General features: G+C 37.1%; 1 pseudogene; it reads right to left on the reverse strand.

Annotated features, from left to right (window-relative positions):
* Positions 1–6,498: 6,498 nt before the first annotated feature.
* Positions 6,499–105,050, reverse strand: LOC145979958 (dipeptidase 1-like; annotated as a pseudogene).
* Between the last annotated feature and the right edge of the window lie 39,129 nt (positions 105,051–144,179).

Raw genomic sequence — 144,179 nt, forward strand, 5'->3', positions numbered from 1 at the left:
AAAACTGTGCATTTTGTAGAGTTCTATGTGTTACAGTGTTCGAAATATTGTAATGAAAACAAATCATTTAAATATGGACGGGTTCAAGTTACAGTGGTGTAAGTCACTTTAAAAAAATAGACTTATACACAGAAACCAGATCGAGATAAGTCAATCTGTTAACAGAAAACGTGAAGTAAATCAGAGATTCATTCAACTGGCAACAGATGACAATTTAAGGTCTAGTTATAAAGGAAACAGCTCTTGTGTTGATCAGCAGAGTGATGCGAGTCACACTCCTTGCTTTTTTTTTTTTAAAAAAAAAGTGACTTACACCACTGTAACTTTAACCCGTCCATATATTGGAAACAAATCATTTATTGTACAGTGTAACGCCTCATATCATAGTTTTAGATGCACTTTTGTCTCTAATTTTACAAATACGCTTAAGGAGAGCTTATGAATGATATCAAAATGTGAGGGAGGAAGATTTAGGTTGTCTCTAGTCGAATATAACCAACACACTTATACTGTTTTCTCAATTTGCGGCCAGATGGCGAGGCAAGCACCCTGTAAATTGTAGTTACATAATATTTTGCCAGATGTCATATCAGATACCTGTAATCACAAACTACAGGACAATACAAGAATAATTTTTTGAAAATATTGTAATAGGATATGTAGGATTTAGTATTAGCTCGTTCATAGTTTTCATTCACAATTATATGGCCACCATAATTTGATATTCATTCATGCATATACCTGCAATACGACCGAAAGCATAGTGGTTACGTTGTAGTCTGGTAATCAAGAAGACTGGAGTTCTATACCCGGTGGAGGTAAACTGTAGTTTCAGTCCCGATTAACCAATCTGATCATAAATAGTACTTGACACTTTTCGTTCAAATGATCTGCTCATCACGATGAACAAAAAGTAGAAAAACAATGTCGAATAAAGGAATAATACAAACTAAATAAAAACTAAAATTGTACTATGTATTTCGTTTGCCCATAGATGGCAATACAGTTATATTTATTACTAGGAAAAATTAAAGTGTATGATTTTTAAATCTATAATAATCTACTGTAAGTATTAATTTGTATTAAAATATGTCCACGGTATCGTGAAACATAACTCGTATTGTCGAAATAAAATGTTCATGTTTTTCTATCTAAATATATAGGAACTCTAATAAACCTTAAAATATTCCAAAGTTTTTTTTAACTGGAATTATGTTCAATAAATTTGAATTTTTTAAAACTTAATTAGTTTTGTAGAGAGTGCATGAAGTTCTATTGCCGACAGCTCTCTTAGGCATGTGAAGTTACTAATGAGAGTAAATGCCTCGATTCTCTATAATTATTTATTTAATACCATCCTTCTGATGAGAGCACGAGGTTCTATTGCCCAACGCACATTAATGAAAGCATAGGCGTGAGCAGACCCTCTGCTTAGGGAGGGCAAAACAGAGGCGCCAATTTACGTGGAGGGGGATAATTTTTTACCGCCCCAAAATTCCTCAAGAAGTAAATATTGTTGTCAATCCTGCCCTTCCCCCTTCAAATATTTACATGAAGTTGCAGCCTCTTGGCATAAACCTTGATGAAAGTTCCGTCGGGAAAGGAAAAACCTAATTTCACCTACTGTTTTTCTGTATTGATGAGTACGAAACAGGGGCGTATAGAGTGTGCCCAGACCCACCGAAAATCCTCTTAGTGTAATTTTAGGCATTTTACTGTTCAATTACGTAGGAAATGCCCTTCCCGTGGTTGCATGGAACTTTCATAGGCTTGGAAATACTTCATTTTCTTTAAGAATATAATATTGTTTAATAACAGCGATAAGACCACTCTACACTAAATTTCTTGGTGAACTTATATAGGGCATGGACGTCCGGAAGAGGTGTGGGCAAGGGGCTAACCCATGGAAAATGAATGTCAACCTTAAATGTTCATATTTCACACATTCAATGTGATTTCAGTCAGAGTAATTTACATTAAATATTATAATGGGTATGCAGGAAACTGATAATTTCAAACTAAAGAGGTGGTGTTTTGAGAGGGCAAAAAATACCTGTAACAAATCTGCGGTGGTGCATGATTAAGGAGTACAATCCCCCCCCCCCCCTTGCACACGCCTGTAAATGACAGTAAGCTCTTCCAGACGACCTTGGTCATGAGAATAGAGTTGCAGTTACTTTCTGAACGGCAGTGGTAGATGTCGTGTGTGGGTGTGTAAATGAACTGTACAGTCTACAAGACATTTGGAATTGGAAACCTGTTTATAGTAACAGATTGTGTTTTGTCTTTTTTACCTCTATAAGCAGTCCCTTGTAAAATGTTTAGTTGCATTTGATATTGAATAATATTATGCTGTGCATATTTTGGAAGTACACTCGACACTTTTAGTTTGATTTGTGTGTTTATTTACACAACAGTAGACTCTGAGAAATTTGAAAAATTCTAAGCGTGAAGCAGAGTCGTTCTTAGATAGGTGTGAAGTTGATAATAATGATGACAGTGATAATTGAAGTAACAAAGTCTTGTTATGCTCTAGTATGTTGTTAGTCGGCAGAGCAGCAGTAGGGTAAATCTCGCCGCTTAATTAAGAAAATTTAATTTTATTATTATTATTATTATTATTATTATTATTATTATTATTACTACTATTTTGTTTGAGTAGGTTTTATCCTTGCTTCCTCTCCATATATATATTCATGTGTTTTTTCATCTTGTTAAATTGTAATTAATTTCAAATTCCATGTCACATGCTAATTTATGTGCGCATAACGTGAATCTCCTCCCCTTTGCAACGCTACCGAGTCATATGACGACGCTGTACACATACGCAAAGCTATTTTCAAATTGCGAATGTGACGTGTGAAATATAGGCAACCCATATCAGTAGGTGTTTTTTCCACCCATGCATTTCTATCCCCCTGCAGCTTGAAATCTCTCCCCGATGTAATTAACAAAGGGTTTTATGTCACACGAAAGCAAGGAATGGTCTTCTGGCAGCAATATATTTTTCACTCTTAAATTTTAAATGAATCCAGTGTAACGTGACACCACTTCCTGGCAATGTAAGCCTAATATTGTCCGCTGAACGCGTCACCAAAGCTCTAGTTTCTGTATGGAGGGAAAACATTGAAAAAGATACTCCGAGAGTAAAGAATGAAACTATAGTATACATACTTAGGTTGGAAATTAAATACATACCTTATGGTAACATAAACCATTCAGGTAAAATTAAATACAATTACATAATCAAGTATTTACTATTTCATTTCGGATAGTATTTTTGTGGTTGCCATTGTTATATGTCTTATGGCTTCCTAAAATATCATTTCCATGACGATGAATTGCACATTGCTTGTAATCCAACTTAAAACTGTAGTTCCAATCCAAATCTCAACATACGTTGCATGGCAACATTTTCAGAATGTATACGCTAAGTTTAGTTAAACGTTATGTGGATACAATACTTCCATTAAATTTGGATTAAGTTTCCATTAAATGTATGTGTGAAATCATTTAACGTTTACCAAAAATGCTATGAACGTTAGAATACTGGTGACATGCCCATAATTGGCATAATTGATAAATTTATGAGTGCATTTAAACTCAAGGGCAAGAGTATTATAGGCTGCAGAAAAGCATATTAATGTATTTTATTTGCATGTACACATTACTTACGTGGAATGTCAGTTTCTATAGCCTACTGTTAAAAAAATTAATAATATGAGACAATACCCGAAAAAAGTAACTTGAAAACCACATCAATTAATTCAGCAATACAGTAACATATTCTTCCGTAGCCGTTTTTACCTGCTACTCGAAAAAGTTTTAATGTGCCTATTTTTATAGCCACCACACTTGTAACTAGAGTGACAAGAAATTTTTCCACCTTGAGTTAGTGTCACTTGAAGCATGACAGTGTTGCAGTCACATCTTCACATGTTCCTGAGGCTTAAACTGATCAACAATATGTTCCCGGTCACAGAAAAAAGAACAGAAGTATATCGTCATAATTAGCTCTCAAGAGTAAATCTCAAATTACATTAATGAAGGAAGAAGAAAAGATAGGAAGATAGTATGTGCATTGTAGCAGATGGTACACTGAATAAGTAAGGTAAAGTGCCCGAAATCCGTCCCCTGCCCTAAATTCGTCCCCCTCTTTAACTTCCATGGAAAGAGTTGCCATCTTGCAAGAGCAGAAGGAAAATCTTGAGAACCATTCGGTTGCCTACTGGCAGTGACGTAGTTGCCTTTTTATGTTCATTCACGCTATAATATTTCAAAAGTAGTTTGTCTGAAAGCTTGCTGTAGTGTGAAATCAACTTGAAACAGTTATATTGACATCTCGCGGTAAGTTTTTCATAATTTAGTGATTGATTAGTACTTGAATGTTGCGTTCCAGTTGTCACAGCCATGTAGGTGTAGTCGTCTGGTCAGGAGCAGTCGCTATTGTTGTTATAACTTCTCCCACTGCATGGTTGGTTCGCAATACTCGTTTTCTATTCTTCTACATCCATATGTTCATATATGTTCATACAGCTGGACTGTGGTTACATCCCCATACAAAGTAATGCACAATTTTGCATTACTATCGCTACAGTCCTCGTATATGAAATTTAAGATTCAAGATAATGCATTATTCTATTATTATATTGGGCATTAGGAAAATCACTTACACATTCAAGATAATTATATTTTATTGTAAAATTAGTATATACAATATATATTGGTCTTGTGGACATAACAGATGTCTTCCGAGTCAATTGTTATGTTAGTAAACAATACACTACAGTACATGTTGAAATTATCATGTGGACGTCATTCCCTGCAGATGACAATAACGTTTTCATGAATATTTGGAAACTTTACCAGAATTTACTTTTACGTCAAGCAGAAGAAACTCTTCTTCCTATAGTCTTGTATTATAGGTGTGTGTATGTGTATATACAGCGTGTCCACGCTAGAGGGATCGAGAAATAAATGCTCGCCATTTAAAACCAGATAAGGATATTGCTGTATTTTTCATATGACAGGAAAGAAAAACTCTCCGAGATTGTGCAACACTGTTTTCAGACAGCTACACGGTCGCGCATGCGCGTCAATAGCTTTTGTCTCGAAAGGAAGCCAGGCGCCATTCAGTAGTCGATCGCGCAGTGGAAAACATGTGGACACCGCAACAGAAAGTTCAGTGCGTGTTATGGCTAGCAGAAGAGAAATCTGTTACTCAGGTTCAACGCCGTGTTCGTCGTACGTGGAATGTGGATCCACCTGGTCATAAAGCGATTCTCCAATGGGACAGAACACTCCGAGAAACAGGTTCTTTACTACCGCAAACCGGCAAACATGCGAAAGTGTCTGTGAATGAGGCAACAATGGAACGTGTGAGAACGGCATTTGCAAGGAGTTCAAGGAAGTCTATCCGAAGAGCTAGTTCCGAACTTCAAATTCCTAGATCGACTATTCACAAGGTCTTACACAAGCGACTCCATTTGACTGCTTACAAGATCGAGCTTCATCACCACATAAAGCCAAATGATCGTCCGCTTAGGGTACATTTTGCAGCTGAAATGCTTCTGCGAATTGAAAATGACAACTCGTATCTGGACAAGATTGTTTTCTCGGATGAAGCAACCTTTCATTTATGCGGCAAAATCAATAGGCACAACTGCCGGATATGGGGTTCAGAGATTCCCCATGTTATCCACGAACATGAGAGAGACACGCCTAAAGTGAATGTCTGGTGTCGATTGACGAGGAACTCTGTCATTGGACCATTCTTCTTCTTAGAGGCTACAGTCACAGGACATGTGTATCTGGACATGTTGCAGAACTTCGAAAAAGACCAATTTCCCCCAGGATCGATTTTCCAGCAAGATGGAGCACCGGCCCATTATCATCGACAGGTGCGTGACTTCTTGGATGAACGTTTCCCCGATATGTGGATCGGAAGAGAAGGACCCCTTGCCTGGCCACCCAGGTCACCGATTTGACCCCTTTGGATTTTTTTCTGGGGATATGTTAAGGACGTTGTTTATCAAGGAGACAGACCAAGAAATTTGCAGGAACTGAGGGGCCGCATCACAAATGCAGTAGCGCTTGTGACTCCCCAAATGCTAGAGAACACTTGGCGGGAAGTTGAATACCGTTTAGATGTGTGCAGAGCCACCAAAGGTGCACATATCGAGTTGCATTGAACATCATCTGAAACTCGGTGAGTTTTGTATCAAGTAAAACTAAAAGTTTATGTTACCAATACATTCTGTTCACTAGAAATTATAACTTATTTCTCGATCCCTCTAGCGTGGACACCCTGTACATACTGTATATAAAGACATAACTCATAATTCATTTTCTTATAATTGTTAAGAATTTTATAATAATTAAGTTCATCACAATAAAGTCCAAACACAGGTCAGTATCACTTGCTTGTAAGCTCAATTTATATGTGCTCTTCACTCTATTTAAGTCATTCTTCAACCATGATAACTGCATCGTAGTTAATCACAATCCAGGATATTTACAGTAGGTTTTACCTTCGAGGTCTTCCATTGATATCCACTACTCGACAGGCCCAACTTCCGCTTTGGTCCATTCATCCCGAACCTGAATGTGAAATTTGAAAGTTTCAGTTATTGACACATACACACATGCCAAAGACAATCAACGTGTAACGTGGCAACACCGCAAGCATTCAATCGCAGCGCCCGCTGGGTGCCGTGATGTCATGTTCCGCATACATCTTTACTCCGCTGAAAATGAATCTGTATAAAATCGGTTTCTCAGTGTGAATTGACAATGATCATGGATTTTTAAAACAGATGCAAAGAGCTTCAAAACAAGATCAATATTGTATTTGTAGGACTACCTAATACCAAGAAAAAGTTGTTTGGCAAAATTATAAATATAATGTAGTTTTTTTTTTAGAAATTTTAAAACCCTGAAAATTAATAATTGTGTGCAAAATCTTTCTGCCTGGCTCTTTTTTGTTCTCACGACGATATAAAAATAAAAGGCATACTGGAAAAAAATTGGCTAGCATAGATTAACGCAGAATTGAATAAGCTAAATTTTGATGTATCTAGTTTTAATGTAGGTCTACTGGTTAATTTTTAATTGGAGTCGAAACTCGAGTATCCATAATTTTTAATCCGATAGTAGATTGTCTTGTAAAATGAGCATTTTAAAATTACGTACACGGACGGCACGTGTAACAACCCTAATATGAATTTTAATCTCTAAAACAACAGAAACACATAAAATACCAAACGATTACTTGTAGTATCATACTATAATCATATGCAATTAAGTAACTAATGTCCAATATTGTTCATACGTTTGTTTGTTTATGCCACTAACAATCCAAGATAAAGCTACACAATTTTAGAACATGATAATGAAAATGATTGATTGATTCATTTGCTTAATTTAATTCGCTTCTTGTTCCACTTTTGGCTAATTTTCGAAGATGGGGATGGGTGATGATACGAGGTGTGGCTAGAAAAAACCGGACTGTTGCTACAAAATCTTTTATTGGTTATTATGTATAATATAAACATTATCCCCTTTAAAGTACTCCACTGCCCTATCGATACATCGCTCCATACGACTCTTTCATTGCTGGAAGCAGTGCTGGAAATCATTTCCTGAAACCATGTTCATGACTTCCGTCGCTTTCGCTTTTACAGATTCTACAGTCTTATTTCTGGTTCCTTTCAGTGCTGATTTGACCTTTGGGAATAATAAAAGTAGCACGGAGCAAGATCCGGCGAATAGGGTGGATGTTCTAACACTGGGATCCCGTACTATGCCAATAAAGCCTTGACTGCCGTGTGGGCAGGAGCATTGTCCTGATGAAGAATCCATGACTTGCTTTTCCACGAAGGGTCGTCAGCACCGTAATGAAATAATGTTGGTTGACAGTTTGACCTTCGGGTACACAATTCGAATCAATTCACCGACGTTTGCAATGTTTGATTCCGTTTTTGACGTGCAAGGCCGTCCAGGACGCTAGTCGTCCGCGATTACTTCTCGTCCTTCTTTAAACCTTTGAAACCACTCAAACAACTGAGTGCGTGATAAACACTCATCTCCGTACACTTCCTTCAACAAATCATAAATTTCTGTTACGGATATTCTTTATTTTCTGACGGAGCCCAGATCTACGGTTCACTTCGTTCACAAGCTACAGCGGAACTGAGGGCCGCTCACCCTGGACAATCACACAGTCGATAGGCAGGATATCACGTTATACAACACTCATGAACCGCTTGACCTTGACGCGCTTGCCGTTTGTCGACAGTAATATCAATCAGTTTTTTCTATCCACACCTCGTATGATGAAAGTGAAAATGGAGTGGCTAGTAGAGAGAGGTACGACAGCAAGGGTCTAGTGTTCGTTTCCCGGTGTGTGTGTCTCTTCCTCAATTTCATATCATTATTCCTCATCATGGTCGCGATTAGCCAAAAGTTGCAGAAAAGCGACGCTAAATAAACAAACAAATCAAACAACTTGAATATGCATAGCAATATATAATTTTTCTATGCTGCTGCCAAAAGAGATAAAAAAGCATTGACACGCATGCATATCATGTCCAATTGAAGTATGTGGTTAATACTATTACATTGGATTCTATTTACCTTTTCAACCTCTTTAAAAACCCTAAACAGGTTCCCACCAACCAGCTTCTTGATATCTTCTGATGTCCACCGCCTATCTCTGGCAAGCTCTGCAAGAAGCATTGGATAATGCTACACGTCCTCTAAGCCATCAGGGGTTCTGGAACAGAATATGATGTTAATCAAATAATATTTTAGTACTATCGTAGTTATATAATTAATCCTTTTTAGTATTTACACAAATATTTTTAGTAACAAATTGAAATATATTGCTACATATTTATATTACAAGTCGAAGGTACAAATTAAATGCTGACATGAATTAGTAGAATTTTAAAGTTATAGCAACATTTGGTTCTCTTAAGCAATTCGTATCGTTAAATATACTGTCATTAAAACTATAGATTAAACATTTATTTTACAAATGCAATGAATAGTATTTTTATGATAACCATTATGACTTATGCCGGAATTAATTTTCTCCTGCTCGGCCCGAAAGGGAAACTTGAGTGATAAAAGCATCCGGAGCGTGGTGCTGATGACATCACCTCCATAAATAATCGAGATCGTGAATGTGTGGAACTTACCTCGACACCCTATTCATGTCTCCAGACATCAATGCTCAGGGATTTACCTTTTAAATCTGAATGCGTTAGACAAAACCTCTCCATAGCTAAAAAAAAATAAAACAAATTCCTCCTTCAGGTCCAGTGTAAGTACAATCGGAAGACCAATTTTTGTCTGAGATGTTTCTTCAGGATTCCAATATCTCTCAGTGGATAAAACCTTGATTTAGGGACAACAAACTCATTTTTCGGCTTTCTTACAGCCAATTTAGTTTGTTCTCATTGCATCTATCGCTCTGGCCATCGACTCATGGGACCAACACCTTTTCTTGTTGCTTCTGTCTTTTCCTGCCATGATTTGCAAGCTATAAGTGAACGAAGCTAATAAGCCTTCCTAAAAATATGCCGTGGGTTCGATTTTGGAACATGTAATGAGACACAAACTATTACGAATGTACAAAATATGATGAAGTTACTGACAGCCGAAACATTTTCAAGTCATCAAGTAAAGAGAAATTCATGCAGCACACGCTGCTCTACTGTCTAGTGACGTTATTCAGAATAGTTACCCTAGATGTCGCTAGTTTGCGGTGCTTCATTGAAAAGATAAGCTGGGGGTCCGACTTAGGAAGTAAGGTCCGACTTTGGTCACTTTCGTCTATTGTATACAGCAAATAATGAACATTTAACAATGTATATGAATGCATGAATGACAACTACAACAAACTAATGAACATACAATACCTCTGGATGCTTGTAACGAAATAAGTACATTATGTATTGAACGGCATTCTGCATCGGTGAATGTGATCGAATTGTATGACTGAAATTATGTATGAGAAGCATTCAATATAATTAACCACAAATACAAAGATAAAATTATACAAACAATGTTATAAACAAAGAAAATCATTGTTCAATTTGCAGGAGTTCAGGGGGTTTATACATTTCGATTCCAATTACAAATACATTTGAAATATATGTTTTTATCTTTCGACTATGTGCATCCATTAGCAAAAATTGCGTGATGACCGTAACACACACACACATTTGTATAACATATTCACATAGAAAACTTACAAATGTATTCCATCGTAACCAGTACCCAGGCCTACATGATTGACACCCGCGACGGACCGTATGTAATTTATATGGTTTGAAATAAAATAAAATGTATTGAATAGGTTGAATTATAATTGAATAATTTTTATTCTTAGATAGGGAAAAAATCAGTTTTGAAATTGTTTGCACAGTTCATGCCTACAAGATTTCTTGTTATTTTACCTGTATTATATTTCGATAGTTCAAAGTATTTCCTTCAGGTATCTACATTTAAAATGTTCTGATTCATGGGTGTAACTAGTTTTTCTCAAATTGAATCCGAATATGCAGAGAATTTCTTCCTCTGGAAATTCTTTATTAGACTTTTCTAAGTACATTCTAAACCGGGAAAGAACATTTCCTCCTATTTGCCAACACATGTGTAGTACCGCCAATAAAAATGGGTCACCTATATCCTGAAATGCGTTTCCCTGAAATGCGTTCTACGTGTTGCCTAACTTTACGGCGATCAGTCGACGTCAATGACAACTATTCAATAGGATGTTCTGACACATAGGGAACATACATAATTTATTGCAGCGAAGTCTGGCAGTATTTCATGAAGTGAACACTCCAAACATTTAAAAAACACGCAGAGAAGATATATTCTTGGAGAAAGTGGTGGAAGGAACTCCTAATAGATGGCATGGTGTGCTAAATCGGAAGGGCAGCGTAAAAAAAAATGGCGACTCTTTTACTCGTAGCTATTTACAAAGAATTGGATCATCAATGAAAAGTTACGAGACATTGAAAACCTTGTCAAATTCATAGAAGAATAGTGCAACAGTATGGAAATGTCTGCATTGGCGAATACCTAGATGCATTTAAAAAATGCAAAATATCAATTCGTGTAGAAGAACTCTCTCTCAAGTTGTTACTTATGAGAAGGTAGGTCTCGTGGAATTTGAATATTTGTGAAAACAAGCTCCTTTCTTTAGAGGTTCTAGCTGGGAAATTGTCAATATCAAATCTGCATATCTTGTTGTCAAGATGGTTACTTAGTATCATAAATTGTGTGCGCTGTGGGTCCTTAAGCGTTCTTCTCCTTCATGAGAGACCACAGCTGCATACAGCTCTTAACACTAGTCGGAGATTGAGATTTCAGATCTTACAGCATTCTCCATGGAGTTTTCTCTTTCCTCATGTAATTATCATGTGTTTTGATCCGTGAACAATATTTTAAGGACACGAAGATTAGGAAGTAATGGTGAGGCCAAAGAGAAACGCATTTCTGTCTGAAGACGAAACCCCAGAACATCCTTCTGATAGAATTAATATATTGCAACGTGGTAAAATGTATATATAAGGAGGGTGATTATACTTATAAGAAAGTGACATATAATTTGTATATCTAATTGAGTTATTTGTCTCATTCAATTTATTGTCACTTTGTTGAATACCCTCGTACATTTAAGTGATAGAAATTACAATTGTACCATTGGCATGTTTAATCTTTGTAAAATATAATTTATGAAAAACAAGGAGAAATATACTGCAGACTTCTATAATTTAGCTAAAATATAATATGTTGTTACTATTGTCATTGTTATGACATAGTTTATGTTGATTTCTAGTAGGCAAATCATAGCACAAAAGAAAATAAACATTGTAAAAAAACCTTTTCATTATGTTAATTAAACAGAACACCGCATGTAACGTTCAATTACTAACATAAACACAATGCGTATGAAGCAATTTCAAAACAGAACACTACAACTGATATTTGGTAAAATAAAATATAAACAGACATCCGGTCCAATCTGCTCTTTATGCAGTGACGTATTACGATTTCATGTCAAGGCTTTTGTTTTAATTTTAAACTGTGGTAGTTAGTAAGAGCCTACATTGTGGTCTGTTCCCTGTACTATTGTACCGCCATTACACCTTTGCATCAAGGGCGTCCGGAGGATTTTTTCTAGGGTAAAGGTGTAAGTTACCAAGACAACCCCTCCCGCAAAGAAAAAACACCTTCTTCCAGTTTGCAGTTTTCATGTTCTGGTAACGATCTGTTGTATTCTTACTTGCAATTGTCACTTACTGTTACTGAAATGAAATTAAATGTGTGGAATATACAATTTTGATAAGTTCATTATCCTGGGAGGGTATCTTGTCCACTTCACCCCCTCCGGACGCCCATGCTTGTGATCATCATCATTACGTTAGAAACTAAAAATTTGTCAGTCACACACACAACAACTTTGCTGTACCAACAGCAATTGCAACAAATTCGTTTACACAATAGTACCAAGACTATTCTTAGAATTAAGATAGTGCATTTATAGAAACCTCTACATTTTATTAAACGACCCTCCAGGCTTCCATCTAGCCAAACAAACTTTCCTAACAGCGTGTATCAAATAACTTAAAACTTAATAATACTGATTTCATTCTTTTGGCATACATTGTTATCGTTATGCTTTTGCATGTTTTGTGCTCGTCTTATTGTGTTATTTTTCATTTCCTACTGTCGATATCCTGATATAAATTTGATATAATCTGTACTCATGAGTATGTTTTTCAAATAAACAAATCATCTGCTACCTTTGTTTACGTGAAGTACACATAGTTGGACGATAAGCCGGTAGATGACTATGAAGAACTAAGATAAATTGTGACCATTAACTCTAAGAATTCTGAATGCAATTATCAAATATTAGTAAAGAGAAGTATAATTATTCCATAGAAGAATCATGTTATATTTAGTGATATTTTGTAAACTACGTGTTCGAGGTTTCAGGCCAGTCCTAATTGTACGTATGAAGACTGCAAAATGTCTACTCTATGAGGTTGTGTGAATTAAAGTTGCATATACTCTTACACATTTAGATTCTTCTTTACATTGTAAAGAATGAATTTTTCAATAACGCCAGTGTTAATATCCCAAGAGATCAAGGAAGAATATAATAATTACAATGCATAATTCTGTTTACATTTTCCCGGGTTCGAATCTTGGCCTGGGCATGGATGTTTGTGAGTGTCCATTCATCAATTTCATCATGTCATCCACATCTTACAAAATTAGCCAAAAGTGGGAGAAAAAGAGAAGTAAAATAAAGCAAATCAATCATTCAATCCTTTCACATTTGCCTTGAAATAACTCTGTGCATTTTCAATCTTCCAACGAATGAACATATTTTGAAAACCAGCATAAGCTCCTTCCAGTTCGTTGCACTTTTTGACGTTAGGTGGAGTGCAGATGTATCCCGGTGTCAAGCTGGTGAAAGGCAATGACGTTCAACCAAGTAGACGAATAGCGGTGTTCAAGTTCTGAAGATTCAACAATGGCCTGTCTGCTGCTTTAAACGTTCATTTGATTAGTTAGCGCGCACCACGTGACAATACACCATACACTACATCGCTCCAGAACGTAGTACAAACAGTGCAGACACCAAATACACTAATCGACACCAGATCAACGAAGTAGACGAGTCGGTTATGCAACCCACTTGACGAGCAAATGCAGAGAGAGTCAAGAAGTGCAGTCAACCAGACTGTAATTAACAAAGCAGTAGAAAATTTCTAGTTAAAAAAGTAGATAGGCTATTTGACTGTCGGTTGTTTTGCATCCCCGGCCTGTAGTTAACCCAAAAAAACAAATAAGGAGCGATTAATAACTGAATATACTATATCTTCGGAAGTATAGTTTTTCTATTTAGTTTTATTGACTTACTTTATTTTGTTACATCGATGAGTATGAAATCTCTTCTAGGTAAAACTATCATGTGCTGGAAATCGCTCTAACTCGTTCATTCTCTACTTTTTTACATTCGTACTCACCTATTCTGCATTGCGAAACATTGTTCAAAGGATTTCGCGTTTTTTAGTATCCATTGTCGACATATCGAGTAATTATTGTTCGTTCTTTTCTCGCTTCCTGAACACGCAAAATGGCGGGCAAATCTTGACTAGCGTTGTGTTTCAAACGGCAAAGCAGTGTTTCAACCTTCTTAACTGAAAAATTCCCGCATAGCCCCGAAAACCATTCCCGCAATAGCCCCAAAAACCATTCGGGATAGTATGACCATCCACGAATAGCCCCAAAAACTATTCCCGGAAAAAGAATTCCCGCATAGCCCCAAAAAAACATTCACGCATAGCCCCAAAAACCATTCTGGATCGTATAACCATCCACGAATAGCCCCAAAAACCATTCACGATAGCCTCACGCACCATCACGGTAAGGTTAGGTTAGGTTGCTTTAGGTTGGGCAATATAGTGGAATAAAACTGTGCGTTTGGAAACACTTGCCGGGAATTACGTCATCAGATGCTCGCAATATCCGGTTCAAGTACATCTATGGAAATGCAAGCAACAGCTTTCGTGCATCGGACGAACAATATTATAGAAAAGTACTTAATTTAGCTACCAAATACATTGAGAAATGCGAGAAAACACTTCTACGACCTTCCAAAATTACACAGAAACTCAATTCGGTAAGTACTTTCTGCTGTAAATTTGAAGAAATCCATTTCCCGGTTATGACATTTTTACCCTCTTCTACACCCAGGGCTTGCTGGTTAAATTTCTAGTCTCAGTTACTATATTTAACACTTTGTTAACCGTAATTGACCTAACTAGAAACTAACTAGCACTCGTGACTCAACACGTTTAAAGGACACTTCCACTAAGAGTGTTACAAAGCACACGCCTTGCAGAGTCGAATCCTTCATTTAAATTCCAGCTATTTTTGGTAGATTACGAAACAGTACATAATCACAAGATTACTCACCAGTAAGTCTTAGGAAAACACAAACTTAGACTTACTCTAATGTCATCTTTTTTCTTTGTTACGTTTTCTCATATGTTTCCCATTGTTACCAACCCGCTTATTTTAGTGGAGTTGCCAACCTCGCACAGATAATTATCATACCTAAACGTGAGATAACACTAGGAATCTTCAACCTAGTCTTACCATAAATACTGTCCCAAAGTTGTAAGTAAATAGACACAAAATGGTGAGATATATTGTAATATCAGAATAACATGAGGTACATGGATGCATTATGAACCAAAATCACAAATAATTATTCGAAATGGCCACCTTTAGCACTGACACACTTCTGAAGTCTTCGTGGCCACTCATCAATGGAATTACGCAACACATCAAGTGGAAACTCCGCAGCTACCTTCTGAAGAGACCGCTTTAAACTGTCAATATTGGGATGTCTCTTCTTGCAAGCCATCTCTTGAAGCTTGGACCACAATTTGTAGTCCAAAGGGTTTAAGTCTGGACTGGCAGAGGGCCAATCTGACGTGGAAATGAAGTCAGGAACATTTGCCTCCAACCACTGCTGGGTGGTGAGTGCTTTGTGTGCTGGGGCTGAGTCCTGCTGGAAGCTCCAGTTCTCTCCATGGAAGATGGTGTCGGTAAGATTCTTGCATCGTTCTTCAAGCACTGTCTGCTGGTACACTTTGGCTGATGTTTTTACCCCTTTTTCACAGAAATGGAGCGTGCCCTCATAGCAAATGTTCCAGACTTCATTTCCACTTAAGATTGGCCTTCTGCAAGTCCGGACCTATACCCTTTGGACTACAAATTGTGGTCCAAGCTTCAGGAGATGGCTTGGAAGAACAGACATCCCAATATTGAAAGTTTAAAGCGGTCGGTCTCTTCTGAAGGCAGTTGCTCATTTTCCAGTCGATGTGTTGCGTAATTCAATTGATGCGTGGCCACGAATACTTCAGAAGTGTGTCAGTGCTAAAGGTGGCCATTTCGAATAATTATTTGTGATTTTGGTTCATAATGCATCCATGCACCTCATGTTATTCTGATATTACAATATCTCTCACCATTTTGTGTCTATTTACTTACAACTTTGGGACAGTATTTATGGTAAGACTAGGTATATAAGCCCGTGTTATACAATTGCCGAATAACATTGAGTCAAACGAACATGCACATAAATTAAAGAAATAAATAATAAATGTCTTGGATGATATACGTATTCATCATTGAACATCCGAATGGTTACCTAAACGTTCTGTGTCAGCATTCTTCACGAGTGACTGAGCAAATCGAACGATAGCTCTCAGTGGAGTGTCTAGGATGAGCTTCTTTCTCTTCAGTCTGTACGACAGAGAACCCAGATGCTGTTTTTGGGAAGGAGTGACGAAGATTGGAGCTGAAACCTTCCCCAAGTATCTGCTATGAAGTGTTGCCAATTTAACAACTTTGTCATGAAAAGAAGAAATCATTTATCTGGGATTGCAAACTTTGTGTTCCCGAGCCCCTGGGAAGCTCTCAGAATAATTTTTCTACCTGCAGAGAATTAGCAAGACGTAGCAGTTCTCCAGTCGACAGAGGCGCTGGTTCGAGCCCCCAATTTGTGAAACACTTTAAAAAAAGTGTCAAATTTAAATCGAATCTAATCGAATAAACCTTATTGGGCTCGGATTGACGTAATACTATTCTAATATTTATATAGAGTTCTAATTAATATCAGTATGTTATACACGATTGATTGATTTGTTAATTTTTAGATCACTTATCTGCCACCCTTGGTTAATTGCGAATGGTTGTTTAACTGAAATATTGATTGGTTTATTTTACTTCGGGTTTCTGCCACTCTTATTGTTTTCATTGTTTTATTGGTTTGGTTTATTTTACTTCGCATTTCTACTACTTTTGACTAACAGCGAAGATGATGATGAGGGGATGGTATAATGGAAATAACGACAGGACACACAAAGAACACCCAATTCCAGACCGGGATTCGAAGCCGGCCCCTCTGGAGTCGTAGCGGGATGTGATAACCACTCCTCCACGGAGGCCGACTAATCGCGAATGAGGATGAGTGATGACATGATGGAGTTGGTGAAGGTATACTGACAAATACACATGGCCAGGTCCGGATTCGAACTCGGGACCCCTAACGTGCGCTGTCATAACCACTTCGCCACGAAAGTTTGTTAAACGTAAATATCAGAAATACGATTTTTGGGTTTGTTGTTCCCACGAGTAGGATTGAACTACAGAATCCTTCTATACAGCAATGTTGTCTCTTAGAACCTTCAATACAAAAAGCTCAGATGTAGTGAAATAGTCACGACGAAGCAAGACTTCTTCATGAAGGACAGTAGAAATATGGCAGAATTCTGGAAAAGGGAGCTCTATGACGACATGGATGCTGGAGGACTTCGTTCTCCAAATATCGAAAAGGAAAAGACGCGGATGTCATGCTCTGGAAGGTTGCCAAAAGTCACAGCCAAATTCCATGATTTTGCAGATCGAAAGAAAGAAAGAAGAGAAGGGGAGGGGGCTTAAGGATGGCGTTTGGGGCGTGACGCAGAGGGAAGAGCGTGTCCCAAAAACCGCGGCTTATAAAGAGATATGGGTTGTAAAAGGGGCAGAGGGGATGAAAACGAGAACAGAAAGGTGGAATCGGGGGGAAATATGAAATGTGATGCTAGATTCTCCTATTTTTACTTCCATCATAGGTTCGCCTTCGCATTTCAATGTGATTGGTTATGTTGAGGTCATGAATAGGAAAATGAAGCCAGAGCGATTAGGAATAGACGGAAATGTCGAAGGCTGGAAAATGAAACTTGGACCATTCTACATTTCGGTGTATGGCGTTCGAATCCTATAGCAACTTTTATTTTCTTTACGTGTTCCTCTTTTTCTTTTTGAAAATGTGAACATAAATTTAACCGTAGGGCTCGTATCAGTTCTATCTTCAAAACATATTTAGACTGTTACGTGTTATTAATCTGCAGATAACTTCTGTTATCTAGTGGATTTCTAATCCAATTTTTAAAATTGCAGCATGATTGAATTTAATATTATTCTTCTGTTTTGCGTCCCTTTCTGACTATTTTGACTAATCGCGACGTTGAAATGAGTAACGACATGATGAAATTGATGAAGGGACACTCAAAAAGAACACCCATTCCCAGGCCCCTGGACCTCTGTTGCCGTAGCGCGGTATACTAACCACTCCGCCACGGAGGACGGTTGATATTATTCTTGTGTTTACCCAGCATGGTGAGAAAAATTAGAGAGCTACTTGTGAGCGGGTTAAGGTCTCGAAAACCAGAAAGTGTATTCTGTCCTGGAAATGAAAGGAACCCTATGCGCAAGTAGTGACTCGAGAGGGCTCGAAAAATGAACACGGAATAGGGAACGGGATTGCGCCGAGGGGAAAAAGAGCGACTACATCTACCAGCCTTTACAGCAGCGTGTACTGATTCGCTCCGCTCACTCGCTCTCTACCCTTCTTGCGCGGCCTTGCTCCAGAGATTCCCGTAATAGAGTACAGGAGCCATAATAATAAATGCGCTAACAACGTATCAACTAATGCAAAGCCGCTTTTCTTTTGGATGACTGCGGCACCAAGAAGTGTTATTGTTATTGGAAGAAATGGCTGAAACGTACAAGTTTTAGTTTTCTTTTTTTAACAGGAAATGTTCAGGTTTATACGTATATGTCACGATTACGAGCCAAATACTTGAATGTTGAGCTCAGTCACTTCAGAAACTACTTAGCAGATTGCTGTGCATTAAAACTTAAAGATGTCATGTTACGTGCAAATAGGCTACAATAACATTATTTATTCAGAAAATTCTCTGGTAAAGGATTGATGACACCTGGCTTATATTCCCTTGGTGAGTGATGCATGAGGAGGCTCTGTGGTACATCCATCCTCCAATACATGGGTATCAGGGGTAAAAGTGACCAGAGTTTGATACTGATCACATCACCTTCACATTTGTCTGAGATCGATAATTTGTGGGACCCTCTCTCTTCCTATGATCTTCCTGGCACGGTACAATGGTCACGGGGAACTTGACCCCTTACTTTACCAGAACATTCATATGACTATTCAAAGTCGATCTGTAACTAATTTTGAAATCTGAGTGCACTACTCGATAGGCGGATACCAGAAATCTACTGTGAAAGTGTTATTTCTTAGCTTCCAGAACGTTGTCAAAAGTGTATTGAAGGTAGTACCAAGTTAAAAAGAATAACTCACATGTCGTCATTATATTCAATTCAATTCAATTCAAATTTTCTTTATTAAAAGGGCGAGGTTCAGCCTGTGGCTGTTCCCCCACCTAGCCCTAATAAACGTGTTGTAGATAAATTCCCATTTATTTTTCAACTATAGTTTTTCTTGTATGTACGCATTGCTTGCATTGTAGAATTATTTTCCTGTAGTTTACGGTTATTACAAGCATAAGAAACAGTTTTTCGTTGTGACGTTCCAGGAGAACACACACTCTCTTCATCATTTATTTTCATTTTGACTAAAGATACAGTTACAATGGTTAGCAATATTTAAAACAAAAAGAATCCCTTATATAACAGATGTTGTCAATGTTACAAAAGAAAGAGAAGGGTTTTGAAAAGATTGACGGGAAACATAGAGTTGAATGTCTGGGAAGGTTCGTTCATTGCAGAAGAACACTGGAATAAATTAAATAATGAAAATGGTAACATAGATCCAGTATGGAGTTTTCTTTTTCACAAAGAGTAAACCATCATCTTTAAAATTTAATGTAACAGAAAACATCAAGAGACTTTGTGAACTCAATGATGACTTTGAATTACCTGATGATATTTAGGATTCATAATTTTAAATAAAAACAAAACAGACTGTTTCTTTTCACAGTTAAGTTGCTATATTACAACAATGTAACATTGACAAGATCTATTATATAACGGATTATTTTTGTTTAAAAAATTGCTAACCACTGTTATAACTGTATCTGTAGTCAAAATGAAAGTAAATGTCTGATGAAGGAAGCGTGTGTTCTCCTGAAACGTCACAACGAAAAACTGTTTTCTTATGCTTGTAATAACAGTAAACTACAGGAAAATAATACATTTGAACTACCCTACTACGTGTAATTTCATCTCTTCCAACAAATGTAATGCACTTTATAATCACCCGACCGTCCAGACACAAACACGTACTAACACACAACAACAAACCGTACAGATTGGAAACGTAACACATCAAATTCATGAAAGAAATAAAGCATGAAAGTCCATTAAAAGCGAATAAACAAGCTAAAAGCTAGAAAGTCAATAGAACAGAGTAACGTTTGATGGGCAAATAACAGCGTCAGACTACTGTAAAAATACTGGAATTGAAATGTATACCTTCTTCATTTCAAATCCGGATTCCACAAACAAAGCAATGTATACACTTACCATAAGCAGAGTTTACATCTGATAGATTTAGCCTTCATGGACTCAAATATTTTAACGAGAGTGCTCTGAAAATTAGATTTGCATAGTGCGAAACGTTTTCATGTTTAATTAAACGTGATTGTGAGTTCAAATGAATCATTTTATTTAATTTTCTACACAATAATTTGAAATGAATAAGCCTACTCCATTATTGCATTCTGATTTCAATAATATTTTTTTCAGAGTAATTAACAATACAGGATAAAGGGAATCAGAGAAATTAAATCATTCATTTTTGAAGCACAATTTCAAAAATATCTATGTAATTCAAATACTTACCAATAACATCATGCATTGTAGCAGAATGACGGCAGCTCAGGAACTTGTTGAAGAAGCTTATCATCACAATTCCCCCATTCACAGCCTAAAATTATTAAAATGTATCTATAATTGTTGTATACATTTACAAGATAATAATTACTGCAAATATGTTTGTTCACAATAAGTACTATTACTTATTTTGTTTCCATATATTAAATAACATCACAGAGATTTCAAACGTTAGGTTCTTTTTACATTATCATGCATTAGAAAAATCTAGTACTTTGATCACAAGAAAATAACCACGCTGCACTAAAAGCACGGCCATGAAATAAGGCGGTTGAAAGAGGTTAGCGTTGTTGCCACGTCAGAGCACAACGCCGTGTGTTCGGAGGTTTAAGAGAATGAAAGATCTTGTTGTAGAATTGGCCTGTGTAATCCGTGTGATACAAACTGACAGTATTTGCTCGAAAGGATAGGGCTGATTCAAAAGTGCCCCGGAGAGAAAGAGGTCTGACGCTCGAAATAAGCAACGGACGTTGACACACAGTGCACGGGAATTTTGTCCCCCTCTCGCTTTGCTTTTCCCATATGTGGCACCAGCGCTATTCTGAGTTAGGTAGAAATCAGTATGTCTTCTTCATAGTGACCTTAATGCGTTTTAATTTGGGGAAAAGGAAAAATCAAATGGAGCAGCGAGAGGCTAATAACAAATATGCCCAGTATCACGATATCTGAGAGTGCTAAGAGACACACGAGATTTTAATCACGATCTGCCTAAGCAGGGATGCCCAATCCTATTAACCTCGTGAGAATTTTGTTACTACTCCACTTGACAGTATGATTTCCTTTGTGCCTATTTGTCCCAATACCAACTCACTCTCACTTGGCTACCGTGCAGTAGCTATAGCGTGTATTATGAATCTCAATAAGCGGATCCTAACCAACGAAAGATATAAAAACTTTAACACTAAATTTATACTAATTAAGAATAAATATACATATAATTTAAATTTCGTCTGTTTATTTATTCACCACCCTGTACCTTAGGTGTTACTCCAGCTGGATGAGGAACATATACAAGTAATTCTCTGTTTTGACTAAAACCAAAATTAGAATCTGCAAACATTAAGGTATACCTTCCATTTTGTGTTTCCTGGGTGGTAATTGACTTGCCATAAAGGGTTCAACCATAACTTACGTTCAAATACTGAAATTCACTAACGGCGAAAGGTGAACCAAAAAAAATTCAACCTGATCAATTAAGCATACGAATATGTGTAAATTCCATCCAGCACCTGAAGTTACCCTCACCTGAAAAGGAATCTCATGGTTATATCACATGCATAGCTGATAACTAAGATACTGTGTTGCAATAGTATGGTGAAGTGTAAAGCTAACAGACGTTCAAACTATTTATTCTGTCGTGAATATGTTAAAATTACATTTAAGCTAAGCACAATATCCAAGATTATTTGATCACCGTGCATTACAACATATATTTGTTATTTTTCATGAAATTTCACATCACCTTTCAATACTAATGTATAAGTTCCCATCAGGTTACTTTACCTGGTTGTTAAAAGATACCTCAGTACAACAAATTATTCAAAACTTGGATCCGGTTCAAACTAATACTTGAGCAAAGATCAAACCAGTTGGTGCATGCATTACATGAACTGAATATATATACTTATTCCTGCATATAGGTATGACTTCAAAACTAACTTTCATCTTGCAACCAATCGGAAATTCTTATAATACTCAAATGATAGTTGCCTATCACACTGTAGACAATTTAAATAATTCAATCTGATAACATTCCCCTTTATTTTTCTCAAATACCTCGTCCGTGCATTGGACTGGGTGCAATACTTGCAAAGCTTTCAATGTTCTTTTGTGCACATTCAAAATAAAGATTTCGTCACGTGACGTTTCCCCCACTAGAATGTACTATTTATCGAAGTTAATTTAACGTTCCATTAAGTACTGCTAGCAGTATCTATTTAACGTAATATCACGTTGCTTTCTTATGAATGAAGTTTCACTTGTGTAATACAATAGTTATCACAATGGCTGCATGCATTAAACACGATGCGTCACTCGGTTATCGATATGATTCACTGTTTTATATCATGATATAATATGTTTAATTGAGCTGTACAGCAATTTTCGCGAACATACGTGATTCCACAAAACTTGTATTCTCGTGGCGATTGCGTATATGGTACTAGTACGTGACGAGTTTGTCGTGAGCACTTCACTGTGCGTATGGAAAATTCTTACCTTCTTGATGTAGCCAAAGCCAAAACTCTTTCTTACCGTTCCTACAATTAGCTAGCAATAGCCGACAAAATCACTTCCTTTTGGATTTGGAAGCCTAACAGTGTCAATTGGACTTCAGGATCACGGACGTCTCACTCACTATCATGTGATTTACTTATCTGCAAATGTGTGATACCAACACAGCCAAGTTTTGCTGCAGTTCGCGACATCCATTCTTCCATTTCCCTCCATTTCCAACTAACGCCGTTCCTTTCGATACCTCTCCCAACAAGCCCTTCTCCGCTTGGATTCTTCAGACTTCCGCCAGCGATAACACACGCAACCCTTATTCGCACCAAACTATTACATAAGGTAGTACGTGTGTGTGTGTTAGGGTACATTTAAGTATGTTATAATCAATTTACACTACTTATACACTAAAAAATCTATATACAAGCGAAAATAATGTAATGCCTTTTTATCCATTTCCTCTCATGGATTTTTGAATACACCTAATTCACGCCGAATCAGCCAAATTGTCCCTCATCACATATTATTTACATCAAGATTCTTTATACAACTTTCAAAATACAGGTTACACGATTTTCAGTTTCCCAATAAACGAACAAAGTAATCTACATTAAAATTGATTACATCAAACATAGCAATAATAAGATTTTTCTTTCTATTTACTATTATTTCAAATGGTGACATCTAGCGAGCATATTTTGCATTATACTCCCATGCTAACAGATTGCCTGCAAACACCTACCCCCTAGTGAGAAATCTGTTCACTACATGTGCATTAATTTTACGGGCAAGTAATATTAAATCACTTGTTTATTTAATTAATAAGAGAAACCCACTTAGCCGTTTAATTCTTGAATATGAAAAGTATTTATTACCTCGAATGCAATTATGACCTAATATCGTCATACCAGCTAGAGGATCACAAAGGTACCCTTCCACGTCCAGTCCCCTGTTCCTTCGGTGTTGACGAGGTGTTCTAGCGCCAATTCCAAAATTAACACTGATCCACAATCCTCATTTCAATTTTGTCAGATAGGTTCGGCTGCATTGATGTACAAATACCGGTGCCTGTTTATTCGAATAAGGATTTCCACGCAGGTACATTTCCTGCAGGTACTATTTCAACTTTGTGATTTTTTCTCATTGCGTAATATAGCTAATATGTACAGGGTGGTGCATATTGTAGTATCTACCAATGTCAGTCCGCAGAAATCTTCCATGCTCAGGCAGTAAGTCTGGCAAATCATTCTGCCATGGAATGTTCACCTGTTCAGACACGATCGTGGCAGACAATGTAAAAAGCCCCTTGGGAAAATTAAAACTGCTAGGTTGTAAAAATGACCTGAACGAAACAAACACAACACATTTAAAAGCCAGAATGTATTAAAGGCTTCCTCGCAGACGGTGGGAGATACCAGTTCTTCGCAAACATCTAAAAACAATGGATAAAACACTATTGTCATCACCCAACAGGGATGACAAACAGCTGGAAAGATTAAAACTCTGTCCCATGATAGCAAAGTCAATAAGAATATGCCGAACACTTAAAACAGCAGCATGTTATTTAAGTAACACACATAACAGAAGCAGCACTTTCATTCTCTTTCCATCAAAGTTTTCAAACTTACCAGTGACTTGAGAACATAATCGGGAACGTTCCTTGTTTTATTGCATAAAGCGTAGGCAGACGAATGAGAGAATATAACGGGTGCTTTTGTTTTCTCCAGAGTTTCCAGCATTGTTCGAACAGAGACATGGGATAGGTCAACGATCATACCCAATCGATTCATTTCTTGAATTATTAACTGTAACAGAAAATAATTTATAATTAGTTCACCCTATTAAGGATTCGGTCAGAAATTAATTTTGCAAATCGCAGAGGAAGATAAAGAAACTTAATCGTACACGTGTGGATATGTTATGTCACAATTGGGTAGGTGCAATGTTAGAGTTGCAGGTGATAGAAGGGTGGTGCTGATCACATCATTGAGTAAGTGTGGAGCTCTGCTTTTGGAAATGTGTAATCCAGAGGGAAGATCTTTGCTTCTAATTTTGAGAAATTAGGAAGGCATGTTTTTAGAGTTATAAAACTTTATTACCATAAATTATTACTAGGACCCCTCTCTATACGAAACAACAAGACCAGAAATTATCACTTTCATATATTTATTCGAAGTTCCAATAAATGCACATCGTAACATTAATATTACATATCTATGCAAACTTCAAACACGTCATTGTGTATTACAGCTTGCCCTTAAGGCCAATAGGGAAGGGAATATGCATGTGAGGCGCCACACATCCTCCAACTAGGCCATACTGGGAAGTGATGTGACCAGCACTACGCTGTGCTTTGGGCGGAAAAGGTAGCTGTAATATTAGTTGTATTATTTTTTGTTAGTAATGGTACAATGTCAAGAGTATTTTAATCAAGATGTATACATATGTAGTTTTATTTGTCGTAGTTGTATTATCCATGCATTGTAAACAGGTGTATAAATGTACAGTCATCGACAATAAAAATGGAACAACTACATCCTGAAATACTTGCTTCCCTGAAAAGCGTCATAGCTTTCACTTAACTATGCGGCTATGAGTAGATTTTAGTAGTTCTGCCACCGCCGTACACTTAGGCAACACACATAGCGACTCCTCGCAGTGAAGCTTGTATTCTTATTGCCGGTGACTGTACGTGAATTGCTTAGTTTTTATTTACTAACTAGAAGTTTTAGTTTCAGAATGATGCTGTATACCCATTTCTGCCGGACCCTGTGGTTGAGTGGTTAGCACTTCGCGCTGCGACGCCAGGGGTTCCGGGTTCGAATCCCGCTCGGGCATGGTTGTTTGTGAACGTCCATTCATCAATTTCATCATTTCATCACTCATCCCCATCTTCCATAATTAGCCAAGAGGCACAAAACGCGAAGTGAATAAAATCAATAAATCTATCAATCGACACATTCCTATGAAAAACAGATATTACAATCAAACCAATAAATAGAATGAAAGACCTAACACCTAGTAACACATAATGTATCAAAACTTCTATAGATAATGTAGACCCAACCTCAGAGTAACACATAAACCATAACACGATGCACTGAGCCATATTCCAAATTACCAATGTATAATGAGCAATGTACAATGATATACAAGGTTTTTTCGTGCAGCGGTGCGTCGCTGGGAGTTTTGTGGACGTGCAGGGTGGTCATTTGGAATAAGGCTGAGTGCAATCTGTAATGGATTATGTGTTACTCTGAGGTTGGGTTTACATTATCTGTAGAGGTTTTGATAGATTATGTGTTACTAAGTGTTAGGTTTTCCATTCACATTTTTCGTTTAATTCTGATATCTGTTTATCACAGAAATGGGTCGAAACTTTATAATCACCCTGTATATTAGCTTCAGCATTAATGTAAGAGTGTTATATAAAATAGCAGTAACATTGGTTCATAGTAGCCAGTGTCTCCTTAATACAAAGGAGAGTAAAATATAATTTGTTTTTGTTTCTAATCTAATAGATTTCTGTATGTAGGGTTGCACAAGTTTGCTGCGTTTTAGCACAGACCTATTGCTGATCTACATATATTTTAAAGTTTGAGTTAGTGCCTGAATACCTTAAGAAGAATAAGTCTTTGGGGTCCACGTGCAGTCACTTGTGAGCCATTGCGAAGGACTTTCCACCCACCTGCCTGCAAACGGAGGCCATTGTTAAACATTCTCTTCCATTAGTAAATTTTGCTGGTGTGGTAAGCACAGAGATATTGCATTTTTATTTGCCGATAAATTTCTTTACGTTTTAGGCTGACGGAAGGTAAGAAACCACTCCTCTTCACTTTTCCAAGTGTGTTTAGGAAGTGACATTCTTAAAATATCAAAAATGAGGTTTTTGAAGATTACTTGATTAGTGTTGCAGACTTGAGGCCCTTTTGTAAATTACAGTTGATACCTCAGTAAATGTGAGCTGTATACAGTCTACACTACAATATTAATTGGACTTTTAAGGTTCTCATTTTACTCTTGTAATACATAACAACTACAGTTTTACACGTCGTATAAAATTCATTTCCTGACAGCATTATAATTTGTTGTGAATAAATAAATGTGAATTTACCCGATTTAACATTATCTTATTGACATTAACTTCTGCATATACATCAACTATTATTATTATTATTTGTTGGCAGAAATTCATCGGGAGAGAGATAATGCATATCCTTACCTTGCCAAAGACAGAAAGGCCGCTCTACTCCTCGTATGAGTTGCCAACGGAATCCTCCTCAGAGTCACCAGATGAAGAGTCTGCCCTAGCGATATTCGAAGCAATGAATCACACGCTACAAAAATGAATACTTAAAGAAAACATAATATAATTCACATATGCTATAACGTATAAAAGTTCGATTATGGCAGTTAGAAAGTGCGCCCTCTAAAATATGTTCAACAAATGAATTCATTGATTTAATTACAATTGCATTATAATAATTGTCGGCAGTCGGGATCTTCAATAAAAAAATATTTGCACTTACTTCGAATGCTACAATCAGTGCCGGATCTACACATCTTGGGCCCCCCTGCAAAATATTACCAAAGGCCCCTCACATACCCTAAATTTGCCTTCATGGCACGGTGCTGTATCCACAGGGAACTTTACCTTTACCTGTATATATTGTATTCGTTTCTGTACCCCTGAGCACCTACATTTATTTTTTACATACGGATATACGAACCCTCTACTATGTCAATAGCTGAAGGCCCCCTAAAGGCTTACTTCGCCCCCCCCTCCCCCCCGCACTGCAGGGTCTTGCGGCTTGTAGATCCGGCACTGGCTACAATTGAGATAGAAATTTACTCAGGTAGGTTCAGATTGCAATTGCTTAATTACGATAACATTGTACAAACGCATTTTCTGTGTGAATTCAATCCTCTGATCAGCTTTTCTCATAACTTACAGCGCGTTTTGAACATAACTAGTTTCCTACCCTACTCCGATATGCTTACATGAGTAGATTAGGTGGGCAATGTTTAGTGCTCCTGACACCCCTACGTGCTTAAATTGTTACTATTTGAACGATTTGAGATCCTATTTTCCATCACGTTTCCAGCAAAGAGAAAAAACAGTTCGGATTTCAGCTACTTACGAGAAGTAACTTGTACAGTCACCGGCAATAAAAGGGGTACAGCTATATCCTGAAATACCTGCTTCCCTGCATGGGGTTACGTGTGTTGCCTAACTCCGAGGCGATAGACGAAGTTCCTATTGATAAGTTTCTATTGAAATTGGCTTATTTCCTTACAGTTATGCAATACACAAAACCAGTAGCGAAGCGTCCTATGAAGCCAGGAGGCTTCTTTTAAAGGTGTCTTTACTTATTTCGTCAAAACATACGTAATGCATTGCAAAAGTTTGGAATTTTCATTTATGATAATTAAAAAAAATTCTAACCCTGTCCAGTATACGAACGAATAGAAAGAATATCAGCAACACTGCAGGGTTGGAAATTTTTGGTATACCAGCATTTTGTATAAACATTAGTTTTTTTTCATGCAGAGAGATTTCTATTTCATTGTATATTCCCCATATTTTGTACGAAACTTAGGTTTTCCTTCCTTTCATCGACAAGTGTAAGTGAAATTTTAAATTACGGAGTACTGTAGTTCTGACTTCGTTTTCTGGCTGAAGTGCTGATGGCCTTGAAAAAATAAATATGCTGACCAAGGCAGTAATTTATTTTATTAAAAACATAAACTAAACGTAACGTGATGGTCTTGTCGATTCACGTATACAGAAAGTCTAAAATAAACTTATATTTGCAAAGTAAGTCTTCATACCAAATTATGTAAATTAAAATGGTAGTTACGCCTCATATTCATAAAGTAGTCTTACTTTCACTGCGGGATTCCCTTCCCAGTTCGCTGTCTGTAAAAACTTGCCCTACTCATGATGCTACAAGGCAGCGTGGCTCGCACTCAAGGTTCATGGTTGCAGAGTTTTGTTTATGATTCGTGTTGTGTGCAGTTATCAGATTTATGCAAGAAAGTGCTTGATTGGACTTAAATGCAAGAACAACTCTCAATTAAGGTCGTCATTGAGTGAAGATGTAATCATCGATAAGGTAGGACCCACTTTTGTTCTTTCTTTCTTATAACATTCATGTTTAAAATGTTTTCAATTCTATTTTCCTTTGCAAGTAACAGTGGAAAGTGACAGCAAAATTTTAAAAATGTAAGAAGTTAATGCTAAGAATTTGTTGAAGCGTTATTTGATGCGTTAACACTGTCGTCGAGTAGACATTTTTTATGCACCTGACACAAGCGAAGAAGTAGGCCGTTTCGTTTGCCCTGAAGAGATAACAAGAGGAGAGGGCTTTGAGAGTACGATGCAAGGGAAGACTTTTCTTGGGTTTAGGACAAAGAGTGTTACGGGGTCATTCGCGCGGGCCATGTCCGGTTCAAGTCTGGTGGAACATGCCAGTGTTGTCACATTGGATTGGTAGAAAAGAGCTAAATCGTTTCTAAAATTTGGGATTCTATTTCCCTCAAGCAACTACATTTATTATCGCCTGTTTATATGGTATATAATAATCTGTCGCGTTGCCATTATAGCAGGGTCCCAAACAAGGATCCTATGTTTAATTATCACGTAAAGGTGTCCACTCACACGAGGGGCAGAACAAACTACAATGTGACGTTTTGTATTCACACTGAATGAGAGAGGTCATCTTTACCTTTGCTTCTTTCTTGAAAGCTTCTGATCCGTAGTGGTCATCCTATAGTGGAACCACAAGCAAAAAAACCTGCGCAGAAGCACATCGCGCCGGCGGGTGCGGGAAAGGGCAGGGAGGAAGGAACATTCAGACGGCTCACGTCAGCGTTGCCAGGCCTATTGATTTCTCGGGAGAATTCCTTAATAAACTATTACTATGGAACCTCCAACGGCCAGCTCAAAAACACGTTTCCTGCTCATCTTTACTTGAACATGGAGGGGAGATGTGGAGTGGAACTCCACGTCAAACGCTACTAAATTGAGCTAGGAAATTATTTTATTACTTTTACTACGTTACTATTTTTAGATGGCTGTACTTTATCCCACCCTAAACTCTATTTCTATTTTAGTTATTTTACGTCGCTTTTGTTCCTCTACGGGTAAGTACGATAATATGGATGAATGAAAAACTGATGAAATGGATGAAGTGACACAGACACAGTGAAAAACGTCCTTGCCTTACTAGGTAGAAACACTGACTTCGTAGCGTGGGCAAATTATGTTATACATATATGTGTTTGTGGGTGTATTTCTAGCAGATGGGGAGGATGGGTGGCACCCTAGCATAAGCGTTGCTACCTTGAATTATTGAGGAAGACATGCTGTCTAATTCACCATTTCACATACGTAATGCATTTTTTCATTATGGTGCAGGACGCGTGCCCACCCCTATCGATAGCTGTACACCGAACACCAGCAGAAGGCAAATTAATTTGTTATTGTTAGCATTCGACTTGAAAGATTGTGGAAAATCGCTGACAACGAAAGGCGGCACGTTAGCTTCATCTGTGAACACAACTTTCTACCATTTCCTGTCATAAAAATTCCTCGCGATAATAGACGCATCGCAAACCCCTTGTGTCGGTGCAGAGAAAGGGCAAATTTGAGGGTGTTTTCCACGCACCATCTAACCGGAAAATGCGGAAGAGATGAAAGATGTTGGTCGGTTCCTTCGGGCGGTTTACTTTCTTTTGTTTGAAACATGTCCACTCCTGAAATGGAGATCTTCGGTATATTTTCGCCAAACACAGGGTGCTGGGTTTAGCACCATTGTTACAAAAGTATCTGTGACGTTCACACCGTAAACAATGCGCGCGACTCCCCCTTGCCCCCCCCCCCAGTGCGCACAACTATGCCGCCCCTCCCCCCCAAGAACGTCGTCCATCCGCTTCTATTAGATCATCGGATTTTGTAGCAGAACTTCTGGTTTCCAAGGAACAATCTCCCGAATTTTTCAAATCTGACCTGGCAACACTGCCCCGAACACCGATAACGGCAGGGAAGTTGCGCTAACGCTTTGGACGGAAGGTTTTTTTCCTTGTGGTCGAGCTATAACACGTTTCGAAGCCAGGTGACCTGATTGTGGGAATGTCAATGTTTCTTGATTCTCCTTAATTCATTAATTTCATTCTCCATACATTCTCATCGTCACGATTAACCTAGAGCAGAACAAATGAGAGGAAAACAACCAAAATTTTAATAATGTTAAGTTGCACATACAGGTGTCAAAATTCATTCATCTGAAGTGCCAAGACTGGATTTAACTACAACTGTTCCATTGGTTAGACAACATATACCAATGGTGTTTTGTTTTCCGCGGTACGAGGAAGTCTTGCTCCAAAATACTAAGTTGGAAACAGTAGTTCGTACCAAACTGACAGTCGCTGAAAGTGCGGAATCCTGTCGTCTGCACATACCGACCAGAAAATTATGGGGGTCTTCTTCCCTTTTTCACCCCAATTGCAAAATAAATAAATACATTTAGGAAAGGAAAGTGACGAAGAATTCACAACAGGGTTCGACCACTATTCGTTGGATTTTCGCGATGTCTCATGATTGGTAGTTCTTTCTAGAGGTGTGTGCATAAATCAGTTAAAAGAACGGAAATGAACAAAAATCTAGATCGATGTAATCGGGTGTACGAGGTGAGATAACGTCTAAGAGACAGACATATGTAATTGTCGTACTTAAAGCAGGTAACAACACTTTTGAAAAACGTCACGCCACTGTCAAGTAAAGAAACGGCTTTGAGACACATTAAACCACCCTTCACGACATACCGCACCCCAACCCCTCTCTTGTACAGATTCAAGCAACTAATGGATATTATCGCACTTTCGTGCCTACCCTGCTGGCACACAACGTATTACAGGGAAGTTGTTATTGCAGGATCTAGATGTCCCATTTTTATTGCCGGTGACTGTATGTAAAACAAGACATAAATAATAATAATAATTTCTGCGGCATCAGTTTATTTAAACTTCAAAATTATTCCAAAACATTTTTGATCTTCATGTAAAACTTTTATAAAGGGCTACATAATTAAAAATTTGACTATTAGAAGCATTAGATTGATTTTTATGGATTTGTTTCTTTAAGTCTACTTTATGCACAGATAAGCTATTCGGCGTCATCGCCTTGCAATGAAAGGTTCCCGGGTTCGATACTCGGTGGAGGCACATAGTGGTTCGGATTCCATATAAAGCCGTGGATCTCGTCCCGATTAATCTTACTGTGAATAAAGTGGACTTGAAATACCAACTTATGTAGCGCGACGTCTACTTATTTAACGTGCCTGACGTCATTCTGGTTCTACGCTACAATGGTAATGTCAAACCCACAAAAACAATTAAACAAATAAACAAAAGGCAATCATTAATAACCTATTTACCTTTTGTTCCAGGGTAAGTGCCATCAGTCGGAGCCCAAGAGATTACATAGGGTAGAACAAATCACACCACAGGGTTAGTTCTATATATATACTGTAATTTCTATAAAAGAGCACATGCATAAGCATTACATCATTGCCCCTTTCATTCTCACAGTCACACTCGCATTCATTTCTCGGCAATCCAATAGACATGAGTAATTAATACAATAATAGTTCGGCGGCATGTTTAAAGTTAGCTACATTGATTAAACTGTTCTTAATTTGACATATACTTTTGCATTTACAAAAAAAAAACATGTTCCGGTAGGAGCTTAACTTGTACGACAAAACACTACGCCTTTTATGTTGTTGTAATTGAATATTAATCTTTATATGGTTAAATTTTGCGGTTAACTTGGATCACTGTTATATTGTTATATTGACAATTTATAGCGTCGTACAATCTGAATGTTAAATACTTTGGATAATTGAATAAATGAAAGCTGTACGGTTTTACATGTTAAAAATATTGTTGATGCAATTTAATCACCGTAATAAGCAATGTCTTGGTAATGTTTACGTAATTTAGCGAGTTCATTGGATGTCACGACGGGGCTAACGAAGCTTATCCATTTTCACGTCCATTACGGCTTACCTTTGTCGGTTCTGACTGAAGTCCTCGTGGTGAAGTCGTGGATGTTTGCGGCGTGGTCAATAGATGGCTTCCGGGCGATAAGATAGGATCTCCGCATCTTCCTAGGTGGCAACTGGGTCGGACGCCCCCCCCAGCAGGGCCTTTCTCTGTCTCCTCTCCATATTGATAGTACACAGACACGTGCGAAATAACACAACACGGAACGGTGCGACACACAAAGCGGATACTTTAAGCGGGTGGTTCGCGAAAGATTGTGTACGATAACACGCCGAAGAAAATCTGAGTAAAACTGGTGTCTTCCGCTTCTCTGCGCGTCTATTTATTTGCTATTCAAAAGGTTCGTTACGGTACCCTCTCTTGCCAAGCGTTGATAAATTGTCCTCAAGTCGTAGGCTCTTGTCCTGCTATCTTCGCCCGTATATTTGGAGTTCTTTGACCTTTCTCGAGCAGCACCTCGAGTAGAGGTTACCCTAAGAATGGGCCTATTGTAACCTGCACGTTCGTTCCGAAGACAGTGCCAGGGAGTCTGTAGCTATTGTTATCCAGTCTAGCTGTTTAACCTTTAATTTCGGGCTTAATTTATCTCCTATTAAATTCTGCTTTGGGGATTTCGTCGATGATAATCCGCTGCTGGGCTGTCTTTAATTTCAGTTGAATCTGACCATTGGTAATAAAGTTGTATTTTTATATTTCTTTACCCGAGGCTCGGCCTCTTCTCTCGGGAAACAGGCTAGTCCTTCGCTCTCCGCCGTCCAAGTCCCGGTGAACAGCCACAATCCAATGCATATTATTGCTTATTACGATGATTAATTGATTTACCTGATAATTAGCAAGATTTTATCGTTATAAACTCAATCAATCAATCAATCGAACCTCTATGTGCCTCCACCGGGCATCGAACCCGATATGCCTTGATTACAAGGCGACGACGTTTCCACTTCGCCATCGGGGAGGACCCTAGTCGCATGAGAATCATAGTTGGATTAAAAGTACAGAGTAAAACCATTGGACGATATAGTCATAACATATGAATGAACATGAAGACGTAATATCAGATAAAGGCAGCAAAGCGAAAGCTATATGCGGAACAACAGTTTATTAAGAAAGTCTACTTATTTTGAAAAATAGAATAATAAAACATATAGCTATCGTAATTTCAATATTTTATTTTATAATTAGTGCGTCTCCTTTAAGTTTTATTTTGTTTCTTTCAAGGACCTACACCCTTCTTCATGTGCATTCTTACAAACTACATAACCAAATTCAGACATATATCTAGTACTCTCTACAGCTAAAGGAGACAAATTCGTCGTTGTACACTCTAACGCTGAACTCTACATTTCCAACCAATTAAACTCACTATAAACGGGACGTTTAGAACTTATATCAATGTGTTTTTCAGACGCTGATCCAAATTCAAAAGGTTAAATGAAGAAGATATTTCTGTAAGGTCGTATAGTGTGTTTATTTTACAAAAAAATCCTGCATTGTTCAGGATATTGAGTGTATTATTAAACACGGAAACAAAGCTTAATATTGTTAACATTTCCTATTCCTTTCATTCCTGGCCTCCCTGATGGTGTAATCAAGTGATCCCGGGTTCGATACTCGGTGGGGGCACATAGTGGTTCGGATCCCACTTTAAACTGTTGGTTCAGTCTTAATTAGAATTCCTGTACATAAAGTGGACTTAGAAACCTGAATAAATCAATCGTTTCATTCCTCTATTAACAGATCCTCACCTGCATAACAAAGACAATTAAATTTATTCTTATTCGAAATTTATTTTTCCTCTTCACCTAGCTTTGCAAACAGATGTTTCCTATGTTAAGAATACGAGTGTTTGTATTGGCAAACGTTGCCGTCTTGTAATAAAGTGATACCGGGTTCGTGTCCCCTTCCCCGATTGGCCTACTTGAGCATGAAGTGGAACAGGCACAACTATTAGGATAACTAATATGAAAGTTAAGACTGTCTTTATGGTTCAGACCTTAAAAGAATGTAAAGCATGTTTTTTTTATTTACATTGTTGGGTTCTACTCACCATGGCGTATTGCAGTTGTGCGTAAGCGTGACGTAGCGCACTCCTAGCTGGTAGAACATCCTCAACACAGCTAGATTGCTCCCCGAAGAATGGCCTCCTTCCACCCCTATCAGGTTTGCCACTAGTCCAGAATGATGCGCCTCCATTATACCTTCCAAATAATAGTTACAAAAATCTCAATACGGATTGAAAGTATAAGTAACTAACATTTTCATCATTTGAAAGTATGCCCTACTGCTAGAGTTTAGAAACTGTAGATGGCAACACTGGCAAGTTATCTTCGAGCCTTAATTTGTAAATGGAAATTGGGCCGGAAGCGAGTATAGCTGTTACTGTACTATAGTAACATGAATATGGGTAGACAGTAGCGATAATAATTGCAATATCTATATACATGTTATCGGTTATGACTTTCAACCGAGTAGAGTTAAAGTAAGTTACTATACTCTGCCAAGCTATCTCTTGAGTAACGAAAGCAAGTCTCTGCGCAAGTAGTGACGCGAGACGGCTCTACCAATGAACACGTAAGAGGAATGGGATTGATTGGAGGGAGGAAAGCGAGTGCAGTTACCAGCCTTCGAATGGGCCTGTTCCGCTTCTGTTTGTCCACTCGATTCCACCTCCCTTCTCTGCCGCTACGCGCTGCCTTAATCCACAGATTACGGGTATAGAGTATAAGTTTATGAAGCAGTGCTGACGATTGGGGGCGCCGAAGGGAGCGGTTGCCCCTCAACGTTTGCCAGTTTTTGCTCCTGCACTATGGCTTTTTAATGTTAACCTTGTCTACCAATAGAAATTAACTTTTCACCCCTTCAGTTTTCACCCAATCACCGCTTCTGCCACAGATCACCTGCCGCTTTTTCCTTAAGTATCAACGAACATCATCTCACACATGAATTCATCATCTCTATGGCATTATCTTTCGTTTGAAATTCCCTTTGTTTGCTGCCAATATGTGTATGTGCACATTACGTGGTACATAAATTGAACCTTCGGCTCCTCAACAAGCAAAGGGTTAATTGCAGTTCAGCTGTTATCTCAGTATGCTTCACTGCACTAACAGAACAGAAATTGATCTGGAGCATGTGTGCACTGCATATAAACATGCAATATGTATGAGATATTGGAGTATTTGGGTATGATTCTTCCTATATCAGATCTGAGAGGGAGACGTTAGTAGGAAAAGCTATTCATACTTGTCAAGCAATATAAGGTACCCGAATCCAATATGGCCTAATATATAGTAAACGCGTTTTCTTCGCTAACGTCGAAGAAATAAAGGAAGACGCCGCCACAAACGAGGGTGGGGATAAATAGCGGGCGAGTTGTTTTCGTCCAATCATACTCAAAATTCAGCCAATGGGCGCAGCTGTCATTCTGCTCGTCTACTCTACGTGGAGTTTCAGTCACATGACTCTTGATACGCTGTTGCCGTACTTTGCAACTTCAATGTGAAGACCGTGGAAAGGTGCTTCTGCGCAGAGGGACAAGGTGGCGTAGAGTAGAGTACTTTACAACGAAGTATGTGGCTTAGACTTTAATTTTAAGTACCGTTTATAACGAAGGAAGAAAGAACACTATGTAAGGTGTACTCAATATGGCCTACATAGGAATATATCGTGAAGGACATGCGCAAATGTGACATTTGTTACTCTTATTTTCACGTAGAATTTGTGGAACTCACTTAGGATGATAAAGGACCCTTCATTTTGCCCTGACTATGATATGTAATAAATAGTCTTCTGGTAACAAATTGTGACATGTCACTCCCTTGTTTCCTGGTTTGTAAACAATGTTATAGTTTTTGTGTAAATCTCATGTGTCATTATGTAAATCATATGTAAGTATATTAATATACTTCTCTAGCAAAAAAAAAGAACATAGTTGTACTTTGTTTACAATTTCTGTTGCATATTTTGATGTAAGAGAACAAAATATATGACTAGGCCATATTGGGTACATATGCACCGAATACAGCCTAATCGTAACTTTTTAAAAAATCTTCCCTGCACGTTTATTATTAATTGTAACTGGCTCCAATTTTCAGTAAATGTCCAGCAATGTTTCCTCATTTGAATCTTGTCACTACTTTTATCTTTCTGATATTGTACACCACTAGAAACAAGCCTTAGGTAGGCAACATTGTGTTTAGATACCTTATATAACATTAGATTTATGTGAATTATGCTCACACTTAATAGAAAGGAAAGAACATGAAGATACAAGAAACAGTGGCTTTGGGAGACAGAAACTTTAGCACATAATTTATAATAACGATAAATATAATATAATAATATTGGGAGCAAGATAATTAGTCTGATGTATTACGTAACACAGTATCTTACCTCTGGAATTTGTCACCAGCTGGGTGCGGGATGGATATGTCTCAACCAATCTCCTGATCACATCTATCTGTTCCAGGGTCAACTGAACTGCATCCAAAAACTGCGACTCGCATGGAACATATGCAGACCAGAACTGTGAGGGAAAGATATAGGTAGTAAAGATATACGCATGTAATGTTTTTGATTAATTAATTATATTCTTAAGTGTACCATTATTATGCTATATCATTGTATAACTGAATCACTTGATTTAATTATTGAAAACAAGGAGAGGTGTTATTTTGTAATTAATGTTAGTAATTAATATGAATAATATTTATATCTCAAATGAAGGTGCAGTAATGCCTTCTTAATTACATCGCAAAATCTAAGCCGGTCAACATGGGTAAGAGGCCAGAACGATGATTTTATCCAAACATCCCAACACCTCCCTAATTGTTTTCACAAACGCCCGCCCATGGTCATTTCGTCTCTAAAATACCATTACACCACTTTTGAATACGAACGCATATCCCCTTAGACGGTAAGTTTTGGATACATTCCTGGGCCACAGTAACGCACTACTAACACACAGAATCCAAGTTCGATCCTGTGTAATGCATGGATATTTCACAGATCCATCATTCATTCTCGTCTTTGCGATAAACTCGAGAGATAGGGAAGCGATCTAAAAACATGTGTAAATAAATTCAAATACATCTTTCATTTCGACTAGATATATACAGGGTGAATCAAAAGTCGCAATACATAGTAAATTAAAATTTTGTTTTTAAGATTCCATATTTATTTTTTTTCATCGTGTTTTTTCTAATGCGTGTTTGGCCTCCCCGAAGGCGAAGTGGTAGCGTCGTCGCCTTGTAATGAAGGGGTCCCGGGTTCAATAACCGGTGGAGGCACATAGTGGTTCGGATCCCACTTTAAACTGTAGGTCCAGTTCCTATTAGCCTTACCGTACATAAAGTACACTTAAACACACTAAACCAACCAAATCTAATGAGTGTTCATCAAGAGTGGGAGAAACGTATTGCAATCCAATGGTAACCACGTCGAGCATATATATGAATACATTGTTTCTTATCACAATATATTTATTTTTCCTATATATTGCGACTTTTGGTCCATCCTGCATATATAATATAAACATTTCTAGATATACATCATTTTTGCACTTATACCAAAATTAAAAATAGTGGTTTGTCTTACCTGTTCACCTACCATCCCCTTCCGTAGCCTGTAGAGGTCAGTATGGGACCAAGGACTATTGGACCAAGGTAGTACGTGACGAAGATCTTCTGAAAACCAAAACTCCTGAATTTGATTGTGAAGAAACTTCCTAACATTCCAGGGCGGGTCGTTGTGACTGTAGGAGAAAAAAGTGTGAAAACTCATCATTGATTTTAATCTCTGTTTTTTTTTTTACTGAAAGTAATTCACTGCTTTGAAGTCAATTTATTGCAGAATTTTCTAAATTATATTCATATATTATTCTTAGTTTACTCTCTTATGGTTTATATTGAACGTGAGAAAATAACGCCAGAGACAGAAGTTGATATATTATTATTATAACTGCTTTCCATATTTCAATTGTTGTTTAATACATCAATGTTAGGATTATTCCATATTGTAAGGGCTAAGTAAAAATAAGTATATTTCATGCTGGTGAAACTTTCTTTTACTTGGAATAACACGGCAGCAGACACGGGCGGCTTAAGTGGGGGCTCCAAACCAACATCCATCTCTTGAATAAATGGGCAAAAGCCAAATTTCCAAAGCATTTCTTGTAGACAAAAAATAATTCAAGTTACTTGTTTCAAACATAATAAGTATAGTACAAAATCATGTAGCAATTTAAGCTAGGAAATTACTGTTATTTTTATATCATTATGTAGGTATTAAATAAATACACATCTACAGTAAACGTTTTCTTTAACATTAACATCTATTTTTTTTAAATAAGGCTCTTATTTTTCGTCCTTAAAACTGTTAAGTATATAACACATGTTTTTATTGAGGAGTGGTGGAATCTTGGGGGGACCATGGTAGAACATTATGGGGTTGGATGGGTAGAAATCTTGAGCCGTCCCTTGCAATAGAGTGCCATCAATTTAATTACTGAGAATATCTTTCCTATTCTATCGACATTTGTGTTCATTGTGGGAACAAAGTGCTACTCCAAACCATAAAGATTATCGATGTGGGATCCCTTTGTTATTCTGTGTATAAACCAGACGCATTTCTACATTCTCACTTTTCTCCACACCGCTAAAGCACTTTCTGCCGACAGAAAAGAAAAAGTGGCTACGACTCGCTTCATAAAGGGTTGCTTTCTTCCTGGTACCTTGTTTGTTGCTCGGAGGCGAGTAAATATTTGGAGTCTTTCCCGCCCTTTATTTGTTGCGCTGCGAAGTTGTGTTCTAAGGGCTTGTAGTCCTACTGGAAGGATTTTCATCCAATTGGAATCTGTACACAAAGAGAACAGTCGTTGGTATTATTTGGAACACTGTAAAAATTATCTTTCATCTTCTGCAATATCGAGAAGTGAAGTTCATACACTCATACATTATGAAGTTGCATTTACGCTTAAGATGCTTGCATCAAATATTTAAGATTCTCTTACTCATTTTGGCTCCTACATAGCCAGGTGGTTATCATTCCCGTGAGCAGTCCAAGGTTCGATTCCCGAAGGGAGCCCCAACAATTTGACTCAGCGTCATGAAGACAATTGGGGATTTCCTTGAAAAAGAGTTTTAGGTGGCTCCGGTCTCGAAAGCAATAAAACAGCGCCGATGGGACTGGATGCCTTGACCACGCGTCGCCCAATTTAAATTCCGCTCTGCCAGATCTTGGCCCATGGAGTTTGGACTTAGTTCCAATTGATTGATTGATTTGATTTATTTTACTTCGCTTCTTGTGTCACTTTTGACTAATTTTCGAATATGTGGATGGGTGACGATATGAGATTCACAAACCGCCATGCGGAGGCCAGGATTCGAACCCGGGACCCCTGGCGTCACAGCGCGATGTGCTAACCACTCCGCCACGGGGGCCGGCATTAAAAGTCTCATTTAGCAACTTATTTTTACATGCGTTGTTCTCGAAGAGACAGAAGTGTCGTTCGAATTTTGTTTCCCATTAAATCCTGAATACTGTTAGGGTGAAGTGCGTGTTATAAGTTCAGACATGTTTAAGCTTGCAAGGCTCTTTCGTACAAAGTATGTATTGTATGAATCATCTATCTAACAAAACACAAATTTTGTGTATTTGGGCACGTACGTTTACGAACGTTTTCCTTAGAAATGATTATGGGGTTCATTATTTCATTGTTAAGTATTTGTACCAAAAACTGTTCTTTTAAAGTGATATTCCATGTAAAAACAATGTTTCGATTGTTGCTTTCAAAACATATTTGTGGATTTTGGATGTTTTAACTGCATACTGTGCTGTTGTAACTGATTAGCGTCAGAATCATAGCTGTGTGTCTTCTTCACCTTGTTTGTAATTTGGAGAACCTAAGAAATCTTCTAAAGAGGAGATAAGGGACTGAAGAAATGTTATAGCTCTTATGAAGTCATATGGAAATTCTGGGTTGCACAAAATTTAGTGTGTTCGAAAATGAGTTTTCTTAACAGTCTATGAATCCTGTTTGACCAAAATGTTTCCGAGAATTCTTTCTGCTTCTCTCTGTCGTCCCAGATGGCGCAGTGGTAGCGTCGTCGCATTGTAATCAAGGGGTCCTGGATTCGATACCCGGTGGAGGCACATACTGGTTCGAATTCCACTTTCAACTTAGGTCCAGTCCCGATTAGCCGCACTGTGCATAAAATGGACTTATAACACCAAATCAAATTCAAATCTCAAATTCTTTCTGCCTCTCTAAGTTGCGACTAGGAGACCTTGAACGAGAGCCAAGACATTATGCACTTTAAACTGGCTTGTTTATATATAACAAAATGACGGCTCCGCGCGCACTACGGTCCATAACATGCACATAATGTCCCTTACGTATTAATTGTAGAAGTTTTCCTATCATTCAGTCATGAGTAAACCAATTGTACAAATCAACTACGTTTAATATATCATTTACACTATGTATACCATCTACAAACCATTCACGGAAAGTACTCTGATAGGTAAGGAATTCCACATTGTCCGAAAGGTGGCAGCACCATCTACAAAGTAAGTAAATGTAGCAAATTTACATGATTGGAGTGGTTTGCAGGGAGAATAGCGCAGTAAAGTAAAGTAACAGGACGAAAATTGTAGCGCTATAGCAGCAGTAAAATTCTGCTTCTAAATGGCTACAATATATTATGAAGAGTGAACACCGTAATTACAATATATAGTAAATATTAATGGGGTTCAAATTAAAACAGAGAACTGTGCAGTAGACTGTACTTACTTACATAATTTATTATAAATTATATTATTTACAATTAATAGTAAAATATGTCACTACATACGCGTATGCACGGTCCATCTACTGGACAATTTCCGACAGGTTCATTGTGGAAATTGTAGTAATTACACTTTCTTCAAGAAAATTCCCAAAGGCTTAACACTTATAGTAGAAACACTTTTCTTGCCTTTTTCATTTACTATATCATCGAACTCCAATTCACGAAGACGTTTATGTTCAGTTCTTAATAATCAAAGATTGAATTCAATGAAACTAAAGGACACATACAAATATCCATGTATTCAGAATACATATCGTATGATTGTTACTTTATGAGAACATCGTTTAACTGGTGCTTATACCTAAATAAATACACAAATACATGCAAATTGAATTACCGTGTCAGAACAACAATATGAATATAACAAAAGGCTCACACAAGCCTTTTCGAGCCTGTTGTGCTGCAGCACATCCTTGGGTACCAACATTTTGTGGTATTTCTTTAAAAGAAATCCGATAACTGAGTCTTAACTTATGGAGTGATTGTTAAAAGTTATTTAGGTGCATCACAGAGTCTTAACTTATGACTAGACCTCGGATTTTAGGTTTTTAACCTATTTTTTCCTTTACAGGTATGTAAGAAATAATGAGTTATGTCAGCGTTTCGTTAAAAAATGCAACAACTGATGAAGTTTTATAGTTCATAAAAAAAACTATTTTGCTTGTTAGAACTTAATTTAGATGTATGTGCCTAAATCAAGCATATTTTTAGGTTTCACATCTTTTTAAAGGTTTTACAGGATTTGCACGTCACACAGAGGCATTTGCTTTGTTTGGTCACGAAAAAATCAATGACGAACGTGTTTGAAACGTACTCTCTGTCGATTTCCATTCCTCCAATTCCATGTTGACTTTTCAAAGCTCTAAACAAAGCAAAATGTCTGGTGTCACTGTTATCTGTACAATCCAAAATGGTCTGACCTGTGTGGTATTGTTCACTTTCACGTTACTTCAGTGCTTTGTTTCATTCACGCTTTGCAAACTAACATTTCAGCATTGACGTTTGCACCACTGACTATATTTTTGTTGAAATATTATTTTCAGCATACAATATGATCCTCACAACAAAATTGCGGAGTTTGACTGTGGATAACATGAAAAAAATTGTTACCTATGTCCACGGCGATGAGTGGATTTTAATAGCAAATTTCCAATGGTGAGTTCTGCGATCGCCGTACGGTTAGGCTACACACATAACGTTACGCAAGGTAGTGCGTATTTCAGGATGATATCCCATTTTCATTGCCTGTGACTTAACCTAATCACAATTTTCAGGAATTTTGAACTATTTTAAGTTTTTTTGAACCTGTTTCAGGATTTTTGGGACCTATGTTAGGATTTTTGGTACCTATTTTATGATTTTTCGAATCTATTTTAGGGTTTTTCCAGCTTATTTTAGGAACCTAAGAGCACACTTTTTATAACCTAAAAATCGAGGTATACTTATGACTTATGAGAGAACATATATATATATATATATATATATATATGTATAAACCGAAATGTGGTTTGCCTAAAATGCTAGTAAAGAACATTAAACAAGGAAATAACATACGTTTGTACTTAACTTAAAATTACTCAATACTACGTGAAGTAAGTCGTCTAGTTATTAACACGTCAGTACTCAACACACACTTTTGAGAAAAGTACTCAATGGCCGAAAGCCGAACGGAAACAATAAACTCATTCCGCCGTCCGTTAGTTTATGTTAGCGCGGTTCACAAAAGCCTAAAGTTAAGTCTCCACCGAGGGAGAGAGAGAGAGAGAGCGCTAGTATCTCCACATTTTTTCCCCTAGAAAAACTCACAGTTCTAATACGATGTTATTAACGAAAGAAAGTTATGTACTTCGTAGGATTATTTATTATCTTAATCGTATCTGAGAATTGATTGGTTGAATAAGTGTGCCTTATTGCCACACCACAGCCAAATCAATCCATGGTATCAAGAACACTGAGCTTCAGATATCTACAAACAGATCGACTGAGAGCTTTGTTACAATTGGATCGAGAAGAGTTTAGCCACACGACAATATTGAAGTTTTATTTTTATTTTTAAAATACAACTTCTCATGCAAATTTACACAAGCATAGCCAGCTGGTTAAAATATATTTTTGGTGAAGGCCCTTCACAGCTTCATTTTGGTGGGGGGCCGGGGCAATTGCCCCAGTTGCCCACAGGTTAATCAGGCCCTGCTCACCAAGGTCTGCTCCAAGTAGTCCGTGACGTGGAAGACAGGGAAGAAGGCCACAGGTCGATTCAAATAACTAGTCTTCTGTGTAACTTTAATACTTCACAAGATATCAACAGGATACTGTGACGTCACGTGAGATTCTTGTTTGCAGTTTTTTCCGATTAGCACTTAGAAACTAATACCTATGTGCGAGGTGTCGAATTCACGGTCGCTTTTTTCTTGGGAGCTTCCTTGTAGAAAGAAGACAAACAGATGGCGGGGACAGGAACTCTGCTTCGTTGGTTGCCTTCTTCCTTGTCTTCCACGTCACGGACTACTTGGAGCAGAAACACAGCTGTGGGGGAAACGCTTGTGATATGATTTCTCGACCTCAGCAAAGGAAGCAAGGGCCAGCTTGTCGTCCTTGTTGTAAAAGATGCTGCAAACATTCTTCCTTCCCCAAAGTTGTGCTGTGGAAATGCCCATCTCCAACAAGTTTAGATTCTTGAATGGTATATAAAGATTAGATTTCCATTTATACAAGAACAGACAGTACCATGTTTGATCAGTAATAGCATAATATACTAGGAAAGAAGCTAGAAAACTTGCATTCCATCTGCTAGCTGGTGGCTAGAATCGACGCAATGCGCATGCGCCGTCTGCAAGAGTCTAGTGACAAAAGGGGGTGGCTGTTGTTGTTGTTCCACTTCGAGAGGGTTTGTTAGGATTTGCAACCATTACAAATCAGAAGTACAAAAAATCAAACAGTAATAAATAACTGACTGCATAGAAGAGAAATAATAATCTGAAAGTTCAAAGTATTTTCGTGCCTGTTTCTACGTACTTCCCTTTTCGTGTTTGAACTCGTTCACTCGAATTGTACATGTCTGCTGTGTCGACGAGTACTGTATTAATTTAATTGCACGAATCTAAAATCGGTTTGAGAAGGATCGTGCGAAGCACTGAACACAGACATCACTTCCATTCATGTAAATTTGCTACATTTACTTACTTTGTAGATGGTGCTGCCACCTTTCGGACAATGTGGAATTCCACACCTATCAGAATACTTCCCGTGAATGGTTTGTAGATGGTATACATAGTGTAAATAATATATTAAACGTAGTTGATTTGTACAGTTGGTTTACCAGTGACTGAATTATAGGAAAACGTCTACAATTAATACGTAAGGGACATTATGTGCATGTCTTGGCTCTCGTTCAAGGTGACTTTTACTGTCATACAGGACGTTAACACATCCCATAACTGATTTGGCACTACTTTTGAGTAATATACGGGGTTAAAGTGTTTCAACGTCACTTTACAACTGGTCAACAAGCGTCCAACGTAGCAAAGCATGCCCTATTTTTTTCGTTACACAAAGTGAGCCAAAGGTAGCCCGTGTTCCCGATGTGGCCCACGTTGTGAAAATCATGTTAGTATTTAACCCAATGTATCGGGCTGCCAGCAGCCAGTTTTTAAAGTTATTGTGGTCCCCCTAGCGACGTAGGACTGTACAAACCAGTCCTCCACGGAGGTCGAATATTCGTCCTGACTGTATATAATGCATATTAACAATCAAAAGCTTGACACCAACAATTTTCTCTAATAAGATGTATTAACGTGAATAAACAAGAAAAAAATATACGTTTTCTTGAGCATAAGCATCATTTTTCAAGCTAACTATAAGTCGTGGGCCACCTTTTGGAGGCATGAGCCACTTTTGGAACAGATGCAACGGTTTTGATTTTCTTTTAGTTACAAGTAATGTTACAAAATATTAATTTGGTTCATGTTGTTAATTAGTTAAAAGACTTATTTATTTTAATTTCAGAAATTTATCTCTCATTAGAGATTTGTAAATTGCCCTAGAAGCTTTACTTGGGCCACCTTTGGTTCACCTACCTTAAATGTCTTTAATATAACTTATTATGGAATTTTTAGCCACTAAACACAACATTATAGGTCTCGGGATGAAAAATTCTGAAAAACCTCGTGCCATAAGAATTACCATTTAGACAGCTTCATTTAGAAGAAAAATATTGTCTGAACATTCAATATCGTTTGTTGTATGTAGCTAATATAGTCCATTTCAGAACTTGACGTGCAGTTAATTATCTATTTTAGCTAAATACTTGCATTCTTATAAGAATTAATACAAAGAAACCATAGCGAGTGTAAGTAACGTATATTATTTCAATTACTCCTGTAAACATTAAACATGAGGTTAAATATCGGTCTGGCATTAAATAATTTGGTTTGGTTAAAATATCGGTGTCGTTTGAATGTAAACATAGGTCAAAATTAGCTACTCTCTGATGAACTCAAGAGGGGATATACTGAACGAATATGTTAATGTTGAAGGTTTGCTTTGGTTTATACACGTATTAACATTTCCTCTTACTCGTTAGTAATTCTTTAATATTTTCTCATCTGAATCTGAATGTACGGTTTTAGAAAATAAGTAAGTGTACTACGATTTATTTTAGTTGTGTACAAAGAGTCTTCTGGTCGCTCTCAGAAAATTATAACGGATTCAATGTTTAGCTTATTAATCAATTACAGTTAGCCTAGAGGTTTCATGTGTTGTTGCAGCACAGCGACTATGAATTCTCCTCCTTTCGATCGCTTCCTCCTTCATGTTATCCGAGCTACACTGAGTCCAATCCCGAACAAAGAAGAGAAGAGGAGAAACCGAAAAGGGGAACTTCCTCCTAAATGATCGTCTAAGTGACCTACACAAGTGAAGACCCTTCTTACCAACAGGACCGAACCAATCCAGAATAAATGCGAACCCATTGTCGTTGGTAGGTTTTTTTTATTTAGGTTACATATCGTTCGTCAAAAAATAGTGGGAGTCGCTCCTGAATGACCAATAGAAATTTGACACGGGGGCAGGCTTTCAATTTCCTTTTCTTTCAGCTTCCCTTCCCTTACTTCTTTTGCCCTCTCTAACCATCCTCTTTCAACCACTGTTTGCCAATTTTGCTCTTTTGGAGCTAGGTCTGGTTATTTTTGCGCACTCGATTGGCTCCTCAAATTTCGAAATTGTCGAAGTAGCTTTATGGCTTCACGAGGATAAGTCTAGCTCCGAATCTAACCCTTTTAGTATAAAATTGTGAAATCGAGTATCTTTCCAAGCCAAACTCCTTTTTCTGATTTCATAAAAATATCGCATTCGAAATACGTCCAGCCATGACCATCATGATTAATTGTGATAAAACTGCAGGTTTTCGTGCCACATGACTAAAGTGCAGTACCAGTGTACCATTAAAAGGACAACAACACAATGGTTTTAGTACAATTAAAAAGATAACAGAAAAAAATCTAATATTCCAGTTTATTAATGTAATCCAATGAAAAAGAAAATAAAACAGCATTATACCTGGAACGCACTTGGTTGTGTGACCGTCTAATCTACATTTCAATTACTGTTCAATTACTATTTTGAGATATGGTATCCAATCAATTTTGGGCGGACTCGGTACAATCGCAGAAAAGTTTTAAAATTCAATAAAGAGCATTGCGTGTTTCGGCAAATGCACACAAAACTGATATATGTAAACATTTTCTAAAACATTTCGCAAGTTTGTACATACTTGAAACACTTACTTTCATGCACGAAACAAAGTCAAACTATCCAAAGAACATAGACACTCACAATTACAATACCAGACAAGAAAAATAACTTCCACATTCCCAAAGTGCGGCTAACTGCTTATCAAACAAGACCTTTTTACACAGGCATCGAGTTATGCAATATGTTACCAAATAGTTACAAAAATTTTGAAAGAACCACGGATTTTAGGAGTAAAGGGGAAAAATTGTTATTGGAATATACGTTAGATTCAGTTAAGGAATTTCAGGAATTAAATAACTTTATAAAATAAATTTAGATTGTATACACTATATAATATTGTACTTGTACAGCACTAGTCCTGCCATTGTATGATTTTACTATTATAGATCTATTATGTTATACTATTATAGAAACGTACTGCCCAATTGATGTATAGATATATATTATGTGTGATGTCGACATGTTTTATTTTTTAATGTACATGCACCATTGCCTTTCACTGGTAGTTTCGGTGTGAAAATTTTTCAACAAACTCAAATATAGAACTTTACAACATAAAATTCGTCACTTTTGGGGTAGATTAAATTAGGCATATTGTTCCTATTATCTGGTCCTAATGTAATACGTGCCAACAATAGAAATATAACTATACATTGTTTCAAGATTCCCATAGCCAAGTAACTCGACGGCCGTGCGAAATGGAACAGAAGAGACAAAAATAAGAATTTACACCAAGATATAGATATAAGGCCTCAACACGGACTAGAAGGCAGGGTACAAAGTTGACGAAATCTTCAAAATAGCTTAACCCGCCATGATATTTTTTTCTCGAGTAAGCTTGATTCAACGTAGTTTTGTGCTGTTCTGTTTTAATGAACATACTCTTATTCCGTTTCTGTGTTCTGCAATATTGTGCGAGTGGTGAGTGTGTATGCGTGTTCTTGTGAGAGAGGAAATGATAGTAAGTGTTTTTGTAAATTGTCATCATTTTAAACCTTAAATACTATGGACGTTTTACATAACTAATGTCGAAGGGTCTGTCAGACCCCCGTTTTGATCTTTAACTATAAACTAAAGTGTAAATCACCAACCCTGAGACCTTCTGTAAACAAACGGTCTCACCGATTCAATGTATCACTCCGAGTCAGCTGATTCATGACAGCAATCATCTGCTGTTACACTCATAGTTCGCCGCAGCTATTCATTTTATATAAGAGCCTCTGAATGTGAGAACCCGTTCTCAAAACATCAGACGAATATGCAGCCGCATACATTGTTACTCTCCCGGTCATTCTCTCTTTCATATTCATTCATTCATTCATTCCTTTATTTGGAACCTAACAGCTTTTATGCCGTTTTTTGTCCATAACAATACACACACAATTGTTTTACAATTAAATTATCAGTCCAGCCCCCCTATTTTACAGATATTACATTTTTTTTTTAAAATAACATTTTGCCTTTTACAATTGTATGTTACACTTCCTTAAAAATGATAACAAACTATAACCAATTCTCACATCTGGATTAACAATTAAACTTAACAAATTTGTTGGAAACTGAACCTTTAGATTATTTAAAGTTTTATACAAGATATTTCTCTCTCTATTATATTTTGAGCATTCCAGTATTATATGTTGTGCATCTGCACTTTCCCATCCACATTCACATTTCTTATTGTTCGTTATTCCAATTTTGGATAAATGTTGCCTAGTACACAAATGGCCCGTTCTCAGTCTATTAATTAATACAATTACATTTCTTGTAGCACTTACATGATGAAACCATGGTTTTTGTGTTTTGAATTCAGCAAATGGTCTGTATGATTCTCCAACGGTTGTAAGTTCATTTCGACACCAATCAAACCATTCATTCAGAATTTTCTTCTTTACTCTAGGGAGAAGATCCGTATAGTAGAATGATAGGTTCGTAATATTTGGGAGGCGCACTGCTTTCTTTGCACATTCATCTACATGAGAATTACCTGTAATATTGCTATGAGCTTTAACCCAAGAAAACTCAATGGTTTTTCCAGATTTTTGTATTGTTTGAACTAATTGTATGCAATTTATAATATAAGGGGATAATTTGTAAAGACTCTTGTAAGAAGATTTAAGAGCCTGTAATACACTTTGCGAGTCAGTAAGTATTAAGAACTTTCGTAAATTTAATTTTTGGACATATATTAAAGCTTGGTAAATTGCGTAAGATTCTGCTGTAAATATTGAACAGTCTTGTGGAAGCCGAAATAATAGGTCTGTTTTATGTTGTGGATCGTACACTGCACATCCAACTCCTGACTCACTTTTAGATCCATCTGTGTATATGAAATAAAAACTTGGCCATTGAGTAAAATATTCCGATATGTGCGAATAACGAGGGAAATGAATATTATCCAGAGACTGTTGAGGATAATCTAATGAAAAAACAGGCCGTGAACGCATCTGTAGAACATCCTGATATTCTTGACAAAACGAATTATACAATTCTATCCATATAGCAGATTTTCTGTTTGTTATTTTTCCTGTTTCATGTAAGTGTATCATATTTGTTAGCACATTGTTGAAAGGATGCTCATGATATGATTTCACTTTGAAGAGCATATTTGCTGCTAACATCTTCTGTCTACATGAAATGGAACATTCACCCGCTTCCATGTATACTGCTGCGTTTGGAGTGCTGTTCATAACTCCTAAACATCTTCTCAAGAATTTCCTCTGTATGACATCAATGGAATTCAATTTTCCTTCTGTCAAGTTACACATTGCCAATAGAGAATAATCTATCATAGGCCGAAAATAATTCTTGTAAAATAAAAGCATAACTCGAGGATGACATCCCCACTGAGTATTTGCTATTGCTTTGAACAAATTAAACACTTTTTCTGATTTGACTTGTATTGCTTTAATTTGGTCCTTCCAAGTTAGTTTTTCATCCAAGATGACACCTAAATATTTTACTCTGGATGTAATGGGAATTCTTGTTTTTCGGGACATTGAGTGAACTATTGGAGGTGTTCCCTTTTTACTAAAAATTGTAATATTAGATTTTTCCATTGAAATGGAGAGTTTTTTACTTTCAAGCCACTTTTGCACTTCCAATATTTGTTCCTCTAAAACAGGAAAATCAGTATGAATTTGTGTCGTGGACATATAGATACAGATATCATCTGCATATTGAAGATAATTGACTGTTGGAATTAATTTCCTTTTCATCCCGATCATATATATGTTGAATAACAAAGGACTTAAAGGACTTCCTTGAGGTAACCCTTTGCAGGCTGAATACGGTCCTCTACTTTCACTGAAAAAGTGGAAATATACAGATCTTTTACTGAGTAACTTCCATAATATCAAAACATAGTTGTGAGGTATTTTTAGCTGTTGTATTGTTTGGATTAGGATATTAATGTCTACATTATCATAAGCTGCGCTTACATCTAAGAATGCAGCTAATACAATTCTGTTTCTTTTCAGTGAGTCGAAAATATACGAGGAAAGAGTGATTAATCCGTCTTGGCATCCTAATCCCTTTCGAAATCCTATTTGTTCTAACTGAAATATATTTTGGCTTTCTAAAAACCATTCTATTCTCTTTTGTATCAGTTTCTCAAATATCTTTCCTATAACTGACGTCAAAGCTATAGGTCTATATGATTTACCTACTTGAGGGTCCTTGCCTGTTTTTAAAATTGGAATAATCAACTGTTTGGACCAATCTTCTGGTACTTTTCCATTATTTAAGAATTTATTAAAAATTGTGCACATCGCCGTTAACGCTACATCTGGAAGGTGATTAATCATAGAATAAGTAATTCCATCCATCCCTGGAGCAGATTCTTTACTGTTGCCGATGATTTCATAGATTTCCTCTTTTGAAATTGGAGTTGCAAAACCTTTCGCCGATCGTAGTTTTGATGTGTAACTACATAATTCATTTGGTGTTTCAATTACTCCGTCTGACACTGTAGGTATGAGTTTCTGATTAAATTCAGTCTTCCAATTTGATTTCAAAGGGACCACATTCGCTGTACGAGGATTTTTGAGCGACCTAAACTTATTCCACACATATCCTAATTTCATGCTTGGGTGTAAATTTTCACAAAATAATTTCCATGATTTTCTTTTTGCTTTTATGCATAATCTCTTTGAATTGGCCACAGAGCGTCTGAATGCTATCCAGTTCTCCGGATTTGGTTGACGTGAGTATATTCTTGCTAATTCGACTCTATGTAGCTTTGCTTCAGCACACTCTTCTGTCCACCAGTATATCTTTGGGAAGTGTTGCTGACTACTTTTTATCACCCTGGGACAGCTCAAGTCCATCGCAGCCGAAATGATTTTTACAAACTCCTCGTATGTAATATTATCAGGTTTTAATCCATCATCCTCTGAGAAATAAATATTTAAAAGTTTAGTATAATTAGACCAATTAGCTCTGAATACTTTCCATTTGCGAATAGTTAATATTCTTTCATTTGTTGCATGGCAATAAGCCAGATAAAAATAACATGGATAATGATCGCTTGTTCTCAAGTCCACATCGGCTTCCCATGTAAAGTCTGCACAATACTTTTCTGAAATTAATGTTAAGTCTATAGATGACGGATTACTTCCATTTCTAGGCATATGTGTAGGTGAACCATCATTTATTATAGTTAACTGTTCCGCCTCCATCCATTCAACAAGAGTTCGACCCAACTTATCTGCTGCCTGTCGACCCCACAATGGGTGGTGGCAATTGAAATCTCCAGTTATGATTAATGGAGTCTTGAATGAACTAATCATAGACCTTAAATGTTTCACTGCAATTTTTTGCGATGTATAGGAAGATGGTATATAGATCGAGATAACGGTAAATATTTTATTCAAAATTTGCACTTGTATTCCCACTACTTCCACCCGATATTCTCGAAGAATCACTAAATTGGGATTAAATGATATGGGTTGGAATGCCAGACTTTCATGTACAAATATACCCACTCCTTTTCCGCCTTTTTGATTAATTACTGCGTGATAATTTTTTATTTCAATTGAAACTCTTCCATCCCCCCATACTTCACACACACATATAATGAGAGGATGATGCTCTTCTATCAGTTTCATGAGTTCAAGTTTTCTTGAAGGAAACGAGCATAAATTCCATTGCACAAACAAAAACATATTTTGCATGTAATAACTTACTGATTATTATATTTAATGTTGAGCATCTTCATATGATTCGAGCTCTTCAATAAGTTTCAATAACTGTGAAGTAATATTTCCACAATCGACTAGAATATTTTTAATTCTCTGAAGATTATCATCCACAGTTATGTTCGACGTTAGTTTTGCCATAACTTGTAACAAACTAATCATTATTTGCTTTTGAGAGTCATATTGTGGGATGCTAGTTCTTAATTTTCGTTTTTCCGTTGTTGTCACTGACGTTGGACTGCTTTGGGAATTTAGTAATACATAATCTGGTCTTTCTTGTTCGTTTTGGGTTTGAGGATTGTCACACGACTTTAGATTTTGCATACCTTTATTTTTCATAACTTCTTTACTTTTAAATATCTTCCCAAGTCTTCGATCAGCATAACTATTGTTCATGTTGTGAAGATGAGGTTGAGAAGATTTCCACGAATATAAGTTTCTTGATGTCCCTGATTCCTCATCTCTTAGAGTGGCCAGCACCTCATATCTGTTACCTGTTGTAATTGCTGAACTTGGAGCTTGTACAAAGGTAGATTCTGCTTTAGTTGTTTTTAACTCTGGGAAATCTTGTAGTATGTTTGCATAAGAATAATCGTCTCTTTCGGTCATAAATGAACTACTAGAACTAACTTTTCTCTTTGCTTCTTGATATGAACAGCCCTCATATGCTATCACCTTCTGAATTTCTCTTTCCTCTTCCCACTTACTGCACGACCTCTCAGTTGCAAGATGATTTCCTGAGCAATTTATGCATTTAGGTACTGCAGCACATATATCATCATGTTCATAATCACCGCACCTTGGACATATCGCTTTGGACTTACAAACATCCTTTGTGTGAGAGAAACGGAAACAATTCCTGCACTGCATAACAGATTTTATTTTAGGTTGTACCTGAAATATGTTACTGAGTAGCTTTACATGCGAGGGCAACCTTTGTGATTGAAACGTTACGCTGATCAATTTGGTCGGTTTGAACACAAATTCCCCACTTTCTTGATAAATCTTCTTCTTCATTCTTTCCATTTTGATTATTGGAATATTTCTCTCAGCCTCTGCTTCATCTTGTACTTCTTCTAAATTTATATGTAACGGTAACCCATATATTAGTCCCATTCTGTGTAAAAGACTCTTCGGGATCTTGACATTTACTTTATACTTCTTCTGAAACTCTTTGTTCAAGTAAAAGTCATTTGCATCATTGGATGTTAAAAAGTAAACCTTTGCACGATTAGGACCCGATGCCTTAACATAATTCACCTTAATTCTAGCTTCTCTTAAGTGACTACCTAACATAATAGCACTAAAGCTACCAACGTTGTGTTCCGCTCCTTCAACAAGCACAATATATGGGCCATCGTGCCCAGGATAGAATAAGTCATTTTTATTCACATTGTCCTTTGATTGCATTGTACGCTCTAATACGTTTGCTTTGAAAATTTTTGGAGCACTTATAGGTTCCTCCTTTCCACTAACTTTTGCTCGATTTCGTTTTGTGTTCTGACTTTTTGGTTGCTTAGCAACCAATTCAACATCCATATTTTCTCCGTCTTTATTTGAAGACGTGTCCTTTTTTACTTTCACTACTTCATTCATCTCCATTTGGACGTCATCTCGGTTTTGATTAATAATTTCCTCGCTAGACATTTTCCCTCACTTGAATGAAATTTGTTGAATTTCTTACAAGTAGGAAACTTTATCTGGATGGCCCAGAGCCTTCCATGCTATCTAGATTTAACACTGATTTATCTTCTAAATCACAAGATTATTTAATATTAACTTACGTTTCAATAAATGTACTGTCTTGTAATGACACAGAACACTTTTCCAATAAAAACAATGATTAAATCCACAATTTAAGCTTGAATTTGTCTGTAACTATATATTACGCAACTAGCTAATATTTCACCACAGACTCCTCTCTTTCATAACCCTTAAAACTGCAGACACTGACGCACCACTGCACTGGGGTACCAACTTAACCACTTCATTTACTGGTTTCTCATTATACCACTGACAGAACGTTACATAAATATTGAGTAGAATCTGTTTTTCACCCCTTTTCAAAGGCTGTCCTTGCTGGTGTTTTGAAAACAAACTCGGAGAACACGGAGACATTCCCGCACGCATAGAACTCGGCACGTTATTTTTCTAAGGATAAGTCAGGCAATATTACTAAGTTGCACCACAGATTGCATTACTTCCTTGCTGTTCACATGATTAGTTTAAGAAAATAACCAATTATGTACACAAATCTCTAAGCTCATTGAAAGTTACAATGCATGTTACTACAAAATGATCACACTTATCTTGCCTTGCCATGTCACCAAGTTATTTTACGAAGTGCACTATATTTGGCGGAACAAAAAATCGTTATTAGGATGCTTGTCAAAGTTACAACCGCAATAAATTTACGAACTTTTTGTCTTGTTTTGATCATCATCATCAATATATTTATTGGACTTACAGCAATGCATATGGCTGTTTATGCCCGTTATATATTTTATTTACATAAGATACAATTTACATAAAATCTACAAACAAATTTCAAATACACTCCTATCTATATCATCCTTAGAAATATACATTACCATGTTATATCATTTTGTCTAAAAAATGCGAGTATATATTCAATTCACATGCAAGAAAGAAGCCAAATTTATCGGAAATGATTACTGGTGCAAAGAATTAACCATAAAGGTGAAGCAATAAGTAAAAAAAGAAAGAGCATTGGGTTTAAAGTGAGACGTCATTTGCGGCAGCGTATCCCATACTACAAATTGGCCATTTGTTTTACCTTACGTAATGAATCCTGTAACAATGCTGGATTTTCGTGTGGATTATTTTACTTCTATGAGTTTGCAATGCTTTCTGCATGCACGTGGTTTTGTTTAAAAAAGGTCTCAGGGTTTGTGATTTGAACTTTAGCTGGTTTGATATTTTCAATTCCTGACGCATTTAACGTGACTTGACATGGTTGTAGAAAAATATTGTAAAATAGTTTTCAATTATTATCGTTTAGTTAATCCAACGTAATGTAATTTATGCAAAGAGGAAGAAAATCAATCAAAAATTTCAACAATAGCTACTTTATTTTCTATCATTAAAAATTTTTAAAATTCCTAGATCAGAGTAATGTGTAGTAGTAACACCATTAAGCCTTTTTTTCCATGATATGAAAACTCAATATGCTGACCAAGGCAGATATTTATTTTATAATAAAACATAAACTAAACGTTTAGTTTATGTTTTATAATAAAATAAATTTCTTCCTTGGTCATCATATTGAGTTTTTCATTTAGTAGTAGTATATTGCTGAAGTTAATATTGAGTTATGAACCACAAAGTAACAAGAGACACACGTAACTACTATGGCACGTCTATTAAACAGCTCGCCCAAAGTAGAATTCAATAAGATTTAAACAGACAAAGGTAAGGCCTTATGACCTACACAGCGTGTAGCCAGCCCAACTGAAAGGTATGCAGAATGGTCCACGTGTGGTGCAAGAAATAACGTAAACGATAAATTCAGCGCCGTCTGCGAGACGGTCCATGCTAGTTAATGGTTAAAGTTAACTCCCACCCCTTGATACCTAAAATTAAGGTACCACTTAGCTCTTTTATGCTGATCGGGTTTGGCAACATTGCTTCCAGTCCGTTCTCTCAAGAGTCTGGAGACTGGAGGAGAATAAAAGTACGATATCACGCTGCCGTGTGTCTGAATCGGATTGGAGCACTCAGGTGAAGCGGAAAAAATATATTTGAAGGCGAACAGCTTGACTCAATATACTCTAAATCCCCTTGGATATTATTTCTCTCCTGCCTTTCGATGGCCACGATGCTTCGGAAATGCTTTTATTTTTCTTCTGGTGGCAGGAAAACTAAATTTATCACAGTGCGGGAAGAAAACTTCGGGTCTGTGGTAAATGTTTCCTTTCCGTGGTTGCTTGATCCGACCATTATCCAATTCCAGAAAACCTCAAGGTAATTGGTAACACTGGTAATTCGTTTCTCTTTGCCGTCCGTATATTTTAACTGTCGAAGTAGCTTCATTGAGCAGAAACTCTTCCCTAAACTTCATTTGAATTATAGATTCACTACAATGAAGTTTTAAATCACTTCCATTCTTAAACATCGTTAGCACGTGTTTGTAAAGAATTTTCCATCTGAGAGGGGTAAAATTAATACGCGCTTTAACCTGCGTATATCACTCAAAGCCAGACTAAAATCAGTTATAGGATGTATAAACTTGCTGCATGAGCTTAAAAAGTGGATCTGATTTATTTATCGTCGATTTTCTTCCATTTTCTGATTGATTTATTTGGTGTGTTAAGTTCACTTTATGCACAGTAAGGCTAATCGAGACTGCGCCTACAGTTTAAAGAGGGATCCGAAACATTTGTGCTTCCACAGGTTATCGAAAGCGGGATCCCTTGATTAAACGGTGACGATGCTATCACTGCGCCTTGTGCTTTGCGTCACGCAATGAGGGCGTATAGGGTGTGTGGAGTTAGGGCTCCACACTTTCTTCATCACGACCGAAGGTTGGGTGTGATGTGATTAGCACCACGCCCCTGGCTGCCTTTATCCCCCAGAGTTTCCACCATGTACCAACATTATACGACTCTGGGTGAGCGCCGGAACCGCTTGAACAGGTGGGAGAAATTCTGGTTCTTCCCGCTGGGAACAAACCCTGTTCCTGGGAGAGGTGGATGTGTACATTTTGAGCCAAAATGACCCTAAATTGAGCCTTAGGGAAAAAAAACATGATATTTTCAAGGTGTTAGCGGTGTGTGTGCGGTGTGTATAACACAACAATTGTTAGTCTAAAAAATATGCTCTGTCCCAGGACTCTGTGGAGCAAGGCCGCGCATGAGGGTAGAGAGTGGGAGACTGCTAGTTGGCGGAGCGAAGCCGTTCGCGCTTCTGCAAATGGCTAACTTGACCTTTCACGAGTTAATTGGCTGAGACCTCTGGAGCCACTACTTGCGCAGAGTCTTGTTTTCGTTCGCTCCCTCTAGAGACACTCGGGATTGAGTATACTAAAAAGTGAAGCTGTCCGTTCCATGATTCAAGATTCCAAATACAGCCACGACCTCGGTCAATTCTTGAAGGCGATGTGATTAACATCACTATCCCAACCTTCTTGAATCGGGTAGAGGCTGAGTGAACAGCAGAACCACTTTTCAGCAGCACATACTTCTTAGGAACATACTGGCTGAACACATAGTAAAAATAACAAAGATCAACTTCAATATCAGACACCATATTGAATTATAAGCTCACGTTCGAGGAACAAATTACAGTCACCATAAAAATGGTTATTCGGCTTCGCTTATTTGAAAACCAGCAATGTATTATTCATCACCTTGTAATTGAAATAATTATTTGCCTATTAAGATATTGTGCTAATTGACATATGGCATCTCCCATTCACCTTCCTATAATTGATTATGTCGTCAGTATATCAGTTAACATTATTGAGATCATTCAACACTGAACGCCACTAAAGTTTCTGTCATTCAAAAATAGCATCCTACGAACGCAACATGTGATACAAAACTGTCTGTAGCAAAATTTCAAATAACTTTTAATACCATGTTTCCCTACGCCAACATGTAATACAAAGATATACTATACCGATTGCATAGACTAGTTGATTATGTAATCTGTAATGTCTTTCTGTTGTTTTTTTTTATATACTGTGAATGTGTCACTTGACTATGTTTTATACATATATATTCTAGTGCACCTAATGATTCATAACCTCTACATTTCATTCAACAAAATATTCATGTTTGGTTCGTTAGTTTGCCTGTGTGCAAACGTTAAAAATTTATATTATCAATCAGTATCATACTCCTACCTCCGAATCAGTGGGGGGCTATTGGACTCCAAATCCGAGGGGACACGGTGCCATAACTGGAGGGCAAAGGCAGTTTATTTCTCTTTATAGATACGATTGAGCCTAGTAGGGGGGCAAAAGTGCCAAAACGTGAGGGCTACTGCCTCCCATGACCCTCAATCGCCGCCACTGCTCCGAGACAAATAGGCTACAAATACAGCGTGAGCACAAAACACTCCCTAGTTTGAAAGGGTATAACTTTAATACCAAAAGTAGTATTCTACAGAAATGTTCACAGTAGTTGTAAAAACTCATAACGTTTTCGTGGTGTTCATTGGAATTACAAATGCTCAATGTGCGAGGTTACGAGGTGAACATCGAGACGATAATCCAGCTACAACGACACCTTCTCAAGCGTATCCGGTGTGATGAAGTTGACAGCTGTACTATGTAACGAACCTGAGAGTTTAAGATTTTATATTTGTAAGAAGTTAAGATTTTTGTTACTTCAAATAATGTGCAAGTTGTAACAGACAATTGTAGTTAGACTGATACAGTTGTAATTGGAACTTTTATATATGTTTATAAATACGTGAAAATCTGTTCGTGTTGACGTCACTTTTACATCTCAGCCGAGGAAGTGAACCCACCTGAATGTTCCTCACCTGACGACAGACTGAGTTTGAAAAACAGGTGAAGGTGAAGAATAATGAGAACTTGGAAACGGAGAGAATTAAAGTATAGATTTTGGGTTTCCGAGTTTTCTTCTTGCCAATAAGTTGAAAGTAAACAATTAATTATGTAATTTGACTTTCGTTATATGTGAGTGAATTGCCCAACGTTAGTATTGAATGTTGTAGTGTTTTATTGGTAAGTGATTAGGAAATTTAAGCGATTATAAAACTGTGTTTAACTTTGAAAAGAATGTTGTGTTTTCTTTTCTACCCAGCAAGCCCTGATGAGTGATAAAAGCGTCTCATGTTCCCGACAAAAGTAGCAGCGGACCAACTTCGGAACGACTGGTGTCCAACTGAAGGACGTTGCATAGTTATTTTGGCACACCAACGTGGGCCCGAGTGCATAGTTATTTTGGTACAATCGTGGGGGCCTGAGTGCAAAGTTATTTTAGCAATTAAAACGTGATACCCTATTTAGTGCATACTGAAATTGTTCGTTAATTGAATTCACGAAGGTGATAGTGAAAGTCCTTGGAATTCACGAAGGTAAAAGTGTGATAGTGAACTGAAGATATTAACTGGTAAGAGCCATAGATGGTGTTGTAGAATGAGAAAGACGCGACAGGAATGAATCTGCGAAGCAGAGGAAGAACGACAATGGATGCAGAAACCAAGCTTGGATGCTGTGATGATCTTACCAATGACAGGGAATTCTTCCAGTGTTGCCAATGTTTACAGAGGTTTCATAGTAGTTGTGATGGACAGGAAGTAACGTTGGCATCAAATAAAGAGATGCAATGTACATCATGCTTGTCAGCACCAGAAACAGAACCGAGCGTTCTTACCAAACCCTCATCAGATCACTGGCTACTTGATTGGTTGATGAAAGATAAAGAAGAGCGAAACCAGAAAGAAAAGGAGGATGAAGACCGTAGACAGAAGAATGAAGAGCGTAGACAGAAGGAAAGGATAGAGGAGGAGTAACAGCGTAAGAAAGAGATGGCTCAGATAGAGAAAGTTCGAAAGAAGGAGATGATGGAGTTTAAACTCATAGTTGAGTTTATAGAAGAAACGAGAAGGAAAGAGAAAGAAGAGGAAGAAGAAAAGAGAAGGAAAGAGAGAGAGGAGGAAGAGGAAAGGAGAATGATGGAAAACGAGGAGGAAGAAGAAAAGAGAAGGAAAGAGAAAGAGGAGGAAGAGAGAAAGAGAAAAGAAGACTTGGATATTTTCCGTGCATTGATTGGAAAGCAGGAAGAAAGGAGGATACAGGAAGATATATAACTAAGGTCAGAGTTACAGGTTCTATTCTCTCAACATAAACTTGAACAGGTAGAGAGCATCAGAGGAGAGATAGAAAAGCTTAGTATTAAAGTCACTGAAAAGGTGGCCGAAAGGGTAAAGGAAATTGTGGAAGAGCAGCTACAGTTCTTAACAGTTCGGCAAGGACGGATAGAGAAGGAACAGGATCAATTGAAGACGAATATGGAAACCTGCCTTGAAATTGTCCAGTCTGGAAGAGAAACTGAATGTGACCCTCCACCGAGAATTCAAGAATTAAAGAATTCTGTAGAGTCTACATTAGTAGAACTAAAAACATTTGGTGAACGAACAGAACTCATAGAAAATATAGTGCAAGAACAGAAAGTTGAAATAAAGGAAGCTGGAGAAAAGGTTAATTTTCTCCATGAGAAGGCTAAAAAGATGGAAGTATCTCTTCTCCAAGAAATTCAGGAACACACCGTTACAATTATGTATAAGGTCAGTGAACTGCAGGAAAAGATCCATAATTTACAGATTCGACCAGAAACCTCTTCCGATATACTGCCTGATCCAATCCGAGGACTGAATCCATAAGTTACTGCCCATGAACCTCCTGTTGTACTTCCAAACCCATTCTTTCCCGGTAATACCAAAACTTCTGATAGAAGCAAGAGGCCTAGATAAAAGGATAGTAATGACTGTTTTTCTCCTCGACGCAGAACAGAGTTTAAGATGCCCAGAATGGCAGATATCGCGAACATTCCGAAGTTTAAATGCGATATCGAAGCTCAATCTGCCGAACGATATATGCGTGAATTAAATGTCAGTTTTGACTTAATGCAAGTACCTGAGCACTATAGATTGGAATTATTACCTCGGGTTTTCACCGGCAAGGCTGAGCATTGGTTAGCTGGTAATATGGACAACTTTGTGAATTATGCTGATTTCTGCGCACGCTTTAAGGAGGAATTTGCATCAGAAAAGGCAAAACAAAGGCAACTTGCGGCTGTGAGGAACGGAAGGTATTCTTGCCTGGTCCACGACAACTTAGAAAGTTTTGCCTGAAGTGTCTACGCAGCGTCTAGAAACCTGGCTGACAATTTTAATGAGAGTGAAGTACTTAATTTGATCATTGGACAGTTGCCGTATCGCATTTGGAATCTTTGTCTGGCGCATGCTCCACGAAGTGTGGATGAATTGACACACTTCTTAAAGGACTTCGATATTTATGATGACCCTGATGCCTGGAAGAATAAAGAAGACCCTAAGAATAAAGAGGCTGCAGGCAATAAAAGTTTTAAGATCTGGAATATCCAGACGGATTCAGAGAGTCGAGGAGGAAATTTCTCACGACCTCGAAGATTCAACAGAGGATTAGGCAGGAGAGGTTTCAACCAAGATCATAACCAAAGACAGAGATATTTCTACAGGCCTCGTTCAGAACAAGAGCGGAACTCTCCAGACGGATGGCGTTACCAAGAACGACGTAATCCTACTTCGCCCAGACGGTACTCTCCACCACGTAGAGGTGACAATTGTGGTTCCTTCTCACCAAGACATGACGTTGCCTCAGAGCGGGAAGAAGCAGTGGAGACTACTAGAGGGTTTCTACACAACCAGCGATCCCAATCATGCCAAACTAACGTCGACCTATTGTAAATGCCTCCACTTCGTTTAGGCAAGTGAACTCGAAGGGAGGTAAAATACAAGAATAATATGTAAATTCTTCTTGCTGATCAAAAATGTATCTTCAGGCAATCAAGTACAAAAGGTTCCGAATACAAAACTGGTATAGATTTTCCAGAAGCCTTAAGAAGATAGTGCTAGGTGGTAGACAAGTAGAACACGATATTAGTGGCATGAATCCTAGCATCGATATTTTCCATTTTAGAAGGTTTTGGTTCTGACTTTCTTTGACTGTGCCTTTTCTAAAAACTGCACCAGGCAGAAATAAGTATTAAAAAGAACGCAGTTGATGTGTTGTTTGTTACCACTCCTGATCAAATGAAGGAGGATTTTCCAGATATATATTTAGTGCGGTACATCAGAAAGGTACAAGATGAGGATAGAATCGGGATGTATAAATCCGTAGACCTCTCCGAGAAGGTCCATATAGTAAATATTTGGATTGATTCCTATAAGCAGGAGTTATTGTATTGCTGGTGTGGAATTTAAAGGCATTATTCCAGAAGCACAGAAGCAAGAAGAGTGTTGAGTTTGAAGTGCTATAGGAAAGTACTGATTGAGTTCATTGCTTATCAAATCTTATACCGTTTTCTACAAAGTCTTTCTGGAGAAGAAACTAGACTATTAAACCATCATGAAATCAATCATTTGCCTGAATTCACTGCTTATTGGCTGATTAACTATCCTGGATTGTATTATGTTTTGGATACCACAAACTACGTTCCTTCTGAGTTGTTGTCGAATGAAGAGAAGCATTGGTTGGTGAAGTTGACTTAGTGTGAAGATAATTTCTGTATTTAAAGTTTCATTGTGTATTCAATTTTTTTTCAGAACTTGTAAATTACAATTTCTTCAAAACTTTTCTCCGGACGAGGGGCAATTGAAACGAACCTGAGAGTTTAAGATTTTATATTTGTAAGAAGTTAAGATTTTTGTTACTTCAAATAATGTGCAAGTTGTCACAGACAATTGTAGTTAGACTGATACAGTTGTAATTGGAACTTTTATATATGTTTATAAATACGTGAAAATCTGTTCGTGTTGGCGTCACTTTCACATCTTAGCCTAGGAAGTGAACCCACCTGAATGTTCCTCACATGACGACAGACTGAGTTTGAAAAACAGGTGAAGGTGAAGAATAATAAGAACTTGGAGACGGAGAGAATTGAAGTATAGATTTTGGGTTTTCGAGTTTTCTTCTTGCCGATAAGTTGAAAGTAAACAATTAATTATGTAATTTGACTTTCGTTATATGTGAGTGAATTGCCCAACGTTAGTATTGAATGTTCTAGTGTTTTATTGGTAAGTGATTAGGAAATTTAAGCGATTATAAAACTGTGTTTAACTTTGAAAAGAATGTTGTATTTTCTTTTCTACCCAGCAAGCCCTGATGAGTGATAAAAGCGTCTCACGTTCCCGACAAAAGTAGCAGCGGACCAACTTTGGAACGACTGGTGTCCAACTGAAGGACGTTGCAACTGATGCGTTCCTGAAGATGATTCAAGGTTGTGAGTAGTGGAGGTACATAGACCTGGTCCTTCACCAACCCCCAAAGGAAAAGGTCATGTCATGTCCGGTGATCGTGGGGGCCATTTGCATAGATTTTGATCATTGGGTCCAGCTCGTCCTATCCAACGGTGTGGGAGGTTATCATTCAGAGAGCTGCGTACAGATTGATGCCAGTGTTGGGGCGCTCCATCTTGTTATAGAATGTAGTCACCTCTCTCTGCAGCAAGTTGAGGAATTAACCAGTCACGTAGCATTGTTAAGTAGCTTTCACCTGTGATTGTTGGCCCCACAAAGAAGAACGGACCGTACGCTCGACGCTCTGACACTGCACAAAAAACATTCACTTTGGGTGAGTCACGTTCCACATCAAGAGTGGGACGCGGATGCTTGCTTCTCCAGATCCTAACTTTATGCCTGTTCACTTTTCCACTCAAGTGGAAGGTCGCCTCATCACTAAAAATGATCTTTGTCAGAAAGGTTTCATCGTCCTCCATTAAAGTGTGGATAGTCTCGCAAAACTCACGTCGCTTTACCTTGTCTTATGGATATAACTTTTGAACCAATTGCAGCCGGTACGGGTGAAAACGCAAACACCTCCGTAAAATCTTGCTTACGGCAGTTTGTGGCACCTGCAACTGCCTGCTGGCTTGACGTGTTGATTTTCTGGGACTGCGTACAAAGGCTTCTCCCACACGCTCCACAATTTCCTCAGAGATGGACGGTCGGCCAGTATGTTATTTTCTTTGATCACAAATGCATCCTCTCTCAACAAATGTTTTATGCCACTGCAGAATGGATTTGTGTGTAGGTGGATCAACATTAAACCTCAGTTTAAATGCACGCTGAACTCTCACAACACTGCTTGTTTTGGCAAATTCTAACACGCACCAGCTATTTTGCTGCGGAGTGATCGCCATTTTCGATGTTACTGCCCTCTAGCTACTGAATTCACAACTAGCGATTCAGAAAAGAAAGATATTAAAATATTTTGAGTTAACTGAGCTTTGGATATCAATTTTATCAAAATATTCAAGTAACTATTAATTTTATGACATCTTGAAATCAGGGAGTGTTTTTGTGATCACGTTGTATTCTAACACAACAGAAGTTTAGCAATATAATAATTAGATAAAATATTTCAAAAGTACTTACGTTCTTTAAGATAACAATATATTGTAATAAATATCCCATAGCCTAATAGTTGTTTATTATCCTCTCCAAACGTATCACTGTTAAATGGAAAGTAAATAATTAACTTTGCGAAAATTCCCAATTGGCAAATCAAGCTGCGATGTCTGTCTATACCGTTTGAACATTTTAGCATCAGTACATGCAAAGAAAGCTTACGATTAAATTTGAAATAGTTTTAAATCTGAACCCAATGCTAAATCAAATAAGAATGAAAGAAAGATAATGTTTCCAGTACAGTGCACAAACTAAGAGAGTTAACTGAAAGCTTTGCAGATACGAATCCATCTCACTGATTTCTTCTTAGGCAGTTTGAGTGTGAACAAGATTATCGGTCACCTGCCACACTTAATATTGAAAACCTGAAGGTGGCTGTGTTGCTAAACTTCAATGTGTAAGGTTGTAATTATTGGGTTTGTAAAGTTTGTCTTATTAAAAAATGTATATCTTCTGTTGAATTCAAAACGTCTATGAAACTGTATGGTAGAAATACACATGGTTTGGCAATATTTCGCCCAATCCCTTCAGTTATTTATTTGTTACGATCGGATATTATTCTCAGTAGTAACAACTAACTACTGCTTCAGAAAACGAGCCGAGGCATAGGAAAAATAAATATACCCCTGTAAACAGAAACTATCTATTGGTTCTAGACACGTGGTTTTATCTATGACTCTGCTATTACAATATTAATATTTATTATTATTATTATTATTATTATTATTATTAACCAACAAGGAATGTTATACGAGTAATCTTTTAAGACATTAATTTTTAACTTCTCAATTTCTTTAGAATAAAATTATTCAGATCTAAAACTTGAAGGGAAAGTCCATCTTGTCAAAGAAACTGTTACTTGCATAGTATGAAGTAAAAAATGACTGCAGCCTATCACTCACACAAGAGACGCAGAGAAGAGCAAGTTTACACTTGAAATGTTTCTTAATAGTCTGTCAGTGAAAAATTCTTAAGTAAAATGTCTGATGGACGAGCTCGACAGGTCATTTGAATCAATTCTTACAAAAAAGTAGAGAAGAGTGATGCTCAAACGCACACAGTCTTGCGCAAGGAGGTGAAAGTTTGATCTCATTCTGACAAGAAAGATGATAAGTGACACAGAAGTGAAAAATAAGTCGGTGCTAGAGTGTTTTGATTCCCAATTTAAACTGTAGTTTAAGTCCAGATTAGCTCATGAATTTAAGATAAACTTCCGTCTCTCTAGGGTTCGTAGCTTCAAAAAAAGGCGTCAAAGAAGAAAATGCTATTGAGAAAAGTTTTCCTTGACATATTGACCTCTATAGGCTGGGAAAGTCTGCACCATGATACTTTGTATATGTTGCTTATGTTTCGCGACTCGAGACGACAGAGAGATTGAGAAGACTGATTTATTCTCAACTTAATGTTTCGTAAAACGAATATAGATCAAATTTAAGCAAGTTCTGTTTGTGGTTGCAAAACAACACAAACACTGCAGATAATTTTTGTGTAAAAATGTTCACCACGGAAATTTCTGGACAATTCTCCGTATTTCCAAATAATTTATGCTAACCTATAATTTCTTTATTGCACATTATAAAAATGTCTTCATTGTCATATCTCTTGCTCTCGCATTATATCTTCCTTTCTTACTCTCTACCCCCTCTCTGTAACTTCTATATTTCTCTGTCTTTCTCTCTTTCTCTCTCTCTCTCTCTGTCTTTCCCTCGCTTCTTTATTTCTGTTCCTATTTGTATCTCTCTCTCTCTCTGTAGCTCTTTCTTTACCTATTCCTTCTCTACTTCTGTTTCTCTCTTTTTCTTTCTATCGTTTCTTTTTTTCTCCATTTCCCTTTCTCTGTTGATTCCTTCTTTATTTCTATTACTCATTCGTTCTTTCACTTCCTGGTTTCAATCTTCTTCCTTCTCTGTATCACGATTCTGATAATTTATCTCCCTTTCTGTGTATATCTTCTTTAATATTTTTTTCGTAACATACATTTCTCTACATTAGCTGATCATCATGCTAAATATTTAGTGATGAAAATATTTTTTTCATGGCATACATGAATCAACATTCACTTATTCGCATATATATTACAAATGATATATATTGTAAAACATTGAAAACATAGAGCATATTTTCATAAATTAGTAGACATTCTAAATTTAATAATATCTTAATGTGTAAAGTAAGACATTCCGTTGAACTAAAACGTGCATTGTTAGAGAGTATACATAATCCAAGAAGTATCTACACTTTGATATGCATTAGTACGTTCTCTGCCACGTCGGTCATAATGACCGTGTGTCGCCCCAGTCGAATTAGTTCATGTTACCATTTGTAAGGCAGTAAATCAACATCTTCGCGAGCTTACATTATCTGTGACTTGCACAAGATTAAGAATGTCCGAGAAATAATCTGCGTTTATTAAAAACAACAAACCATTATGTAAAAGTTTTTGGCACATCAAAAATATATTAGAAAGTTATGTTATTAACAACATTAACTATTTTATGTTAATATTGTAAAAGTCTGTTTTAAAATTTCATAATTATGTAAATCCATAGAAACCTGTAAATATCCACCAAGTTTCGTTTTTTTTGTAAATTACAGTGTAGTGTAAAAGGAAACTGGTTTTCTTTATATTTGGGGCTTTCTTACCAGATTGCTGGTATCACAAGTTTACCTTGTAGAGAGAACTTCCCGGTCTTCGAAAGCTGCAGTTTGCTTGGGCAAGTTTCTCATAACCTGCTGCTTTGGCTCTAGTTGTTGCGATACCAAACCAATTGTGAACAATCTTGGAAGAGTTACCCCACAGATGAACGTTACCCGTTTCAGATTTGTCATCAAATCTGCATCAGTTAACCTAAATCTAAGATTACCAGGGATTAATTATCATTGTACATTCTGCATTATTGATAATAAACCAAACTTTATTGGAAGGAAGTTCCAAATCTTTTCATTACTAAAAAGTTAAGAAACGTATACAATCCGACACCAGTGACCAAGTCAGGGCTGCAATTTAGTTACCCTAATAAGCTAACTGAGTAGTCCGATCCAGGGTAACTTAGTAACCAGACCTCGGCAGTGTAGGTGCTTGTCAACCTAAACTGGCGCACACCAATCATTTGGTCATCATGACCGAAATTGGAACACACCAATCACTCTTTGTTGGTCGTCATGACCGAAACTGTGCAAACCAACCACGCCATGTTGGTCATCGTGACTGGAACTGGCATTCGTCAGTCACGCCATGTTGGTCATCATGACCCAAACTAGCGCACACCAATCACGCCATTTTGGTCAGCATGACCGATACATGTGGCTTGACTTTGCTGTTCATATCGAACCGTCAGTCGGCCACGAATATAACAGTGATGCGCACAAACTGTGGCCGACCGACCGACAAGGTATGGGGAGTCGATTTCACATAAAAGTGTTTTGGCTGTTCTATTTTTTTACAGGAAAAAATGCAAATTTGCGAAATAAATTGCAATAACTACTTTGGCGCAGGAGGAAGGAATTGATGAAAACACCTGGCAGGTTCCATTTATCTTATTGTTTCTTATTTGTATCGAATGACTATGCCGCTGTTTCTCCCTTTACAGAGTAGGTGATGATCTCCAATGATTTCGAGACGTGATTTGAATTGTATTAATACATCCTCCACAACAGAAAAATCTTATCTACAAGAGTGGATCCTATTATATGATATATGCTGAGAGTTTGCAGAGGCCGAAACAAATTATTATATACACCATCATTGTTATAGGTACATGCTGACCGGGAATTCCTCGATATCGGGCAAATAAACGGAAATTATTATCAGGAGAAATTGAATGTTAATTTTGCTCGCGAACTTAAAAGTTTATCGTGCTAAAGAACTATATTTGTGTTTTTGTTATCTTAAGTCATTTTTTGCCAATTTTGACGTAACGCTACGATGATGATAAGTGATGATCAGGTATAATTGATGAAGGCAGAACGGTAGTGAAGGAGTAAAGAATTTTCAGAGCAGCACATCCTACTTTGTTACCACTCTAACCAGGCACTGCAAAAGGGATGCTGCCATTTACCAATACTATTTCTGTCAACAACGAAAATGAATACTAGCCGTCAATTTATGCTATAATGTATTCATTATGTTAAGAAGCAAAAGCATTAATTACAAATTCTCCCACCCATTTATTTTACATATGATAAAACCCCTTTGGCCAAAGAAGAAGAAAAATATATCCGGATTGAGGATCAGTTTGTGGACATTTTGATTTGAACTATACAAAGCCGAATTATCCAGCACTGCCCAACTGCCACTGACTTTTCACTTCCTCTGCGTGCGAGGGTCTTGGAGATGAGGGGCGTAATAGGTGTTGCTGGCCACTATGCAGTCTAACTTACTTACTTGTTAATCCCCATCTTCACTGTATCACGTTGCACCTGCGGTGGCTCCAAGCTAGCCTCGCCTGCAGAACAGGTACATGTGTCGGTGGTCGTATTCCCTCAGCTCCAGCAGGAATTAATGGAAGAGAAATACTCCCATCCTCCGTGATCTCGTTCTGTCCACCTCACAGATTCACCAATAAGCACTAGAACACAAACGTTCTTCTTCCGCACTTGCCAGACTTTCAAAACACAGTGTAGTCCGAAAAACGCATGTGTCCCTCATCCAACAATTTTTTTAAGAATGGACTCAAAGAGACCAATCAGTTCCTCTGTATTGTCACCCTTCGGCTTCTCTGTCCTCCCTTGACCCAATGGACTACTGTATCTCATTTTCCCCTTTTAATTGGGGTTTTCACTATAAAAAAGGTCACTTCACGTCACACACACCACTGACAACTCGTATCCGTATTTACCCATTCCATGCTAGAGGAATGGAGGTTATAAAATTCAGAGATTTGGGTTGTTCCATGAGTTTCAAATTGCACCTTCTGAATTCGCAGCTGGACTACATTCCCGAGTATCAGGGTGCCGACCGTAAGCGACGAGCACAGTGAGAAACTTCATCAACATATTAAGGAGATGTAATGTAGGTACCAGGGTAGGAGGAACACAAACATGTCAGATGCTGCACAGATATATTCCGCTATCCACCCACAAGGGACAAAGTGAAAGAAAGAGTTTCCACGGAAAAAGAAACAAGCAGCAATAGTGCCGGCAAGTGTCGGCAATGGTATTTTAATTATTATGATAAATAATTACATAATATTATAATAATAAATAAAAATAATTATTTTATAGCCTACAGGCAATCTCTTAAACAATATTTTACAGCTGTTTGTATTTTGGATTGCATTTATTTGACGATTTATGAACCAATAAAAAAATGGCACTTTCCCTGCATTTATGATTCACTTTGTGCAAAAAAATACTTACGTGATAGAGAAAAATGGAGGTCATATTTGGAATCAGCGTATCAAAAAACATAAGATTCACCCTTCAGATTCCAAACACTTGTTAGTGACCTGAATTTTGCAGGGTAGTGTTATCTGTTCGCCAGGTAGCCAATGTGTTGACTCATCCGACCATGTCTAAAAACACTGAGCAAATAACCAATTATTATGGTCTTCCAATCGTTGGAAGCTCATAAGAATTAAATTGTCGGACAGGAAGTTAGTGTGATACATCAAGTATTGTGCAACAGAGATTTGACCAGTCAGTGCCACAGTCAGGATGCAGAGATAAGTGTTGACGCATCCCTCAGTCAACTACGTTCCTTCTCACAAGTTAAAGATACAAAATTAACCTGACTTTATATATATATATATATATATATATATATATATATATATATATATATATATATATAATACTATTGCCAACCCCCGTGGCGGAGTGGTTAGCACATCGCGCTACGACGCCAGTGGTCCCGGGTTCGAATCCCGGCCTGGGCATGGATGTTTGTAAGTGTCCATTCATCTATTTCATCGTGTCATCACTCATCCCCATTTTCGCAAATTATCCAAAAGTGGCACAAAAAGCGAAGTAAAATAAAGCAAATGAAATAATCAAAATACTATCTGCATAATAGTAACGACATTTTAAATATGAAGCTACAAGATGGTTTCATATAAGGATACAAAAATACTATAAATTGAAGCTGTAATTTATGAAAAGAATTCAACAATCGAGTTTTCTATTTCTGAGTTTGATGACACATTTGTTATTAGTTAGATACAAATTATCTCCATTGCTTTTCCTACAGTCCGAAACTTGTGTTCCGATTCTTTTACTAACACTAGTCGAACAAGTCCTTCGATTAATTTCCACTATGCATTGTATTACTGAAAGTCAGTGGGTATAGAGGACTAATGGGAAGTATTAAGTAGAGAGAAACTGCCTATACAGAAGGTCGTTTCATGTCCATGGTAACAAAGTTAGAACCCACCTCACCTTAAGAAAAACCATGACGCCACGAGCGGTGGTGCTCCACGTGATACCCCTGTCTTGCAGTAATGCCCGGCAGCGGAGTTTCCATTGGAGGAGACTGCGTTGAAGAACACATTGGTCCAAACGATCATATTCCTGCTGACAAGCTTTCCAAAGACCCTCAATTGTGCGGAGCCGTCTGCTTCCCAAGGCTCGTTTCAACAACGGAAACCCACAAAAATCCATGGAAGAGGCATCGGGGGATTTCACAGGGATGTCTGTAAAGGGAATTGCATGAATGCCCGTTTCACGTGCCATCCGATCCATGTATGCCTGCGTGGACTTTGCCGTATGACTGGAAGCCTTGTCCTGGTGGATGACAACACGAGATGTGTCGCTGCCATAGAGAGAAGGAATATCATGTCTGTAAAGTGGCTCCAAAATATTCGTCTGGTAATAGGCTGCATTTATTTTAGCCTTTTTTCCACTCTGCGCAGTGGAAGTTTGCCGTTATGGCAATAACCACCAACAACCATGAACCCGCGTGGAAAACTTTCAGCACATTCACGTACCCACTGAGATCGACCTCTTGCATCATGTGGACGATAGTAGATGGCCCTTTTTTTTTACCACATCCCGACAGATACACCCATGCTTCATCCAGGGACACCACATACTTCCAGCGGTCCCCTGCCAGATGGCGTTCGTAGAGGTTCCGACTGTTGGTCTTCCTCTCTTGGACATGTGAGGCACGCAACTTATGAACTTGAGCCTTGTGCTTCCGCACAAGTTGTAAATCTTTGGCTATGATGCGATTTACAGTTGAATGGAAACATTGCACTGCCTGTACAATCACTCTTTGTGTTGCAGGGTTTTTCACATCGCACCACGGATCTCACTTTCCGCACAACATTGGAGGAACGCTTGGGCTTCCGATATGTCCGAGGCCCACTTTCACTGGTTCCAGCAACAGTTACAGTGCAAGCTCTATGGCGATTGAACACTGCATTGATGCCCTTCTTTGACACATGGAATGCTTTCATGTAGCACTGTTTAATTATCTGGCTATAACTATAACCAACGTCGGAAAGGGCACAGATGTATCCCTCCCAAAAGACTGGAATTTTTGGTGCTATATAAACACTCACTCACACACCAACCATCGTTTTTGCAAGTCAACACACAGTACTTTCGTTCTACTGGCTCTGGCTGCTCTGTGCTATGCCTATGTGCTGCTCCTTGGTGATCAAAATCGTTACCATCAACGTGAAACAACCTTCTGTACTTCGGCAGAAAAATCTCACTTGTGAAAACAATTTTACCTATAAGCATGTCCATTGTTTGTTCATTAATGTTTGCTTTAAGTCCAATTTATGCTTAGATAGGCTAATCGGAACTACAGTTTAACGTCTGTTTACCGGGTATCGCATCAGTAGTGGGTCTTGTGCTATAACTAGGACCACTTACAAGTGTAGGAAAGGCGAGGCTATTTGATTGAACAATCAGATTTGCTTATACTTGAAACAAAGCCAGGAGGGGCCTATACCCCAATTTTTTAGGTGTGATATGCTCTGATTTTTAAGAAATTCAGAATTTCTAGTGTAGGAAAGGCGAGGGCCCACAATCTGATTTGCTTGCACTTGAAACAAAGCCAGGAGGGGCCTATACCCTAATTCTTCAGGTATGGAGGTTCGGGTTTAAGTCCTCATAAAATGTGAAGCCTCCCCCGAAGGCAAAATGATAATATTGTTGCCTTGTAAACAAGGGGTTCTGGGTTCGAGTCCTGATAGATTGAAATACATGTGGCAAAAATAAAATCTCCACAAGTGAGATTTTGAGAATAATTACTGCTACTTGATATACAACTCCCAGATCTGAAAACCTTCTTTCTCCTCTGATCAGACAAATTCGGCCATGTGTGTAAAAGCTATATCTGTGTGATTGTTGTTTATAAACTTGTCAAAAATATGGCTTTTTTAATATTGTTTTTGGCCATATTTCTATGCTCTACAATTCCATTGCTTGGGGTAAGTAATTATAGCTCGGAAATGCATGAATTGATATTAATCTATCAAAAGACTAATGTTCTGCTCTTGCCGGCACGCAAAAGATAAAATCTACACGCTAGAACGGAACATTAATGATTTTTCTGTACGATTCACTGAAGGGGCCATTAATCTTTCCGTGCAACAGGGGAAAATGTAACAAGGAAAATGTAACAAAGATTGAGACAAAGATACACATTTTCTGACCCAGTGGCAATGAACTGGCCCTCTTCATGTTGAAAGCAATTCTATTCCGATAATATGTACCTAGGCAAGACTTGGAGAATATTATAACAGAAACAAAATCCAATTTTGTCTGTATCAAGGTCTTCAGAACCCAGTAAAATGTGGGCATATTCCATTTGGAGACGTGTTAATATTGTGGCATTGTAATCAGGGGCTTTGGGTTCGAGTCCTGTATAAGATTGAAATACATACAACTGCCCACACATAAGATATTCACTGCTAGCTGATATACAGTTGAGGTTTGTGTATTGTACAACAGGATAATAGAGCAAATATCTTCTAGAACTGCTCTGTGACTCTCTCATTTCTTACATCATAGACATATGATTTTTCTCCTATGAGAATAACACTACATATGGTGTCATCAGGTAAGGCCTCATGGAATTCACAGATAATTTTAATATTTGTTCTGTCACTCACCACAACCTGTTTCCTTTTTGAAGTGTTAATTACAAACATGGGTCTCTGTGCCTTGAATTCATCAGGTGTGTAGTACATGTCAGTATTGCCAGTAGTGACCCTCTTGAAAGCCGAAAAAGCTTCATATAATTTGAGGAAATCATTCTTGGACATGTCTAAATTGTAATTTTCTCTAGGAAAGACCTCATTTCTGCCATTTTTAAGATATATGTTCTTGATGTTGCAGCTATCAAATTTACTTGAATTTTTTTCCTGATTGTTGTGTCTTCCAGTCTGAAACAGTACCACTACAAAATCAGGCATGTCAAATTGAATGCTAGAGAATGAATTTGTAGCATCAAACTCATAATATGTACCAGATGCGGGCTTCTGTACGCATTGATATGTATAAAATTGCAGAGGAATCTGTGGATTTTTTATTATATCTGCTTTGTATTTAAGACCATAGCTGGCTTCATACTCAACAACAGGGATTCTTAACTCCATAGTCTGAATAACGCATTTGCCTGCATCAGGTAGGGTATTAGGCAGAGCTTCTCCTGTGGGGTTTATTGCACTGTACCTCATCAAGGCATTATTATCATTTGCAGCTCTTCTAAATGTAATTCTTAACCCACCCTTCCACATAATATCTTTGTAATCCGAGAAGAATCCTGGCAATAGGCGCATCGGGAACAGCACAGTGTGGTTCTTAGATAATATCTTATCACCAGCCTCGAATCCTCCTATTTTGTAGTATGAAGCCTCGGTTTTGGATAATTTTAATGTGGCCAAAGCTGTGGAGGTAATGCCGGGATAATCCACTCTGTTTATAACAACGCCATGCTTTCTGATCTCAATTTCAGAGAATAGATGGGGCACAAAATTGTCTACCAATCTTATATTTGAATTTGCCGGATAATCTGTTCCATCGAGCTTTACAACATCAAATTTGATGTATAAATCTGCTCTGTGGGGGTGTATAAATCCATCCCCTACATCAAGATCAACCTCAACCTCTGTGTTGGGTTGATTTAAATTTGCAAATGTCCTCCTGTTTGGGGGGAATGATTGTAGCTCATAACTCTCAATATTTTCCATTGTATGTATTTTTATTTAAATATTAATCTCTATGATTGCAGTTGTTGTGGCTCCAGCAAAATCAACTAATTCTTCTTTTTCATTAGTGACCATCAATTCAATGTAGTCTATTCTATTATGACACACAGGAAAATATAATGTTGGTGATGGATTGTAGATGATGGGCTCCATGAATTCAGAATTAGGTTTGAATGTTGCAATGATCCCAGTTTGTTTGTGAGTGCCTATGCCATTTGATTTGGTGATCATACCCTCTGCTACATTACAGTGAATATTCAGAGTCTCTATGGCTAAGAATTTAGGTATATTCATAGCAGTGTGTTTGATGCCTGCTTCAAGTTTTGTGTTGTTCTCAAAGCCTAACAGCTCTCCTATAGTACCCAGATTCACTGTTTCTGTAGCAGATACAATCTCTACTCTGTGAGTGACAGAATTTTGACTTAACACTACACCTCTGGGTAATTGAGCATTTAGAGTGGATAGATTATATTGCCCTGGAGTAATGACAATTTTTTCATCCCCAACTGCAATTGTATTGTTGTGGTGTGTAATATTAGGGATTAGGTACATGCCATAAAATGCTCTGAGAGCTATTGTTTTGGGATACACTATGTCATCATGCAATTTGAGTTTCAATATTGAATTTTGGCTGGTGAGATGGAATACCCCCATGATGTTTCAGATACCACAAGGCTTTTTGAAAATCTTCAATTGATGGTTTATTTATTTGAGACATGTATCTAAGAACAGATAAACACAAATGTCCACAATTAACATCTCTGAAGTTTTGAACACGGGCATTATTGTAATAAAGATTAGATGAATTTAGATATTTTATTAAATTTTCAGGTGGAACCCCTCCAAATGAATCAAACACAAATGCCTCATTTTTTAAATATTTAAGATAACAAATCCAGTGAGTGCCCTGATTTTTGTACTCATCCAAATTAACAATGCCACACTCTTTGTTGAGTGGTTGTTCTGGTAAAGAATCAGACATGTACACACCTCTAAAATGTTTGATGCCCAGGGGCCTGATTAAAGCTTCAATATCTTGGTTTGTAAGCGGCTCTTGTTTTTTTTAAACTTATTCATGGCTCTCTTAACACCTTTCCCTTGTTTCTCCATTGCCAGGTTATGGCGCTTCTGCTCATCTAATTCTGCCCTATTTTTCTTGGCATCTATTACTGTTTTTGCTATGGCAGCTGAACCCCCAGCCAAGCTCCCAACAGCCCCGAGAGCAGCTAAGATGGCAGGGATGGTAAATATGAATCCCCCCACATGTGATTTTTTTCTTGATTGCTGTAATTTTTTTAATTGGGGGGTACTAAGCAACAATTTCATTCCATGGCCCTTTGCAATACAAGAATTTTTTTTCTTGCGCTGCTTTTTGGTTAAGAGACTGTCAATAGGTCCAAGAGATTTAAGACCTGCATAAGGTATTTGATACATAACACCCTTGGCCTTCATTGTAGGTTTATTATATACATATTCACAGCCCCCACCCCAGTTTTTGTTTGGTGCTCATAGCTATGGTGGTTCCCAATGCTGCTATTTTTTCACTCAAAGAAGCATCTTTGCTTACAAATCTGCCAAATGCAGCCTCTTCTAATTTCTTATCTGCAACATGTCTCTTATCAAGATCAGAATGTGTGTTGTATGCAATATCATGGTCTCTACAAGCAGCATCTAAAGGATTAACACCAGGATCACCTCTGTTTAATCTATGGTCTAGTTTTGTGCCTGGACCACAATATTGATAGCCTGGAATGTGTAGTTCAAATGGCAGCTTGTTTATAATGTCATTAACAAGGCCCCGACCCTCAGAAATATTCCAAAATTTGGGGGGTAGAGTATTAATAATTTTTATGAGATATCCAATCCCCTTAGCGTCATTCACTATAAAATTAGACAATTTGGTGCTTATCATGTCCATAATTCCAACCTTTTCATTGTAAAAATTGTTGTTCCCAGCATTTTCCTCCCCAGCTATCACCAATAACCTATCTACAAGTTTCCTGACATCATCAACCCACACAAATTCTTTAGGCAGGGTGTTGTATTGTTTGATTCCACTGCCAGTCTTGATTTGTGACCATATGGGCTTAATTAAATTATTGTATTTTGCCCCACTGCTCGACTTGACTCTTTTTTGTGTGGGATCATTGTTCTGCTATAGAGCATCTGATTTTATTAATATTTCTTTGTAATCCTCATAATCTTGATCTGTATAGCTGCCAGGCCTTTTCCTGGTCATGAGTTCCCATAATCCAGGTGTACCGGTGTACTTAACAAAAGCACCTTTTTCTCCGAGACGAGATTCTGAATATACAATTATATCATCTCCCATAAATGTTACTCTGAAATTGCCAATTCTATGTATGATGCTGCCATCAAGCTCTGTATCAACATATAAACCAAACACCTCATCTTTATTGTCTTTAGGTGTGGTTAAATATTTTTGAGCAAGAAGACCCAATTCAATAGGATCCTGACTGGCTTCAATTCTTCTAGGAGCAATAGGACTAGGTGTATGAATACTTGAAAGTGGGGTGAATGGATAATCTAATATGTTCCTTGCAGCTACAGGTACAAGCTCTGTGAGCAAATTTTGATTTTGCTCTGTAACAGTTTTGATATTCTTACCTAAATTATTAATAGCATCAATTACAGGCTGTTCTGTTTGTTTGTGTTTTTCATAAATTCCTCGGTTCTCTGATTTCCATCCCTTAAATCTTTTTACAAGATAATCTCTTAACTTAAGATCATCAATAATTGGCCTTTTCATGTTTATTTATTTATGTTTCAATGTCTAGAAAATTGTTGATTTTATTTCTGTATTTGCCACTATTGGGTGTTCTTGTCATATCAATTGTGACAAACCCATAACTGTCCTGGTTCCAGCACTTGCTGCAAAATTTAGAAAAATCATTGTAGCTCAAGTCCCCACCTACATATTCATCATGTATGTGTTTGAGGTTGGTATGGTCTTGATGAAACACACATATAAAATTGCTGTTGTCCCGGATCAGTTGCTTCGGAATTTTTGAAAAAGTCTGTGCCAGGTAGAAGCAATCAATGTTTTTGTGCCGGCCCTGTGTGAAGAAATTTCTAACCTTGTTTTGATTATCCAATATAATGTCATCAAACACAACAACAGAATTATCGAGACATTCATCAAGTGGCTTAACATCTGGTTCAAAAGTGGCTATATCCAGTCCATCATATAGCTTCATCAGCTGCTGATATTTTAATTGTTCCAAGCTCTTAGAGAAGATATACAAGTGCCTGTTTTTCCAGTCTAACCAGTTGGGTGCCAATAAAAAATTATCAACCATTAGTGTAGTTTTACCACAAGCAGATGGCCCAACAATAAGACACCTAATATTATCAGGTAGCAAGTTCCCATTTCTCTTATTCTGTTGTTCAGGTTCTGGCAGCCTTTTTATAACATCCCAGGTGCTCATATTATTATTTTGTTTGCATCGATCCAGCTGTTTTCCGGATGACCCAGCCATTTGACAAGTAACTTGTTGCCTTTTCTGCGGATGATTTTTTCTATGAGATATGTGTCAGGCTGTTTAGTTTTGCTGAGCTCTTGTTCATAGAACCTGCCTTTGAGAATTTCTCCTCGGTGATCCTTTATTATATATGTGTTAAGGGCCCCGGGTTTAACTTGAACCACTGTAAATAATTCAGTGCTCCAGTTTCTTGTAAAGCCTCTCTTGAATAAGTGCTTATATTTACTAATTCTTACTTGATCCCCTATCTTGTATTTGGCCTTTCTTGTTGTTGGCTGGTATCTAGGATAATAAACAGTGCTGATCAATTTTTGCTCATCAGATGAGCTTATTACTTCAGAGGGTTTCATGTTGATTGTGGAATGGACTGAGTTGTTATATTTATGTAGAAGTTCTGGAAGAATATTAATCCATTTATAATTACCTTGGAGGGTAAATTGTTTATACATAAGATTTTTTAAGGTTCTGTTGAATCTCTCTACAATTGAGGCCTTGAGGTCACTGTAACTCGAATAATGTTTTATTGCCTGGCTTTTAATAAATTGTTGGAACACAGAATTATAAAATTCTTTGCCATTATCTGTTTGCAAATAGCGCGGTGATCTTCCACTCTGATTGATAATTGTTCTGATGGCTTCTGTAACACATGCCCCAGTCTTGGATTTGAGTGGCACAGCCCAGGCAAATTTTGAAAATGTATCTATTACAGTGAGTAGATACTTGTAGCCCTTGTTGATTTTGTCTAAGTTTTTCAACTGCCCACTTGCCATTTCAATCAAGTCGCTCTGCCATAAATCATCTATGCCCTTTGTGACTACTGGGAGTCTCTTAAAATTATGTCTGGCCTGCCTGTGTAATTCATCAACAATAATTTGTCTAGACATGATATGTAAACAAGAATATTGCAACTATGGGGTGTTCAGCAGCTGATACTGCAGGATTTTCTAAATATAATTTGTCCCCTATTTGTATTTTAAATTCCAAAGTGCCATCATCTTCTACATAAGATGTTTCCAATGTATTGGGGTCTGTAAAATCCTCCAATTCTACACTGGTGATTTTCACTTTGTTATCAGCATTTGTTATTGATAAGGTGGGGTAGTGGTGTGCCTGTGGCTGTAGCCAATATTTGATCTTGATTGGTCTCAATGTGCCCCCAACAAAAAACTGGTAATAAAATTGTGCAGGGGACAGCATATATATTTTGCCACCTGGTGTAAATGGAGAATCATATTCTTTGTTGGGGATGCTGTACAATTCAAGAATTACTGTATGTTTTGGATTCTCGATTATGCCTGTTATTTCCTTTTCTGCTGTGAGCAATCTGCTTGTTACAGATTCAAGGTGCTCATTGATGGTCCTAACAATCTCATCGTGCCCAGGCTTGATTCTTATGTCAACAGCAAGTTTTTTGTATTGTTGCACAATATCTTGTAGCTGGGTGGCAAAAACAGACAGAGCATTTGCTTGATTGGATTCCATGGTCCCTAGCTGTTGCTTGATATTAGCAACAATTTGTTGCAAATTTTCAACAACTGCCAATTTCGAATTTTGAGCAGTAAGATCATGGACTTGTCTTCTGATATCCTCAAACAGGGCATGCAGTTCATTAATATGTTGATTGGTTGGAAGAGTGGCCACTGTCTGGGTGAGATCTTTGATCTCTGCTTGAATATTCTTGATATCTTCTGATTTCAATATCCTATTCACTGCCCTCTTAATATTTTTAAGTTCCTGTGATGTAGGAAGATTTGATACTGTATTTTGTAAAAATTCAAGTGCCAATTTCACATCATTTAATTCAGAAGCATGAGCCACATTTTGCATAGCATTTTGGAGCAGGGCTATATCTGCCTGAGAGGGTGTGGATTGTTGTAAAATTTCAAGTTTTGTTTGGATATCATCTATCAAGTGATGAAAATGAGATAATTCAGATTCAGTGTTGAGGTTTTCAAGCTTTGTGATTTGTTGCTGGACACTGACAAGAGTATCTACAATCCCAGGCAATCGGGATTCAAGTACATTTGCCAAATCACTTTGCACTGCTGCTATTGTACCTTCAAGATGGGTTATGGAACTTTGAATTTTTCCAAAATCTTCATATGTTTCAAGTTGCAGCTTAATATTTGCTACACTCCGAGTTATTGCATTTAAAGCATCAGAAGATGGCAAATTGTTCATAAAATTTTCAAGTGTCTCAATTTTTTCTTTAACCTCGGCTATGGCATTGTTCAGAGGGTCCAGATTAGGTATTTGGAGTGACTGAATCTGTTCCTTTAGAGTGTAAATCACTAGATCAAAATCTTCTTGTGATTTTATGCTTTTGACAATTGTTTGGAGTTGTGCCTGGACATTATTTATTTGCTCTTCCAATTGTTGTTTCAATTGCTCAGAATTGGTGGCCTGGGTCTTAAATTTGGCTTGAAGAGCTGCAACTGCTTCTTCTAAACTTTGAAAATTATCCAATGTAGCCAGATCAGTATATTTCTGAAGCAATAATTTAAGTTCAGAATCAATTTTAAGAAGAGGGTCCATGCATTGTGATTGCAAATTTGTAATTTCTAATTGAAGACTGGCATTGAGTGTTGTTTGTAAAGCTTGTAAATCACTTCTTAATTTCTTGACTCTGACATCAAGCATCAGAATCTCATCACTGTGATCTTCATGTCTTGTATGGCCAAAAATATCATTAGGCATTTTGTTTAGTAGTTATTTATTATAGAGTATCTGATTCTTAATTCTATAAAAAAGGGTATAAGCTTATCATAAGTTCCAGGGACCTCAATATATAAGCAGTCACCAGCAGAAACAGTGTAAACAGTGCCAGAAGTCATGTTTGAGTGCTTAATTCTGTAAATATTTCTCCCTACTGAAATTTTAACATCACCCTCAGGGGTTGTAATAAATTGCAATTGCCCACCTACAGGTAATTGGTAATGATTTAAATTATTGTTAAATATGTACAATATTTTGCCTGTTTCATCGTCAAAATCTGTAAGTATGCTGTTCAGATGAATAATTAACAAGCCACTCAGTTTAGACAGCATATCAGGAGAGGGTTGCGGTGTTGGCAGGTCCATAATAGCCTGTTTTTTGAACCCAAATAAGTTCATTGGCATGTTTATTTATTTCCAATCATGCTCTGTAATTGGGCATTGATTACCACTTTTCAAATCACAATGACCCCATGGTAGAGTATGTATGCCACATGATAAAATGCATCTCTTATCATCACGTGGGTCCAGAGCCACTTTTCTTACAACATTTGAAGTCAATAAGTGATCCACACTCTGAATTCTGGATTCTGATGTTCTGATTAAACTCTGGGATTTGAGGCAATTTTTATAATCTTCAAATTGGAGCTCTTTTTCCACAGCTACTTTGCCAATGCCCTTGGCTTTTTTGACAACAGCATTACATGTTTTAAAACTATACATCTTGGCACTTAACCCAGCAAATTCCACAATAACATCACCAAGTGTCTCATTTTTTAACTTGCCGGGCACTTTTTTGTTGTGGGGTTGAATATTCAAATGGTCTGGCAATTCACTGGTATCAAAGTATTTGAACAATTCAGGCTGTGACATATCTTGATAAACATCTTCTGTTTGAATATCAAGAATAAAACTATCCGTGTCCATGTACATCAGTTTTACATTATCACCATAAAAAGGTTTCAGCACATCATAATACAATGTTAACATATGTAATTTGGACAATTCCAATATTGCAGCCCCTACATAAATAGGTTTATCAAACTTAATCCTTGTTTTTTTCATGTTGAAAAGTGCCATATCTTCATCATAAATTCTTCTGTAATTGAAATTAGGCTTTGCAACCAATTTTTTACTCAGGCTGGGGTCAGTAATTATTTTAACATCGGTATGTTTTCTGACATTTTCAATTGTTTTGCCATATACAGAATTTACCATCAATTTAAACAAGGTCTTATCAAATTCGCTCTTTGCAGATGTTCGAAGCTCCGTGTTTGTATCAATGTATGGTTTCAACCATTCTGAGTGCCTGAACCTCAAAACTTTTCTAAGTTTGGCTACTTGAACACCATGTTTCATCAGGAACTGGAGGTTCTTGTAATATATGACATAGCCCTGTTTTGCCTCCAGTGTCATCATGAGCTTCTTCTGTTTAGAGCCAGGTGAGCACTGAACCTCGGGAATTGGGGGCAACTCAGAAAATTTGTTGTGTAAATGATCTGGAAATATCAGATCAACCTCTAAGAAGAGGCCATGTTCTCTGTCATCAAAGTTCTGAAGATCTTCAATATTAAAATCTTCAACCCATTCAAGCCCTGCATATGGCAGTTTTTGCATCATGGCATGACCATAGAGGCTGTTTGCATCCACATACAATATATAATTTGATGGCAATTCTGGATCATAATCAGGCATATATTTGTTATTTGCTCTGGCATATCTCTGAGAACATTGCACCATGCCTCCTTTTATATTTTCCTCCATAAACAGGTACATATCTTGATCTTGGATCAGATCCAATTGCTTTTTGGTGTTTAAAAACATTGCAGACCATGCTAGGCCCGGGGCACTGAAAAAATACACTGGGTCCAGTCCATAATTTTGCATACAAGATTTTCTGAATGCCTGCATTATATCTGCTGAGATGGTCACATCAAGTTTCAAATATGCCATGTGATAATCACCAAATGTCTTGCATTTGAAATTGTTCCACGCCAATTGGGCACGGTGATAATCTTCATCAGTGATTCCAGATCCTCTGATTTTGCTGTAAAACTCATGTTGTGGAGGCAGAGAACACTCATTAAATTTAGAAAAATCTGTAACATAATCATATGGATATACACCCTTTCGCCTAATTAATTTCGGGTCCTGATTTGGAAACACTGCACGTGTGATTTTGAATTGATCATCAGATAATCGAGTGCTCAGTGTATCCAGGCTATCAGGTAAAAATCTGTAAGAATCAAGAAATCTTATTTGAATAGAAAATCCATTAACTTTAATTGTTTTGCTAATAGATATATATTTCTCATCATTTTCAGCTAAAATATTTAAATTCTGCTTCTCAAACCCCTCGTACCTGATCAGATGATGGAAATCATAATTGGATGCTCCATGGCAAAATATGGGGACAAATCTTGGTCTCTTGATCTTAATATTACAGCTATTACACAGGGCCTGTTTATATCGACCATCTGTATGAGAATGGTGATGCACCTTGATATTTGTATCTGAAAATTCAGAATCACATACCGAGCATTTTTCTGCATTGTTGAAATCTTCAATCTGTTTCTCTGTTAAAGACAACATGGGTTTTGATTTTAATAAGATGTTAGATGCTATGTCACGGCACTCAATTTCTATTCTATGTGCAAATATTTTGATGGCATCTGGCCCCATGTATGAATCTATTTTGGTAACAACACCATCCTGTACAACCACATAACAAAAACTGGAGGGTTCATGTAGCTGGTATGGTGTAATTGAAGATTCTTCAGGATCTGGATTGCAGAATGCAAGAGGTTTGAGATTCGATTCAAAATCACAGACAATATATGCTGGGTGTTCCAACAAGGCTTCAAACTTTTTGAATTTGCAATTCTCACTTGGCATTGGCATCACCATATGAACAGGTTTATGATTGCCACAGTATTTCAGATGCTCAATTAACTTGTTTTTGGCAATTTCTGCACTCACTTTACAAACCCCATTCACTGTTTTTCTACCATCAAATACCCTTAAACATCTTCTGCATATTCTGAATATTCTATTGGATTTATCTAGTTGTGTTCTCACTAAAGCTAGAAGATTATGTATCAGAGTGTAATGATTTGTGCCATTCTCTTCAATTAAGAGCAGATCAATCGGAACAGTAGAATCATCATCAAGTATACTGATTCTGAGAGGTGCTATCAAGCAATCGCCACGGCCAGTGGAATAAATATATACATTAATAGATAATTGTTTGCCATTCATATCCCGGGCCTTTTTTTCAAATTTATCAATATTCTGAACAGACATTGGATATTCCAAACCCTCCATTGCATCGTCAAAATCATGTTCATGTTGTTTGTAATAATTTATTCTTTCAGGATGCCCTACAACTGGAAACAAAGCAGCTAATATACACCACAAAAAGCATTTCTCATCATTATTTTTAATATTAACCACGGCTCTTCTGTTTTTAATATTATCAGGTAATGGCAGATATGTAGATCCTTGTAATGGGCTGAATTCAGAAATATTAACATAGAGCCTGTGTGAAGAGCCGCATAGGCTCCATCCAGACTCTTTTGCTGCAAATTCAGAGTGTTTAATATTCAATTGATCCATCAAACTGCTTATTATTGTGTCTGAATTTACATTTGAATATACCGGTACAGTTTCTGTTATGTGGGGCTGTGTAAATTTTGTGCCATTTGGCTTCTTATATTGAGTATACAATTTGAGAGAGAGCTTATAAGAGCCATTTTGTGCATTAAGAATTGCCTGCACATGAGGATTTACACTGTTCAAGAAATTCTCAATGCCACATCTTGGCTCTGATACAAACCGATAATCTCTTAATTGGCCATTAAAACTGCTATGGATGGGTGGTTCATAGCGTGGCTGCTTTGCCGGTCCAGCATTAAGAGGTGCTTCGTGCTTTCTTTTCAGACCAGATGTAGATGGTTGTGAGGGCAATGCTGATGACTGTACATAAGAATTACACTTGTGCCATTTGTAATATGCCTTGCTTAATATTTTATGGCATCTTGGACACATTTTCATGGCCTTTCTGCATTTCCTAGGCTTACAAATACGGCAATGCCTAGCCCAATGAGAACTAGATATATTTTTATTACACTGATTGCAATATTTTTGTTTTGGCATTTTTTCTTGTTGTTTATTATATAAGATTTTCTGGGCTTCAATTCAAAATTTTATACTTAATAAAAATATCAGTTGGGTTTAGCAGTTAGTGGCTAAGCTGGTGCTTTTATACCTAAACAACAGCAGTAACTAGGTTTTGGTGATAGTTTTGCTGATGTAAAACACACTTCACCAGGTTTAAAACCTCATCTCTATATCAACTAAATACAATTCAAAATTGGATTTTGAACTATGCAATAAATATTCTGTAAGTCTCACTTGTGTTTATATTAACAGAACAAGACAAAACCAGAATTGTATTCAGGATTGCATGTTTTCATACAAAAAAGCCATATTTTTGACAAGTTTATAAACAACAATCACACAGATATAGCTTTTACACACATGGCCGAATTTGTCTGATCAGAGGAGAAAGGAGGGTTTCAGATCTGGGGGCTATCAAGTAGCAGTAATTATTCTCAAAATCTCACTTGTGGAGATTTTATTTTTGCCACATGTATTTCAATCTATCAGGACTCGAACCCAGAACCCCTTGTTTACAAGGCAACAATATTATCATTTTGCCTTCGGGGGAGGCTTCACATTTTATGAGGACTTAAACCCGAACCTCCATACCTGAAGAATTAGGGTATAGGCCCCTCTTGGCTTTGTTTCAAGTGCAAGCAAATCAGATTGTGGGCCCTCGCCTTTCCTACACTAGAAATTCTGAATTTCTTAAAAATCAGAGCATATCACACCTAAAAAATTGGGGTATAGGCCCCTCCTGGCTTTGTTTCAAGTATAAGCAAATCTGATTGTTCAATCAAATAGCCTCGCCTTTCCTACACTTGTAAGTGGTCCTGGTTATAGCACAAGACCCACTACTCGCATCGGGAATCCTTTGGTTACAGGGACAGTTTTAGCAGACTCGGTCTAACAATTACCATCACCACTTTCATTCTCGACGTTGCGATTACCCTAAAAGTGTAGAAAAACATGTTGGAAATGTCGAATACGAGTAAAACCAAAGTAATGGATTGTCATACATATCATTTGATAGTAGTGACTAATAACAATGATATTGAATTGTAAGAACACTTGACGTGTACTGTCTTCGGAAATAATGTCCACAATCGAATTACACAGTCGGTGGAATTGCGCAGCATCCTGTCTTCCGGCTCGCATCTGTACGTAACTCCGCAGAGTTTTCATATTTAGAATGCTTGTCCCGATCAAAGGGCACGATTGCTCCCAGAGGTGTCGTTGCGAGAGTAGAGTTTTGGCTGTTTAATTACGAAGAAAACACATTTGGAAATTATTGGCCGAGGCCCTTTCCCGAAACCCCTTTGCTGCCCTTAGCTCGGATTGGAGGAATGGCGGTTTCGCATTTCATCTGTTGTTCGAGTGGCTGTTTCTGCAGTTTCTTTTAGTGTCCTTGTTGGTGGTCTATTGCCCATTTCCGGCAGTTGCGTTCAAATGTCATCTCGTTCTCCTAGCGAATTAGGACACGATTGTTTCGTTGTAAGGCTGCGTAACGTCTTTTTCAGTCGGGAGAAAGTTACCGTTGTTAGCGACTTACTGAAAATACAATAAAATTCCAACAACTGGAAAAGAAACTTGCATCGTGTACTGCCACTATTACTAGTTCATCTGCCAAAAGGTAATACAAACTATAGGAATTTTAGCGTGTGCATCAATATCTACGGATGCTTTTCTGACGTTTTTGTCTTCCGCTGCGTCCACAAAACTGCAGTCTTGACAATTTCACGGATTCTAATTATCTTAGAAATTAGGCAATACTTGAACTTTTATATTGCACCAGGAGTTTGTGAAAAATGTCGATTTGTGATTACATAAGAAGTATTTTAATATGCTGATGTAATTCTTGAATCTTATGAAGCAAGACTCTGGAAAATTGATGTATATGATTGGAGTTAAATGTTTAATTTTTTTATTAATCAGTATTTTTGAACGACTTTTGTTACACTCTTCAAGCATCGGTATCCGTGGAAATCGGTAAGAGTATCGGGTATTGAAATGGTTATCGGTTCAGCCTTAAGCCACTGTGTTATCAGACACGTATCTGGTGTTCAAAGAAAGTACCCAAGCCGTAATTCCTGTTATAGCCACGAACTATCAGTTCATATTGAAGAGGTTTCCTCGGGCAATCAGCCAGGTGATTGCCTGCGAAAACCTCTTTAATATTCGCCGCCAGGAAAGCTTCAAGAATTATATTATATCAGTTGATGGTCAGTAATATGATTTGTCAGTGCCTTGACTGTGTGCTGCCGGTATCATAGTAGAGGTTATTTGATTAGTAAATTTTAATTTGCACCTGTTTGAGTTTTCTCAATTGTTTATTCGTCGAACGTGCAGGATCATGAAGCACTGATGAACGCCTTGCATACCCGCAACACACTTTACACATGCGTTGAGCGGGTTAGTATAAGTCAGAAGCTGGCTGGTTACCATTTGATTCTCTTGTTCGTAAATAACCATTGCATTGCTATTGATGTTTGTTGAATGTAATCACGTATCTTGATATAAGATGGAGTTATTCACGAAACTTTTGAGTTTTTTTTTTACTGGCGGCTAGTGTTGCCAATTTTGCTCATTTGTAGCCAGATCTGATCCTTTTCTTTCTTATGTCCAACATTTAAAAAATCAGAAGGTTTTCCTAGTACAGTTTCCATAACTAGATGGTCTGTCGTCTGCTTGAAGACGGGGCTGTTTTCAGCCACTAAGAAGAACCTTGGATACAGTACGTGCTTCGTTCTCTGCAGGCCAGAGATCGCCGGTCGCTTTGCGAGTGGAATTGGAACACTTGATTGCCACATTCACAACGGAGGGAGGGGAGAGAAAGGCAACCGATCTATAGATGGCGAGCCGAAAAGAATTGGCCCTCTAACGTCTTGAATAGCTCACTGATATTGTTTGATTATTTTTTCCAAAGATTTGTGAAACAGCACGGCCAGTCACCGTAAAATTTGACAGCAACAGCCCGCTCATGACAGACCACTGCTTTGCGGAAACTCTGGCCTATAATGAGCTCTTCACATGAATGAAGTCTATTTGCAAAGATGTACTTGAAAGAAAGTGTGACGCGGAAAGGGTTACCATTTTCAAACGCTCACTCAGGCTCTTTAAGTGTTACTATACACAAACCTTTACGTAAATTAAACATTAAAGTTCCTTGACTCCATTTCCGACACCGTCATTTGCAACACTAAGGCATTTTTTTTTATTTTTTGTTTGTCATAAGCGACACTGCTTGGATTTTACCCTACGATTTCTAATTTGTTTATTAGAATTAGCGACATTTGCGTACGTGCAGCGGCAATAGCGTCTCTAAAGAAAGTATTTTCCGAGGCTCAGATCAGTGGTTGTAATTATCATTTTAACCAATGTTTGTGGCGAAAGGTGCAGGAGTTGAGACAGTTTCAGCACATACCGTTAATCCCAACGGGCTCCATAGAACTCTGAGTAGGGAAACTTTTATTGGGCCATCCTGTACTATATGCCACTCGTAGATAGTAAAGAAAGCAGTGTCTATGCAGGCACACCCACAGACATTAACATGAGCATTACTACTTCTAGGTATTTACAAATTGACCCAACCGCCAGGAGGAGTCACAATCGTTGAAGTGTTAAACCACGAAATAGAGATGACTTCACGTTTTCATTGTCATTTATGATGTACCGAATGCATGAGTATACATACGGAAAGGTACGCAAAACATTTTACATATAGTAATAATTACTGAATCCTGTAAACAACGCTCTTCCCTTTCAGTAAGAAGAAACACCACACCGAAATCCACCTCTATAACCTCGTGATTAAGGTTGTCGCATTGTATTCAAGTATTCCCGGGTTGGATCGCGGTGGACGTTTCACATCTTAACTATCTGATTAGAGAGATAGAAGCGCCATGTCATTTTTCGAAAATCTATTTTTCACATAAATTTAACATAAAACTACCATGTAGTATTACTTACAAGTGATCTGGATACACCTGGGCAAACATAACAACAAAATGAAACTGTTTTGAGCAGAGAAGTGTCCGATGGTGTAGTGGTAACGTCCTTCATCTTGTAATTAGGAGAGAGCCAGCGTTCGATACCCGGGGAGGCACGTAGTGGTTCGAATCCCACTTAGTACCGATTAGTTTATCTGAACATTTGAAACAGGAACACTAAAATTTACCCACATTTTAGTCATGATTTCCTATCACTTATATCTTTTGAACTTTTATTTCAACAATTTTTCATGTTTCGTGTTTTGTTTCTGCAGGAAGTTACTCTCAAAATTATTTCTTCTAATGATATTTATTTTATTTTGTTCTAAATTATAAGAATATTTCTGCGCCTGGATTGTGAGGGCTAATGTAAGGAACAATTGTAAAAGGGATTAAGTTATGTTATGTAGCGTACGAATTATGGTCGAAATAAAAAATGTGATGCATTCATTCCAACATGGTTGATGTGGTTTTCAAAATGGCGGATATATGCAGGGTAGTAAATCTTTGCGATTTTCAGGAAAGTTCAAGAACATTTGATGAACGCATCGTTAGAGATTTCGATTTGTTTTATTCTCCAATATCTATTTAAATGCTAGCGTCGTCGCCTTGTAATCAAGTGGTCTGGGTTCGATTCCCGGTGGAGGCACATAGTGGTTCGGATTTCACATTAAACTGTAGGTCTAGTTCCGATTACCCTTACTGTGCATAAAGTGGACTTAAAACACCTGAAGAAGGGAAGGAACGACTTCAGAATACTTATTTTTTATTTATTTATTTTACCCTGTTTTTATGCTAATCTCCAAACAGGAAAATATCCAAAAAATCCCATTTTTATCAATTTTATAGTGTAAAAAATAATTATGTTTTGTTATGAAAAGCTCAATTTCATATTTCACATATTTCTATAGGGCAAAATTTACGTTTTGAGCCAAAATCGGTATATTTCAAGCAAGCATTTATAATCACAAACAATTTTCACAATTGAAAATGTAGATACTTATAAAAAGTTATTACTATTGCATATATATAATTACCTCTCCCAAATATATATATTCTGAAATCATGTACTTCTGAAAAAATGTAAATGTCTGTAATTTTTAAAGAAAAGCAAAATGCTATATTTATAAAAATATATAAGCACCTCAAAGTGTATAATCCTAATAATATAAAGTTTATAATTTTTTTATTGAGTATAAATTATGTTAACATTTTTTAAAAAAAAGAATATATAAAACCAAATATTTTTTTAAAAAGCAAAATTAAATATATAAGAACTAAATAAATTTTTGTTTTTTTTATTTTTTTTAAATATATATATATATATATATATATATATATATATATATATTGTATAATTATATATATACAAATTATATAGAAAGAAAATATAAATAAAATTAATACTAACCAAAAACAAGAAATTTTGTGTACAAAAATATATACCACATCAGACATAAATAACAAAGATACAGATATTCCAAACTTTCTAACAAAATTAGAGCCTAAATTTATCAATGCAATTCAAAATAAACTTGAAATTTGTAATCTCAAAGTATATTTTATTTTATCATCAAATTATAGAAATTCTAAAAATGAAAAAAAAAGAATGTATGCACCGTACCAATGTATTATTTCAATATCATAATGATGTTCATTCTTTGCAAGATATTTATAAAAATATTTGCGAAGAACTTAAGACAAAACGTCATGAATTAAAAGATAGAGGATCTGGATGGACACTTGTGATACAAACCATGAACTTAAATTAAAAATAGCAAAATATTACCCCCTTGGGGGATCAAGTTATATTAAATTACCCAACCAGATCAAAAACAAAAATGCTGTAATCAATATTCAAAATGAAGATAATAAATGTTTTCTCTGGTGCATCATAGCCTATTTTCATCCAGCATCTCACAATAAACATCGTGTGTCTAATTACAATTACCCTGAATATATAGCAGAGTTTGATATACCTATGTCAGGCATAACATATCCTGTTGATCCAAAAACAGCACTGCTATCAGTCGATTTGAAAAACAATATGAAGAATTCTACAATCGACCAATAACTATGCTTGTTTTTGGCTATAATAAAAATCATGTTATTTATCCACTCAGACACAAATGTTCAGCAGATGGTGCACATGTTATTAGATTATTATATGTTACAGAAAAAAAAACAAGAGGCATTTTTGTCTTATACAGGATTTATCACGATTGATAGGAAAACAAATAACATTACATCAACATAGAATAGCAATATGTGATCGATGCTTGTCAAAATTTTATGGAAGAGGTGAGAAAACATGGGAAGAGCAATTAAATGAACATATTCAATATTGTTCTCGTTACCCTCTTGCAACTTACGATTTTTCATCCAAAAGTGTAAAATTTAGTAATCTTAAAGCATTGCTGCCACATCCATATGCAATTTATGGTGATTTCGAAACAATATATGAATTAATAGCAACATGTTTCCCAGATCCAAATGTATCAAGTACGACACATACAGCCAAACATAAAGCATGTGGTTTTGCACTAAAATTAATAAATACTTATGAACCGAATAAATCAGAAGAATGTGTTTATCGAGGTGAAGATGCAGACGAAAAATTTATACAAAAACTTAAAGAGTGGGTACAAAAATATGGTCCAAACTTATATAATGAAAAATGAATGAAGCCTCTTACACCACAACAACAACTGAAACATGATAATAATTTAAGTTGTAAATACTGTAAAAATAATTTTTTATTCACATCATCCAAAAGTTCAACATCAAAATCATTTTAGTAGAGAACATATTAGTACAATTTGTAAAGCATGTAACTTGAAAATACAGAAACAAAGTTTTATTCCAGTATTGATTCACTATTCAAAAAAATTTGATTCACATTTATTTATTAAGTATTTAGATTATGATACAGAGAAAATTAATATTATACCACAAACAACAAATAGATTTACTACCATAGAAAAAACTATTAGATTAGAAAATTGAAAACCAGTTGTTCTTAGATTCTTGGATTCATATCAGTTTCTTCCAAACAGTTTAGCTACTATGGTGAGTTATTTAACCAACAAGGAACTTGTTTATACAAAATAATATTTTGGAGAGGATAAGATAGATTTGTTAAAAAGAATGGGGGTTTAACCATATGATTACATGGATGATTTTGAAAAATTTGAGGAGACACAGTTACCACCAAGAGAAAAATTACAGATAGTTTTGTATATGAAATAGGAACAAAGGATTTGTACAAAGATTTGATAGATATGAAAGAACATTTTGATTTTAGTAACTATCCAGAATATCATCTATTAAACAGTATTGAAAAAAAGATGATTCTTGGGAGAATGAAAGATGAGGCAGCAGGTTCTATAATATCAGAATTTTTTGGTCTAAGAGCAAAATTGTATTGTATGAAAATAAATAAGAAAGAAGAAGAAGAAATTAAAAGATCTAAGGGTGTAAGTCGACCATGTAAAAGAGAACTTACAATGGAAGATTATAAATAATATTTATTTAAAAAGAAAACAAGAAAGATGTCTCCATATTATTTTACTGACAAGATAGATGCTGTCTATATTTCATTAAAAATAAAATAGAACTCGATGGCAATGACAGTAAATTACAAATATTAGATTGTAACATCCATACTAGAGAATATGGATTCAATAACAGAAGTAAACATTGTGATATATGTAAATTGAACATGAACAAGAGTACTTACAATTAAAAGATTTTTAAAAATATTTATTTAACTAGCAATTTAGCTGGTGTCTATACTACAAAAATAAAGTAGCTCTTGATAGTAATAATAATGAATTGCAAATATTAGATATATATGAATTCTCTACAATGAAAATCACATTGCATATGGTATTTTCCGGTAGAGTTTCTTGAAACTCGCATATTATCTTAATATTTGTTCGATCATTTATAGCTACCAATTTTCTTTTTGATGCATTTATTAAAAACATTGGTTTGTGAAGAATGAACTCATCTGGATTATAATACATTTCTATGTTTCCTTCAGTTACTCTTTTAAAAGCACTAAATGCTTCATATAAGGTCAAATAATCTTGTTCTGCAATGTTTAAATTATAATTTTCACGAGGGGATACCTCATTTCTGCCATTCTTCAAATACACATTTTTAATTTTACAATTATCAAACTGGCTGCTATCTCTTTCCTGATTGTCATCTCTCCCTGTCTGGAACAACACAGCTACAAACTCTGGAATGTCGTATTGTAAAGATTGAAACTGATTAGTAATGTCAAATTCAAAGAAATTATCCTCCACTGGCTTCTGAATGCATTGATAAGTATAAAAATATATCGGCATTTGACGATTTTTAAAAATGTTGGCTTTGTATTTGACAGTATAATTCGATTCATATTCAACTGTAGGCATTCGTAACTCCATAGACTGGATCACACATTTTGCAGCTTCGGGTAAACTAGCCTCATTGGATGTTCGATCTGCATTTAAAGTTTTGTATCTCATGATGGCATTATGATCATTGGGTGCTCTGCGAAATATGACCCTCAAACCACCTTTCCACATAATTTCTTTATAACCAGAGAAAAAGACAAATAGCAATCTCATGGGGAACAGTACTGTGTGACTTTTTGCTTGAACTTTTGTTCCAGCTTCGAAACCACCAAATTTATAATATAAATTCTCTGATTTGGACAGTTTCAATGTCCCCACTGCAATGGATGTAATTCCAGGGCATTCAATCCTGTCAATCACTGTACCATGCTTCCTAATTTCAATTTGAGAGAATAAGAATGGAACAAAATTATCTATAAGTTTTACATTAGCCCCGGATGGGGGGTTTTCTTCACCATTACTTTGTTTTACAATATCAAATTTTATATACAGATCTGATCTATGTGGATGAATGAACCCATCCTCTACAGTGATGTCATACTGTAACTCTTTGTTGGGCTGATTCAAATTTGCAAATGTCCTTATGTTTGGTGGGAAGGACTGTAATTCATAACTCTCGATATTTTCCATCTTGGTATTTATTTATATATTTTAAATATTAATTTCTATTATTGCAGTGCTATTAGCACCAGCAAAATCGATGATTTCATTTTTCTCATTCGTAATTGTTATCTCTATGTAATTAACTTTATCAATAGAAACAGGGAAATAGACTGGTGGGATTTGGGAATAGAAGATGGGTTCCATAAATTCTGAATTTGGTTTAAATGTAGCAATGATACCTGTTTCCTTGTGGCTACCAATCGAATTTTCTTCTGCTTTGATAATCATACCTTTGGCAATGTTGCAGTGAATATTTAATGTCTCTATAACTTATAATTTTAGTTTAAATTTTGCTATGTGCATAACACCTGGTTCTAATTTGCTACTGTTCTCGAATCCTAGAAGTTCCCCCAGGGTAGATAAGTCCACTGTTTCATTGGTAGACACAATCTCCACTCTGTGTGTTACAGAATTTTGATATAGCAATACGGTGTTTGGAAGTTCAGATTGTAAAGTAGATAAGTTATACTGTCCGGGAGGAATAATAATTTTTTCATTACCTACTAATATAGTATTGTTGTAGTTAGTTACATTCGGAATTAGATACATACTGTAGAATGCTCTCAGAGCTATGGATTTTGGATAGATAATATCATCGTGAAGATGTAGTTTCAAGACCGAACTCTCGCTGGAGAGATGAAAAATTCCCATATTTTATATATATTGGGTTGGTGCGAATGAAATGTCCGCTTTGACGTCTGGGGGGAAACTCACCTCAACAACACAACACAGGGATTGACTGAGGTCACAGGTCTAACGTCATAAACTCTGTATACGTCCAGCAAACAGGCTGGAGCACCCAGACAGTCAGGAGGCAGTGTGTTGCTGAACAGGGTCGTCTGAAAGTGCACCATGGAGAACACACAATTGCGAGTGATCTGTCTTTACGAATTCAAACTGGGAGATTCTGCTCAGCAAGCTGCCAAAAACACTAACAGTGCATTTGAGCCAGGAATGGTAAATGAACGCACCATTCGCCGCTGGTTTGTCAAATTTCGTTCCGGTGACACAGCATTGCAAAATGAACCCAGTGGCCATCGACCAACATCATGTTCGAATGAGCTCCTCAGGAACCCTGTGGAAGCGGACTCTCAGAAAAGTGTTCGTGCCATTGCAGACGAGTTAGGCATACGCCATACTACTGTCGTTTGGCGGCTCCGTGCGATCAGTAAAGTGAAAAAGTTGGACTCATGGGTACCACATGATTTGACACCGGTCAACATGACACGCCGTCTGGAGGTGTGCAGTTCTCTGAGTGTAAGGAATAACTGGGATGGTTTCCTGCATCGGATTGTCACTTCAGATGAAAAATGGATCTGCTATGATAATCATAAACGATCAGGACAATGGTTGGATCGTGATCAATGTCCAGGGCGGTTTCCAAAACCACCTCTCCACCCACGGAAGGTGTTGTTGCTGGTATGGTGGTCTATGGTGGGTGTGATCCATCATGTCTTTCTCAGGCGAGGTGAAACCATCAATGCAAATTGTTACAGTGCTAAACTCCATGAAATGCACCACAAACTTCACCACAAGCATCCAGCAATGGTCCACAGACATGGTGTCTTCGTGTTGCACGACAATGCTCGCCCACATGTTGCACAAAGGACGGTGCAGGCTCTGCATGAGTTGCAATATGAAACCCTTCCTCATCCAGCATATTCTCCAGACCTCTCTTCCATTGACTCCCATCACTTCCGGCATCTCGATCACTTCCTGACAGGGAAGACCTTCGCTGATGATCGGGCAGTGCAACATGCCGTTGAGGAGATCTTTGAGTCGCAGACTCCAGACTTCTATCGCCATGGAATCCAATTGTTGGCTGAGCGATGACAAAATTGTGTAGCTGCAGACGGCGACTATTTTTATTAACCAGGTATTGTAGTTTTGATTTTTTTGGCCTTTGGAAATGAGACACCTGGGCCGGACATTTCATTCGCACCAACCCAATAATACAGCTTTTTGAAAAAAAATTAATTTGATGTTTTGTATTTTATTTAATATTCTGAGCATCGTAATGCAAACATGGCCACATATCATTTGATCGAAATCTTGAATAGGATCGTCGTTGTAATAAACCTTAACATGTTTTAAGTAACAAATGAATTCTGTAGGGGTATCCCTCCGAAAGAATCGAAAAGAAAAGCATTGTTTTGTTGTTTATAATAGCATATCCAGTGGGTACCAATGTTTTCGGACTTATCAAAATTGACCACGCCACATTCTCGAGAATGGGGATTACCTTTAGGGAGAGAATCAGACATGAAAATCCCCCTGAAGTGTTTAATTTTAAATATTTTAACTAAAGATTCAATGTCTTGGTATGTGAGCGTTTTGTTTTTTTAATATTCTAAGTGCTCTGGACTTCACACCCCTGCCTAAGTTTTTCTCCATGGCAAGATTATGACGCTCCTGCTTTTATACTTATGCCTTATTCTTTTTTGAATCAATTACAGTTTTGGCTATAGCCGCACTACCACCAGCTAAGCTCCCAACTGCCCCCAATGCTGCTAAAATAGCTGGAATGCTAAATATGAATCCACCACTATGTGATTTTTTCCTTGTATTTTGCAAACGTTTTAATTGTGGCGTACTAAGTAATAATTTCATTCCATTTCCTTTGGCTATACACTGTCTCTTCTTTTCCTGTTGTTTTTTAGTTAAAATCGAATTAATTTTAAAATTTTTAAGATTGTGATATATTATTTGGTACACAACTCCTTTTGGTTTCATGATGTTGTTTTTCATTCTTACTATTTATTATTATTATTTTGAGGGTATTTATATTATATATTTATTAATACAAACCAAACCTTAGTTTTTGTTTTGTGTTCATAGCAATAGTTGTACCCATTGCTGTTATTCTTTCACCCAAAGAAGCATCTCTGCTGGTTAATCTTCCAAATGCTGCATCTTCTAAATTTTGATCAGCCACATTATGATCATCCAGATCTTTGTATGTGCTGTATGGAATGTCATGTTCCTTACAAGCTGCATCGAGAGGATTGACTACCCTGTCACCTCTTTCTAACCTTTTTTCAAGTTTTGTCCCCTGACCACAGTATTGGTAACCAGATATGTGTAATTCGAATGGAAGTTCATTAAAAATATCATTCACCAAACCTCGACCCTCTGATATATTTCAAAATTTAGAAGGTAAAGTATTGATAATTTTAATTAAGTATCCTATACCTTTGGGATCGTTTACAATAAAATTAGCTACTTTGTCATTGATCATGTTTACAATACCCAAAAATAATATGACAAAAATTGAAAAAAAATACGTTATATTTTTGTGGAAAATACTTTGATATTTTTTTGAATGGTGAGTTCACTTTTAGTGCCTTCATTATATGGAAAAATTTAATTAATTTTGGAATAATATTTTGGGTGCATTTGCTTCAAGAGTCTTATCTTGTAATTGTATGACACTCTGTCATTGTTGTTTACATTTCTTGTAATAGCTAATAAAAATGTCCGAAATGGACATGTTTGCGTTCATGTAATATCTCCCCTGATTTCCAATAAGTGGTAGTGTAATTCAATCTTGATTTGCATCAATAATTCACGTAAATAAAGTTGGTTTTGATGAGCCGGCAATGAGTGCCGCGCGCGGGAAATTTGTGCTGCAATGAGGACGCGGATGACAGAGGGTTAAAGACAGGTTAAGAAAATCTTTAGCATTGCATCTCTCATTCAATTGTAGCCTGATTTGATATATCACATTACCCACTTGTCATTCAATTCTTTTTTGAGTGAATTCAACATGACGGCCACAAATATGGCGAACGCCCGCTTGGAACACACCAATATGGTTACCCTAGGCTTTACCTGTTTGAATTATGACCAGTTCAACATTTTATAGGGGTTGTAAGGGAGTTTCGAATCAGACTGTATATTGCAGAACGATTCTCTTAAAACCTTTTTCGCGTGTTTCTTGTGCACACTCGAGATCTGAGTAAATTTAGAATAAATATGTACATGCTGAAAGTTAAGGTAACAGGTAATCTTAATTTCCTATGCTTGTTTTTGCTTGAAAGGTGACGTAGTCTCTTTTGTGAGGACGCTGGAAGAGAATGGGTGAGAGAAATTTCTTCTGGAAACTGGAAAATTTTTAGGAAATATTTAAAGACCGTCATGTAAGTACTTCACCAACTAACAAGGGAAATTCTATATACTTGGTGATTTCTATAGACAAAATCAACACGAGCAAGAGACATTGTGGATTTCCCAACCTGTTAACTAACGCATGTAACATTTGTTCAAAATATTATAACATTTCTTAAAAAAATATTTTCAGTTCTTGTTGGCCTTACCAAACTTACAGATAAGAATTCCTCTTCCGTCACTGTGATAGAATTCTGTTCTTCTAATGACGGATTCAATAATAAAAATCTGAACAGAAAATTATGGTTATTTACCGTAAATGTTATGAACAAAAGGTGAACTGCTTAAATCGCTGACAGGACAGAGACACGCCCATTCCTTGCAAAGGATTTAATTCCTCAACTCGTACAGTGGGATATATAGGTATTTCCAAGCACATTGTCTATTACTACGTTCACTACCTTTGTTTTATGCTTCAAGAATTGGCACAAAACACCAAATAGTATGCTAATACCTCTGAACCAGCATACCAACACAGTCCATAAAAATATAATAGTCATGCAAAATTTACTCAGGCATACTTATGGATCACACTGTACCATCGTCTTTTAATCAATGGGTCCCGGGTTCGATACCCGGTGGAGGCACATAGTGGTTTGGATCCCACTTTTAACACTGTAGGTCCAGTTCCAATTAACGTTACTGTACATAAAGTGGACTTAAAACACCAACTCAATCAATCGTACCATCGAAGTAAGTTATTTCTTCATGAAAAATTTTGGTGTGGAAATAAGAAATGTGGAATGAGTAGTGGATGGAAATTTATGGGAAATAGAAGAAAAATGCTCCCTAGTATATTAGCATTTCTCATTCTAGTTCCAATATCCCCCTAGAGAAGAAAAGTTTTTGAAAGTGACAATACACAATGGTCCTTAGACTAAAGTGAATAAGTGTGTAGTATCCCTTGCAATCAACATAATAATTGATGTGGTTCTAACACGTTGTCCAGTACAGTGCTATATATTTGGTAAGAAAAATAAATGAATTCTAATGTGATTCGTCCATACCCAATTGCGAATTTAGATTTATTGCAAGTCCTGCATTGTTAAAAAAAATAATATTCGTAAACCCTCTATAGCTTCTGCACTAGTACACTCTCCTTCGTCCCCCCCCCCCCACGAACACGCAATCAATGTTAATATATATCTGAATGTGTTATCGCACATTGTTCCAAATATCACATAATTTCCACTGACGTTTTGCTGTACAGTAACGGACACTGGTACACCCAAAGGCAAAAGAAACGGTAAGCGAATTGTCTATCGCCTTTTTTAGTCAATCTCTTCTTCAATAATGTAATGATAAATGAATGAAATAAGATGTTAATAAGCAGAGGGTAACATCTGTTTCACTACAACTGAAATCCATATTTTAAAACAGCACAGCAGGTAGAATAATAAAGAAGAAAATGGTGATAGATCATTTCCCAACTATTATCTTTACCGTTCGCCGTACTACAGATAAACATTTACGCTTATATGTGATTGTACTTGGTAAGGACGCAAATGACTTACATTGGGGTCTTTCCAGACCAAAATTGTCACCGCTCTATGCATATATTCCACGCATGCGCAGTCCACAGCATCGTCCAGAACTGTCGAATGGATAGCTCATATTCAGAAATGCTGACGTCATGTGAGATGCACATCGCAACAATGAGAAAATATCAACCCATCCAAGATTCCTTCTGGAATCTATATTGAACTGCGATTAAACCACGTATTTATTAGATATTTCTATAAACATTACAGACTATCTCCTGCACCCTATAAAGATAAAGGGCTCAGTGAAGGCATCTAGAGCCGGTCCTACTGACACCAACGCCACTAGTGGATTTCGCCAGGAAGTAGATTTGCATAAACAAGAGCAGCTATAGACAATTTAGCAAATTTTAGATACAGTCGTGTTAACTCCAACTTTCATAAAAAATAACTTGAAAACGTCAAGCTCGTATTTATATAGCGTTTTATTTTTACCTTGGATTGTCGTCCTTTCTGATGTTTTTTAATGCCTTACGTTGCCAACTTATTCTATGCAAGAAGCTCCAGAATTAGCAAACCAAGTCGGAAATAACTTGATTCCATAATTTCGGGGAAGAATAGAGATTATTTTGGAACCTTAGGGTCATAATACGAATTTTCGGCTAATTTTGAAATCCTGGAGCTGGAATCGGACCCAGTAAAGGAGTGGTAAACATAAGTATCTACGAAGCTAGTGGCTTTTGATTGAAATCCAGGTCAATGCATCGCTGTAACTTTTTCCAGCAGTTTATTAAACTATCCTAGTCATGAGCATCAACATCTTTGGGACAATTGCAATACTTCACGATGTATCTTAGGGACAATGATACAAATGCCATATTCATTTATCGCATCGATAGAAATGTCACAATGAAAGGGAATCAGACGTGGCAACGGAAATTAGGTTTCTCTACATTGTAAGCAGACGTATTATTTGTATCGGTGCTGACACCTAGTGGGTAGTGGCGCAGTCGCCAGAGCGCTCCCTGCCTCACAAATTGAGAGTAAATATTCAGTGAAATGTACGCGTCTATCAAAACAAAAATCTAACGAAGCACAATGGTTCCTTTGTTGCGTCATAGCCCGCTTCAATCTCGGACACAGTGAATGTGATGTGAGCAGCATCACCTCCTCTTATGCAGGGACACCGAAGAAACACCCGAGAAGACCACAGAGGGAATCGAACCGCGGTCCCCACGTTGTACTTTGAAGCTGTAATGACTGGACCACCACGGATCCTTCTTCCATAATTAACGTATTAGAAATTAACAACAAGGCGAACAAGAATTCTCTTACGTTTATAATAATACACAATAATAGAAGAATATGAGCGGCAAAAACTTTCCAAGGTTACTTCGGCAAGCTATGAAAGCACAGATAATAGTTGCAAACTTCCAGCGACAACTTTGGATATAAATATTCTAAGTTTCCTTTCGAACAAATCCAATATTAACACGACTATTGATTGACTCATTCATTCTTGTAGCGTTTCGCCGATACTTCGGAAGATAAACTAGTGTCTCTAAAAAGCTTGGGCTATATTTAAAGCAATTCTTGTTTTAACTTTTATTAATAGAAATTCGTCTTTGTCATTTTGAAACAATAGTAAGCATAACTTCGAAAATATACAATATAATAATTAAACATTCACAGCGTAAATGCACACAGATGCACAGAATAGACCGCTCAGCATCAGTCGGGGTCGAGCGCCTTTAGCGGAGATATATGGAGTTTCAGCCAGGCCAGAAAATTGTATTTGCGACGACGAAGAGTCGAGGCTGGACTGGAAGAATTATAGCGGTCTATGGCCCTACAACAAGAACATAACGAATATTTTTGTAACCCTTATGTAATTAAATCGTGACATAAAACTCTGTATTTGTGTTATACAATAAGTTTTATATTTTCGTTACAAACTTCATTGCGTATAAAATATTAAAAGCCTTCAAACATTTTAAGAGAATACCATTAATCAAGCAAGCCTACATTACCGTTTTGTAGGAAGTAATATCGGGACTGATTGCACTACCACCTAGAATTTCATTCGTCTCAAGAGCTTTGGGAAACCATCAATTTTCACACTATTCCTTGTGGACGTTGTAATCAGAGTTCGAGTTCGTCAATAATCTTTCCGTGCCATAGTGTGATATATAGAAAGCAAAGTTACTAAAACAGAAACGGTTTTCCAAATTTAGTATACATTGATGATTTTCGAAAAAAATATGAAAAAATATGTAAGTGAATTCCTGTGGGATGATTCCTCCACAAGCAATTTGAACCCAGGGCACCTAGATTAGAGAGAGGGATGTCCATTTTGGGCCAAGTCATCTCTTTACTTTACTAGTGTAACTTATACTTTCATGGTTCCTTAGTTGCACCATATGCGGATGACTTCACATCTGTCATTAACATTTAAACGTGAATTCATATTGAAGTATAACACGAGTTTTGACGAGTGTTTAAGTTGATGGACTGGCTATCTGAGAATTAAAACCTTCTTACTTGACCATTTTAGAAGATAATAGTTTCCTAAACTTTCCTCTGCCTCCAACCACACAAAGTTATTGATCTTTTGATTGATTCCATCCTACATTCTATCACCTCCTTCTCACGATTGGCGTAACAGTGCAAAAGAACAATACCAAATGAATCAATTAACTAAGTGATTTGGTTTACTTTCTATATATCGCGGCATACGTATTTTCTTTGAAGAGTATCAACATAAAATTGCAGTCCACCTGATGAGACAAAATTTGAGTGTGGAATACCAAGCAATGATAAAGGTTCATATTTGGTCGCAAACATTTCAAATTGCCGATGGATTTCATTGGTTTTCAATTTTACGTATTATTATAACCTACATTTCAATCGATTCTTCGGTGATGTTTTAATTTCTCTAAGCAAGAAAAAGAAGGAAGAAAGCAAAATCATGCCCCAAAAGGACTCGCCCGATCTTCGTCAAAGGGAAACTACACCTTCCTATTGTTTGATATCTTCTGGGACTCCAAGCCAGGTAAATATGGTGAAGGAAAGAAATGCTCCGAGGATAAAAACCAGCTAGCTGGAAAAACCTCGGCTACGTCTGAATGTCGCAGATTCATTCTAGTTTTCGAAGTGTGATAAATCCTCACACCCTAAGGTTTGGTGTGTGTTTGGCTGTGTAGCCCATCAATTCTTTTGTAAGTACGATCTACTCATTCATACTTTAGTTCTTTGATTTGTATTTACGTATTGATCAAAGTTGCGGGGGGCGGGGGCTATGCATAGTGTAATGGGAAACGTTTGTGTATCTGTCGGTGGGTGGATGTCGGGCCGCAAGATTCATTGCCATCCCTTGGTTTTCTACTCATACAGGGTGTCTCGTATCGTATATACCATTGCCAGTTAGTAATTCGGTTTAAGCTCATGACAGGAATCTTGGCAGTGCAGGATGCACCGACGTTGGCCCAATGGGGATTGCCATCAAGTAGTGCCAGACATTACAGAGCTGGGTCAAACAATAGAGAGTCAATGGAAGTGTGCTTAACCAGATGCTGATGCTTCTCATTGTAGCGTTCCGATGAATGGAAAGTGATCGGATGAAGTCCTTCACTTTTACGATACCTGTCCTAACCCTTGGATGCATGTCACTTTCTTTTTACAACTTTACATATGTGGCGTCAATTTGACCCCATACCAATTATGCATTGAAATAAGTACGACAGAGTACATAGGAAACAATTACCCTTTTATTATTATTATTATTTAACCCCCCAAAATTAACAATGTATTGAACATTCACTGTTCTACATATTAATGGTAGTTACACTTTGCTCCCAATTATCAGAACTTCAGTTGACCTGAGAAACAGTATCTTAGAGATAACACAATACAGCACTAAATATTCTTTTGTCTAGAACAAAGAAATTTTTAAAAAATAAAAATAATAAAAATAAAAAAATAAATAAAATGAAGAATGTGCCGGCCTCTCATGGCAATTAAATACACCTCACTCACATTCTGAGCACACCACAATCACACTGCTCTGGACCTTGCTCACAGGTTTCCCACATCTTCTGCAACGTTCCATCGTCTTCCTGTCATCTTGTCTTGTGCAGAGCTGGCATCTTACCCTTTTCTTTGAAGATCTATCCTCCAGTCTCTGTGCCTCACGAACAGGAACATCCCAACTTCTCTCGGTCCCCGCGATAAGGAGGATGCCAATGAAAGCCTGAAGCTCTTCCAATGTTAGATCAGTCCACTTTTTGCCAGATTTCACTGCGACTCTTCTTCCCTCTAAATTCGTGCACTGTACAATTGCCTCCAAAATGTTTGAGGAAATGAACAAGTCGAAGCTTTCTTTAGGTGACGTCAAGACTACAGACCGCGGCAGACCTGCTGGTTCTCGTATGATGTTGTGTGCAGCAGTCTGATAAGAGCTTGACGGCTTGCTTTTCCACTGAATTCCATTCTTTGAGATCATGCCGAAAGGTTCTTGGTCATCTGTTGCATCATCCTCTTCACGGTCTTCACTGCTTATGTCTGTTTCAACATCACTGCTCTCTTCCGGAACCTCTTCCTCCTCTGTAACACCATCCTCTTCGTCAAAGGTGTCCGTGTAACTGGCAACACCATCATCGTCTTCTTCTAGCAGCTCATGAATTTTATTCAGAGTTAATCCTCTTGTGGTCATAACTGTCAGTGTCACTTTCAATGTAATACACAGACGCATTTAGAGTGGTACAAAACAGCACTAAGAAAGTACCTGGTCACAAACACAATGCGAGAACCTACCAGACGATGTTGGCAACTCAACGCAATCAACAATGAAATCTAAACGACGAACTGTAGAAATACCGATCGACTAACACGCCGCCTCTTTACACAATAACTGGTGGCTAGTTTATCCTCGATCCGCGCCAAATACATCTGCGCATGCGCACTTTGCAGTGAGTCATGGCAGGTTGGATTGTTGACCTTGAGATGATTCCGTTTAATTAGAGCATAATTGAACATAATATGTAGGATCAATTTCCCTTTATGAATGTTTTTATGCTGTTTTCAGGCGGGGGTCAAAATGACCCCACACATGGAAAGGAGGGGTCTTATTAAAATCGTTAAAAATAAAATTTGAAATAAATTGTAAGAAATGTATTTATACATGTTCCTATAGGTGAAGTAGCATGGTAAGATGTCACAGAAAATGAGATTTTTTATTTAGATTTTATTAGAATACCAGGAAATAAACAGACAGTGGGGTCAAAATGACCCCACACATGCATCCGAGGGTTAAACGGCCAATTTGTTGCCACCATTGCAGGTATGCTTGTATTAACAGCGGTACACTGCCACCACGTTGCGACTCAATCTATAATTCCGTGATGGGGCCTTTTACGAGTGCAACTTTTAGAGATTTATTATGTACTGATATGCTTTACTCTATGTGCTCAAAACTCAGGAAGAAATTATTAATCACCCTGAACTGAACATGTTAATTAGAGCACTCAAAAAAAAGTAATATTATCATAAGCGTAAATATAATTTCCTAGCTTCCTATCTATTTCCCTTGTTCGCCTCCTCACGCATCCTAAAGGAAAGTGCACCCTTCGTTCTTAAAGTGAAAGTAGCTCGAAACAACTTGAAAACTATAAAAATTTTATTGCATTGGTTTGCCCTTGTAGAGCCATTTCAAAACTTAAGGTACCTGCTTGATTTCTGGACTTCTGTATATGCCAGACCTGGAATTGTACCCGTAAGACAACAACAAATTATTTTATGTTACTGTCCTTGTGGAGAAACTTGTAGAGACTGTCTGGATAACGGATATATTTATACCAAAGAGAATAAGTTCTCCACCTGTAAAACTCAGTTAAAATTTTACTTCTTATGTCGTGGCAGTATCTGTTGTTCGTGCGACACAATCCTCGTTCTTAGTTTCGAGAATTGACTGCTTTGTCCACCAAGAAGCGTTGCCAAGGATGCCACAATCCGTCGTTTTCATTTAATAGTCATTTTATGGTCACGTTTCTCTCCCTTGTACGAGGAAGTTCGTCCACGCTTCTTAACCAGCCAGTGCATGCATGGCTGGCACGCATGAAGACAGAATATCTTCGCAGATCCCTCAGAAACTTGACGCTGTAAGGTACGAGGGTGGAGTGAGGAGTACATAATTAGATGAAAATGGAACTGTTTTCATGTTCTTTCAACATCCCCTTTTTGGAGCAACAACCCCCATCTCCTTCGCTCGAGGAACTTTCTTGGATGTGTGCCTTCAACTTCTTCCATTGGTTCACACGAAACGAAACAAAATAGGATGAAGTATTCATTCCTCTAACATTAATAATTAATGAGCTTGCATGAATAAAGAACAGATACTATGAGAGCAAGTTTTAAGGCGAAATGGTAGGTTTTGTTTTTCCGTCCGTACTGCTGATATTTACAAACTTTTGCATGATTGTTAAGCAATTCTTTCTGCCGCATGAGGTTGAATGGCGCTGAAGCTACTAGGTGAATTACGTCTGTTCTCTTAGGTTGTAGGAAAATATTGAAAGGGTAATAGGTGGAGTAGATAAACGCTGAGGTTTGGGAGTATATTTGCAAGATATACCAAACCAAGCGAAAACGTTAAGGCATGATAGACAAGGAAGTGGAAAACGTTGCAAGGAAAGATAGACAAAGAAGAGCACTGATAATGGTAACGGTTCTGGGTTTCAGCCGCCAAGTATACTGCTAGGGTGACGTAACTAAGATAGTAGGTGTTTGAGTTGATTATTTAGATACGGCCTTTTTCCTACATGGGAAAACATTTATGGTATAGACGCAATTAGACACAGATAACAATAACAATTGAATGTGTCACACGATGAACTCTATAACAGTGTTGCCAGCAGAGACGACAGAAACATTAAACTGTAGGAAAAAATGGCGTTCCTTCAAGAATACAGTAGTGCCACGTTCTACGATTATGGCGGAGTGGTTAGCACATAGCGCTACAACGCAGGGATATGATTCCTCATTTCCGAAACGATAAAATAAATAAACAAAGGGATCATTTTGTACGTCACCCTGCACAATCCGTATTCAAATATTTCATAAACATTAAATTTTCTTGAATTCTAACAAATATCACACCAATATTAAAATTAATAACCCTTAAATAATAACCTGTACTTGCCTGCAGCTTCCGTATTCTACCCGTGTATATATTAAGTGGTTATAGCAGGGAGATAATTCCTTACTATAATCGTAAGTAACACCATCCATCAACCATAGTAAGTTTAAGCTATAAAAATTGATACAGAAAATAAGCCCTCCAAAATAATTAGTTGTTATTAAACCTAGAAGGCCGATAAGCTCAGTAACGAGGATTAGATAGGCTAATGGCTTTCATTGTCATATAGTCTAGTTTTTATACTTAACTCTTATGGATGTCTCCCTAGGTGTATGTTACGTCGCTACCGAGACCAAGAGGTCACTCGGATCTTCTTATTCAAACCCTTGAATGTGATGTGAATGTTGCCAAGTGGTTTACAGTACAGCTTTGAACAGGGGGAGGAGGAAGTTATAACCTGTTACATTATTGACGCCCACATAACCCTTGGCGCAACAGCCCATGAGGGCCAGCACATACCTTCCGACTGCCGGCTTCATTCCCACCTGCCGAAATGGAAGATCATCTAACCAGTTACTGGGTGACGTGTGGTTAGCACGACGAACCTCCAGTCGTTGCTGTAGGTTTCCATGACCAGGTAACGCTACTCATTCGTGGCCTCCAATTTCCTCACGATGGTGGCTCACGACGGTTTCCATACACACGTCGAAATCTTGGGAGAATATTTGTTACGCTTCTCTTAGGAGACTCGAACCTGCGACGGTTCGGGACATACAGTGCTGCCGGCAAAGACATTACTCTGGAGGAACAATAGTTTGTTGCCTCTAGAATATAATTGTGACACGTTTTATGAACAGATGGGATACTTTTCTGCAGCCTGGAACTTAATCCTTGAGGCAAGACGTATAGAAATAAACGACATGATTTTCTCTTGGAAAGAAAACACTCAATATGATGAACAACACAGTCCATATTTCAATGAAAAAATAACACTTACCACGTGTAATGTCAACCCTCTATCAGGGTATTCCTCAAACTTGAAACCAAACTAAAATGAAACAAGGTCTCTGTCCGAAAGGTCCAAACAGAAGTATGATCTTGTCGGAAGTGACGTCACCTAATAAAGTTCGATAGCACCACGTGCACGACCAATTGAGCCTGTAGGGCGCAGCACTCGAGATTGCAGTCTTCTTTACTAGACTTCTGTACTTGTTAATCACTTGTTTGAAATCGTAAAATCGTGAGCCAGATGTTGTTAGTTGTAGTTCTTGTTGATGTGTGGAAATGTAAGTATAATTACATTTTAAAATGCTAAGTGACTTCTGTAGGGAAAAACAAGTGTTTAAAAAGCGGGAAAAACAATGTGTTCTTAGTTTTATCTACCGATCGTATTTGGCGCTGCAGTAGCATGGCAATCCCAAAAACTTCCCATCCCTTTCCAGGGTTCAAGACTGAACAGCGAGACCATTATTGTACGGTCTTGCTCCTTTCGGATACGGCCAAAGTTCAAACAGGACGATATAATTACATGTACACATAGTACAGGGTCTAGACATAAAAAAGTGTAAAAGTTCCAGTCTTCATCTTGGATATTCCTTTCCAGGTATTTCTGCATGTGGAGAATCCTGAAAGATAACTGACCTCTCACCTGACAAGTGACTGACAGGTACCTCCTGATTGCCTTGTACCATTCGCTCACCATTTCCCTCTGTACATCTGCATGTGAAGGGATTGCCTATCTGGTGGCATTCTTCTCCCTTCTTTTCTTTCTTCGCTTTTCTTCTTTCATTTTTTCACCTTCACCACTCTTTCTAAAACAGTCTTCGAATCTTTGTTAATCTTGATTCCTCCATTGCAGTTAATTATGTCTTCTCCTTTCTTCTCTATTTCTTTGCCCTCCACCCATTTTCTTACTAGTTCTCTATTCTACCTCCCTATCAGCCTAATATCATCCCACTCTGTCATGTCCCGTTTCTATTGTGTTATTGAATATCGCATTTGAAGTGTTTTTTTCTGAAATATAAACTTCATGGTGAGCATATTTAGTGTTTATCTGTCATGGAAGCAAGTCTTAATTGTGTTACTATTGTTTTTATGTTTTGTGAAATTTGGTTATTATTGGATAAAATATTGTTCTTGTGACTGATTCAAATGCAAAGAAAAGGAATGGTACCAGTTTGAGTATTTATTTAAACAAGAACGGAATGCATATATTACCATATCTTAAATCCTTCTACACTAAAGACGCTATCAACATTTAACTACTCAATCTTTAGTTAGAGATAAGGTTTATTAGATCGTAGTACTTGCAAAGCTACCACTCCACATTGCAACATGTGTGATGTAGTGTATGGTAGGGCACCACACATTCACAACCACGACCATTTGGGAAGATGATGTGATCAGAACCATGCTCCGCTCTCCCTTATCCTGCACGGTTACCTCGACATACCGATTTATTACAAGCTGGATGCAACTCGAGCAGATCCATACAGGAACATTGCTCGAAGAAAATCCACCTTAAATCATTCACGCGGAGAATCAAAAGCTGGGTAGAAGTCAGGTGTCTACATAATATTACAATACACACACACACACAGCGAGAGAGAGAAAGAGAGAGGGGAGGATGGAGAGAGAAAGGGGGGACTACCGTCTCAAATATTATAATAAGGAAGGAATTTTTAAAGTAAGATTTTATATACATTCCACACGTGTGTGTGTGTGTGAGAACAGGGGCGTTTCCAGAAGTGGATCCACGGGGAGGGCGATGGAGACGATCGCCCTTCTTAACTGCTAGACTTTAAGATATATTATAATTCTTTTATATTTTTAAACTCAAATGTTTTTCTTTTAACACCAAGCTTGAGAGGCTTAAAAAATATATTTTTTTAAAAAAATTGATTGAAGTCCACTTCATATTCACGACAGGCTAATCGGACCTGCTGTGTCTAAAAACTTGATACGTTTAAGTGTATTATATTTGGTATTCAGTGGTTGTATTTTATTTAATAATGACAACTGAATAATGCTCAGCGGTGAACGATAAGACTCGCTGAAGTACACAGACTCCTCTCAGGTTTAGGGGTAGTGTTAAGTAACGACAATGTTTCATAGCACAGATGAATAAAAGCACATTACTGCCGTAGGTAAAATGAAAGTATTTACTATATATATATATATATCACATTATTTAATGCAAATATGCTTCTCATGAATGTGATGATTTTGCTTTAAAGGTGTCGTGACTCAACTATATCACATAACCTCAATACTTGGCTATAGGCGTACCTATGGTTGCATAGGTCTCCGAACTATCATAACAAGATGTACGCACATAACAGAGCAGTTCTCTTGAGTTAAAAATCTTTCCATGATCTGCAGCGAATGTGTTAATTTCTTATGCAAAATCCTCGATTTTGTTCTATTTCAATATCAAATGCAGATGAATCACTTCCTATTTACAAAAAAATGCTATAAACAAAGCTGACATATACACAAGTTCAGATTCCAAATTAACACAATGGAGTTTCTCAAATGTAAAGATACATTAAATTACTCATAATATAACATAAAATACAATAAATATTATACAAGAGATATTCATTACAAGCAAGGTGCAATTTACATACAATAACACGAAATGTACGTGCTCATTCACAAAATAATAAATAAGTGACATATTTTCAAGTTGTGACGTCACAAAAATATGCAGCATAGGATTCTCGAGACCCCTTGACAGAATATAAATTGAACATAATATACTTGCATACCAGGCTTCATTATACGGAAGTTCACGCAGTGGAGATAGAGAAAGTGTGGAATTGTGTTTTTGGAATTCAGCATTGTATGACTTTTTGTTGTGCAAACATATTGCTTTCAAATCAAGTCTGTACTCCCACATATTCTCTCTCAAACTACAAGTCTCCCGTTCGTCGTCACCTTGTAATCAAGGAATTTTGGGTTCGATACTTAGTAGTGGTACTTGTGCTATTATAAACCCGAGAAAGGAAGAGCTCCCCCCAAGCAGAATTGTCTACACTTAAAACTAGCTCAACATGCCTATATGAGCTTTTTGCTCTAGTGTGGAACCCTGCCTAATCCAAGATTTTTGTAAAAAAGCCCTCATGGATTCCATGAGAAAGGAAGAGCCCCTCAGATTGATGTGCCTATACTTACAAAAAGGCACTTCTGTGAGATTGTTGTCTATAAACTTGTCAAAAATATGCCCCTCTTGATATTTTTTTGGCCACACTTAAAACTAGGCCAGGACACACACACATACACACCAACACCTACGCATATTTACTTCCAATTTAAGTTTAATTGGACCTCAGCCTCAATCCAATATTAAAACAATGCAATATGCAGAGCTCCTCTAGAATTGCTCCGTGACTCTCTCATTTCTCACATCATAAACATATGATTTTTCTCCTATGAGAATAACACTACATATGGTGTCATCAGGTAAAGCCTCATGAAATTCACAGATAATTTTAATGTTTGTTCTGTCACTCACCACAACTTGTTTTCTTTTTGAAGTGTTAATTACAAACATAGGTCTCTGTGCCTTGAATTCATCTGGTGTGTAATACATGTCAGTATTGCCTGTAGTGACTCTCTTGAAAGCCGAAAATGCTTCATATAATTTAAGGAAATCATTCTTGGACATGTCTAAATTGTAATTTTCTCTAGGAAATACCTCATTTCTGCCATTTTTAAGATATATGTTCTTGATGTTGCAGTTATCAAATTTGCTTGAATTTTTTTCCTGATTGTTGTGTCTCCCAGTCTGAAACAGTACTACCACAAAATCAGGCATGTCATATTGTATGCTGGAGAATGAATTTGTGGCATCAAACTCATAATATGTACCAGATGCGGGCTTCTGTACACATTGATAAGTATAAAATTGCAGAGGAATCTGTGGATTTTTTAGAATATCTGCTTTGTATTTAAGAGCATAACTGGCCTCATACTCAACAACAGGGATTCTTAACTCCATAGTCTGAATAATGCATTTGCCTGCATCTGGTAGGGTATTGGGCAGAGCTTCCCCTGCAGGGTTTATTGCACTGTACCTCATCAAAGCATTGTTATCATTTGCAGCTCTTCTAAATGTGATTCTTAACCCACCCTTCCACATAATTTCTTTGAAATCTGAGAAGAATCCTGGCAATAGGCGCATAGGGAACAGCACAGTGTGGTTTTTAGATAATATCTTATCACCAGCCTCGAATTCTCCTATTTTGTAGTAAGAAGCCTCGGTTTTGGATAATTTTAATGTGGCCAAAGCTGTGGAGGTAATGCCGGGATAATCCACTCTGTTTATAACAACGCCATGCTTTCTGATCTCAATTTCAGAGAATAGATGCGGCACAAAATTGTCTACAAGTCTTATATTTGAATTTGCCGGATAATCGGTACCATCGAGCTTTACAACATCAAATTTGATGTATAGATCTGCTCTGTGAGGGTGTATAAATCCATCCCCTACATCAAGATCAACCTCAATTTCTGTGTTGGGTTGATTTAAATTTGCAAATGTCCTCCTGTTTGGGGGGAATGATTGTAGCTCATAACTCTCAATATTTTCCATTGTATGTATTTTTATTTAAATGTTAATCTCTATGATTGCAGTTGTTGTGGCTCCAGCAAAATCAACTAATTCTTCTTTTTCATTAGTGACCATCAATTCAATATAATCTATTCTATTGTGGCACACAGGAAAATATAATGTTGGGGATGGATTGTAGATGATGGGCTCCATGAATTCAGAATTAGGTTTGAATGTTGCAATGATGCCAGTTTGTTTGTGAGTGCCTATGCCATTTGATTTGGTGATCATACCCTCAGCCACATTACAGTGAATATTTAGAGTCTCTATGGCCAAGAATTTAGGTATATTCATAGCAGTGTGTTTGATGCCTGATTCAAGTTTTGTGTTGTTCTCAAAGCCTAACAGCTCTCCTATAGTACCCAGATTCACTGTTTCTGTGGCAGATACAATCTCTACTCTGTGAGTGACAGAATTTTGACTTAACACTACACCTCTGGGTAATTGAGCATTTAGAGTGGATAGATTATATTGCCCTGGAGTGATGACAATTTTTTCATCCCCTACTGCAATTGTGTTGTTGTGGTGTGTAATATTTGGGATTAGGTACATGCCATAAAATGCCCTGAGAGCTATTGTTTTGGGATATACAATGTCATCATGTAATTTGAGTTTCAATATTGAATTTTGGCTGGTGAGATGGAATACCCCCATGATGTTTCAGATACCACAAGGCTTTTTGAAAATCTTCAATTGATGGTTTATTTATTTGAGACATATATCTAAGAACAGATAAACACAAATGTCCACAATTAACATCTTTGAAATTTTGAACACGGGCATTATTGTAATAAAGATTAGCTGATTTTTGATATTTCATTAAATTTTCAGGTGGAACACCTCCAAATGAATCAAACACAAATGCCTCATTTTTTAAATATTTAAGATAACAAATCCAGTGAGTGCCTTGATTTTTGTACTCATCCAAATTAACAATGCCACACTCTTTGTTGAGTGGTTGTTCTGGTAGAGAATCAGACATGTACACACCTCTAAAATGTTTGATGCCCAATGGCCTGATTAAAGCTTCAATATCTTGGTTTGTAAGCGGCTCTTGTTTTTTTTAAACTTATTCATGGCTCTCTTAACACCCTTGCCTTTTTTCTCCATGGCCAGGTTATGGCGCCTCTGCTCATCTAATTCTGCCCTATTTTTCTTGGCATCTATTACTGTTTTTGCTATGGCGGCTGATCCCCCAGCCAAGCTCCCAACAGCCCCGAGAGCAGCTAAGATGGCAGGGATGGTAAATATAAATCCCCCCACATGTGATTTTTTTCTTGATTGCTGTAATTTTTTTAATTGGGGGGTACTGAGCAACAATTTCATACCATGCCCCTTAGCAATACAAGAATTTTTTTTCTTGCGCTGCTTTTTTGTTAAGAGACTGTCAATAGTTTTAAGAGATTTGAGACCTGCATAAGGTACTTGATACATAACACCCTTGGCCTTCATTGTAGGTTTATTATATACATATTCACAACCCCCACCCCAGTTTTTGTTTGGTGCTCATAGCTATGGTGGTCCCCAATGCTGCTATTTTTTCACTTAAAGAAGCATCTTTGCTTACAAATCTACCAAATGCAGCCTCTTCTAATTTCTTATCTGCAACATGTCTCTTGTCAAGATCAGAATGTGTGTTGTATGCTATGTCATGGTCTCTACAAGCAGCATCTAGGGGATTAACACCAGGGTCCCCTCTGTTTAATCTATGGTCCAGTTTTGTGCCTGGACCACAATACTGATAGCCTGGAATGTGTAGTTCAAATGGCAGCTTGTTTATAATGTCATTAACAAGGCCCCGACCCTCAGAAATATTCCAAAATTTGGGGGGTAAAGTATTAATAATTTTTATGAGATATCCAATCCCCTTAGTGTCATTCACTATAAAATTAGACAATTTTGTGCTTATCATGTCCATAATTCCAACCTTTTCATTGTAAAAATTGTTGTTGCCAGCATTTTCCTCCCCCGCTATCACCAATAACCTATCTACAAGTTTCCTGACATCATCAACCCACACAAATTCTTTGGGCAGGGTGTTGTATTGTTTGATTCCACTGCCAGTCTTGATTTGTGACCATATGGGCTTGATTAAATTATTGTATTTTGCTCCACTGCTCGACTTAACCCTTTTTTGTGTGGGATCATTGTTCTGGTATAGAGCATCTGATTTTATTAATATTTCTTTGTAATCCTCATAATCCTGATCTGTATAGCTGCCAGGCCTTTTCCTAGTCATGAGTTCCCATAATCCAGGCGTGCCGGTGTACTTAACAAAAGCACCTTTTTCTCCAAGTCGAGATTCTGAATATACAATTATATCATCTCCCATAAATGTTACTCTGAAATTGCCAATTCTATGAATAATGCTGCCATCCTGCTCTGTGTCAGTATATAAGCCAAAAACCTCATCTTTATTGTCTTTAGGTGTGGTTAAATATTTTTGAGCAAGAAGACCCAATTCAATAGGATCCTGACTGGCTTCAATTCTTCTAGGAGGACTAGGTGTATGAATACTGGAAAGTGGGGTGAATGGATAATCTAATATGTTTCTTGCAGCTACAGGTACAAGCTCTGTGATCAAATTTTGATTTTGCTCTGTAACAGTTTTGATATTCTTACCTAAATTATTAATAGCATCAATTACAGGCTGTTCTGTTTGTTTGTGTTTTTCATAAATTCCTCGGTTCTCTGATTTCCATCCCTTAAATCTTTTTACAAGATAATCTCTTAATTTAAGATCATCAATTATTGGCCTTTTCATGTTTATTTATATACGTCTCAACGTCTAGAAAATTGTTGATTTTATTTCTGTATTTGCCACTATTGGGTGTTCTTGTCATATCAATTGTGACAAACCCATAACTGTCCTGGTTCCAGCACTTGCTGCAAAATTTAGAAAAATCATTGTAGCTCAAGTCCCCACCTACATATTCATCATGTATGTGTTTGAGGTTGGTATTCAGATTCAGTATTGAGGTTTTCAAGCTTTGTGATTTGGCAAATGTACTAGAATCCAGATTGCCTGGGATTGTAGACACTCTTGTCAGTGTCCAGCAACAAATCACAAAGCTTGAAAACCTCAATACTGAATCTGAACTGTCTCATTTTCATCACTTGATAGATGATATCCAAACAAAACTTGAAATTTTACAACAATCCACACCCTCTCAGGCAGATATAGCCCTGCTCCAAAATGCTATGCAAAATGTGGCTGATGCTTCTGAATTACACAATGTAAAATTGGCACTTGAGTTTTTACAAAATACTGTATCAAATCTGCCCACATCACAGGAACTTAAAAATATTAAGAGAGCAGTGAATAGGATATTGAAATCAGAAGATATCAAGAATATCCAGGCAGAGATCAAACATCTCACTCAGACAGTGGCCACTCTACCAACCAATCAACATATTAATGAACTGCATGCCCTGTTTGAGGATATCAGAAGGCAGGTCCATGATCTTACTGCTCAAAATTCAAAATTGGCAATTGTTGAAAATTTGCAACAAATTGTAGCTAATATCAAGCAACAGCTAGGGACCATGGAATCCAATCAAGCAAATGCTCTGTCTGTTTTTGCCACCCAGCTTCAAGATATTGTGCAACAATACAAGAAACTTGCTGTGGACATAAGAATCAAGCCTGGGCACGATGAGATTGTTAGGACCATCAATGAGCACCTTCAATCTGTAACAAGCAGATTGCTCACAGCAGAAAAAGAAATAACAGGCATAATCGAGAATCCAAAACATTCAGTAATTCTTGAGTTGTACAGCATCCCCAACAAAGAATATGATTCTCCATTTACACCAGGTGGCAAAATATATATGCTGTCCCCTGCACAATTTTATTACCAATTTTTTGTTGGGGGCACATTGAGACCAATCAAGATCAAATATTGGCTTCAACCACAGGCACACCACTACCCTATCTTATCAATAACAAATGCTGATAACAAAGTGAAAATCACCAGTGTAGAGTTACAGGATTTTACAGACCCCAATACATTAGAAACAGCCTATGCTGAAGATGATGGCTCTTTGGAATTTAAAATACAAATAGGGGATAAATTATATTTAGAAAATCCTGCAGTATCAGCTGCTGAACACCCCATAGTTGCAATATTCTTGTTTACATATTATGTCTAGAAAAATTATTGTTGATGAATTACACAGACAAGCCCGACATAATTTTAAGAGACTCCCAGTAGTCACAAAGAGCATAGATGATTTATGGCAAAGCGACTTGATTGAAATGGCAAGTGGACAGTTGAAAAACTTAGACAAAATCAACAAGGGCTACAAGTATCTACTCACTGTAATAGACACATTTTCAAAATTTGCCTGGGCTGTGCCACTCAAATCCAAGACTGGAAAATGTGTTACAGAAGCTTTGAGAACAATCATCAATCAGAGTGGAAGATCCCCGCGCTATTTGCAAACAGATAATGGCAAAGAATTTTATAATTCAGTGTTTCAACAATTTATTAAAAGCCAGGCAATACAACATTATTCGAGTTACAGTGACCTCAAAGCCTCAATTGTAGAGAGATTCAACAGAACCTTAAAAAATCTTATGTATAAACAATTTACACTTCAAGGTAATTATAAATGGATTAATATTCTTCCAGAACTTCTACATAAATATAACAATTCTCTCCATTCCACAATCAACATGAAACCCTCTGAAGTAACTTCATCTGATGAGCAAAAATTGATCAGCACTGTTTATTATCCTAGATACCAGCCAACAACAAGAAAGGCCAAATACAGGGTGGGGGATCAAGTAAGAATCAGCAAATATAAGCACTTATTCAAGAGAGGCTTTACAAGAAACTGGAGCACGGAATTATTTACAGTGGTTCAGGTTAAACCCGGGACCCTTAACACATATATAATAAAGGATCACCGAGGAGAAATTCTCAAAGGCAGGTTCTATGAACAAGAGCTCAGCAAAACTAAACAGCCTGACACATATCTCATAGAAAAAATTATCCGCAGAAAAGGCAACAAGTTACTTGTCAAATGGCTAGGACTTCCAGAACACAGCTGGATCGATGCAAACAAAATAATAATATGAGCACCTGGGATGTTATAAAAAGGCTGCCAGAACCTGAACAACAGAATAAGAGAAATGGCAACTTGCTGCCTGATAATATTAGGTGTCTTATTGTTGGGCCATCTGCTTGTGGTAAAACTACACTAAAGGTTGATAATTTTTTATTGGCACCCAACTGGTTAGACTGGAAAAACAGGCACTTGTATATCTTCTCTAAGAGCTTGGAACAATTAAAATATCAGCAGCTGATGAAGCTATATGATGGATTAGATATTGCCACTTTTGAACCAGATGTTAAGCCACTTCATGACTGTCTCGATAATTCTGTTGTTGTGTTTGATGACATTATACTGGATAATCAAAACAAGGTTAGAAACTTTTTTACACAGGGCCGGCACAAAAACATTGATTGCTTCTACCTGGCACAGACTTTTTCTAAAATTCCGAAGCAACTGATCCGAGACAACAGCAATTTTATATGTGTGTTTCATCAAGACCATACCAACCTCAAACACATACATGATGAATATGTAGGTGGGGACTTGAGCTACAATGATTTTTCTAAATTTTGCAGCAAGTGCTGGAACCAGGACAGTTATGGGTTTGTCACAATTGATATGACAAGAACACCCAATAGTGGCAAATACAGAAATAAAATCAACAATTTTCTAGACGTTGAGACGTATATAAATAAACATGAAAAGGCCAATAATTGATGATCTTAAATTAAGAGATTATTTTGTAAAAAGATTTAAGGGATGGAAATCAGAGAACCGAGGAATTTATGAAAAACACAAACAAACAGAACAGCCCATAATTGATGCTATTGGTGAATTAGGTAAAAATATCAAAACTGTTACAGAGCAAAATCAAAATTTGATCACAGAGCTTGTACCTGTAGCTACAAGGAACATATTAGATTATCCATTCACCCCACTTTCCAGTATTCATACACCTAGTCCTCCTAGAAGAATTGAAGCCAGTCAGGATCCTATTGAATTGGGTCTTCTTGCTCAAAAATATTTAACCACACCTAAAGACAATAAAGATGAGGTTTTTGGCTTATATGCTGACACAGAGCAGGATGGCAGCATTATTCATAGAATTGGCAATTTCAGAGTAACATTTATGGGAGATGATATAATTGTATATTCAGAATCTCGTCTCGGAGAAAAAGGTGCTTTTGTTAAGTATCTCGGCACACCTGGATTGTGGGAATTGATGACTAGGAAAAGGCCTGGCAGCTATACAGATCAGGATTATGAGGATTACAAAGAAATATTAATAAAATCAGATGCTCTATACCAGAACAATGATCCCACACAAAAAAGAGTCAAGTCGAGCAGTGGGGCAAAATACAATAATTTAATCAAGCCCATATGGTCACAAATCAAGACAGGTAGTGGAATCAAACAATACAACAGCCTGCCCAAAGAATTTGTGTGGGTTGATGATGTCAGGAAACTTGTAGATAGGTTATTGGTGATAGCGGGGGAGGAAAATGCTGGCAACAACAATTTTTACAATGAAAAGGTTGGAATTATGGACATGATAAGCACAAAATTGTCTAATTTTATAGTGAATGACACTAAGGGGATTGGATATCTCATAAAAATTATTAATACTTTACCCCCCAAATTTTGGAATATTTCTGAGGGTCGGGGCCTTGTTAATGACATTATAAACAAGCTGCCATTTGAACTACATATTCCAGGTTATCAGTATTGTGGTCCCGGTACAAAATTGGATCATAGATTAAACAGAGGTGATCCTGGTGTTAATCCTTTAGATGCTGCTTGTAGAGACCATGATATTGCATACAACACACATTCTGATCTTGACAAGAGACATGTTGCAGATAAGAAATTAGAAGAGGCTGCATTTGGTAGATTTGTAAGCAAAGATGCTTCTTTAAGTGAAAAAATAGCAGCATTGGGGACCACCATAGCTATGAGCACCAAACAAAAATTGGGGTGGGGGTTGTGAATATGTATATAATAAACCTACAATGAAGGCCAAGGGTGTTATGTATCAAATACCTTATGCAGGTCTCAAATCTCTTAAAACTATTGACAGTCTTTTGACCAAAAAGCAACGCAAGAAAAAAAATTCTTGTATTGCAAAGGGGCATGGTATGAAATTGTTGCTTAGCACCCCCCAATTAAAAAAATTACAGCAATCAAGAAAAAAATCACATGTGGGGGGATTCATATTTACCATCCCTGCTATCTTAGCTGCTCTCGGGGCTGTTGGGAGCTTGGCTGGGGGATCAGCCGCCATAGCAAAAACAGTAATAGATGCCAAGAAAAATAGGGCAGAATTAGATGAGCAGAGGCGCCATAACCTGGCCATGGAGAAAAAAGGCAAGGGTGTTAAGAGAGCCATGAATAAGTTTAAAAAAAACAAGAGCCGCTTACAAACCAAGATATTGAAGCTTTAATCAGGCCATTGGGCATCAAACATTTTAGAGGTGTGTACATGTCTGATTCTCTACCAGAACAACCACTCAACAAAGAGTGTGGCATTGTTAATTTGGATGAGTACAAAAATCAAGGCACTCACTGGATTTGTTATCTTAAATATTTAAAAAATGAGGCATTTGTGTTTGATTCATTTGGAGGTGTTCCACCTGAAAATTTAATAAAATATCTAAAATCAGCTAATCTTTATTACAATAATGCCCGTGTTCAAAATTTCAAAGATGTTAATTGTGGACATTTGTGTTTATCTGTTCTTAGATATATGTCTCAAATAAATAAACCATCAATTGAAGATTTTCAAAAAGCCTTGTGGTATCTGAAACATCATGGGGGTATTCCATCTCACCAGCCAAAATTCAATATTGAAACTCAAATTACATGATGACATTGTATATCCCAAAACAATAGCTCTCAGGGCATTTTATGGCATGTACCTAATCCCAAATATTACACACCACAACAACACAATTGCAGTAGGGGATGAAAAAATTGTCATCACTCCAGGGCAATATAATCTCTCCACTCTAAATGCTCAATTACCCAGAGGTGTAGTGTTAAGTCAAAATTCTGTCACTCACAGAGTAGAGATTGTATCTGCCACAGAAACAGTGAATCTGGGTACTATAGGAGAGCTGTTAGGCTTTGAGAACAACACAAAACTTGAATCAGGCATCAAACACACTGCTATGAATATACCTAAATTCTTGGCCATAGAGACTCTAAATATTCACTGTAATGTGGCTGAGGGTATGATCACCAAATCAAATGGCATAGGCACTCACAAACAAACTGGCATCATTGCAACATTCAAACCTAATTCTGAATTCATGGAGCCCATCATCTACAATCCATCCCCAACATTATATTTTCCTGTGTGCCACAATAGAATAGATTATATTGAATTGATGGTCACTAATGAAAAAGAAGAATTAGTTGATTTTGCTGGAGCCACAACAACTGCTATCATAGAGATTAACATTTAAATAAAAATACATACAATGGAAAATATTGAGAGTTATGAGCTACAATCATTCCCCCCAAACAGGAGGACCTTTGCAAATTTAAATCAACCCAACACAGAGATTGAGGTTGATCTTGATGTAGGGGATGGATTTATACACCCTCACAGAGCAGATCTATACATCAAATTTGATGTTGTAAAGCTCGATGGTACCGATTATCCGGCAAATTCAAATATAAGACTTGTAGACAATTTTGTGCCGCATCTATTCTCTGAAATTGAGATCAGAAAGCATGGCGTTGTTATAAACAGAGTGGATTATCCCGGCATTACCTCCACAGCTTTGGCCACATTAAAATTATCCAAAACCGAGGCTTCTTACTACAAAATAGGAGGATTCGAGGCTGGTGATAAGATATTATCTAAAAACCACACTGTGCTGTTCCCTATGCGCCTATTGCCAGGATTCTTCTCAGATTTCAAAGAAATTATGTGGAAGGGTGGGTTAAGAATCACATTTAGAAGAGCTGCAAATGATAACAATGCTTTGATGAGGTACAGTGCAATAAACCCTGCAGGGGAAGCTCTGCCCAATACCCTACCAGATGCAGGCAAATGCATTATTCAGACTATGGAGTTAAGAATCCCTGTTGTTGAGTATGAGGCCAGTTATGCTCTTAAATACAAAGCAGATATTCTAAAAAATCCACAGATTCCTCTGCAATTTTATACTTATCAATGTGTACAGAAGCCCGCATCTGGTACATATTATGAGTTTGATGCTACAAACTCATTCTCCAGCATACAATATGACATGCCTGATTTTGTGGTAGTACTGTTTCAGACTGGGAGACACAACAATCAGGAAAAAAATTCAAGCAAATTTGATAACTGCAACATCAAGAACATATATCTTAAAAATGGCAGAAATGAGGTATTTCCTAGAGAAAATTACAATTTAGACATGTCCAAGAATGATTTCCTTAAATTATATGAAGCATTTTCGGCTTTCAAGAGAGTCACTACAGGCAATACTGACATGTATTACACACCAGATGAATTCAAGGCACAGAGACCTATGTTTGTAATTAACACTTCAAAAAGAAAACAAGTTGTGGTGAGTGACAGAACAAACATTAAAATTATCTGTGAATTTCATGAGGCTTTACCTGATGACACCATATGTAGTGTTATTCTCATAGGAGAAAAATCATATGTTTATGATGTAAGAAATGAGAGAGTCACGGAGCAATTCTAGAGGAGCTCTGCATATTGCATTGTTTTAATATTGGATTGAGGCTGAGGTCCAATTAAACTTAAATTGGAAGTAAATATGCGTAGGTGTTGGTGTGTATGTGTGTGTGTCCTGGCCTAGTTTTAAGTGTGGCCAAAAAAATATCAAGAGGGGCATATTTTTGACAAGTTTATAGACAACAATCTCACAGAAGTGCCTTTTTGTAAGTATAGGCACATCAATCTGAGGGGCTCTTCCTTTCTCATGGAATCCATGAGGGCTTTTTTACAAAAATCTTGGATTAGGCAGGGTTCCACACTAGAGCAAAAAGCTCATATAGGCATGTTGAGCTAGTTTTAAGTGTAGACAATTCTGCTTGGGGGGAGCTCTTCCTTTCTCGGGTTTATAATAGCACAAGTACCACTACTTCTCAGATCTGTCACGTTTAATGTCATTACATTACATTGGTGGAGGCACATTGTGGTTCGGATATTTCTTTAAACTCTGGGTCCAGTTCGGATTATCCTATCTGTGCATAAAATGGACTTGAAGAAACACTAAGAAAAGGTGCGGTAGTTGACTCTTTGTTCTTGTCTTTCTGGCACATTTGACAGCTTAACGCTATAAGAAGCCAGGTTCCTAGGTTCGATTTGAGCATCATTGTATTGTCCGGTCCTGACTTCAACCGGTGGCCAATTATCCTCATCGTCGCGTTTGTGCAGTTATGTAATGACATTAAACGTGACAGATCAACTACAGATCAAATTTTTCACATCAGATAGACACTTGAGAAAAAGTGGGAATATAATCAAAATGTCCATCAGCTATTCATTGATTTCAAAAATGCATATTTTTCGGTCAAAAGAGATAAATTATATAATATATTAGTCGAGTTTGAAATACCTAAGAAGCTTGATAATATGATAAAAGTATGCACCAGTGAAACAGAAATTAAAATTCGTGTGTCTGACAAATTTACAATTCATGATGGATTAAAACAAGGAGATGCATTATCTCCATTACTCTTCAATTTTGCCTTAAAATATGCTGTTAGGAAGATAAAAGAAACTAACGAAGGACTAAAATAAATGGTGTGACTGAGTTGTTATCATATGCAGATGATGTAGACTTATTAGGGGATGATATAAATACAATTAAGAATAATGCTAAAATATTTTTCAAAACTGTTAAAGAGATAGGTTTGGAAGTTAACAAAGAGAAAACTAAATATATGCTTACAGGCCGAAACCAAGTGTTAGATAATAATCAAAATCTAATTATTGATAACAACTCGTTTGAACCAGTTTCCAAATTCAAATACTTAGGAGTAATATTAACAAGTGAAAATTATATTAAAGAGAAATAAAAAGTAGGCTTAATTCAGGAAATGCATGTTACTTCTCTCTTCATAAACTTTTGTTTTCTCGTTTCATATCTAAGAAACTAAAAGTTAAAATATACAAAACAGTAATTTTACCTGCAGTATTATATGGGTGTGAAACTTGGTCACTTACATTGAAAGAGGAACATACATTGAGGGTATTTGAAAATAAGATCCTTAGGAAAATCTTTGGACCTAAAAGGGATGAGGAGACAGGTGAGTGGAGAAGGTTACATAATTTAGAACTACATAATTTGTATTCATGTCCAGATATTATTAGAATAATTAAATCAAGAAGACTTAGGTGGGCAGGCCGTGTGGCACGAATGGGAGAGGAAAGAGGAGTTTACAGGATTCTTGTTGGGAAACCTGATGGTAAGAGACCTGTAGGAAGGCCAAGACGAAGATGGAGGGACAACGTTGAGATGGACCTAAGGGAAATCTGTAGGGATGGTAAAGTGTATATTGATCTTACTCAGGATAGGGACAGATGGAAGGCCTATGTTGCTGCAGCCATGAACCTTCGGGTTTCAGAAGGCTAGAGAGTTAGTTAGTTAGTTATCTGCAGTTTTGAATGCAACATTCAGGCTTTCTGATCGTGCATCTTACATCTGGATATGATCATTTATAAGTTGGTTTAAGCGAAATTCTCCATTTTTAGTATTTCAATATATGATATCAATATCACATTGCAAAAACCGTTATTAATGGTTTCATTGTCATTTTCTGGGAATAATAAAAAAATCGTATTACTTTTCATCTTTGCTGCTTTCAGATTGCCAACATACGAAGTGGCATGTAATTCAACAGGATTTAAAGAAACCTGAGTTTTCTAAATAAGATTGGATAAACTTAGACAAAAAAATTACCTTCTGGTAGGCTCGAACTCAGGTCGAACTAGTCCGACACGCTAGCCAACACTCCAAACGAGACACCATGAGACAATTTTGCAAGTAGTCCACCAAAACGAAAGTTCATTTTCAGATTGCTAATTCCCAAGGTATAACATGCGTATCCAGGTGTGTCTTGCGTTTTCTGTACTTTTGTTATTTGAGTAGCTTTGGTCTCTCCCTAAGTTAATCACGGGAATAGTGAGGAATGTTTTTTAAACGAAGAAGATAAATAGACACACAGGTATAATCCACCCTCGCAATAAATCCAGAACTCAAACCTGGAACCTTCGATGCGAGGTTTGTTACTTGTTCTATCTATATCTGTGTGTTTTCGTTAGATTCATGGTATTTCGTGAGTAGATATGAAGAAAGTAAATAAATAAGTGGGTGGAAGGGACTGAAGAATCGTAGCTACGGAACTATTGAGAAAATATCCTTCGCCAAGATAGAGAATCTCTATATCCCTTGTGATAGAGAACCTATTAGAAGAATGAAAGGTTATCTTGTATATAAATTATTTCTGATAGCTTTCCCTTTCAAAAAAATATTCATTTCTGTAAAATAAGTTCTCTCACTGGTTTTGATGGCTACCAAGAGAAAGTAATCACGCATTTTAAAATACAAAAATGAAAACAGTAAGCATATAAATAGTTCAATTCGTAACAGGTTCACCTGATTAGAGAAAAGTAGCAAGCCAAAAGCAATAACCTCCTTCGCTGGCCTTTACTCTCTCAAGCATTCAAAGAATGCTAAGTCAGTATCAAATCAATCCTCCTGGTTGATTGGAATTAAGTTGCTGATCAACTGGTATTAGGGAGCAATAACCAGGTGGTGGAAGAAAGAATAAGTTAGAGTATAAGTTAGACTTGAAGTCTTTTGCTTTGGATCGAGGAACGAGAAACATCGGGAAGCTTGAGCGAGTCTGCATAGTGCAATTCTAAGTCTCCTTCGAGGAACTCTTCATCACCGAATAGAGAGGTAACATCCTCCTTCTCTAACCATGTTGATCTAAACTAGAAGATATAAACCCAAATTCTTAGTCTTGTGCCATTTCATGTGTGAAAAGTAACCTCTCGCCCACTACCATCAAGTTATCTGCCAAGGGCGAGTGCTCATTAGTGAGGATGAATGAATGACACAGCTACATCACCCAAGCATAATGGTTAAGATTCTTGGTAAGATCCCACGAACCTCACAGTTCGTTACGAATTACTCCATTAATCGATTGATTAAATTGTTATTTCACGTCGCTTTTCTGCCTTTTTTGGCTAATCTCTACGAGTGATGATATGAAATTGATGGAGGGTCATTTACCAAGAACACCTATGCCCAGCCAGGTATTCAAACCCTGGAGCCCTGGCGTCGTAGGGAGCTGTTGTAACACTCCAAAACGGATAACGGTGTAATTTCTTGAATTTCTAGTTCAAATTTTAAATTATTTAATTCCTTTCATCTTCAATATTAAAGTTTTTCTTTCCTTTGACAATATCTGTTGAAATAGCAGAGATCAGGAAGACAGAAGCAAACGTAAAATAAGAATTAACATAGCATTGGTTCGCAAATGTTGTTCACATTTCCCTGTTTCTCGCACAGTTTCAGATGTATTTTTCTACTTCCCTTTTTCAGTACGTAATTTGCGAACCCAGAATTCTGTTTCATGAGATATTTCCCTGTAGTAAATCACACAGCTCCTACGATACAAAGGCCATCGGGGAAGAATGGCAGAAGAGGGTGCCAGCCGAGGGAACGGCAAAGGCTCTGGCGGTGGAGAGTCCGACTGATGGACTCTCTCCAGAAGGAGGTTACTCTTGCCACGGAATTACGCCGCGTGACAAGCAGTGTTTCCTTCCCCTCTCACCCTCTCCCCTTTCTTCCGTCGAGGGATTTAAAGGAAGCCGGTGGAATCTCACCCTGACGTCACCAGATTTCACCAGCTGGAGAAAGTGGCTGAAAGCCTCACGGACGTTCCGCGGCAAAAGGTTGAGAAATATGTGATGAGAAAGGAAGGAAATATGTGAATCAAAGATAGGTTCGGAAGAATATTGCGAAGAAATAAAATAAAAAAAACTTTCAAAAAAAATATAGCCGGGTCATCTCCGATTACTTAGATGACCCAGAGTATACGCCGCTGCTAAATATTAACTATATACAAAATTAAGTCCACATAGAATTTATGAATATAGAGGTGGATCCAGCAAAAGTTGGGGTGAGTGTGGGTCGTGTTTTAATAAAAAATAAAACATAATTGTGGAATAAAATTATTAAGTGAAAATATTAGCTATTTATTATAAGCAATATAAATTCACAACAACTATAAAATTCAATGAAAATTATGCAAAAGAGAATTATAATACATAGTTGTTGAGGAGTAAAATTATTGCTGTTAAGGAAAACAATTTAAATTTTGTTTCCAGATCTACTTGAAGATAAAGGAGTGAGGGTATTTTTTTCACATCTTTGAACCACTTAGTGGTTCTTGGAACCACCAATGTAGTGTGTTTTGATCAATTGTTGCTTCTTAAACACAACAGTGCAAAATATTTCTTGAAATAATCGCCTTCATATATCGAAACTGGCTGAAGAAGTATTCAAATTTCTTGTTTTCAATTCAGTATCATCTTACGGCGCCTTACGTCGACATCCCGTACTACGATTTAAACCTGACATTCATATTAATATAAAATGCTACTTTGGTGTAGTTTCAACAGAGACACAAGCTATTACCTTTTCAAAGACAGAAATCATTTTTTGATCTCCGTACTAGCGCCCTGACATGAGTTAATTAAAACGAATTGGATTTCTATTGATTCTTAAAATCAATTCTTCAGGGAATTATATTTAAATTGGAAATATGGCGTTGCATTCAATTATATAAACTATTGGAATTACCCTCAGGCAAACATATCACACTCAAACGTGTCCCTCGTATGGAACACATTATCAGAAAATAGCTCAGGGATCCAATGAATCAGTTTTCATCTTTAGTAATATGCATTTAATTCATACCACAGACATTAATACGCAGGGTGTAACAGTCTCTGAAATTTTCAAGAATTTAATGGAATTTGTTACCAAATTGAATTAATTTACAAGTTCAATATTTATTTATTTTTAGTAATAAGCACATTGTTTTCATAAACGTTATTTGAACAAAATTGTTAAATGATAATTCCGAAAGCATGATATATTACTAAATTCTAAACACTGCTTTTAATTTTAATGCACTGAGAGAAACATCAACACAATCTGTTTTGATCAGCGTACAGGTGGCAGCACGATATGTGATCTAGAGATGGGCTGGAACCTAATTAGGCATGTCACATGTATTTAATTTTTAGAAAGAAAATGGCGATTTATACATTTATATAGCATTGTAAATAGAAAATCAGCTACACTATGTTATATTTTTTTAAAAATAGTTATCTTACAGTTTCCATACTTAATTTAGCAAATTGTAGCTATATAAAGTAGCTCCCCCTGTGTATACCAATATATATGACTATTTTACAGAGACGATAACAATACAAAACCATAGAAAGAAAATCTGCTCGACTTCTTATTAACTGTAATTAAAAACAATTGTTATATGTTTATATTACATAGAAGTGCCATGTACACTATTACACAAATCCCAACACTTTGGATCTATTTGAAGCCACCAGGAAGACTATTGCAAGTACGTGCTACAATGAATGTATATTGTTTTTTAGGGGAGAGTTGCCGAAATTTGAAGGTTGCCTAAGTTGGACCGCCTTTGTTTTTGCCTAGAGACGAGTATTTGAAACAGGTGAGTTGACACAACTGATTGGCGTCAGTGCCATGTACAAATGACTGAATGGTCAGTCCACTAGAGACGTTCCACGAAGTAGGAGTGCTGTTATTTTGTTTCCAATGTTCGTGTTGCAATTATTTTGCTTCGGATCTTAAGCTCTTGTGTAGACTAGGGGCAAGTAATCAAATGTCCTGTAGTATATTATAAAAGTGCTCTTCATTAACCACTAACTACATGTGGTAAAGCTATGGTTTAGTTGCGTATGTTCGTGTAGCGTCATATTTTTATTAACGGGGTATAATTGTTTAATTTGGACCACAACGTGTTTTCCAAATTGGACCGGGGAAAGTATGGGCTGTGGACAGAGATGGAGTTGCAAATGGCTTTAGCAGCATAAAATAATGGGGATTATGGATTGAACGAATGTAGTAGAAGGTATGGTTTGTTTGATTTTACAGCTGTACACTTCAACTGCAGCGCCAAATACGGTCAGCAGATAAAACTACAAACACATTGTTTATCTCGCGTTAAAAACACTTTTTAAAAAGTTATTATATTTACATCATTTCCACACAATAGAACTACACCGAACAACTGGCCGACTTTCGCCTTTCATGATTTCAAAGAAATGAATAACGAGCACAAGAGGAACTTACGGAAGCCTGCATTCTCGAATCAAGCGCGCTGAAGACTCGAATGTTCGTTTCATTGGTTCTTTCGAACATCACAACGTGACGTCACTTCCGACAAGACCGTATTTCAAGCTTGCTTTTTGGAACTTTTGGACAGAGCCAGTATATCTTCATAAATTACCTAAAACCTAAATTTCAGACATACATAGATATTTATCATGTAAACATCATGGATAGATACAGAGACGATTTAGAAAATTACCTGCAGCTCCGCAAATGTTATTCATAATGTTCTTCAATTTCTAAACTATACTTAACTTATGTTAGCAGTTAATACACTCGATTTTTTTTTTAATTTTAATTGCATCAAAATGTTACTGATTTATAAATAAGTCATGCCACTTTTAGTACCAGCTCAAGACTGGTTCCTAGACTGCCATCTTGTGTGAGAAATGTTTGTAATTCTCTGGGGATGAAAGTGAGGAAGATTGTTATTGCTCTTCCACGATTCAGATTATAATAAGACCAACAAGCACTTACCAACAGAGCCTGAAGTTCACTAAAGTGACACTTCAGGTAGCTCATTGAAATGTTTAATTAAAATTCATAAACACGCCTTTGAATTCTCATAATAATATAAGAAGATACCGAGGAAGCATGGCGGAGGAATCCCATTGTGTCGCATCATGAGACGTTAACGCTTGCATTTTTATTGTAATTAGATTCCCATCCTTCGTGAATAATTGCCGTCGTCTTTTACAAGAGGGTGCTGGCTCTAGGGGTCCCCTTAAGCACGTGAGCGTTTAACACTGAAGGTTTAATCTTCAGGATTGCATTACCCAGCATTACAGTCCACGTCTTTTAATCTAAACACTGTTGCCGGGGGAGAGATATTGCAAGATTTGTTGCAGTTCAGGCGAGCTGTTCCCAAGACCATACGTAAGCACGGGAAGCGTGTAAACTGCAAGTCATAACGCAGTCTGCACAGCAACAGACTCTCTGCAACTTCCGTTTGTTCCAGAATGCGCCCTCGTTAGCTTTTGGTTGGTTACGGTTTTGCGTAATTGAATTACGGTAATAAATCGTTACCGTAGCATCCTTAGAATTAAATTGCTGAACTTATCAGCGACTCTAGTTCTTCCTCCCGGACCACACCACAAAGAAAATGAAATGTTGAAATTTGTAGTGCTGGATTGCGTAAAATTGAATTTATAATAATAGTTCCACTCACGAAAGCAACAATTCTACAACAGCTAACACAAGTATAAAGAACTTTCTCTAGAGCAATCTTTATTAACATAATTAAACTGAAAAAATATTCGAGTAATTCTCTGCACATCTAGAGTTTGTGGATGAATTCGACTGATGTGGTGAGGACTTTCGTTATGTTCCATGCAATCGTAAAAAGTAGGGGTTCTGGGTGGCTTTTTAGCACCCCTTGCATGGATCTGAGTTTCTGATTTTCAAGAAATCGTGTCAGACAAGGCCTCCTGAAGGCGTAGTGGTAACGTCGTCGCCTTGTAATCAATGGGTGCCGGTTCTATACTCTGTGGAGGCACATATTGGTTCGGATCCCAATCTCTTATAAAATCACAAAGATAATTCAGTTTCAGAAAACAAAGTTATCTTAGTTTGTAGTTGATACTTGCCTGTCAAACTTTGCATACAAGTTTACTTAATGCTCAGATAGGGTAATCGGGACTGAACCTACAGTTTAAAGGGAGATCCGAACCACGTCCTCCGAGAATCGAGCACATTCATCTACATCTTCACTCGGAAATGTGTGGGGTAACTGCACCTGTGTTTCCCTCTCCATGAACGCATTTCCCCTGTCAGACGTTCATTGTTCGAGCTATAAATATCCTTAAATATGACTGCAACAACAGCACAAAGATTCGTGGCTAATTCCACACTTGCCACTATGAGAGCCAACAATGTACATTTTAGAAAGACTTGCTACTAGTACTAACATTGTTGTCAGTGTTAGAACATGATAGATGTTGAAAAAACGGTATTTTACTACTTGATTTCAATGAATTATCTTATTCTTAATTGAAAATGCAGTATGTACGTATGCAACTTGGCGTTTACTTTCCATTTCCATTGGATACAAATTGAAAGCTTCTTAAAGAAGTACTTGACGAGGTATGAAGAATTTCTTCATAGCTCGTCAAATAATTAATGATTTATACAACCAACCTAATATTAAGAAAAGGGTGAAAGATGTTGGCGTAAATTGAACGAACCTACTTGCACAGTGTACGAAAACTACGCAAGATGGGAAGAGAAATACCAATGAATGGCTCCAAGTAGCGAAAGTTAAAAATAAATATTTAATACGTAACATGAACTAGTTTTTGAGTTTGTTGAAAGTCTGCGTTATGTACAGAAAAGTTAATCGAGACTGGACTTACAATGTATGTGAGATATGAATATGTGCTTATACCCGGGAACGAATCTAGAATCATTTGATTGATTGGCGATATTACCACTACGCTATCGAGGAGATGCATACCTTAACATATTGAATGATCTCCCTGTTAAGGAACATCATAGCAGCTACGTCTTCGCGATGATATAACCTAAAGATTTACATATTATATACTGTCCTAAGATATTTTCATCGTCTCGGAATTGGACGTTAAGTATCCTATTCTGTGAAAAATGAAAAGAACTAAAATGTGTTTAAGAGCAACGTGTTTTACCTATTTTTAAATAAGTCCACTTTGTGCACATATAGGTCAATCGGGACAGGACCTATATTGGGATCCAAGCTACCATGTTCCCCCACGGGGCAATGAACTCGGGACCACTCGATTGACTGATTTGGTGTTTTTGAAGTACATAGTAAGGCTAATCGAGACTGGACCTACAGTTTAATGTGGGATCCGAACCGCTATTAGCCTCCACAGGGTATCGAACCCGGGAACCTTTCATTACAAGGCGACGACGCAACCACTGCGCCATCGGGGAGGCATGCCTCTTAAAAAGGAAAACCATATTTCAGTGAGGGGTTATAGGATCACATGATTTGTGATATATAATCCTTAAAATTTATAAATATCTTGTTTTATTTCGAGGTGTGAAATTTATCAAAAGATATGAATATTCAATATCAGTGTGCTTCGACTAGAAATAATTTTAAAGCAATATTATTTTTGTGTGCTTGGTTAGAGTGTTACACAGCAATTTTTTTTTGTCTTATATGGTTTGGAATACCAAAAAAATGGACCTATATTCGACACATCCTGCAGTATACCCACCGGAAACTATAAATAAAATCCTTTAATTACGAAGAGGTAGCGTTAATCACAACCAATAACAAGGCGGCTTGTGAAGCAATCATGAATAATATATCTCTACATTTATGCGACATTATTACTAGCGCTAGTTCATACTTTACTTTCATATTTCACTAATAGATTTCCTCTTAACATTCCTAAACTGAACCATTCATTTTAAAGCGCAAATCAACTCCAAGTTGCTAGCTGCAACTAAATGTTTCCGGCCAACCTTCGCAGTCATTTTCTTTAAAATCCATTTTTTCGTTCTTCACCATTCTATATGAGACGAGAATGTGTATCTCCTCTGGAAACTTCTTGCTAGGGAAGCAAGCCAGGTCTATATCTAGAGGAAGGACCGCATATGAATAATTTTCTGGTTTCCTATTTCGCACGATATTTCATGGTTACCCGGAAGGTAGCGTCGTTCATATTTCAGTGGGCAGCCTAAGCCACAGCTTGGATCCATTTTCATCCAAAGTGCGAAGGTGTCTGCAGTAACCGGTACAACATCGTACGCGAAATTCTAGAATGGGATTTTATTGCTCCAGAATTCTCCTCTTGGTAGAGGTAAAAAAGGTGTTGGGGAAAACCTTACGTTCAGACTCACCAGACTCCTGTCACCACAAGTTTTTTCCTAAAACATTTGCATTTGTCTTCTGATCCACGGTCAGCCAATGTAGAGATATGAGCGAATACAGAATAACTTGATAATGTAAAAGTCAGTATCAGTTTGGGTGTGCGTAAGTGGGGACAAAATATTCTCTTGTAGTCATGGCTACGGAGATTCTGCCGTATAAGGTGATAATGAAGAATCAATATTCATTGCTCACTGTGGTTTCGAAAGTGGTTACTTAAAAGGAGTAAATTATCACATATCAATTTGCTCCGTGAATTACGAGAGGAACATGAGGATAGGCATAATTAATTGCGTATGGATATGTACACCTACCACAAATTATTAACGCTAGTAAACCCAGAAATTAAATCCAATATCAACGAGACCTGGTAAACATTATGCGAAGTTTGACAGGTTTGTTTGAACACAAGGCTCCAGTCTTTCGAACGGTTGTCACACTTCATTCAATTCTTTCATATCATGCAAGTTGTCAAACTTGCCGTCCACAAGAAATGCTTTGTTTGATCCGTCTGGCATGATCATGCAAGACTGACAGTAAAACATTACGGGTGGACCTGGATTTAGCTTGCTTTATGTTGATATGAACTGACCAGCTGTGTTTCAATCCAATTACTACCAGCTTATTCGTTGACCTTGAGGTCCCATAGAGAACACGGTGGTTGGCCGCAAGGTTACCCTGTCAACAAAAGTGAAAGTGTTTTGAAATTTCAAGGGTGAAATGAACTTATTACCGGAAATGTGTTTCAGTAAATGGATACGTCAAACAATCGTTCTCTAGAAATAGCCTTTATCAGTAATGTAAAATTTGAAAACGTTTTGCATGCTGGTTCTCGAGATAATTGTGACGAAAGTAAGATCACACAAGCTTGATGAGGAAATGCTAAAATCTTTACAGGACTATAAGATCGCCTTTAACCCTATCGAGAGATGGTCACCCACGCATCTGACTTAACTGGTTCGTACTTCAGAGCACGTTTTCTTGTCATCGGTCTACTCTTAGCTGAACCTGTAGATGGCAACCGCCAACTGATAGTGTTTCATCTATGGGATAGATTTGCCAACAATCTTCCAAAAAAAAAAAAAAAACATTGACTTTGTAGGATTGAATAAGTTAGCCCTTTGTCTAAGATACTGGACTTGTATTTCAGAAGACGTGAGCTATGACTTGGAAGCCAGCCATTTTGACTAAGGTCCTTCCTGACTTATCCTCTCGCGGATGACTAATGCTGGAATGAACCTCTTAACCAAGACCACTAACGTTTCATTGCACACTATTTTCATTTCTGAAAATTTCCTCCGCCCTTTCATTTTTACCATAGCGATTAACGTTATAGTGAAAGTAAGCAACGATTACTAATGATTTGATGAACGAGCTTCTGGACATAAATTATAAGGGAATACATTGATAACTAAAATGACGTAATAAAGAAATACATCATTGTAAAGTATTCTATCCAAAGAGTCAGTCTATGAATTTTAAGGAATGTTACGATATAATTATTTTCTTTTGTAAACATGAACTGATTGAATGGATGGAAAATATTTACATTATTTTATAAAATGTATACGCTTTATAAGTATAAGGCGCTATTTCAAACAACTTGCTGTTCAAAATATTATGATTATCATTATTAATGGCTTCAAAAAATGTGACGTTAATATTCACAGAATAATTATCTTTTTCATAACCATGCACAAAACAAAAAGTTTTGATGTTTTTCGTGTTACTAAAAACAGATAATTTTTCAATATATTATAACTAAACAATGATTTCTGGAATTGACGTAAATCACGCACTAGCTAAACTGTAATTGTATTTTTAAAAATAAACATATTGGTATTTGCTATATATTTACTAGCGCTTGTTGTTTACGTTGTTTTTTATATGTTTATGTGTGTTGTACATGGCTAACTTTAACGTTATTGTAAAATTAGTTTAATTTCATATTTAATTTTTAAAAATTCGTGTAGTAGAACATGGGTAATTTTACATAATAAATGTACTTGATATTGTGTTTTCCTTTTTATAGGTGACTGTTTCTACAACTATAAAGTAATTAAATTAAATTATTACACTTTTCTGTAAAATTATATCTCCTTGAAACCTGAATTGTAGTTATCATTGCCACCCACGAGTACAATTAAAATATATTTTCATTTTTTCCATCACAATTCTGTACGAAAGTGATAACAAAATTTGGATAACTTACATAAATATAATTATTGAAACGATATGAAATATTGGATTAAAATTATCAAGGCCAAATTGGATGTACTGTAGGAATGTTCACTTTTTATCTCTTTAATTTTAATTTTTCGATTTATTCCACCTAAAATATGTAAGATTTGAATTTGAAATTGATTAATCAATATAAATCATATACATTGGAATAAGGAGGGTTCACTTTTTTCATTACAAGAAAAAATATATTAAATCTAACAATTTGCATAATTTATACATAAGTATTCACTTAATCCGTAATATTATGATTTATTAAGAGTTATTATCAATTTATTTTTTGAACATTATAATGCTCTTTTATGCATTTCACTACATTTAGTATATAGTTAATTTTTTTAATCGCCGGGTCAATATATATACATGTATATAAAAATGAAAAAGTTATAAAACTTTTTTTGCTAATACGTATTAAATTTTGGTATTTTTGTGCCTTTCTCCAATGCAAATTTTACATTAAAGCATTCATAACATGCTGTAAAAGTGACTGAAATTTCACTAATTGCTAGAAATGTAGCTACGTGAAACATATTTCATTCCCATTTTTTAAATCAAGTATCATTTTAGCCTTCAATGTATTGTTGCTTTTTTTATTGTGTAACTGATACATTTTGTTCTCCCTTGAAAAATAAATAGAGTGTTATGTGTCTTTGGTACGATTTACACCCCCTGCTGGAAACAAGTGGAGATAAACGTCTCATTGAGATGCAGGCAACAAGTTACACAAAACTGCCGAGTGCTTTGACCAGTCTATTATTCTGAGCGTTCCAAGATATCTCGAATCCCTTAAAGCGGAGAAAAAGTAACCTCTCCTTCTTGTTCGGAAAACGAAATGCCCCATTCTGGACGGGAAGAAAACTGAAATTTGCACGAGGCAAGTTCTTTAGCTTTCGAAGTTACAACCTTGGACTGGTGACGTTAATATGACCCATAAAAGTAAAATATCGCTCTTATCGCTTTTGGAAGTCTTTCTGAAAAACGATAGGAAGGGTCTCTCTGGAGAACTAAGTGCAGATGGGCTCCTTCAAAGGGCTTCGCAGTGTACAAGGTCTTTGGATGTGTGAGAGGAGACGGACCTTGCAAAGAAATTCAACAAACTAGACCGAAAAATGAGATTCGTGAGTGTGGAAGTTATTTTCCAATGAAGTCAGCAAAAGTAAATCACTATTTTTTTCTTAAAATATAAACTTTTATTACCTTTTGTTACTTTTCTATCGGTGTGATAACAAATTGGAAGTTTCCGTTTGTGGAAATGAAGCACATATCTCCGTTGATTGGTGGTAAACGATAAAATTTTCATTGGAAATCAAATGATTAAGAGTATGATTTGATCTATTTTGCTAATGCGTAGAACAATTTCTAATATGATGTCCAATAGTAGTTCATTTTCCACTTTCACATTCGGTTTCAAAACAAGCTTTCAATATTGAATCACACGCAACCCTACTATTGGTTAAGAAAATATGGTATTACTAAAATTATGCCCAATTGTAAGATATGCATAACAAATGTGCATAGACATACTTTGCACACTTATGAATATAATAACAATCTTCAGACTTTATAAATGTTGCACGGTTTTATATGTGCTAATGCAATATACCGGGTGATTCACCTAAACCTTGAACCTCAAATATTTCAGAAACGGAAGGTGCTATTGATGTGATGTTTTCACAGAAATAATGTGTAACCAGGGGCTCATAATTGTAACCCATACACAGATTTTTATAATTCTTAGAATGTGTATTTATTTTAGAAAGTTACATTTTTTTCAAATGGAACAATGCCTATTGAAAGTAACAAAATAAAACTAGTGTAAATTAGAATCTCAATGGTGTTTATTCTAGTACAAGTAGTTTTTTTAGCTATTTTTGTTTGAAAATTGTACAGACCGGCAGTTGTCTACAACTTGTGTCAGCACTAACGTAAGACAAGAGTGAAGAAATAAATTCGTTGGATTCTGAAGAAGAAAGAGAATCGTCCTTTAAAGGTTGTGTTTAAAATGACCCCCACTAGCTTGAATACAAGCTTCCAGTCTGCAAACGTTTTAGCATTTTATCAGAAATTTCAGCGCAGGCAGCAGTAATACGTCGTTTCATATCATAAGGTGTAGTCGGTATAGCTTTGTAAACAGTCTCTTTTAGCTTACCCCAGAGGAAAAGCTCTAAAGGGGTCAAATCTGGTGAACGGACAGGTCACGGTACAGGTACCCTTCGTCCAATCCAAAGATTTTGAAACAATCGGTGAAGACAAGCTGTAGTACGTCGTGCACTATGCGCTGGACTGCCATCATGCTGATACCACATATCCCTCCCAGTCTGCAGTGGAAAGTCTTCTAACATCTGTGGAAGTTGGTCTGTTAGGAGGTTGAGATACTTTCGAGAATATAGTGTTCTTTCTATGAACAAAGGGCCTATGAGCTGATGATTCACTATTCCACACCACACATTTAAACTCCATGGACGCTGACGTTCCACCATGGTGATTGTTGACGGACCAATAGTGCATGTTTCGGAGGTTTGCTTGGCCATGATTTGTAAATGTTCCTTCACCACTAAACAAGATACATGACAAATCTGGTGTATCTTGTCTTAATGGCCATGTACAAAAGTGAACACGATTCCCGAAATCGTTTGCATGCAGTTCTTGATGGAGAGAGACATGATACGGATGGAACTTCTGACGGTGGAGAACGCGTAGTACACTTGCCTGATTCATGTCACTTCCTCGTGCGATTGCACGGGAACTAACGTGGGGATGTACAGCAACAGCAGCGAGAACATTAATTTCACCCTCTTCTCCAGTTACTCGTTTGTTTCTGTTACGATTTCCAGGTGTTACACTTCCAGTTTCACGTAATTGGTTAAAGAGGTTTACAAATAATTGTCGCGATGGGTGACGTCTATTGGGTATTGTTCCGCGTACAGAGCACAAGCACTAACAACATTCCTCCTACTTTCTCCATACACCATTATCATCTTCACCCGGTACCTATAGAGGAGAAGGACTAGATATGGGCGAAGGTTTAAATATGGTGCTGCAGCCTGGCAGAGGCTATGGGAACTGGTTATCTGTCAAGGACAAAGGTTGTGGCGCCAATTCACAAGAGAAAGCGTTACCCCAACACCCCCTATACGCCTTCATGGCGTAGTGCTATGCACAGGGGAGCGCTTTATCACTTTTTTTTTTTACCATTATCATCTCAGCTTTTTGAGCATTGGTAAACACCATCTTCCAGCACGTCCGACTTCTTGCACTATCACCACGTAACTGACAAGGAAGTTGCAATGCAATCAGTGGACTGTAAGGACAACAAAGATACGAACATCAGAGCCTCGTAACTAAGCAGTTGAATGGAGCAGACAAATGCCGGTATGTACAATTTTCAAACTATGGTAGCTCGAAATCTTCTTGTACTAGAATCCTGAAAGAAACACTATTGACATTCTAATTTACTCTAGTTTTATTTTGTTACTGTCAATAGGCATTGTTCCATTTGAGAAAATGTAACTTTCTAAAATAAATACAAATTCCAATAATAATAAAAATCTGTGTATAGGCTACAATTATGAGCCCTTGGTTACACTTCATTTCTGCGAAAACAGAACATCAATAGCACCTTCCATATCTGAAATATTTGGGGTGCACGTTTTTGGTTATTCACCCGGTACCTATAGAGGAGAAGGACTATATATGGGCGAAGGTTTAAATATGGGTTTTAGAGTTATCAGCGTTTCCGGGTGCTGCAGCCTGGCAGAGGCTATGTGAACTGGTTATCTGTCAAGAACAAAGGTTGCGGCGCCAATTCACAAGAGAAAGTGGTGGTTAGTTTCGGCCTTGGACGCTGTTATACAATTGCGACCTCCGAAAACTTTTTGCAGGTATGTTTTAACTGAGCGTTTTCTGAATTCTCATCTGCTTTGTATAGGTTATGATATTAGCGGTACATAAAACAAATGAGGACTTTATAATGCCATAATTTGTTTTGAAATATATGCCACAGAGAGAGAAAATAAATTGAAGAAGAAAAATTGCGTGATGGTCTAAATATGGGCTGTGCCATGAGGTCTAATTCTGAGATCACATTTTCAACAAATATTTGGATGTTTTTCTTAATTTCGATTTGTCCCAATCCGCGTGATTTTCAAAACAACAGATTATTCATAAATATAAATTTTATAATGTTTTAGCGATAAATGACTGTTTATTTTAATTTTAATTGCGTTTTGTGATATTGCCACTAGTAGCCCATATTTATACCACAATTTTGAAATATATTGTTTTACCATTTTTTGGAAATTGCTTTTTTTTTTAAAAAAAAAGGGAGACCTTCTATACTTTAGCATGCTATTACATTTAGTTATATACGTATGTCATAGATATGTATTTTAAAGGAGGTGCTTGATATATTATTTTTTTCCTCCTAAATGACAAAATAAAAAGAGGTCCCATATTTGGACCTTTTCCTCTAGTATTGTGCACAATACTCTCACAAACATTACGCTTTTTTATGAACTTTTAGGGTTTTTAATTCGTTTGAAATACATTACGTTGCAATGAATTGAAATAGAGTTCATTAAGTTGGAAAATTTTAAATTAAATCCCTAACAAGAACGATAAATCAATGCTGTCTTGTCAGACTTAATTGCTTTGAAAATCAAGACGAGTTAGTTATCATCAATCTGTTTTAATGTGAAGCAATTATAATCATACATGAAGATGATAATACAATAATAATAATAAAAACAATGAAAATAGGGGTATTCCACACAAACACGCACACACAACTTTCGACGGATAGAATGAGGCTATTTATTTATATACAATACTCAAAATGTTATAAACGAGTGAGGTTAACTATGGACTACAGTATTGCGCATCAGAGCAGAGCAAGACATGTAGTGTAATCTTAACAATTGGCCATCTATGCGGAATGACACTGCGCATAATTATTCTACCAAGAATTTATGTATCTTTAGATTGTTAGATTTAAAGAAAAGTCTTTGACAAATGCTGACACGTAAGTGTTAGTGAGAAAGAAAGAGTGTCTGTTGAATTGTTGTTCTGATAGTGTAACATCTTCAACCGTAGAGGTAACTTGAGCAAGAGGGAGCACTCACCCTACCCCCCATTTTCAGGTTTATTATAATGTGCAAGTTGTTATTGATACTTAATCTTCTGGGACTTGAAGAGAACAGTAATAAAGAGTAATTATTGTGATTTCGAACATGTAACAATAAGATATATTTTAGCGATAATTTTGTAGAATGGAAAAATTTTGAATCTGCCCCTAAAGGTAGCTCCAAGTTCGATTCTGCCCCCAAAACTTTAGTCCAAATTCAATTCTTTCCTCAAAGGTTAAGCTCCAAGTTCGATTGTACCCCACCACCCAAAGTGAAACCCCAATCGAAGATTGAGTCCCCCCCCCCCCAAAGTTGTGCTCTAAATTCGATTCTTCACCCAAAGTTAGCTCCCAAGTTCGATTCTACCACCAAATCTTAAACCCCCAAGGTAGATTCTACCCCGCCACCCACACACAAGTTAAGCTCCTAAGTTCGATTCTGACCCCACCCCAAAAGTTAGGCACCAAGTTACGCCCATGTCTTGAACACTTTCTTCGACTCACTTCTCAATAGAGCTATGGGATATGGTTCGAAGATTAATTTTCCAACACGTAGACTGTAACGTAATAATGACACGAGCTCAGCTCAGCGTGCGAGTACACCTCCGGACGTCATTAACAGTCTGCATCACTCGAGCGAATAAATTAGGCTATCAGCCACTTAATTGCATGTCAAAGCATCGATGTAGACTGATAGGTTTGGTACCGTATAAAATTGATTCTAAAGTAGATAGAAATGTATCCTGCGAAAGATTACAGTAAAAAAAAAACATGAACAATGAAAATAATGCATTGTTGGGAGATATTTTTCTTTATCAATAACCGGTATACGATTAACACGAGTTCCTACATCCTATGTAACAATGCTGGATGAAACACGGTGTTGCGTTTAACTGGCATGTGTACTATTCGCTTGCCTTTGCCTTTTAATAATCGTTTAAGTGTTGAGCACAGTATGAAACCTAATACAGCACTAAGTCAAATACAAAAGTACAAAGTTAGACGAATCAAATACATAAGCTGTAGAATAACATAACATAACAAGTTAGCATATTTACACTCCAAGTTACAGTTTTCAACGAGATCTATTATATCTCTGATACTAATAATTGTTTATTGTTATATAATATCTGCAATTACGAGGGTCGTTCAAGGTTGACCGGGACTTTTATTTCTGCAGAGGAAATAGGTAGCAGAAGAAACACCAAACTATGTCAGTTTTTCAAAGTATTCTCCGTGCGCGTCGAGGCACCGTTGCCATCGTTCTGGCAGCTCCCGAATTCCTTTGGCGTAGAAAGAACTTGGTTGTTGTCGTAGCCACTGGAGGACATCGCTCCGCAGTGCTTCGTCTGTCGTGAGTTTCTTCCCTCCCAGATGGTATTTAAGGGGTGCAAACAAATGATAATCACTGGGGGCTAAATCCGGACTGTAGGGGGGATGGGGCAAAACTTCCCAGCGCATGTCGGCCAGAGTTGTTGTTGTCACATTGGCCGTGTGAAGGCGGGCATTGTCATGACATTTCCAGACAACATCCCAGGTCTTTTCTTGCGAATGGACTTTCGTACAGCACCACTCAACAATGTGGAGTAATACTGGGCATTAATCGTGCTCCCTTTGTTCAGAAAATCCACATGGATAACGCCTTTCATGTCCCAGAAGACACTTGCCATGATCTTTCCAGCGGACGGCTGCGTTTTACTTTTCTTGGAGGGCGGGGAACCTTTATGCCGCCACTCCATGCTGCGTCTTTTGGTCTCTGGGGTTGAATTGTGCAACCATGTTTCATCACACGTGATGATGGATTGCAACAATTCATCACCTTCTGCTCGAAACCGATTCAGAAGCTGTTCACAGACCGTCCTGCGTGTCCACTTCTGATCGAATGTCAGCTGGCGGGGAACCCACCTTGCACAGATTTTGCGGAAGCGTAAGTGGTCGTGAATGATTGTCTCAACACTCCCGACACTGATATTCACCTCGGCAGCAATATCCCGCACTGTTACTCGCCGGTTCTCAAGAATCATTTGCTCAACACGTGCGATATTCACTGGTGTGACTGCAGTTGGGCGAATGTGTCCATGCGCTTCATTTGTCACCAGCTCCCGTCCATCGCGAAACTGCTCACACCATTCGTACACTCTTGTCCGCGACATCGTTTGTTCACCATACTGTGCTTGCAATCGTCTGAAAATCTCAGCTGGTTTCACTTTCTCCTTCACGAGAAATTTGATTACACACCGCTGCTCCACAGCCACAGACACACTGCTTGCCGCCATGTTCGCTGCAACTGCTGCGCATGCGCGAAATACGTCATGCCGGGCGCTAATTACTCGCGAAGGAATACATTACGTCACCCGCACGTTTCTTCATGATCCGGCTATTCATCGATTTTGTACGTACGAAAATCTCGGTCAACCTTGAACGACCCTTGTAGCTGTGTATTGTTCTAATAATAATAATGATCATATTTATTGAAGTGTTGATAACGATTAAACAACCACTATGTTATACAAAATTTAAAAAAAATTGAATACATAATTATAAAATATAACAGTGGATCCTACAATTTTATACATCAACATAAATTCAAATTGTAGGTTTCAACAAGATCAGCTACTAAACCTCTTGCCTTGTTTAGGCATGTGAGAATTGAGATATACCTATGTGAATATCTGGGAATTTTATAAGCTATATTATTCAAAAAGTATTCACTGTCAACTTGGAAATTTAATATCTTCTCTACAAAATTTAACCTTTTCATTTTTCTTCTTTCTTCTAAGGAAAACATATTCAACTGTGATAACCATTCAGAGTAATGTTGGTCATAGTATTTTTTTTTAAACTTTGTGCATAATAACCTGATAAAGAGTTTTTGAACTGATTCAACTTTTTGAAGGTGACTGGTTGCAGTCAAAAACCATAATTCATTTGCATATTCAAGAATAGGACGAACTATCGTTTTATACAGGAATATTAAGGTATCTTCCTTTTTAAAACTTTCCATGAGAAAAATATATAACCAAGCATTCTCTTTGCTCTTTTGCAAATTTCTGAAATGTGCACATCAAATATGAGAGAGGAGTCTATTACTATTCCTAAGTCTTTATGACTGTCGCACACTTGGATTTTATTTTCATAAATAAAATAGTTGGAGACTATATAATGAACTTTCTTAGTACATCTTAAAACTTTACACTTTTTCAAGTTAATTTCCATTTCATTAATCTTGCACCAATATGTCACTCTATCGAGATCAGCCTGAAGTTGAGCGACATCATTATTTGTTAAAATACTCTTAAAAATTTTTATATCATCTGCATATAGTAAACATGTGCTAGATTTAAAACATAATGTAACATCATTGATAAAAACAGCGAACAGAATTGGGCCGAGTGGCGACCCTTGAGGTACTCCACAGAGTATTTGTTTTTTAGAAGAA

This window comes from Lepisma saccharinum, chromosome 27 (assembly GCF_977018435.1).
Source record: "Lepisma saccharinum chromosome 27, izLepSacc3.1, whole genome shotgun sequence".
NCBI lineage: Eukaryota > Metazoa > Arthropoda > Insecta > Zygentoma > Lepismatidae > Lepisma > Lepisma saccharinum.